The 139,657-nt window shown below is 50.7% G+C and overlaps 6 protein-coding genes across 6 annotated transcripts in view; 5 read left to right on the top strand and 1 right to left on the bottom strand.

Annotated features, from left to right (window-relative positions):
• The window catches only part of SUN5 (Sad1 and UNC84 domain containing 5), a 19,064-nt gene extending 14,673 nt beyond the window's left edge, over nt 1-4,391 (bottom strand). The window contains 5 exon segments of the mRNA XM_054574153.1: nt 1,426-1,487; nt 2,496-2,562; nt 3,534-3,605; nt 3,828-3,886; nt 4,306-4,391. Of these exon segments, the coding sequence (XP_054430128.1) occupies nt 1,426-1,487; nt 2,496-2,562; nt 3,534-3,605; nt 3,828-3,886; nt 4,306-4,391 (346 nt within the window).
• Nucleotides 4,392-7,541: 3,150 nt separating this feature from the next.
• Nucleotides 7,542-25,214, top strand: BPIFB2 (BPI fold containing family B member 2). The gene is made up of 16 exons (XM_054573886.1): nt 7,542-7,599; nt 8,326-8,468; nt 10,749-10,842; nt 12,299-12,403; nt 13,103-13,249; nt 14,626-14,686; nt 16,016-16,076; nt 19,783-19,874; nt 20,113-20,298; nt 20,500-20,553; nt 21,123-21,293; nt 21,803-21,870; nt 22,022-22,067; nt 22,816-22,879; nt 23,251-23,327; nt 24,843-25,214. The coding sequence occupies exons 2-16, from the start codon at nt 8,360-8,362 to the stop codon at nt 24,882-24,884; spliced, it is 1,377 nt and encodes a 458-aa protein (XP_054429861.1). The 5' UTR covers nt 7,542-7,599; nt 8,326-8,359; the 3' UTR covers nt 24,885-25,214.
• A 5,964-nt stretch (nt 25,215-31,178) lies between these two features.
• BPIFB6 (BPI fold containing family B member 6) lies at nt 31,179-42,679 on the top strand. The gene is made up of 15 exons (XM_054573888.1): nt 31,179-31,278; nt 32,538-32,637; nt 33,639-33,743; nt 34,215-34,364; nt 34,523-34,586; nt 35,037-35,097; nt 35,804-35,895; nt 36,674-36,850; nt 37,697-37,750; nt 38,121-38,294; nt 39,030-39,097; nt 40,570-40,615; nt 41,458-41,521; nt 41,937-42,013; nt 42,647-42,679. Exons 1-15 carry the CDS (start codon nt 31,179-31,181, stop codon nt 42,677-42,679), a joined length of 1,365 nt encoding a protein of 454 aa, XP_054429863.1.
• Nucleotides 42,680-49,776: 7,097 nt separating this feature from the next.
• On the top strand, nt 49,777-66,758 carry BPIFB3 (BPI fold containing family B member 3). Its single transcript, XM_054573887.1, has 15 exons — nt 49,777-49,879; nt 50,607-50,763; nt 52,921-53,025; nt 53,498-53,638; nt 55,055-55,118; nt 56,955-57,015; nt 57,773-57,864; nt 58,001-58,180; nt 60,114-60,167; nt 62,080-62,250; nt 63,194-63,261; nt 64,451-64,493; nt 65,263-65,326; nt 65,851-65,927; nt 66,729-66,758. Exons 1-15 carry the CDS (start codon nt 49,777-49,779, stop codon nt 66,756-66,758), a joined length of 1,410 nt encoding a protein of 469 aa, XP_054429862.1.
• A 5,995-nt stretch (nt 66,759-72,753) lies between these two features.
• On the top strand, nt 72,754-96,964 carry BPIFB4 (BPI fold containing family B member 4). The gene is made up of 16 exons (XM_054573885.1): nt 72,754-72,859; nt 73,775-73,837; nt 74,231-74,750; nt 75,691-75,795; nt 76,604-76,747; nt 79,253-79,316; nt 79,773-79,833; nt 80,945-81,036; nt 82,644-82,847; nt 83,519-83,572; nt 85,540-85,710; nt 88,013-88,080; nt 89,831-89,873; nt 91,626-91,689; nt 93,679-93,755; nt 96,941-96,964. Exons 1-16 carry the CDS (start codon nt 72,754-72,756, stop codon nt 96,962-96,964), a joined length of 1,860 nt encoding a protein of 619 aa, XP_054429860.1.
• A 23,837-nt stretch (nt 96,965-120,801) lies between these two features.
• On the top strand, nt 120,802-130,959 carry BPIFA2 (BPI fold containing family A member 2). Its single transcript, XM_054573890.1, has 9 exons — nt 120,802-120,906; nt 121,723-121,871; nt 123,522-123,666; nt 124,319-124,426; nt 125,709-125,855; nt 127,854-127,935; nt 129,008-129,071; nt 129,953-130,033; nt 130,763-130,959. Exons 2-8 carry the CDS (start codon nt 121,736-121,738, stop codon nt 129,991-129,993), a joined length of 723 nt encoding a protein of 240 aa, XP_054429865.1. The 5' UTR covers nt 120,802-120,906; nt 121,723-121,735; the 3' UTR covers nt 129,994-130,033; nt 130,763-130,959.
• Nucleotides 130,960-139,657: the final 8,698 nt, after the last annotated feature.

Here is a 139,657-nt window from a genome sequence, read left to right as displayed (position 1 = left end):
TTGAGTGTTGTCCTGAAAAGTGAAAAGTCACTGGTTCAGTTCCCGGTCAGTGAACATGCCTGGGTTGTGGGCTGGTCCCCATGTGGGGTATGTACAAGAGGCAATAAATTGATGTTTCCCTCACACATTGATGTTTCTCTCCATATCTTTCTCCCTCCCTTCCTCTCTCTTTAAGAATAAATAAATAAATAAAATCTTTAAAAAAAAAATAAAAATAGGCAAAGACATGAAAAGAAATTTCTCCAAAGAGGATATACCAATGACCAATAAGCACATGAAAAGATGCTCACCATGACTAATCATTAGAGAAATAAAATAAAAACCTCAATGATACCACTTTATATCCGCTAGGGTGGCTAAAATAAGAAAGACAATAACAAGCGTGGCTGAGGATGTGGAGAAATTGAAACCCACATATGTTGCTGCAAGAAACATAAATGGTGCAGCCATTTTAGAAAACAGCTTGGCAATTCCTCAGATAGTTAAACGTAGGATTATCATATGACCCAGTAATTCTATGCCTAGATATATACCCAAGAGAACTGAAAACACATGTTTGCACAAAAATTTTACAGGGACATTCATAACAGCATTATTAATAACAACCAAAAAAAGCCGAAACTGTACTATCTATCAACAGATGAATGGGCAAACAAAGTGTGCATTTTTTTATTCAGCTATAAAATGGAGTGAAATGCTAATATATGCTACAACATGGGTGAACTTTGAAAACTTGTAAGTGAAAGAAGCCACATATTGGATGATTCCATTTATAGGAAATGCCCAGAATAGGCAAATCCATAAAGATAGAAGATGGATTAGTGGTGCTAGGTCTGGAGGCAGGGAGGCTGGGGGGCGACTGGGAGTTGCTTTTTTGGGGTAGTGAAAGTACTAGAATTTGACGTGATAAATGCACAACTTTGTGAATATACCCAAAACAATTGAATTACACACTTTAAAATGGTGATCTTTATGGCATCATGTGAATTGTATCTCGAAGATACTATTTTTTTAAAAAATCTTATTTGCTGGGTTGTTTTCTGGGAGTTTCGAGGAGCCACCCTGTCCCCTTACCCTTGAGGGGAGGGAGGATACTTTGAGGAGGCAGAGCTGTGATGGGGGAGGCAGTGGTGGCGGCTGGAAGGAAGCCACAGAAACCCAGAGAGGGGGGTAATAATTACCGTCACATGGTTTGGGGAGAGCTTTACAGTTTTCCAAGCTTAAAAAAAATTTTACTGGTCATCAATTCATTTAACCCTCACAGCAACACTCATTAGACAGATGGGGAAACTGAGGCTCACAGGGGGGCAGTGTCTCACCCAGTGTCACCTAGGCAGTGCCAGAGCCCTCACTCTTTCCCTCCCCAGATAGGTGAGAGCCAGGGATACCTCCACCCGGTATGGGGCAGGGCCCTGGGAAACACACCAAAAGCACAGAGGACCAGGACGCCTGTCTTTTCCATGAGCTTCTGGAAGAGCAGCTTGCATCTGGGAGACAGGGAAGCAGCGATCAAGGTGAGGCAGGGCTTTGCACAGGCTCTTTCCCACCCTGAGGGGAGGGTCCTTCTCTGGACAGCAACACCCTTTCCAAGATGTTGGCCATGTTCCATGGCTCCATAACGTCACAGAAGAGAGAAAGCTCTTACCCTAGCATTTGGGGCCATCAGAGATCAACTCATGGTGGCCATCGTGTCCTCATCACTCCCCCTACGTAATATTTGTTCCCTCCTGCCTTCTCTCCTGGTGAACGCATCCTTCAGAATTCAGCTCAAATGTCCCCTCTTCTTATAACTTCCAGACTCACACTCCCCACATTCATGCTGTTTTTGGTGTCTGCTCCCCACCCACCCACCTGGGAGCTCGTGAGTGCTGGGGACCAAGGCTGCACCCGGAGTAAGCATTACGGAAATATTTAGCATGAAAACAAGTGAGTGAATGAGATGGAAAGCTCTGCAGGAATCCAGAGGAGTCTGCAGGGGCAGGAAGGGTAAAGGGAAAAGACAGGCTCGACATTCCAGGCCTGCAGCAGAGCTGGGATCGCCACTCATGGCTTTCGACCTCCAGGCTGGGGTGGGGGCTGGGGGAGATTCTGGACAAGCTCCCTGGTGCTTGTACCCACTGCAGTTCACAGATTTGGGGGGCAGTGACCAGGACCACCATAAACAACAGCAAAGGTGTGGAAGTAGGAATAAAAAGAGTGGGTCCAGGGAGTGAGAAGCTTAGCCTTGCTGACCCAATGGGCCCGCAGCTGGAAGCAGAATGAGGGAAGCTCTGGAAGAAAGGGTGGGGCAGGATTCAGAGGGCTGCAGGCCGAGGTGATGGAGCAATGGGGAGGCACAGTAGGTTCTGGGGCGAGGGAATCTGATAAAAACCAGGTGTAGGGTAGCTTATCTGGTCTGGAGATCAAGGGGAGGTTCAAAGCAGGGAGGGGGCTGCCATAGTCATCAGCTGCATGGTTCTAGCCCCCGTTACCTTTCCCGCACCTGCCCTGCTCACCTGCAGGTATTGAATAAAATGTGGTGGACCTGAGTCCTCAGGAAGGAGGCCAGGCAGGTGATCCAGGCTGCAGAGGAGACAGAAGACCAGGGAGTAGTTGCACCCTTGTTCTTATTCTGCAATGACTTGCTGACTCTCCTGGGGCTGAGGTCACCCTGGAGCTGGGAGACGCCCTCAACATGCAAGTTGAGCCCAGGGCAGCCCCGCTCTGCTTATGGGTAAGAGCCAGTGTGGAGTGAGTGTAGCTCTATAGGTGAGTACTGCTTAATAGTGACACAGGAGCACAAAAAGAGCCTGGGTTGTGTGAATGCCCATTCCTAGACACTGGGAGCTTCTCAAGGACATGGTCCTTGTCTGGTTCTTCCTGGGTACCCAGCACTGCCCAGCGTGGAGCCTGGCAAAAAGCAGGAAATCAGGATGGATGAGTCAGTGGGAGGATACACAGATGGATGGAACGAACGGAAGATGGATGAATAGAAAGATGGCTGAGAGGATGCGAGAATGAGAGGAAAGGTGGATGGATGGGTCAATGACTGGATGGATGGAATATTAACAAATAAAGGTATGGGTGAATTAATGAATGACTCAGTCAATGGTTGAATGGAGGGAAATAATGGGATGCATGGGTATTACAACACATGGATACGTGGACAGATGGTTGGATACACGACATTGTGGGTGAATAAGTAGAAGGGTGGGCGGGTGAACCCAGAAGTAGACGACTGACCTTTAGGTGGTCTGAAGTGAGGGTGAGTTGCATCAGACCATTCCCATGACCTCCCCAGTGTCCTCCTGACCCGGTGGCCAGGCTGGTGTCAGAGTAGGGGAGGGCTGGCAGTTAGTTCCTCTTCCAAACAGCACATCTCCCTCCACTCCCTCTCTCCAGCCACTAAAGAGATCCTGGCTGGAATGGCACCCCTGACACCTCTGACGGGAAGAACTCGAGAGCTCAACCTGCGGCTCCCTCCTTCGCCTGCAACCCAGTGCAGGCCTTACCTGCCCAGGCCAGCCTGGCCTGAGGCGGTTGTATATACGTACATATACATCCCAGTATGAACTGAGCCAGGACTGGGGTTGAGGTGTTGAGAATCGGCAACAGCAAGGAATTATCTGCAGAGAACACGGGTGGTTATGTCATTGTTGACCTTTGGGACCTGGTGCCTGCCACTAGCTGGGAAGATCCTAGAGCTTGGTGCCAGTGTCCTTGCTGCATGCCCTGCCTCTGACCAGGTGACCCTGGGCTGCCCTTCTGACATCTCTGAGCTTCAGTCCCTTGCTGTCCACAAAGACCCCAGGGCTTGCCTCTCCCCTCTCCCCGCCGCCACTGCTTACTCATGTTTGGCAAGGACTCCTCTGTCATCCTGTTGGGGTTCCGGCCTCTTTGGACGACCCTGGGGCTGCCAAGAGTCACAGAAACATTTTACAATTCACAAGGAACATGGTGCATTTCCATGTTCCAGACTGAAAAACTGAGTTGCAGAGAAGTTTACCCAAGACCACCAGCCTCTGAATCAGGGACAGACCAGGAGTACTGACCCCAAACCAGGTGCATCACTGCACTCTGCCAGCACTCTCCCCAGTGCCCGGCACGCAGTAGGAGCTCAAGAAACGCAGGCTGAAAGGATGACCGCTCCACCACTTCCTGGCCGGGGGACTTTAGAAAAACCACTGTCAAACCTTTCTGACCTCAGTTGCTGCATCTGTGAAGTGCAGGGGGTAATGCCTGCTCACCTCCAAGGAGGAGGAGGCAGAGGGGCAGCATTTTGTAAACTGTGAAGGGCTAGGCAGAGGGAAGGGCTGCTGTCCTCACCTCCTGGGCCTGGGAGTCCTGCAGGGGTGGGCCACATCTTCAGGTGGGTCACACGGGTCCCTGGGGCTCCTTGGGAACCGTGGCATTGATTTCCTTCTCTAGGACAGGGATTGGTGGTGGGGGTCTCCAGGAGTTGGCGAGGAGGTTGTAGCTTCTACCAGAGCCTCCTAGGCTTCCCTGAAAAGTGTCATGTGGAATCTTCCCAGGCCAAGTGGAGCCATTGGCACTGTGACCTCACAGAGCAGGTGTGGGGGGTGGGGTCTGACCTGTCACCAGCTTGGCCCTGGAACTTTCTCTTGGAAGAACCCATTCTGACCAACTTTGCACTTTTAAGATGGAGAAATGGAGGCCTCAAGACAGGAAGGGTCATGTCAGGGCCTTAGGGGTGGGAGAACGACGAGACCTAAAGCTGCAATATCCAGGCTATGCTTCTCTTGCTCCAGAGCCCTTCCTGCCCCAAGTGTCCCAGACTTGCCCTCTTCTTAGGTTGTATGTGAACATTTTATAATGCTGAGCTTCTCACTGGTGGGCTTTTTGCATAACACAAAATGATGTATATGTGCTGTTGTTTTAATGAAGTTCTTTTTACTGGAGAAAAACAACAACATAAAAGTGGGAATGTCTGGCTTTGTTTGTTTGTTTGTTTGTTTGTATTTCCGTCGTCCCTGCCAGTGGAGAGAGCCTATTTGGATTATGAAGTGGAAATGAATTCACTTTGCCTCCTGGTGGCTATTGCTCAAATTGCAGGCTAAGTACCTGTGGTGAATGAAATAATGGTCCCCCAAAGAGGCCTGTGTACTAAAACTTGAACACGTGAATATGTCTGGTTACCTACAAAGGGGAACTAAAGTTTGCAGATGGGATTAAGGTTGCTAATCATCTGACCTTGAGATGGGAGAATATCTTGGATCATCCGGTGGGCCCAGTGTAATAACAAGTTTTCCTTATAAGTGGAAGAGGAAAGCAAAAGAGAAGAGAGATGGCAGGCTGAGGAGCGCTCAGTCCAGGCTGCTGGCTTTGAAGATGGAGGAAGGGGCCATGAGCCAAGGAATGGAGGTAAGGAAACAGATCCTCTTCTAGAGCCTCTAGAAAGAAACAAAGCCCTGACAATACCCTGATTTTAGCCCAGGGAGACCCAGTTTGGATTTCTGACCTCCTATAAAATAATAATTTGTGTTTTAAGTCAGTAAGTTTGTGATAATTTGTTATAGCAGGAAAAGGAAACTAGTACATTCCTTTCAAGAATATTTGGTGGAAGGGAAGCCCTGAAATGTTGTCATTATAATTGTTACAAGGGTCTTACAATTGTACATTCATTATTAATTCAACATATACTTATGAAGCACCTGGTGTGTTCCAGGCAGTGGCTGCAGGGGTGAGCAGAACCAGCTCCCACCCTTGAGTGTGAGGGTAAAGGGACTGGCAGAATACGTTGCACAGAGCAGGTGCCACCGAACGGTGCTTGCCATGCGGTAGGGAGGAGGGGCTGGTGAGAATCTCCCTCTTTTGTGTCTACTGGCTGTCACTCAGTGTCTCCTGTGCTGAAAATGCTGAGGAAGAGGAAGTGTTCACGTGGAGAGTACACAGTGAGAGTGTCTTCTGTCAATATTTGTGCTCCTCTCCACTGACTCTGCTGTTTGTCTCCGCTATGGTGAGGGCTAGGAGGGCTGCACACACTGAAGCTAGGAGTAGAGTGCTAGGGAGCGTGTAGCCGGCTCTTCTCGCTCCTTTTTGCCTATTGAATAGGGCAGGGGGGCACTGGCTGGGGGGCAAGGCTGATCCAGGTGAGCTCTGGCCTCAGCGGAGAGCACAATGGATTCTGTCGGTCCTGTTGCTCTAGTGAGCACCTGGCACAGGGTGGGCATGGGCCCTGGGCCTGGTATTTGGGCTGGTGCGGAGTCAGTGGGAGCCATGGAGGGCCCTGGGGTGAGGGAAAGCCTGAGGTTTGGTAACCCAGGTGAGTCATACAGAGAAACAAAGGGGACTTCCCTGCACTTATGCTATCACTTCCTGTGCCCACATGTATGGACACACACAGACATACATACACCCCTCCCAACACCAGGAAACAGTCCACTATACACATGTGCACATACACACATGCACTTAACACCGTGTACACACAGACCCACTGGCATATTCAGTATACCAAGCCCACATATGCAGGGTCCAGCAGAAGTAAGGCCTGCTTCAGTGTGTTTGGTGGGGTAATAATATGGGTGTAATAATTTATAGTTCTAATTTGAACATTTCACCTAAAATGTCACATGGTGTGCTTGAGTGTGACATTGTTATGTTACAGGATTACATGCTTATGATTTTGTAATAAAAACAGAGGTGTTATTTGTGCCCGACCCTGTATATACTGTACACAGAGCTCCCCCGCCACCACTCATGTAAGGTTGCATGAACAGGCATGAAACACCATAAGCCAATGTGACAACATGAACATTTCATGTACACACTCACACTTTCCTCTGATGGCAGTAATTATGACCTAACACACACATACACAGGGCCAGGCACACATAACCACACACACACACAAACACACACAAAACCCTCACACACATGTACATATAAACTTTCCTCACATTTGCACAGTGCCTTGGCCCCCTACAGCCGAGGCGGAGCCTGGCGTTTATAGTGCAGAAAGAGATAACGGGCTAAGTCCATGGTGAGGGCGATTGGCATTTGGAGCGGGTCTGGAGTGTTAAGTAGCAGGGACTGGGCCATCCACACCCTCCCGTCCGTTGTCTTTTGAGTTAAGGCTCAGTGTCTGATGAGCATCAGGGCTTAGTGTGTGACCAGGGTCAGGGCTCAGCCAGGCACTGGGGTTGGGGCTCAGGCAGCCTTCTCTTCCTCCTAAAAGGGCCGGGTTTCTGGGCCAAGTGGGAGGCCCCAGGCCTGCGAGGTTCCTGTGGCTGCCCCCTGACTCTGGGCATTCCCTCTCCCCTGGGTCTGGCCAGGCCTGGCTGGGGTGATGAGGGGTCCCTACTGGGAACAGAGCTCGTCCCAGAGATCTCCAAAGCTGCCCAACCCCAGGGTCTTGCAGCGGTTGGCAGCTGGGCCAGCTACGTGGCAGCCCCACCGCCCCTGTGGGATGAGATGCTTTGGCACAGGCCATGTTTGCAGGGAAAACACTTGCGACCACAAGCAAACCTGTCCCTCCCCATGTTCCTTCCCTGCAGGCCTGTATACCAGGGAGCCTTATAAAGCAGCTTCTGTGCCTGCCTGGGGCAGGTGAGGGTTTGGTTGGGGCTGAGAGTCCATCTGTCCCAGGAACTGCCTGAGGTAGGACTCGAGATGAGCTGGCGCTCCTCCAAGGAGGAACCTCAACTTCTCTATCTACTCAATGGGGACACTGCTTTCAATCTTCTTCTGGTCCTGCTGTGGGACTCTGGGGAAGTGCTGCCTTGCCAGGACTCAGTTAGCCCATCTGAGCAATGGCCCCTCATTTCTGTCTAGCTCCTGCTCTCTGAGTTGGACACAGAGCTATTTGCCCACTTGCCTGGGCTGGGGTAGGAAGGGCCAGGGGTTGGTGAAGAGGCCTGCTTTCTGCACATTCCTTACCTGGCACAGGATGAGATGAGGGTAGGAGCTACCCCAGGTCCTTTCCTGACTAGGTTTGGGCAGCTGGACCCCAGAATGGGCTGTCACACAGGGCTGTACTCCTGGTATCAGGCGACCCAGCCCTGGGGCTCGGGGTGGTGGGCCTGGGCTTCAGTCTCCTCATTTGGGAGTCTCACCATCCTCTTCTGGCATGGCTCGGGTCCTGCAGCCCCCGTTTGCTGTGTGGTCCTAGGCAAGGCCATGACTCCTCTGGGCCTAGGGGCCCAGATCCCTTGTGGTTCCTGACAAAGCAGGCGGGGGAAGGCAATTCTTCCCAACGTAGAGATGCAAAACTGTGTGCGGCTTGTGGCAGGGCTGGGATTGCCACTCGGGGCTTCCGATCGCCAGGATGGGGTGGGGACTGGGGGAGAGTCTGGGCAAGCTCCCTGAATCTTGTCCCCACCCCAGCCCACAGGTTTGGGGGGCAGTGACCAGGACCACCATGGCTCAGGTGTGCAGGCTGGCCCTGCTGCTGATGCTGCTCCTGCCTGTGGTGGGCGCCTCCGTGCCAGGCACCGTGGTCAGACTCAACAAGGCTGTGCTGAGCTACGGTAAGGGACATGTCACTGGGCTGTCCCGTGTGTGTCTGTGCACGAACATGTGCGAGTGAGTCCATGTCTGCCTATGTGTGCAACCCTAAGTGTGCATGTGTATCTATGAACTCTAAAGCCCCCTGAGGACCCACTCAGATCTTATCTGTCACTGTGTCCCTTGCACCCAAGAAGTTCCAGACACAGTGCTTGTTGCTCAACAAATACTTATTAAGTGAATGCATCAATGGGGCTGTATGTCATGTCCAAAATGCAAGTGTGCCCACAGGACTGTGCTCACAGGCCTAAGTGGGGAGGGTGTGGGTCAGTTTGAGTGGAGATTTTGCTAGTGTGTGTCTGTGTGTAAGTTTGAAGATGCATGGTCATATGCCCACATGTGTACTTGAGTGTCAGGCATGTGCCTAACCATGGGCATGTGTGCAAATGTCGTGGTGAATAGATGTGTATATACAGGTGTGGCTGCACATCCTGGTTGTATATGTGTGTCCATGGGGGGTCTGTGTGCACATGTGTGCGGGGGAGGGCACGTCCAGCATGGTACTGAAAAAGCGTCCTGGAGTTAGATCCCTGTTAGGTTCACAGTGAGAAGAACCCACCCTTTAGCGGCCCAGCCAAGGCCTTTGTCCTATGACTCTGCTCCATCCCCTGGGGAAGGCACAGTGAGGAAACCTAGGTGCAGGGAAGGACAAGAGCTGTCCTCCCGGCTGCGCCTGGGTTGGATTTGGGGTCTCAAAGCTGGGTTGGGGGTGAGTAATCAGAAATTGTGTTTCCCCCTAGGCCAGACCAAACTCACACCACAGTGTGAGGGACTCAGGTCAAAAAGTAGAAGGGACTTTCAGTGACCCAGGCCACGAAGCTGTGAGACAGTGGCTCAGGGAAGCAGCAGGGTGTCCTGGTGCACACACAGCTTTCAGCGCCTTGTATCTGGACAGAGAGGCAGGTGGTGAAAGGGGTCAGTGATCCGTGTTAGAGCGTGACTGGCACATGGCACCAGGCACAGATGCCTGCAGGGAGGGACACAGGCCACTGCCCTCCGCTGGCCACCTTCTCTCCACCTGTCCCATGTGAGCCTCCTTTGTCCTGGACAGCCATCCATCCAGGTGCACCTGGCTGTGTTTGTTCTCGGCGGAAATCCGGCAGGAGGCCTGTGCCCCACACTCCTCTTTCCAAGGCCAGGCTGGGTGGCTTCTTAACAGTGTCCTCTAACCTCGGTCCGAAAGCCCCAGAGTTCAAGGTCTGTGGTGGGGAACACTGCAGATGAAGTCCAGAGGCCTGGGTGTGAGTCTTGGCTCAGCCACAGATGGTCAGGCTGCAGGGAGGGGCATCGGGAACATAAAGACCACTGCCTTTATGCTTGGGTCTGGGGAAACTGAGGCCCAGCGGGGTCCAGGGACTTCCCCAGGTCCCACAGTGAGTCTGAGCGGAGTTCGGGCCTCTCGACCCCCCTCACCTGATGCTCTCGCAGCATCATCACCTCTTTTAATCCCACTCACACTTAGTCAGCCTTTTCCGCGGCCCCGCAGGACAGGTGTGTGAGGAAGGCCAGGGCCTTGGGAGCCAGGTGCCTCGGCCCGGACCTGACTTCTTGCCAGGTGTCCTCGCCTCTTGGTAGGCTGGGCGTAATAGAGTACCTACGGCACTGAGCTGTGAGGAACAGGGCCTGGCACAAAGGGGGCACTATAGAATGATAGCCATTATTATCACGAAAACTAATAGCAACAGGGAGAGCGAATGTTAATTGTGCCCTGAGTTGTTACAAGGACCCTATGTAAGGGGTGCCATTATAATCACGAAAACTTCTAGGTGGGGAAACTGAGGCACCATGCAGCCACACAGATAGTAGCAGGGCTGGGGTGTGCACCCAGAATCTGAGGGACTCCAAACTCCTTAGCTCTTAGCCCCCAGGCTTCCCCACCCCTGTTTGATTGGGGGGTCCCCATCTGCTTGGGGACTTGGGGAGGCTCCAGAGGAGGTGGGATTACCTCCAGAGTGTTGGAAAGGGCGAAGGATGTTATTGTTTCTGAGGAACAGGGCGGACAAGTAGGATTTGGAGAGACACACAGAAGAAAGACGTGTCTTGTGGGCCTGGTGTGAGAAGTGTACCCAAGGAGGGCTCGTGGGGCACCAGCTGGCCCCCATGTGCCCACTGGTGACAAGCCTGCCCCTTCCGGTCTCTGAGGCCTCTCCGCTCAGGATGCTGGGGGGACAGATGCTGGGTGGTGCGGTCTCCCTTGGTGGCTCCTGAGAGCAGCCTAACCCAGCCCTGCTCTGGCTCCACAGTGTCTGAAGTTGGGAAAGCCCCTCTCCAGCGGGCTCTGCAGGTGACTGTCCCACATTTCCTGGACCGGAGTGGAGGCGGTCTTCAGCCCACCAGGTGAGTGCTCCTGTCCTCCAGGGAAGGTGCTCCCGTCACCAGGTGAGCGCTCCCGCCTGGCACATATGTGCTCTCACACGTGGGTACCCTCATCTGTAGATGAATGTTTCCCCCAACAGCTGGATGGGGGCTTCCCTCACCAGGTTGCATGCCCTCACCCATTAGGCAACTTAGGCGATGGGACCAAGGTGGAGACCTGGAGACTGGTCCCTCTGAATTGGTAGATTTCTGCCCCTAGGGGCCAAAACTGTGGCTCCTGTGTCCCCAGGGCTGGCAGGACTCTTGGCTACTTCCTCCAAAAGCCAGACGCTGAACTTACGGCATGTGTCTGAGCCTAACTTCCCTCCACACCCCTTGTAACGCACAGAAGCTCAGACACGGAGACAGGGAGGGACGTCTCAAACTCAGCCGTGTCCAGGGGCCGGGCCAGCTGACCCCATCCAAGTGGGGACACGGACTCGCTATTGCAGGTCTTTGGATTCCCAAGGGAAGTTACAAAATCTGCCAAGTTTTAAATGATGACAACTAAGTAGAAGCATTTAAGGCTTTTAACACCTGGGTGGGCACAAGCACAGGCGGCTTGGAGGCCCCAGTTGGAGGCCCCAGCGGCTGGGATACTGGCCGTGGCACAGTTGGTCCTGGTGGAGAGCCGGGAATGACATCAACCCCCAGCAGTCGAGGCTTCCGACAGGCTTTGTAGTCGGGCTGCATGGCGGCAGCACACTGCTGTTAAGGACAATGCTGAGGGTCCTTGTTTGCAGATGTGGGAACGCAACCAGGGTGGTTGTCAAATGAAAAGAAATAGGTTCCAGATCAGCCTGTGTCCTGAGGAGAGTCATGGAAGGATGTGACCCAAGTGCTAACAGTGACAGTTTTTGAGGGTGGAGTTTTGATGTGACTTAAAATTTATAACATTGGTAGTGTCTGAATCACAGACCCCCACCCCCACCCCACTACTGTGCAGGGGAAAAAATGACTTTCATTTAGGGGGGGAAAAAAAGTAAACATAGGTTAGTTGGAAAGTCTTAGCAATCCGAAAAGACAACTTTGAAGGGAGGGAGCTTCCCATTGCTGGAGGGCTACAAGCCAAAACAGTTCACTAGGGGGGATTTCTGCCTTCTTGGCATCTCAAAGCCTTTCTTCCCCTGCATTCCCGGCTTTCCAGACCTCAGACAGACACTAAAATCCCTCCAAGACCTGAAAAACCATCTCACCCAATTCCAGTCCAGTGCTAGGGTACTCTCTGCATCTTTTCCCTTCAAACTGGTTGTCCATACATGGCTTGCATGCCCCTTTGGTGGAGAATTCACTGCCTCTTCCTCGTCCCATGTTTCCAATCATCAGAAGGTTGTTCTTTATAACATTGCCAGTGTGGCTATAGCTCAGAGTACCCAGCCCAGAGTTGATTCCTTCGTTTATTGGGAGCTGCCTCGTCACCTCCACTCCCATCCTGCAGGGTCCAGATTCTGGATGTCCAGGTGCCCCGCCTTCACCTGAACTTCATTGATGGTTTTGGGATACGCTTGTTGGCAGCAGCCAATTTTACTGTCAAGGTTTTTCGGTGAGTGAATCTCCTGGTTGTGGGAGGTGGGGCAGGAGGAATTTCAGGGACAATAAGAGTCATTTCACTTCGGCAACGCTCAGTTTTCTCCTCTGTAAAATGGGACGAATTTTTGCAGCACGGCTATGAGGGTTGCAGTGAATGGATTCATTGCTGTAATTAAAATTATAGCCCTCTTTTCATAGTGCCAGGCACATAGTAGGTGCTCAATAAACATAGCTGTTAGAATTATTTCTGTGCACCAGCCACTTTGTATTCATTTAGTTTTCAAACTGAGCTGGGCCTTCAGAGGGATCTCTTATTTTAGCTCCTGATACTACATTTTACTAGAGCTTACTGGGGGCCAGGCTCTGAGCAGGGTGTTTTCATGTGACTACCTCCTGGAAAACTCACCACAGCCATATGAGGTCGGTACCCCCAATCGTATGCACATTTTACAGAAGAGGAACCTGAGGCTCGGCGCTGGGAATGACTGGCCCACGGCCTGGCAGCGAGAGGGTTTGGGGAGCCAGAGTTCACACCCATTGCTGTAACATCTGTGACCCTGAGCGGACTTTGGGGGTCACCTCATGCTGCGTGGGGGTCCTGTCTGTGTCAGCTGGGGGGCAGGCCCGGGCTGGGGGTTTGCAGGACCTCGCATTGGTCAACATGGGCTTTGCTGGGTGGTGCTGCCGGGGCTCAGGACCGGCATCTCCATAGAGCCCCGGAGCCCCTGGAGCTGATCCTGCCGATGGTACTGCTGGCTGATGCCCGTGTGGCCCAGGGCTCCATCGGGACTCCCGTGGTCAGCATCTCCTCCTGCTTCCAACTCTTCAGCAAAGCCATCGTGTTAGATGACAGTGACAGGTAGGTGCCTGGGCCTGTGATCATTTCTTGAACTTCCTACTCAAGCCTTCATTCAATCACCACTGGGGAGGGGGGAGCTTAGAGACCCCCAGTATCACACCTGTTTTATGGCTGAGTTCACTGAGGCTCAGAGACAGGGAGGGATTTGCCCGAGGTCACACAGTGCGAATGCAGCCTAGGCCATGTCCCCTCCACTGCCCAGCCCCACACCATATGGCAACGCACACAAACACACTATTTGTGGAAGAATTCAGGGCTGATGCCTCTGTTAGGGGTTTTGGAGGGCTGCCCCTCCTTGCAGAGATGGGGAGCCTGAGGCTCAGGGAGGCCGGCACATGCCAAGCTCTCACTGTGTCAGGTGGCCGTTTCATGTCCTCATCTAAAGCTAAGAGCCGCTCCGCCTCCAGGGCGCCAGCTGTGTGCTGGGTTGGACCCAGGTGCTTCCTGAGCTGCCTCTCACAGTAGTCTTACCAGGAGAGTATAAGTAGTTTCCTCACTTCACAGGGGAACAAACTGAAGCCCAGAGCAGCTAAGTGACTTGCCTAAGATCACACAGCTGGCAAATGGTGGCGTTCAAATCCCCACAGCCTGACTAACCTGCGGCTTATGAATCCTCTGCATTGTGTCTGCACCTTCCCGCACATGGCTGGGGGCCCGCTGGAAGGCGGCTGAGCCCTTCGGACTGGACTTTTCCCCAGAGAAGAGTTGGGTATAAATTCATTCACTTGTGTCCCATGGTCATGGCAGGGAACTCACATCCCCTCACAATGTTCACTGGTGGTGGCTGCTCGCAGACAAAAGCCTTAGGGTGATGGCATTCAACACCCAGCTGCTGTTCTCCCGCCCCCTCTGGAGGCAACCCAGTGAGTTGGAGCTACAGCTTGGACCAACATTTTAGCAAGATTCCTAGGCGTCCGCGGAGACACACCAACTTAGACCCATCTCTCATTCAAAGAAGAAACTGAGGCCCATTGCCAGGAAGGGACTTTACAAAGTGTGCCACAGGCAATTAGAGCCCAAGCAGGAAACAACCCCACTTCACTGGGCTCAGAATGGACATGGAGCCAGCTGGCCAAAGACATGGCCGAGCCCAGCCTTCACAGTGCCCTCTCTGTCTCCCGCAAGCCTGGCCTCATTTTCATGTCTCAGCCACTTCCAAACCCTGAGACCCATGGCCTCTTCTTTGAGGTTCAGTTTCCTCACCTGTGGGGACAATTGTCCAGCACTGTGTCTGGCCCATGCAGGGTGTGGAATGGGAATCACCGGCCCCTGCCTGAGGGGAGAGACTTCTCTCTCAGACTCTGGCTTTCCTGAAAGACACAGGCCTGGATGCGCTGGCCTGAAGCTTAGGAGCCCTTTCCTTGGCCCTTCCCTAGCACGCCGCCCGCGCTGCTGGTCCTGGTGCAGCAACACATCAAAGCTGTCCTGCACAACAAGGTAAGGGACATCCTGTCAGACCTCTTGGGAGGGAGGGCATCGCTTTCCTCACAAGTGTGGTGAAGGCAGGGGGGCTGCAGGCATGGGGAGACGGGGATGGTTATTGCTTTTTTATTTTTATTGTTTTTAGAAGAAGGCCCTTCCTGGGGGCTCCTCCACTTTTCCCACGAGACAGGGAAGGGGCTGTGGCAATGGTCCAGGGCAGTGATGGGGAGGCCCAAACAAGGGCGGGTTTGGGGCCGACAGGGAAGGGAGGCTCATTCTCTTAGGCCAGTGCCAAGTTCATGCTAGAGGATGGGATGGGGACAGTGCTTCCAGGGACTACGTGGCTGTGAAAAGAAGACAAAATAGGAATGGACAAGGGCATGAGCATTGGAGCCAGATGTGGCCTGGGTTCGAATCTTGATTCCCCTTCTTCCCAGCTCTGAACCTTGGACAAGTCGCCTAACCTCTCTCTGCCCTCCCCCCACCCCACTTCCTTATCTGCAATGCAGAGAGATGGGCTGATTGAGGGCTTCAGCGCGTTAACACCCAGGAAGAGGTTAGGACAGTTTGGGAATGCTATTGCTGTTGCAGCTCCTGTCATTAAGCTGCCTCTGGCTGACTTGGTGAGCGATGGTGCCCCAGGGGCCAAGGTTCCCCTGCTGATGGGGAGCCAGTTCACCAACCCTGTCCCTTCCTACCCTGCCTCCTTTAAGGGGCAGTAGTAGAGAACAGACCAGGCCACTGCATGCCATCCTCCCGTCTTGCAGATGAGAAAACGGAGGTTTGAGGGTTGGAGGCAGCACAGCCTGACCTTGCCCTTTCCTCTGCCTCTTGGCCTCACCTGGCCCAGCGTCACCAGCTCTAGCCTGGACCAGGCAGTGACCAACGCTGGCCTGCAGTCTTTCCTCTGCTTCGCCTTCTACCACAGTGACCCCACCTTAGTATGCTTCTCTGGCTGCCCACTGTGCCCCAGAGAACATTGGTCTCCCTGGCCCAGCTTGCTGACCGCTGCCTGCCCCCACCGTGGGTAGCCTCCTTCCGCCAGCTGGCCCTCTGATGCAGCAGGCTCCCTGCCTCTGCTGCCCACGCCCCGCGGTGGCCACCTCTGCTCTGTGCCACAGCCCTGTTCTTTCTTTGGTGCTCACGGGCCCCAGCTTCCCCGCTGACTCCCCAGTGCCCAGAGAAAGCGCCCGAAGATGCCCACTGGTGGTGGAGGAAGGAGGGCATTCCAAGCCTCAGTGTCCAGTTTGGGGAAGGCTTCCATACAGGGACCCTAGATCCTCCCAGACTCGCCCTCTCTAGCTCTGATGCTGTTCTAACCCAGACTCCTTTGTCTTGTTGCAGCTGTGTCTGAGCATCTCCAACCTCGTGCAGGGCCTCAATGTCCACCTGGGGACTTTAATTGGTAAGACCTGGGATTCTAGGGAGAAGGGGGAAGGGACATTTGAGACCTTCTGAGACTCCTAAGACCCTTCAAGATCCCCTCTTTGGATCAGGTTAGACCCCTGGGAGGTCCACTGTAAGATGACTGAACAATTATTGATGGAATCTGGGAATCTTCCAATTCCAGAATGTCTTCAAATGTTTAGTGCACATATGTATGCATGTATATGCATGCACAAGTGCATAGGGGAGTACATGCAATTTGCTGTTGCCTCCTCCTCGGCCTGGAGACTCAGAGACCCCCTCCTCCCCTGGTTTTGTTCCCACATTTCCCACGTTCTTTGCCGGACTCTCTATCCCTCTCCATTTTAGGGCTCAGGTACTTATATTCCGTTTCCTCTGGACACCTCCTCCTGGAGGCCGTACAGGTTCCTCCAACTCAGCATGTCCTCGACAGAACTCAAGCTCTTCTGCTCCCAAGTGCCCCTGGTTCCCTCGTCAGGGGCCACCACCATCCAGAGTCACAGCTCCCTCTCCTCTCCATCTTCCGTCAGGCTTGTCCCACCTCTGGTTTTCCCAGGGGTCCTCGTTGTCCGGGAGCACTAGGCGTACACTAGCAGAAGGCCCTGTCTTCGGCTAATCCCTCCAGACACAGACCCTGAGATGAGGATTTTAATGTAAGGGGCTCACATGGGGGCTGGCTCTAGGGGGCACTGGTGGAGGAGGGGGGCAGTGAGAGAGAGACGTGTGAGCGAGCAGGTGCTGCTGTGGGCAGCTGGGGCTCACCTGCCGTGGGGAGCTCTTGGACACCGAGTAGAGCACACCTAACACCCTCCCAGGGGGCAGGAGCCGGGTACACATCCACCCGCTCCCATCAGTCATTGGTCACCTCCCCACCGCCCCACACACCTTCCGCCACCGCAGACGACGTCCCAGGCATTGGCAGCGACTACGCAAAGTCCACTTAGACCTGTGGCCACAGTTCGCCCTGAACAAGGCTTGATCAGGACTTCATCTTACAGCATGAAACTAAAAGCTCTGAAAGTAGGTCAGCTTCATTTTCTTTTTAGCAGTTTAAATGTTTATCGACATTTGAGAACTATCTGGCAATTAATTACCTGCCCGCCCATCTCCACACAGATCAGAGTGCATCCTTGTTCAGCTGAGGGGTACTGTGTTCTCAGTGAGCCCTGTGTGTAATCCAGGGCTTCCTGTTTTGTTCTGTTTTTTTGTTTTTTTCCCTTAAGTCTCTTTGGAAGCTGCCCTTATGTGAAGCACACCTTCTCCCACCTGACGGCTTTGCCTGGGATTCAGTGTTTCTCCCACGCTGCTGTCATGACTGTGTGGGACGCAGAGCTGGTGGCTGTTGGCAGCTGCACTTTGCAATCGATTCACTTCGCCTTTGAGTCAGGGGTTTGCATCTAACTCTCCAACAGCCTGGGACAGGTGTGCAGGGTGTGGGGACAGGATTTGGGGTTGGCATGCTGGCATTAAGCCAGGAGGAATGTCTGACAACGTCCATGTTTATGGTGGGTTCCTCAGTGAATATTTTCACATCAAGGGAGTTTTGGCTTTCTTGTGCGAACTTCTTAACAACAGTCCTATGAGGTGGCATCATTATCCCCAACTTATAGACGGGGAACCAGAGGCTCTGAGTCTGAAATCACCAGCCTGGTGCTAGAACTGCCCATGAACCAGCTCACCCTGGTTTTTCCTCCTCACGTGTCCAGCCACTGCTCTGCCCACTCTTCATGGCCCAGTTCTAAGTCACCTTGTCTGGAGAAGGTTCCTTGATTTCTCTCACTCTCCTCACTGCTCAAACCTCCATATAATCTTAATAGGAGGCACCAAGAGGTCAAGAAAATTCGACTTGGAATCAAAGGACACGAAGTTAAATTCTGGCCCTGTTGCTCATTTACTGTGTGACCTTAAGGGAAGTGGCTCCATCTCTGAGCCTAACTATTTGGATCCAAAAAATGGGATCAAAATCCCTACTTCTCCCATTGGTTGCTGCAAGACAGCACAGGTTAAGTGCCTGGTGTGCAATAGGCAGGGTTTTCTCCATCAAGAAGCTATGTAATTAGGCCATACCCAAAACCAACCCTTGCTGTGTCTTGTGAGGAATTTAAAAAAAAATCTAATAAAGGAAATCTAAGCATTTGGCCCTGGGGGACTGTTCACACGAGTCATGTACACCTAAGAGCGTGGAGTGACAGGAGCCATTAAAAAGAATAGTTTAAAGGGACATTTAATCACTTAACAACATGCCTGGCAAAATCCAATATATTAAAAGGTAATATTTACTGTAGTATTATTAGCTTCATTTTACAGATGAAGTAACTGAGGCAGTCTGCTGTGAGAGCCTGTGTTCTTAACTAAGCTATATTCCCTCTCTGTAAAGACAAGAGAGGATACAAAGCTATATATAGCTGAGAAAGAGAGAGAGAGAGAGAGCGAGAGAGAGAGAGAGAGAGATTTTTCTCTATATAAGAAGATACTGAAAAAGAAATAAATTTGAGAGTCCGGGTTATAGTTCCTTCATCTTTTAAAAATTTTCTATATGTCCACAATGTATATGTATTATTTAAAGTTTTTCTTTATTTTTAAAATATAGAGTAATCCATCCTTTTTAGTGCCTTCGGTGAGTTTTGACAAATGCATACAGTGCTTGATATACAGAACGTCCACCAGTCCCTAAAATCCCTTTAGCTGGCCCCCTTGTCCCACCCTCACCTTGACAACCACTGATTGTATTTATTGCTTTTATAATCATAAGAAACTTCAGAAATATTTGAGAAAATACACTTAAATCCAGAAGAGACAATAAAAGTCAGACAGCCCTGGTCAGGCGGCACAGTTGGTTAGAGCATCGTCCAGATACACCAAGTTGTGGGTTTGCCCCCTGGTTGGGGCACATACAGGAATCAACCAACGAGTGCATAGATAAGTGGAATAACAAATCGATCTTTCTCTTTCTCTCTCTCCCTTTCTCTCTCAAAACAATAAATTTAAAAAGTTAAAAAAAAAAAAAAAAGAAAACATCAGACAGAAGTCTGAATGGATCTTTTGCCTTGGGGGAACGTGTCCTATAGGAAGTGGACTCTCTGCGGCACCTCCCCAGAAGGCACTGCTGTGCTGAACTGAATGGCCCAGGGGCCTGTGCCTTTTGAGTGTCTGCAGGCAGCAGTGTGATTAGGGGAGAGAGTGAGAGTAGCTTCAGAGTCAGATGGAGCAGGTATACAGTCCTCGGTACTACCGAACTCACCAAAGTTTGTGAGTGCGTGTGTGTGTGTGTGTGTGTGTGTGTGTGTATAAAACAGGCTCCTAACCTTAAAGGACTGTGGCAAGGATTGAATGAGACCTTGATAAATGTAAACTCCCTTCTTTTTCTGTGGTCCCTTGTTGCCTTTGGCAGGGGTTGTTTGTATCTAGGGTAACGCTTCTCCTTCCTTCTAATTTAGGGTCTTTAGTATTCCTCCGATTGGGAAAGCAGAAGCCAAAACTGTAAGAATGTGTCTAAACTAATAGTCAACAGGTTGGAAGGGGCTGAATCTTGCCACTTTGCAACCTAAGTTTGCTTACTCAGAGGTCTTCTCCTGCCTCTCTTGTTCCTTGGCCTGGGTCTGGCTAACCAAGGTCGTCAGAACATTGAGTTTTCTGGGTAGACGAGGCACTGGTAGATGATGCCGAGTATGCCATCTTTTCTTCTTCATTCTGGTTTTGCTTAGGCCTCAAACCTGTGGGTCCTGAGTCCCAGATTCGCTACTTTATGATCAATGCGCCCAACATCACTAAGAACTACATTTCCTTGGATATCAACGTAAGTGTGTCCTTGTCATCCCAGAGCTGGAGGCTCGTTGCCTCTGGGGTCCTTGGTGTTCTGGAAGATGCCTTAAAGAGCAGGGGAGTTGAGGGAAGAAAGCCTGGAATGACATTTCAGGTGTGAGGCTGGACATGTGGCATCTCGGGGTGGGTGGCATCTCAGCACCCAGGGTCTGTGATGGAGCGTCTCCCTATTGATGCCCCCTGCTTGTTTCCTCCTCTTGCCACCCCCATAGGCTGTTCTCTTCCTTCTGGGCAAGCCCGTTGTCCTGCCTGTGAATGCCACCCCCTTTGTGCTGCCAGAACATGTGGGCACCAATGGTGCCATGGCAACCGTGGGCCTCTCCCAGGACCTGTTTGACTCTACCCTCCTGCTGCTTCAGAAAGCTGGCGCCTTCAACCTGGACATCACAGGGCAGCTGGTGAGGGCCAGACCTGCTGCCTGGGGCATGTGCGGCAGGCGTGTCCTGCGGCCAAGCCTGGGGAGACCCCACGGAGGCCAAACCATGGGTCACAGCGGGGCTGTTGGAAGGGTTAAGAGGGGGGTGTGGGAAGGCAAGCCGTGGTCTAGCTTGGGGAGCTGCTGCCCTAAGAGCTGTCATGGTGTGGGGGGCTGATTTCAGAAGTCCGATGACAACCTGCTGAACACCTCCGTGCTGGGCCAGCTCATCCCCGAGGTTGGTGACATTTCTGGTCATTCCAGGGACTGAGACTCAGGATTGGGGTGGGGGACTTTCTGGGCTGCGGGATGTCTGCTGGCTCCTATCTATCCCAAGTGGGCTTTAGCACCTGCCCTTAGCTCTGCACCCCCTGCCTCTCAGGCATGGCCCTTCCCGCCCAGACTTCACACTGTTTTCTCTGTGGAGAAATACCCAAGCACTGCCCTCTGATGGTAGCATTCCTTCTGTTTCCTTTCCCCCATCGATCTTCAGGACCAAGCTCGGGGATTTCCTCCTAGGGGAGGACCAAACCCCTAGTCTGGTCCAGGAGGCTCCTTGACCTTCCATGGCCCCTGAGCTTCCCTCCCTCCTGGCACAGACTGCACGGGCTATGCCTCTCTTCACGCCCATTACCCCATCAGATCGGTATCCCCAAGGGCAAGGGCCTGGGGTGGTCCCACATCTGTGGACCAGCCACTTACAAATGATGGCTTGATCAGCATCAGAGGAATGACAAGTGGAGAGCAGAGCCCGCTCAGCCTTTACCCCGGGTGGCCTCCTTCCTCTCTCCCCGTCTCCTTCCCCAGGTCGCCCGCCAGTTCCCTGAGCACATGCCTGTGGTGCTGAAGGTGCGGCTAGGTGGCACGCCTGTGGTCACACTCCGTACCAACAACGCCACACTGCAGCTGCAGCCTTCCCTGGAGGTCCTGGCCGCGGCCTCCAACTCGGCTTTCCACTCCCTTTTCTCCCTCAATATGGTGAGTGAGGTGGGCTGGGTGGGGCTAGCCGGGAGGGTGTGGACTCTCAAGGAGACCTCACTTCCTGCCCCAGTCTCCTCATTTGCTCTGCTCTGTCCTCATTGGTCTCCTTGTTATTCCTTCAATGTTCCAGGATATTTCTGCCTCAGGACCTTTGCACATGTCATACCCTGTGCCTAGGACACTCTTCCCCTGGCTCTTGGCATGGCTGGCTTTTCAGGTCTTAGCTTAAATGCTGCAGCCTTCCTCAGGGCAGCCTTCTGGGACCACCTGAGAAAGATGGTCCCTATCAGCCCTCTCCATGTCACCCCTCTGCCTTCATGGCACCCACTGCTCTCTGAAAGGACCCTGTCTCGTTAGTTTACTTATTGTTCTCCTCCCTGACTGGCCTATGCCCCACAAACACATGAGTGAGTTGGGGGATGGGTGGGATCAGGGGTCAGTGGTGGCGAGCTGTAAGGTTTCACATGGCCCTGTGCCCTTTTGCCCTGCTGTTCCCAATCGCCCAGACAGTGAATCTTAGCCTCCAGCTCTCCGTGTCCAAGGCAAAGCTCCAGGGGACCACGTCTGTGATGGGGTAAGCAAGGCCTCCTGGATCCGGCAGCCTCAGTGTGTTCTTCTGTGCAATGGGCTCACAAACACCCATCACAGAGCCTTGGGTGCAGCAGTCGTGGCATGGAGGTGGTGGGCATAGGCCCCTGTCGCTAACCCTCCTGCTTCCCTTTTAGGGATGTCCAGCTCACTGTGGCCTCCTCCAATGTCGGTTCCATTGAGGTAAGCACGGGGCTGGCGTCTCCAGAGATTCCCTCACTGGGTGGGGCAGGTCATGAGCCTGGGGAAGGGGTACGTGTGCATGTGTGCTTGTGCATTCATGCACCTGTATGTGCCACCACACCAGGCTTCCTTCTGAGGTGCTTGGGGACAGAGGTCAGTCAGTGGTCCATCCACCAACAATCAGTCTTTCCCATGATGTCTATCTGCTGGTCAGCCATTCAGTCAGCCTTAGCTCTTCAGTGGGGTCAGTCAGTTGGTCTGCCTGTCACTCTGCCTGGTGGTTGACAACCTGTCAGGCCAAGAATCACCGACACCATTGGTAAATTGGACAAGTCAGCATCAGGTGGTGTTGTCTGCTCCTTTAGTCATGTGACACGCCTGGCCTGCACGTTAATATGCCCCATCAGTCTTTCTATTGGTCAGTCCATCTGTCTGTCAGGCAGCGCCAACAGGGCAGCCAGCCTCCTGTTAGTCACACAGTGAGTGAGTGTCAGTCAGTCAGGTGCTCGTCTCTCAGCCTTTCCACAGGCAAGCGGTTCCTGGGTGCCTTATGCTAAGAAGGCTGACCTGCCCCTGGGGGTAGCTGGTCTCTGCTTGAAGCCAGGACAAGAGTGACCTGCCTTCCTCCCTCTCCCCCTGTTCCTGTGCTGTCTGTGTGTCTGCCTGCATGTTCATGTGTGGCCTGCCTATCTATCTCTCCCCACCCCTTGCTTGGGTGGGCCCCATCTCCTGGGCTCCGCGGCTGCAGACGGATAAAGTGCAAGCACTCATAGACACGGTGTTCGAGAAGCCCCTGCTGGACCACCTCAATGGTAAGCCCTGCCCTCCCCCCAGTTGGGCCCTTTGGCCCCTCCTGCCTCACAGCTGCTCAGGCTCCGTCCGGGGCCCTGTCCGACCGCCCGGACTCAGAGGGTAAGAGGGCGGCCCCTGGAGTCCAGCTGCCTGTGTGCGCGTCTTGGCTTGGCTGGTCAGCAGCTGTGTGATCTTAGCTAAGTTCCTTCCCCTTTCTATGACTCCACATTCCCTTCTGTAAAGTGGGTATAATAATAATGGCTCCCACCTCTTGTGTGTCAGTGGAGCTCAGTGTCATGATGCACATGAGGACTTCAGCACAGACCTGGTTCCAGGTGGTGCTCCGTCACTGCCTTCCAGCTGAACTTGGTTTCTCTTTTCCGGTCTGCAGCTCTCTTGGGCATAGGGGTTGCCCTTCCCAACGTGGTCAACCTCCACTATGTCACCCCTGAGGTCTTTGTCCATGAGGTGAGAGCCGTGGGTATGACTCCTCAACCCCTGGTGGGAAGCTGAGCTCTGAGATGTGGGTGTCACCTCTTTTCCTCTTTCTCTGCTAGTGCAAACACGGGGGCCTCAAGGTCAGCCAGCCCTGGGAGTGCCCCCTGCTCCTCCCAAGACCATGCCATGAATCCTTAGCTGCACTAGGATGGAAAATCCTGGATGTCAAGAGACACTGGAGGGAGCGTTTCACCAGCCCTTTAGTTCTTATTAAATATCACACCAGGCCATAGTCAGGGGCCTTCAATTGTGCCTTGATTCTGTGCCCTGGGTGGCTACACCTCCTGTGGTATCTGGGGGAGAATAACGAAGACACAAACCCCTGCAGGCTGTCTGAGAGAAGGGGCTTCCTGACCCTTCTAAAATCACTTTCCTTGATGAGAAATTGTAGGCCCAGAGTGAAACTGAATCATAACAGCTGCCCAGGGTGAGATCCCACAGCTTCTTTCTGTTTCACTTGGGACATAAGATGAGAATATTCTTCCTAATTCACTCGACAAGACATGCATAGGACAGATATCTTAGCCAAGGCCCCTCAAGTCCAACATCTGGTTGTTGGCCACCTCCCCAAGTGAGAACCACTGATGTCTTTCCAGGGAGGATGTCCTTGTTGCTTAAGAACTATGGTCCCAAGGCACTTGGGTGATCCATCCCCGAAGAAGGAACAATAGGCACATGAAACATCCAGGGCTATTAGTGGGAATTTCTCCAAGACTTCCCTAAACAGGCACAGTCAGTGGCTTACCCACAAATCCAGCTAGCTGGGTCTGAAGTCAAAGGTCTCTAGACCAGCACTGTTCAATAGAACTTTCTGCCAGGATGGAACTCTGCATTGTCCAACACAGTAGTCACTATCAGCCACTAGGATCATGTGACTATTCAGGACTTGAAAAGGGGACAGTGCAACTAGGGAGCTGAATTTTACATTTTATTTAATTTTAATGTATTTTAATGTGATTAGCTACATGTGGCTAATGGCTACCATATTGGACCACATAAGAGCTACACATGGGTAGGGACTTGGTCTGGCTTCTTTGCTGGGTTCCCCATCACCTGTCACAGGGTTTGGCTCATACAGTAAAGATTTGCTACATGAATGAATGAATGATCAGCAGGCCCCCGGGGTGTTTCTGCAGTGCACTGTAGAGAGTAGAGGACATAAGGGGAATGCCTGGCTCTGCTGGGGAGGCTCGGAGTTGGAGAAGATACTCAATGGTGTGGACTTCCAATCATAAAACTGAGAGGGTTCTGACCATGTACGGATGCATCATATGCAGGCCCCATGCTGAGAGCTCTGCCGGTGTGGTCTCACTGTATCCTCATGGTAGCATTTTTTAGTTGGCCTAGAGAGGCAAGGGACTGTCCTCAGGACACACAGCAAGAGTGACAGAGCATGAACTCAGAGCCAGGCTGAGGGGAGCAGCTGAGGGTCCTATGGGTTTTTGTTAGCTTCTGACCTGGCCCATGGCTTTCTTTGCCTTTCAGGGTTATGTGGTGATATCCAGCAGACTCTTCTACCAACGCTGAGGCAGGACCACTGGGATGGCTAAGGGTGGGACATCACCCTGCTCTGGGGACCCTCTTATCTCAAGCCACTTGCAAAACTGAGGCGAAGCCACACTTAGTCATCTCCAACAAGGCGTATGGCCCCAGTGGTCTGTTTAGTCTTTGCTGCATGTCTGGATTCCCCTCCTTCAATTCCTCCCATCCTGTCCCATCCTCCCCCATTAATCCTCCCCTCTTCCCTTATCTCCCTCCTCCTTGCTCCAACACCCCCTCATTGTGGGGAGAAAATTGCTCCTCCAGGCTGTACAGACCTGTACCCTCTTGCATTAAATATCTTTTCATGAGCTGCAACTTCCAGCCAAGCCCAGCGAACTCTTTGCATAACTGAGGCCAGTTCCCTAGGTGCCATTCCTGGGTCCTGTCTGTCACTGGAGCCACCAAAGCTGCCTGGGAGAAGAAGAAGATGTGACCACATCTCTACTGACCTCCTTTACCTCCTTGGCCAGGGGAGCTCATATTTTCAAAGAGGACTGTGGAGAACAACACAGATGACCTGGAAGTAACGACTGCCATGGCGGCACTTTAGGCACTGAGCCCTGCCTGGTGGCATTCCGTATGACTTTTCCCCCTCTACAGTGTCACATCCCATCTTGTTGCTAGGATCCCATACGAGCCCTGTGAGTCAGACAGGCAGGCTGTGGAGTCCCATTTCATAGATTCAGGGACTGAGGCCCAGTGAGGAGAGAAACACAGCCAGAGTCTTAGTGAGGGATGTCAGCTGATCCCCAGGACTGTGACCTTCCCAGAATCCGGACATAGGATCCCCGGTTTCCTCATCCATTCACCAGCACCTCCACCTGGGCTTGGTCCTTGAGTCAGGAGCCTCTGGTGTCAGGGAGTTCCCTGCCTTCTCATGTGGCTTCTCCATCTCTGGTTTACTCGTGAGCAAGATTTTTGTTTGAAGGAGGCAAGAACCACCTCCTGAGCCTGTGGCCTCACTGAACATGCCTAAGTCCCTTTCCCTTAGAAAGCTCTTCAAACTCGGTGGGTCACACATGACAAGATGGCCTAGGGAAGGCTGAGGGACACAATCACTAGCCAACAAAGCCACGTGATTTTCTGCACTCCCCCATCCCCATTAACTGATCTTTTAGCCAGAGACAGTATTTCTTCCTGCCTAGAAACACAGGATTCATGTGTTGTTTATGTTTCCCTGGGGAGTAAAATGTGCCCAAATTTCTATCATCAGAAAGCAAAGTCTTTGGTACTGCATGACACTAACGTCTCCCTCTGTGTGGCTTATGGGCTCATCCCTACGGTCTCAGCGTGACAAGCTGAGGGCTTGGGACCAGCCCAGAGTCTTGGTGGTAAGAAGGAGATGGGGGTGGAGCTGCGAGAGTAGAAAGGGAAGCCTGTAAAATCCAACCTCATAATTTTGCACAGGACAACATGGCCTTTATTTCATTTGGTCGCTTGTTAATTAATTCACTAATCCTACTTTTACTGTGATCTAGTATAGGCTCAGCCCAAGGCTGAGGTGGTTTGGAATATGGGAGACAAAAATTTTAAGACACAGACCCAGTCTGTAAAGGTAGTAATGACAAAGATCACGAGTTTAATATGTAAGGTCCATCCATTAAGCAGGCAGTCCAGTAATCCAATCTTCCTTCCATCTATTCATCTATCCACCTGTCAGTCCATACACACAGCCAACCATTTGTCCATCTATCCATGCATCCATCCTGTCATTCATACACCTCCCCATTTATCCAATTGCTTTTTCCAACCAGTGAGGTCTCTACCTATGATGTACTATGTTCTACATGCTCTTTTAGGAGGAGTGGGATGAAATGCCTGAGTCAAGCTCTGTGTACAGAAGGATGCTCTGGTCTGTAGAGAGAGAATTAGCTCAGTCCCTACGGGGACACAAGAGTGTAGCAGCCTGAGTCCAATCAGAAGGTAGAAACCACATAGTAGCTTAAACAGGGGACATTTAATATGAGGAATTAGAATTACTAACTATGGGAAAACAATAAATAGAAAGAAACAGGATGGGGTTGTAAGGCAGAGGGAGAGTACCCAAGGAAGGAAAATCCTGGAAGGGCTCAGACCTCACTGGAGAGGGTGTTATTCAGCCCCCTGGATGGCAGAGAAGTCTGCTGCTTTGGCCAGGTTGGAGCTGGCCCAGAGTTGCTGGGTAAACCATAGGCAGCTATGACCTTCAGTGTGCACTTGCAAGCAGCATGGAGGGAGGGCAGGGAGCCTAGGCGGAGGTGGAGGAGGGGGTGGGGCATTGTGCTGGTCATTTTAGCATCTGTTCTGTGCGTGACCACGCAGAGGCACTTACAGAGGGGGTCAGGGCACTGGATGGGCAAGAAGCCTTCAGAGTGGGTGGCCCAGGGGTGGGGGTGTGATGAGCTCTCCGGTTGCTGTTTGGAAAGAGCGACATGCGGAAAGGCTGTCCCCAGGCCGAGGCTGCCAGGCCATAGAGGGATCTCATTCTAGGCCCCCAGGAAAGACTCTGTTTCCTTAAAATAATTTTATTTTTATTTATATCTGGCCATTGGAACTTGGCTGGGACCACTTTACTTTAAATTTAGGGTAACAAGGAATGACATGGCTGTCCTCTTCCTGCTCAGAATTACTATTGTTATTGTGTCCCCTCATCATAAAGAGGATGAAACGGCATCCCAGGGAGGTTGAGGGAGCCGCCCCAGGCCACACAGCCTGTGAGGGCAGTGGCTGGGGCTGGAGCCCCAGGCCGTGAACCCATGGAGCTTTCTCCGCTTCCCCCACCCGTGTCCTTCCCAATCCCTTTCACCCCGTCTACGCCCAGGATGGCTCTGGGAGGAGGCAGGGAGGGACCAGGTGACCAGAGGCGCACTGGGGTGGGTTTGCGGGTAGGAGGTGGTGAGACCTGCTGTCCCTGTGTCAGCTGGGAACAGGCCCACAGGGATAAAACGATGCTATCTGTAGACTTGATTCTCCAGCTCAGGGCCCAGATCAGGATGGAGACAGGGCTGGGCCAAGCTGGATTCTCTTACCCTGTCCCAACCCTGGCTTCAGCCCCGCTGACATCAGGCAAGATGTTGCCCAGCCCCCCACCTCAGTGGCCCCATGCGCACAATGGCGCAGTAGCTGCCTCAGTCTTTCAGACCTGTGGACTCCCCGTGGGGTGGAGGAGGAAGACCCCAGTCATCCAGCAGCACCCCCTCCAAGTATCCCCAGCCAAGCCTCCCAAGGGCCTCATGGAGAGCAGAGCCGCAGCTGGGTACCCCAGGGCCTGGGTTCCAGCCCCAGCTCTGTGGTCAGCTTGCTGTGTGGCCACCCAGCCTTCACTGCCCTTCAGCTCTGGGTGTAGAGAGAAGCCCCCGCCCCCGGCATTTATCATCTCCTGGCACCTCCTCCAGGAGCTACCCCACTGGACAATTAGCTCTTTGTGCCTCTTGAGAGTCTCACAGTGGGCACAAGGCCTGATGGTCCAGCCAATACGTCCTCCTGAAACCCCTTTGCCTGCCTTGTAGAGCTGGCTCTGCTCACCCTCAGGCATCAGCTCCAACATCCCCTGCTCCAGCAGCTTCGGCTCTGACCACAACTCTGCTCTTCCCTCCCTGCCCATCCCCCTGGTTCAGTGGCTTTTGCCACTTGTACCTCCCCAGGAATGACCTGACTTTGTGGTTGCTGACTTGCAGAGTGTTCATCTCCCCCTGTAGTGCCAGGAGCCCCTCAGGACAAGAAGTCAACTGCCCATTCACTGGGGCATCACCACAGTCCTGCACAGGCCTGATACTCAGTGGGTACTCAATAAATGTTTGTGGAAGGAACGAAAAAGTGCCAACTGTGTGCCTAGTCTTGTGGGAGGCACTGGGTCTAGGGGAGGGGGCAACGCGAGCCCTGATGCCTGCTCCGATGACCACTCCCACCCCTGCCCTCCTCCTGGGTTCCCAACCACCTTTGTCCTCTGCTATTTACGTTGGAACAGGCTAAAACATCACGTGAGCATCGGGGCTCCGCTTCTTGAGGACTCTAGATAACTATCTGGGCCTTATTAAAGCCTTAATTATCCAAGCAGCTAATCAGGCTCCCAAATATAAGGACTTCCTCATCCCCGGGTTCAGAGGTGGGGGTCAGTCATCTGCAGGACGTCCCCAGACTCAGCAAGGTAAGGGCGGGCCCCACCTGAGGAACTCTCCCCAGAGAGCGTCTCATCCAGCCCTGTCACCTTACAGATGAGAACGCTGAGGCCCAGAGAAGGGAAGGGACGTGCCAGAGATCACACAGCAAGTGTGCAGGGCCTGGGCTTAGTTCTCTGTCCTGACCCCGACCCAGTGCTCCCCAACGGACAGGAAGCCACTGGGCGTCGCAACCTTCAGGTACAGTAGGACTTCAGCAAGATCCAGCAGACAGCAGGTCTGAGGGGCCTCCTTGAGCTCCATCTGAGGCCCAGGCCCTGCTTTGCAGGAGCTCAGGGCTGAGCTGGGGCAACGGGGCAGCGGTGTGGGAATGAAGGGGAGGGTTTGTGCATCCAGGAACATTTGCCAGGCCAAGAAAGGGAGGGAGGAACTCCAGGTGGAGGAAACCCGTGAGCGAAGGATGTCGGTGGGAGCCGCAGGAAACACTCACTTGGGGGCAGGTTGGACTGAAATCTTTGAGGATGGAGTCAGTTGGGGGCTGAGGGGAGGCTTCCTGGTGGGGAGGCAAAGGCTGAAATTAGGTCTTGAGGGATAAGCAAATTAGGGACAGGTGCTGGAGTGCGGGGTGGGGACAATTTAAGAGGGAGGGACAGTTTAGGCAAAAACACAAGCACAGTAGCACAGTCAGAAACAAAACCCGACACTGGCTGTCCCAGAAACACCTACCTGACTACGTTAGCCCCAGACACTTAGACTTTAAGAGGTCAAAAAACCCTGCCCAGAAAGGCCGTAGCTTGGCATCAGGTCTGGGCTGGAACTGGGGGGATGGAGTGGTGCTCCGTCTCAGGGTTGAGTATCCCCAACTGGGAGATGTCTCTGGGGCCAGAGGAGGCCTTCACCAAGCCCCTCCCAGCTCTGTCACCCTGGCGCTGAACTTCACCGTCCCTCTGGGCATGATTTTCAAAGAGATTTGACACTGAGCGTGCGTACGCCTGGCGCCTTCCCATGGCACATGTTTGTGTTCATAGGGGTTGAGGAAACACCAAGGTCGCTTATTTTCAAACCCGGATATCAAAAAATTGAATGAAATGAGAGAGAAACTTACACTTTCCCTTAGCAAATATTGATTATAGGCTTGAATGGTCTGCCCTGGCTTTTTAAATGTTCACCTCCCACGGCCATCACCCACATGCACACATGTATAACATGCACACGATATGTCCCATCTATTGCTTCTCTTGAAGATTCAGGAGGAGCAGAACTGTCTGCCATATCTACCTTGTAGCGTGGTCTGCCTGTCACATAGTAGGCACTCAATAAATGTGAGTTGCATGAATGGATGAATGAGCTCAAAGTAGGTGCCCATCTCTGTTTGCGGATCAGTGGAGCCCTCAGCGGCCTGAGCATGCTGTCAGCAGGAGCCCAGCTGGAACTCCCCCTCTCTGGGTGACACAGGCCAGGCCCTGTGGACCTTCCTTGGTTCTTTTCAGCCACAGCTCAAACCTGAGATAAACACAAGGCCTCTGGTTGGGACAAAGTCAGGCCTTGGTAAGTAGGAGGAAGGGATTTCTGGAGGTCCAGGGGTGGAATGGGAACTTTGAAGGGTCTGGAATGGGAGGTCCTTACTCAGTTCTCTATTCACTGGCTCTGAGTGCTTGGGTATGTGCCTCAGTTTCCCTAAGGGGCCATGAGCTGAGATTTCTGGAAGTGAGGCTGAGCTGAAAGAAGTGGGGGACGCCCTTGGCTGTAGAGTCAAGGTGGGGGAGGGGGAGGACGCTCCCCCATTCCCACACTGCAGTAGGAGTTTCCGGAGTCAGGACCGGGTTGGAATCCTCTCTGTGGCCCCAGCATTGCCTGGAACTGAGCTGCACTTGGACTCATGAAAAACTGCAGCCGAAACTCCCACCAACCCCATAGTGCAGACTGGTCAGAACGTATCGTGCCCACAGATGAGGAAACTGAGGCCTAGAGAGGGAAGTGACTTGAAGGGGGTGACTTCAGAGGTCCTGTGTTTAACCTGGACACTCTGACCCATCCGGAAGGCAGTAATGAGGTTTGCTTAACTGGCTAGATTCCAAAGGCTCCTGGACGCTGGCTCCAGGGCGCCGGGTCTGCTCTGGAGCCTGGGAAACAGGGCCTGGTGGGCTGCACCCAATTCAGGCCCTGTGGCACAGGTGGAGCCATGCTGCGGATCCTGTGCCTGGCACTCTGCGGCCTGCTGAGCCACGCGCGAGCTGAGCCCGGGGTGCTGCTGCGGTTGGGCATGGACATCATGAACCACGGTGAGCTGGCAGGCCCAGGGCTGGGGGTCAGGGGGTGGGTGTGTGGGATAGGGAGCAGGTAGTACATAGTGACTGCTCACGTTTGCATGGCCTTGCGCATCCGAGGACCCTCATAATACACTTATAAGCAAAATGGGGTGACATGCCCAAGGTCTCTTCACAGGTTGGAGGCACAGCTGGAAATCCTGCTTCCTTGGAGTCTCTCCTTGGCTTTGAAGTCAGGAGCTGTGGCCACAAGTAGGCTTTGGGAGTGACAGACATAAGCCAAATCTCAGGTCACCCAATCATTTGCCATGTGACCTCAGGCAATGGACTTACCCTCTCTGTGTTGTTGTTTGCATATCTGTAAATGGAAAGAAGTGAAAGGTAGGGTGACCAGTCTTTGCCTGGCAGGATCAAATAAAATATGAAACTAAAATCACCTGGGAGGACTGGAGTAAAAATTTATTTTTCACTTTTGAGCTCTGTGACTTCAAGGGAAATGAAGTCACATCCAGGTGTAAAGGGCTAACGACAGTTCAGTCAGTTCAATCAGCTATCTGTCCCCTCTCTGGGAACTCGCCTGTGACCACTACAGAGGGGTTTCTGGCAGTGTTATTTGGTGTTGGGGCCTCCAGGTGTGGGGAATCAGCGTGTCTTGGCTTCAGGCACAGAATCTGCATTTCCACAAGATCCCAGATGAGGTCGCTAACCATCCAGGTGTGAGAGTGGCTTGGGGTTTCCACACTGTGCCCCCTGCAGACTGCTCCAGTTTCCCTGTCATCCCTCCCCGCCCCCTGCCATGCCCTGGTTCTCACTCTCTCTTCACTCTGCCGCCTTCATCCCCTCCTCCCCACCCTTGCGCCTGCTGTGCCCTCTGCCAGAGGCAGCACCGTTATCCCTTTGCTTCCCGGTGAACATCCCTATAACTCTCTCTGGGACCAACTGACGTGTCACCTCCTCCTGGAAGCCTGCCCTGGCTCTTTTTTTGTTGACCCTTCATGTGGTTCTTCCAGCTGCCTGTGTTTGTTATGGGTCTTGTCACTTGTTACTGATATTGCTGGTGACTCTGTCTGCCCCATGAGGCTGGAAGAAGGCTGGGCAAGACTCATCTCTGGGTCCCTGGATTACCCAGCTAAGGGAGGGGCACTGTGACTACGGGGCATATAGTGGGGCTGCATGTAAGTGGCCTGGGCCTGGGGTGCCTGGGAGATTGGCCCAGGGCAGGGAAGCGGTGAGGAGCCCAGCCGAGTGTCTCTCCGGACCTTGCCCCTTTCCAGAGGTCCAGAGTGCTATGGACGAGAGTCATATCCTGGAGAAGATGGCAGCTGAGGCGGGCAAGAAACGTCCGGGGGTGAAACCCATCAAGGGCATCACTGAGTGAGCAGGGGAGGGGCTTTGTGTGTGGTGGGGGCGGGGGCGGGGGGCGTGGCGTGATGGCTAGAGCAGAGGGTGGTGGGGAGTGCCCTGCGGGGACCTGAGAAGGCAGGTGGGACAGCTAGTGCAGGGTGTGGGGCCTCTTCCCTGCCTTGCTGCTGGTTTGCTCTGGGACCCTGGGCAGGTCACTGCTCCTGCCTGGGCCTCAGTCTGCACAGTCACCCACGGAGGACAATTCCTGGCCTGTTGTGAGCAGGGTCGTTGGGAGGAAATGAGGTTGAAAATCAAACTGCAACTCATTTTGAGTGCCATACGGGGTTGGTTGCTAGGGACTTCCTGGAATGATGTGTCGAGGAGGTGCTCTCTGGACTGAGCGGGAGATAGGACTGTGATCAATTAGCAATGCCTGCCAAGAGCTCAGGATGGGCAGGTAAAGGTGGATAAGTTATCCTGGATCTCAGAATTGTGGTTCGCAACCCAGGGTGATTTTGCCTCCAAGGGACATTTGACAATGTCTGTAGACATCTTTGGTTGTCCTGACTTGCTGGGGTGGGGGTGGGGTGGTGCCTCTAGTGCCTCTAGGGGGTAGAAGCCAGAGATGTATAAACAACCTACAGCTGCACAGAACAGCTCGCCACAACAAAGAGTTATCCTGCCCAAAATGTCAATGGTGCCAAGGGTGAGAGAGCCTGAGCCTAGGGAACCTCCCCATTTTGCCAGTGGGGAAAATGAGGCTGAGAAAAGGGAGAGGTGCAGGCCAAGGTCACACAATCAGCCAGGTATCTCGACTCACACACGATGAGTGCTTTCTCTGCACAAATTGGTTCATGTTCAACATTTTGCTTGTGTTCCACGATGGCCCCACAAGGCAGGCTAATCTCTAGGACATGGGACAGGGGATTGACCTAAAGCCTCTCAAACAATGCGGTAGAGGAGCAGGCCAAGGGCCTGGCAAGGTCTCCCCTGCCCCGTTCTCACTGCTGTGGATGTCTGTCCCCTCCCAGTATGAAGGTCAAGGATGTGCAGCTGCCTGTTATCACACTGAGCTTCACTCCAGGGGTGGGCATCTTCCAGTGTGTATCCACGGGCATGACCATCACTGGCAAAAGGTGAGTATGGCAGGAGAGGAGAGGAGGGAAGGAGAATAGTATCTGTGTCTCACCCTTACATATACATTTATTGAGTGCCTGTTGTGTACCATCGGGGTGTTGTGGTCTAAGATGATGCAATCTTGATTCCTACCTTTGATGGGAACCAGATATGAGCACAGAAGGCCATAGAATGAATGACTAACCTAGGACAGAGGACCCGTTGGCAGGGTGAGGGGATCAGGAAAAGCTTTCTGGAAATTATAAGAGCTGAGCAGGGCTTTGAAGGGTGTGTAAGAGTTCACCAAAGCAAGAGGGGAGTGGAAAGACTGGTTTTGTGACCTTGGGAAGGTCCCATCCCCTTTTTGTCTTGTGTTGATAGTCCCTCACCCTTCCCCTTCCAGTGCTGCTGAGAATGTAGGCAAAGAGGAGGTAAGGAGAGTGACCACAGTGGCAGATATGCCCATGATGCCTGCCTGCCCTTTCTTCCAGCTTCATGGGTAAGAACATGGAGATCATTGTGGTCTTGAATATCACAGCCACCAACCGGATTTTGCAGGACGAGGAGACGGGCCTCCCCACATTCAAGAGCGAGGGCTGTGAGGTCATCCTGGTCAACGTGAAGACCAACCTGCCTAGCAAGTGAGGGGCTCTGCGGCTGGGGAGGAAGGCTGGGTTCACATTGTCCCCCCAGCTCAGCCTCCCATTTCCTGAGCCACAGCACTGTCTTAGCCATGTCCCTGTATGTCCTGTCCTAACCTCCTACCATCTGTGCTCCTGTCCCTATTTTCTGTGTCCAGTATGATGCCTAATGTTATCAACAAGTTCCTGGACAGCACCCTACACAAAGTTCTCCCTGGCCTGGTGAGTCCCCAGAGCAAGGCTCTACCCATCACCCACAGGAGTGCATAGACCAGGGACGGTAGGTGCATTTTTTCTCAGGTGCTGACCTTGACTGACTGATAGTTGCTGAGGAGGAGTCTGGGGCGGTGGCTGGCTCAGCGGGAGACAGTGCCATGATCATCTAGTGATGTCTGCCATGAGCACAGGGGAAGAGAGTGGTAACCTGCACACCAGAGCTTGCTGACCTGCCCTGTCACTGGGAGTGCATCCTCCCTGATTTTGCAGGCTGGGGTCAGGGGATCTGAATTCTAGTTTAGGCTCTGCAGCTGACTTTCCATGTGACTGTGGCCTCGGTTGCCCCTCCAGTCCCTGTCCCACCAAGGCTCTTGGGACTCCCTGTGGAGTACCATTCAGCTGTGAAGAGCGAGGCCCTACATGCAGGGGCCCCAGCAGCACCTTCTCTGCTTCCAGCTGTGTCCGGCCATTGATGCGGTCCTGGTGTATGTGAACAGGAAGTGGGCCAGCCTGAATGGTGAGTAGCCCTAGCCAGGCCTTGCTTGCGCATGGGAACATCAGGATGGGTGGGCTTTGATGCCGCACTGCCCATTCAGGTGCCTGCTCACAGCCCAGCTTTGGGGCTAGCGGAGGTCTGAGATCATGGTGTCTGTCCATCCGTCCACAGTCCAGGAGGGAAGCCTGAGACCATGATGAACTCTGGAGTCCTTGCTTCTTAGCTGTCAATCCATTGTTCTATCCATTACCCACCCACCCAGACTCCAAGGACAGCAGCCATTGTGGGCTCATCCACATACCTTGCACCCTGAACAGCAATCCTAATAGTGGTGATACCTCTTCCCTCTGCCAAGAAGATCTGCTGCCTCTATCATCTTGGGGTTCACAGGACCCTCCAGTGTTGGGAGGGGAAGTAGAGGAAAGTACAATAGCTGGGAATGAAGAAGATGGGTTTATGTGACCTGACCCTGCCAGTCTGTGGGGGGAACTGAGCTGTGACAACCCTTAGTAAACTCTCCAGGGGCACGGTTTTCCAGGCCAAGCACCAGTGCCTCCATTCTACAGGTGAAATTACTGAGGCCCAGAGATGCTAAGTAATGTGCCTTGGGCCACACCGAGGGCGAGGATTCCTGGCACACACGTCAGGCTCAGGTGGAGGTTGGAGGTGCCGGCTTCTCTGAGCTGCCTCTGGGTCGGCGCCTAAGTAGAACCTCCTCTTTGCACAGCCCCCATGCCCTTAGGCCAGATGGGCACCGTGAAGTATACCCTGACATCCATACCGACCACCACGGCCAACTACATCCAAGTGGACTTCAGTGTAAGCACCAGGGGGTCACCAGGGGCCCGGGATCTCAGGCTCATTGGCCTGGGCAATGCGGACTGTCTGGGGCTGTGGTCCTTGCAGGCCTGACGCTGGGGTCCTTTCCATCTTTATGCTCTGGGTACCTGAGCTGGCTTCCTGGAGCTGTCAATTCGACACCTCCTTCCAAGACTGTCTGCTTCTACGAATGAATGGCTCACCCAGATGTACCACACCATCACACCATCGTACAGACAGGAACAATGAGACTCAGGAGGAGGCAGGCTTAGCTAGGGTCCCACCAGGAGTTGGTGGCAGAGTTGGGTCCTCACTGAGGTTTTCAGAGCTGCGTGTGACCAGGTGAGATGCATCTGCCAGGGATGGGGAGAAAAAACCCCAACAAGTTATCTCCCTGAAAAGTCTTCTTCCAGCATGGTTCTTACAGGCTCCACATTATTTTCCACTTACTACCTTTTTCTTCTGAGACTAAAACAGAAAACATGTTCTGTGTAAATGAGGGCTTGGCCAGTCAGTGTCCGATTAACTGAGGTTACTTAAGCAATCCTGGGAGAAACCAACAGCGGCTTAGTGACTGACTTCCTTATCTGATCAGGTCTCTGTCTACACATCTGCCCCCTGGGAGGGCTGAGCCACTGTACCCTGCTCTGGCTCTAACCTCTCATGACTTGCTGACTTAGGGCTGGTTTGAATGTCATTAGTTTGGAGGTCTGAGACTCACCCCTAGCCACAGTCCCTCATGGCCAAGGCTGAGTGTCTCTTTTCCGCTGTCCCACAGCCCGTGGTGCAGCACCAAGAGGGCAACACCATCCAGCTTGCTGATGCTGGGGAGGCCCCTGAGTTCCCCGAGGACTATGTTGAAGGTTCTTCACAGCTGCTGCTCTCGGCTGCCTCCCTCACAGCAGAGCTTGCCCTTCTGCAGAAGTCCTTTGATTTGAACATCCGGGATAGGAGGGTGAGCTGCCCAGTGCTGTAACCCTGCCACCATCTGCCTCTGCTCCTGTAGTGACAGTCCCTGCCGAATGTGTTCATTCTTACAATTATCCGGGGGTTGTGGGCAACACTAGGACTGGGAAATGCCAGGACCGATTGAAGTTTCTATCATGAGTTAACCTCGCCATCCACCATCTCTCTGTCCATGTAATCACCATCTACTCATCCACCCATCCGTCCGTCCATCCATCTATCTGTCTATCCCCACTGATTCACCCATCCATCCTCCCATCCATGCACCAATTGCCTACCCGTGTACTTTCCCATCCATCCTCACATCCATTAATCCATCCATCACCCATTCTCTCATCCCTTTATCACTTTTCCACCATCTTTCCATCCACCCACCCGTCCATTCATTATTCTTTTTATTCTTTCACCTATCCATCCACCTACCCATCTATTATTCATTCCCCTGCATAAACACTCTCCTATCCATGCATCCTCCCATCCACTTACCCCGCTTCTCTCTTTATTCATTTCCCCCATCCATCTATCCATTCATGAATCTATCTATTCATCCCCCCCCGAAACACACACCCATTACCTCCACTTACTCCCATCTATCTGCCCACTTTTTCGTCCAACATTTTCTCAGCATTTACTCTTGTGTTAAAACCTATGGACATTGGAATGTGTAAGCCATAGTCTGGGCGACCCAGGAGTTCATTATCTACTCAGGCACAGAGTGACAAGTGTTTTGATGAAGGGACCTTCAAAGGGCACACCTGATTGGGTCGGAGGAAATGTCCGTTAGGATGGGTCAGGGAGGGCTTCCGCAGTCCTGACCTTGATTTGCATTTTGTAGGTTGGAAAGCAGCCCCCTCCAACCACTGTCACACTGGCTGGCTTCGTCCCTGAGGTGAGTGCCCCAACCGCCCATGACCACCATGTCCTGCCCTGCTCGGTTCTCCTCTAGTTGAAGGGACAAGAAAACTGGGGAGGCAGCTTTTCAATGCTCATCTCCCTTGTCCAGTGTGGAATCATCTGGACTTCTCCATGTAGCACTCCTTGGGCTCACGTTTGTGCATTTTAATATCCAATGTCCAATATAGAAATAGCCAGATAGCCTGTTTTGTTCATCTTATTTCCTGACAGTCACATCCCAGACTTTGTATGTCGTACTTCCTCTGCCCAAGGTGGAATCACCTATTTCAGGACCAACTCCTGGTTTCAACAGGAGCCACCTGCCTGAGGGTTGAACTCTGAAGGGCATTTCCTGGTTTCTGTAGGTGGCTGAGGCCTATCCTAAGCCGAAGCCCTTGGTGACGCAGATTAGGATAAACAAGCCCCCCAAGGTCACCATAAAGACAGGGGAGAGCCTGCTGCACCTCCATGGAACCCTGGAGATGTTTGCCGCTCGGCGGCGGGGCAGGGCTCCTGTGTCTCTCTTTCTCCTGGAAACTGTGAGTGGAATCAGTTCCCCGTTTAAGCCCAATTTCTTGGAAGGTGGGAATTTAGTTGATAACCAAGTTATGGGTTGAAGAGCCCTTAGTCCATCTCAATTGTGTGGTCGTAACCTCCCAGACCTTGTCACTTGATGTCTGATTATTGACTCTGCCATTGAAACTTTGAATGGCTAGAAAGATCAACAAACTGATGGTCAACAATGTAGTCCTTCTTTTTCTCTCCTCCCTCCCTCTCCCACCCTACCTCCCTTCTACATCCATAAGCATTTGTAAGGGCAACAACGGGCTCAACCAGGGGACTGTGGGAGCCTAGAGAAATCCCCAACCCAGTTTGAGGAAATCACAAAGGTCTTCCCTGAGGAGGTGATACCTAAGCAGAAGGTTGAGGGTTGAGCAGGAACTGGCCAGGAAAGGGGTTAACGTTAGAGAAGCTGGTGATGGAGGGCACTCCAGGCAGAGGTTACAGGACGTGAAAAGGCCCAGAGAAATTGCATGCTGTGTGCAGGCATCTACAAACATGGCAGGTATTTTTGATAGTGCAGTCCTGAGCCAGGTGCATGGAGGGATGTGGAGTTGGGGTTGGCGCTTGGTTCATGCAGATGCGGATGAGGCAGAGAGGAAGACCCCTGCTGTCTCGGCAGCAGTGATGGTGTTGGGAAGGTTGTAAAACTTGTGTTTTACTAGCCCTGCCTGGGGGCTCACTGTCTTCTCTCTGCTTCTCCTCCATGCCAGCACTTCAGCCTGAAAATTCAGTATTCAGTGCATGAGAACCGGCTGCAGATGACCACCTCCCTGGACAGGTAGGAGTCTGCTGCCCATGCTGGCACCCCTGCACCGCTGCATGGGCATTACCAACACCATTTGTTTTCCCGCTGCAGGATTTTTCTTTGATCCGTCCAGCTCAGCCCACACTGCCAGGCTGAACTGGTCCTTCTTCCTGCTCTAGAACCCTCAGTGGCTCTCCATTGTCCACATGATCTTTTCTCAGATCTTAGCCTGGCACTCAAGACTCTTCTCAAATTCTCTCGCCACTGCTCCCACTACCCCACTAGGGTCTTGCACAATGGGTTTAATCGTGAGCCCATGTTCCTTTTTCCATTTAATAGGCCTTTGCCCATACTGTTCAAATGCCGCCTATCAGTGCCCAGCTCAAATGATACCTCCTCCAAGGCAGCCTTTCCTTATGCTAATAGCTAACATTTATAGAGCTCTGCCTACATGTGAGGCACTGGCTACCTACAGCATATTTGTTATCCCACTTAACACCCTAGTTTTACCTTTAGTTGTACATTAATTTTTGTATTTGCTTTAATATTTCATCTGACTTGTATTAGGCTAGGGTTCTTTCAGTTGCAAGAGACAATTCCCTCTTTAACTGACTTAAGCTCCAAAGAAAATCTTTTGGTTTATGTAATTGAAAATTCTGGAGGTAGACTTGCTTTCAGGCATGACTGGATCTAAGTGTGCAGATAAAGTCCACATATATATGTCTCACTCCTCCCTTGGCCCTTGCAGCCCATTTTGTTGGCTAAATTCTCAAGCAGCCTCTCTTCCTAGGTGGTGGCAAAGGGACCCCAACAACAAGAGAGGTCTCTTGTCCAATAGTTGTAACAAAATTACCAAGACTGTTTTTCATTGGTTTGCCATAGATCACGTGACTAACCCTAAGCTAATCACCATGACTGCTCTGATTGGAATGCTCTGATTGGCCAGGCCTGGGTCATATGCTCAGGCTGGGGGCTCTGGGTTCAGCCCCACCTGAATGTCTTGAAATGATAGTAGAAAATAGAGAGTCTCTTAGGGGGATAGAGAATAGATGGGAAGATAAAGCCACCAGATGACAATTGCATGGCCTGTTCTGGTGCCAGCATTTATTAGTGCCTACTGGAAGTTGTGCAGGAAATGAGGTTGGGTGAGGAGTCCTAACCCTGCGTCCTTCAAGGATCTGGGACTAATTAGTTGGGCTGCTAATCTCTGCCTAACTGGCCTTGGGCATGAGCAATAGACGTGAGTGGGAGTCCCAGAGGGAAGAGTCAAGACCAATGCGAGGAGGCAGTGGTTTAAACTGTGGGAAACAAGAATGGGCTGTCATGAAAGGTAGTGAGTGCCCCATCAAAGGTAGTATGCAAGCAGAGACTTATAAACACCTGATAGGAAGGCATAGAGAGAACTTCTGCATCAGAGAGAGGTTGGGGTGTTTAGTTCCCCTTTCTCCAGGGCCAGGGGCAGTGGCTCTCGCTGCCTTCCCTGCTCCTTGTTTCCTTCTCCACAGATTACTGAGCCTATCCCGGGAGTCCTCATCGATTGGTGCCTTCAATGTAAGTGTCCCAAGTGCTTCTGCCTAGTCTGGCAGGACTGGGTCTATTCTCTCTTGGGACTGCGGGGAAGGACCATGAAGTGGAGGCAAAGTAAATAGAGCAGATCATTGTGGGGTCGGCGGATCTGGACTTGCTCTGTGACCTTGGGAAAGTCACTTAGCCTCTCTGAGCCCCAGTTTTCTTTTCTGAGTCGCATCTAGACATCTCCTTGAACTGATTTTAAAAACATTATCTGGTATTGTATACATGATACAACCAAGCCTGAGCTGGCTTGGTTGACCCAGCTTTCCTTCTTATTAGTCTCGAATAAAGTAGTCTCAGAGCCCATCACAGAACCTGATCAAGTATGTGCTAAAAATAATAATAATAACAATAGTACTTACTGAACACTCACTCTACGCCATGTGCTTTACCCAAACTCATTGAAGCCATGTGAGTAGGTGCTATTATAGTAATTATACTTTCACAGATGGGGAATCTGAAGTACAGACAAGTAGTGAATGAATGGCTAATCAAAACTACTGAGTTTCCTATAGGAACAGAAATAGGGTTCATAGGCCACCCCGTATCTCCTGAATTCCTCCATGCCTGCCCCCAGCTGACATGCCATGACCCCATGTCCACATGTCACCTGAACAGGGACTAAGCAGAGGTGAAAGGCATCAGCCTACAGTTAAACGGGGTCAGGCCCAGCCTTGGTGCTAGCTGGACACATTATTTGAGGTCTCTAGTATTAATTTCTGTGGTCCCCAGGCCCAGTTGGAGTGAAGCCTAAATTAATTTTGTTAAAAAATTGAATTGAATAATGGCATATGGGTATTTTCTCATTTTCTCTCCCCCAGGAGAAGAAATTGACTGGCTTTATCACTGATTTTCTCCAAGAAGCCTACATCCCAGCTGTCAATGGTGAGGATTCCAATAGGCTTTGATTTCGCTGGTGCCCAGAAGCACTCGAAGCAGGAAGGGATGCCACCTTGGTGGTGTCAAAGCCCCTCCACTAGTCCCAGACGGGGGTGGCTAAAAGGGAGTGGATGGTCATGGCTGAATCTTTGAGGTAAATGTAGTCTTAATGTCACCTATCTAGGAACAAGGATCCCTCCCATAATTTGGGACCCTTGACCCTTGACCCCACACCATGAGTTAGATCTTAATCCAGACCTGGGATGTAAATAAATACATGGTGATCTGGCCTATGCTGTCTATGCCTGTGCAGCTCACAGACATCATGAATCAATCACAGCACTATTTCCCACTACTCTGCTCCAGGACTTCATCAACTGCAGAGCAGTCAGGCTGAAATGACTCTTACTGTATTTCTCAGATGTGCTCCAAGTTGGGCTTCCACTTCCAGACTTTCTGGACATGAATTACAACCTGGCAGAGCTGGACATAGTAGAGGTGAGAGAAGGAACTGGGGAAAGCCACATTAGTCCAAAAGCCTGCCTCTCTCACCCCGGAGGGCGGAGGGCTGGGGAGGGCAGTGCCCATCAGTACAACCCTGGCGATCCCTTGAGTAGTGCCCTGCCCCTCAAAACCCGGCCCCCGTGACCAGGGCCAGGGGCTGCCCAGAAGGAAACCCAAATTCAGCCACACTCTCTCTGCCACCTCATGCAAATTACTTCTCCTGTCTCTGTGCCTTTATTTTTCCGTGCTGAAAATAGGGATGATAATATGGGTACCTGCCTCAGAGCGCTGTTGTGACAAGTCATTAAGATAATTTACCTAAAGGCATACAGTAAGCACTCGTAAATATTAGCTTTTCACTGAATGCCAAGCATCGCACATAGAGCATTAAATGTGCATTTTGCTCATTCTATTTCTCCACTATTGGAGGTAGGGATGCTGGCTCACTTTGACCATTGAGTAAATTGAAGCTCAGAGAGGTGGAGGATCATAGGACGAGTCTCAGTCATCCTCTGCTCTTAAACACTGGCTTCCATTTCCTGGCCATGGCCTGGCCCATCCCACTCTGCACCTGGGCGACCCCTTAACCCTCCCTCCATCCCCACCTGGCCCGTTGCCTCCTGCCAGAATGCTCTGGTGATGGACTTGAAGCTGGACTGACCGGGACAGGATACACCTGCCAATGCCTTCACACCACCGATGGGCCGCACACTGTGGAGGAGCCCCTGCGTGGAGCTTGGTGGGCCTGGCCCCTTACCACCACTCGCTGCTTTCTTTAGCAAGGACTGAATGGGGGATGCCTGAGCGGGGGCCTTGGCAATAAACAGAAGAAAGGTCCTCACAAACATCGAATGTTTGGACCTTGTTATTTGCAGCAAGTCGACGTGTGGCCTTTCTTTCCCTTTGGTGGGTGTTAGTGTCTAAGACCAGCCTGGGTCTGAGGGAAGCTAGTCACAGCCTTGAGCAGGCCTGAGCATATATTGAGTACCTGCTGAATGCCATGCTCAGGGATTTACTCGCACCATCTCATTTAATACACACACTCACCTTATGAGAAGAGGGCAATATTGCCATCCCCACTTTACAGGTGAGAAAACTAAGGCACAGCGAGGTCAGCTCCCTTGTCCAAGGTCACACAGTTGTGCAAGTGGCACAGTGCTTCCCACCACTTCCCCCCATCTTAGCTGCTTGCCCCACATCTTGGTAACTTGAGGGGCCCTGTGCACAGGGAGCCTGTAGGAGCCCTGGTGCGTCCCCAGGAGTCCTGCCTCTGTCGCCTCCTTTAATCCTCACAACAGCTGAGAGACATGACGACTGTCTTCATTTCACAGGTGCAGAGACTAGGGCTCAGAGAAGTGGAGTGACTGGCCCAAGGCCACCTGGTGAGTCAGGGGACTGAGCTGGGACTGGAATTCTGGAGCCAGTTCGCCTCGGTCCAAATCCTGGCTCTGCCTCCTCACTGCTGTGTGCCCCAGGCAAGTCACTTCACTCGCTGAGCCTCAGTTTCCTCACCTGTAAAATGGGAATGACAGTCCCGACCGCAGCAGGGTTGTCATGAAGATTAAATGAATTAAATCATGAAAAGTGCTTAGCACAGAGTAAGTGCTCAATGAATGTCAGCACAGGAAAGTCTCTGAGGCCAAGAGAGGTGTAACAGGGGTGTCTGTGCTGGCGCGGGGGCAGGGCAGGGCAGGTAACTGTGTGAGACCAGGTGTCGGTATTCGCGACCTGTGGATCAGGGCAGCCCCGCGTCTGTGCAGGTGCAAGTGTCTGACTGGGGAGGGGTGTGTGTGAAAAGGCCTCTGGTGTCTGTCCATGTCTGCGTGAGTCTGTGTGTCCCATGTTTACTGAGCTGAGGGTGTTTCCACGTCTCTCAGACGATACTCATGTGAGGGTCGGCTCCCGCTCTTTGTCTCGTCCGCCCCATGTCCTCTGTGGGATCGACACTGGTACTGTCCTGTAGAGTGACTCCTTTTTACAAGTAAATATATGTTTATACATAATACGTTAAAAGTACATTTTAAAATAAATGTATTCTAAATGGATCCTGAAAGTCAGTGTCATTTGCTGGACTGTTAAAAAAAGAAATCCATAACTTTGAAAAATAAATGTACAAAGGGGCCTCCTATGATGACTTGGTGCTCCAGCACTGAAAATTACTCGGGCGGAGGGGGTGGCCACGTATTGGGGTGGGATGTCTATGTGTTGTGTATGCATTCGTCAGATGCCTTTGTGGGAGTGAGTCTTTGTATGTGGGGGGTCTGGGTAGGTCTTGGAGGGGAAGAAGTCCGTGTCTGGGGACACACAGGCGCCTGTGGGTGGTGTGGTGGCCAGAGGCTTGGTCAGGGGGGCCAGTGCTCCTGGAGCTCACGAGGCTCTGGCAGGTCGGCCCTATTGCAGCCTGGCCCGGGCCCGTGCTTGAGAGGAAGGAGGGCCTTCCCTCGCCTCTGGCCAGATGCCCAGGCTGTCCCCTTGTCCCTTACTGTCAGCCCTAATCCCATCACCTTTCATTTCCCTGGTTCTGGGACAATGGCACCTTTGAGACAGACCTGGCAGTTACAGATGCCTGAGTAATCCGGAGTGGCTGAGTCCGGACCTGGGACATGACGGAGACACCCCCTCCACCCCCACTCCGCCCTTGGATGCTCACGCAGGACACTCATGGTCACCTAAAGCCTCCCCACCAACCTCCCCAGGTCCAGTGCACAGATGGGGAAACCAAAGCATGAAGCCGTGAGAGTCAGGAGGCCTGGGCTCTCACCAGGAACATGCTGTGGCCTTGGACAGACAGCAATTCCTCTCTGAACTTCAGTTTTCCCATCTGTAAAATGGGAGAGGGGTTGGATGCCCTGGCCTCTAATCTGATTTCAACACTCTTGGAGCGTCAGTTACCCCAGATCTACCCTGGGCAGAACATGGCTAGGCCGGCAAGGGGAGCCCTGCGCTGTGACCCCACCCCCTGGGGAGGCCGCAATGGAAGTTCTGTGCCCGTGGGCACTGGTCACCTTCCAAGACTCTCCCAACCTTAGAGAGGAAGTGGCAGCTTTGAGAGATGAGGTGGCCAGGTCCCCTGTGCACGTGCACGTGTGGAGCTAGGACTTGAACCCTGTCTGTCTGAGCCCAAGCTGCCTCCTTGCTTGCCACACCACACTCAGTAGCAGAGTGCACCATCCTCCTTTAAAGAAACCAAGGTCCAGGCAGGGTGTGTGACTGGCTCAAGGTCAACCCCCGGGGGCCCATGGGCAGCCCACACCTTGGAAGACAGAGACAGCACAAGGTTTCCAGCAGCTGTATCCACACCCATCACTGCCCACGCTTCTCCCTTCCCAGCCCTCTCTCAGCTCAGGTACCTCCAGGAAGGCTTCCCAGGGATCTCGCCGTTGTCGGGTTTCTTTGGCACCCTTGGGCCCCTGCCTTCCAGGATGCCTGTTCTCACAGCCAGACCAGTCAGGTGAGGGTGGGCATCTTTAATATCAGCCCATTTTGCAGACGGGGAAACTATGGCTCTGCGTGGTAAGCCACTCAGTAGTGCTTAAGAGAGTTGGGATTTGAACGCAGGAATCTTGGCTCCAGAGCCTTTACTCTAGGAGCTAACACCCAGGGTTGTGTCTCCTCATCGAGTCCCTCTCCTGCTCTAATCCCTTCCTTGGGTCCCCAGCACCCTCAGCAGGGCTCCCAAAAGGTCTGCACATCAGATTGCTCTAGAGGCTTGTTAAATATGGCAGTTCCCAGGCCCTCGGTCTTAGGCCTGTTGAGTCAGGGTTGCAAAGATGTGTACTCTAGGAGTTCTTGTCCATGGCCAGGCCTGATCCCTGGCTTGGCTTTGGTGCCCGAGGAGACTTGCAGGTGCCTGCGGAGCTGGTGGGGTCAGAATATCCTCTCGGGTGGGATCTGCAAGGACATGGGGACAGCACGGCAGCCCAGAAACTAGGTAGCATCTTCTGCCTTTTCAAGAGGCCGGGCTGATGAGTGTTAGAATCAGATGGCCTGCCGGGACTCCTGTGTGACCTAGGGCCAGGGGCTCCCTCTTGTCGAGTTCTGGCTCCCCAAGTGTAAGACACGGAGCTGACTTCATGGACCACTGTGGTGACAACACGAATTCACATGCATCCGTACCTGATACACAGTAAGTGTTCAATACAAACAAATGCGCTCACAATGCCTGTGATGCCCAGTGCTGGCGAGGATGTGAGCAGCAGTGACGGCGCCCGGTTGCTGGGGGAGCCCCCGTGGCAGAGCCACTTTGGAGAGCCCCGCAGTACCCAGGAAAGCTGAACCCGTGCATGCACGACTGCGACCCAGCCACCCTGCTCCTGCTAGCTACCCAGAGAAATGAAAAATAAAAATGTGTGTCTTGACAAAAATGATCGTAGCAGCTTTATTCATCATAGGCAATAACTGGAAAGCCCAGGTGCCCCTAGGCAAGAGAATGGAGAACAAACTATGGTGTGCTCACGTAGCAGAGTGATATATACTCGTATAGCAAAGGAAACAAATCATTGTCTTACACACATGAATGGGTTTTATAGACATAGAGTGTGAGGGAAGCCACGCACGGAAGGGTATACGTGCGCCCATTCCATTTCTGTGATCCTCAGGACCATACTGTGCTCCTCCGAGGTGTGAGAGGTCAGGACAGTGCTTTCCCTAGTGGGCAGCCACTTGGAGGGACATCAGGGGGCTTCTGGAGTGATTGGTCTTGAAAATTCATCAAGCTGTACGCTTGTGATCTGGGCCCTTCTCTGTATGTGCTTTATAGTTTAATTAAAAGTTTATTTTAAAAAAAAGGTTGGTGCATGGTTTAGTAACCTGACTCAGTTTCTAAAGTCATGAGGATGACCATTGTGTGGTGAGGGGTTCCGAGCTCATGAGACGACCAGGCCAATACCATCGCTCCTCCCCATCTCACCAGGCAGGAGACAGGCCCACAGATACCCACGAACATGGTGACAGCCCGGCATGTCACAGATTCTGGGAGAGAAAAATCCCAGAGGGCTGTAGGATCACAGCCAGCTTGGGGATCAGGAGGGCTTCCTGGAGGAGGGGATACCTGAACTGGTACCTGCAGAAGAATTACAAATAAAAGCTAACGTCCGTAAGTCTGTACAGTAACCTGCGGGGTTTGTTACTTCCTTGGCACCCGTCCCCCACTACCCTCGGCCACACAGGCCTCCCTAGGGTTCCCGCACGCATCGCCTCAGGGCCTTTGTGCACGCCCTTCCCTCTGTCCGTCTGGCTTTTCCCCAGATATGCACCTGGCTGACTCCCTCTCCTCCTGCTCCAATCTGAGGCCTCCCCGACCGCCATATTGAAACCTGCACCCCTTCCCCTACTTTATTTCTGTCATCAGCCTCTGATGTGCTATATCACGTGCTTATCTGTTCCCTCCAGAGCCGCATTGTCCAGTACAATGGCCAACAGCCATGTGAGGTGACTGAGTGCTTGGAATGTGGCAAGTCCAAATCTGCAGTCCTGTCATAGATTTTGCAGACTTAGCATGAGAAAAAAAATATAGACTATTTCATTAATAATTTTATATTGATTAAATGTTTAATATTTTTGATAAATATACTACTAAAATTAACTTACTTTTTTATTTACCTTTTTTAAAAAAATGCAGCTATTGGAAAAAATTTTTAATTGCATTGTATTTTTACTGGTCATCTCCTTCAGTGCCAGGGATTTGTCTCTTTTAATTACAGCTGTATCGCTAGCACCTAGCAAACAGCAGATGCTCTGCAAATGCTTGCTGAACAGTGAATGAATTGCTCTCCACCAGCCTCAGGAACAAAACAGCCTGCTCTGGAGCTTGGTGGACACAGGGCCTCGGAGAGGGGGGTTTGGTACCTCTCTTCCAAGTTAGCCCAGAGGCCCTCTCTGCCAGCCCTGGGGTTAGGGGTACAGAAGGTCAGAAAACCCAGCAGCCTTAAACTCTTTCCTGCCCTCCCTGGGCCTTAGTTGGGATAGGTGAGGAGGCAGGGTAGATTCTGCGCCACTTGGGTGGCCCTTGGGGAACCCTGGAGCGAGATCCTATAGTGGCTGAAAGTTCAACAACCCCCTACCCCCCCCACCAGGTCTGGAAGGGGGAGCACCCACCCCAGCTCCCCCACTCCCCTTTCTCTCTCCTCCAGAAGGAAGGCTTAGCCAGGCCTGCAGCGAAAACCGCAGTTTGCTTCTGACATGACACGTTGACGGGTTTCTGGCGGCTGTGCCCCCTTTGTGTCCCCAGAGCCCTCGTGGGCATATAAGAGCCTTCCTCAGGCCTGAGGGGGCGGAGGAGCCAACAGGAGGCTGGGAACGCCCACCCACCCACCGTGCAGCTGCTGGAGCGGGTAAGGCAGCCTGTGGCAGCCCTGGCCTTGTCCAGTCCCAGCCGCTGACCCTGTGACCAGCCTGCTGTCCCGTCTGAATAACAGGCACAGAAAGAATTCACCATAGGAGGGCACTGGGGGGACCCGGAGGGTGACGAGAGAAAAAGGCCATTTTACAGGTGGGAAAACTGGGGCTTAGAGAAGGAGGGGCAAAGGCAGGGATGGGTGGTTCGAGGACAGAATTGTCCTATGGACAGGGCTAGAGGGGCGCCCATTTTCCTCTAAGCCCGCTGGTTTCCCACGGTGGGAATCTTTCCTTCTGTGAGAGGCACTGAAGGTCCAGGGAGACACCCTGGGACTAGTCTTGGGGGAAGGAGACAGACGCTGCTGAGGCTGCTGCTGGTCCCTGTGCGTCCACACGTACCTCTGTGCGATGAGGAGAAGGCGTCCTCTCTGGGCAGAAACAGCGGCACCAGGGCAAACTCGGGCAAGTGGGGTGGGGCTGGATTTCCTCTCCTCTCACCCCCTCAGCAGGCACCCTCTCCAGCACACAACCATGCGGGAGGCCCTAGACCTGGTCCCTGCCCTCTGGGAGCTTACGAGGCAAACAAGGACACTTACACAATGCCTAATTGCAAACTGCGATAAGCGTCTAAAAATAAAAATTATTCTGGGGGATGTTCAGAGAGAGACAGGCTTCTTTAGACAAGGTTAAGGAGAGACGACTTTCTAAGGAGGTCACATGTATTTGGAACCTGAAGGGTGAGGCGTCAGTCACGCAAAGAATGAGAGGAAGAGCCTTCCTAACAGAAGGAACAGCCAAGGAAATCAAAGACGCGGGCAGGGCCCTAGCAGGCATCAGTAAGGAGCCTGTGTCCTAACCCAAGAGCAGTGGGGAGTGGGGTCTACACAGGGTGACATGAGGCGATAGAATGGTATGTGATCGAGTGGGACTCCATAAAGAAAATCCTATTCCATGAAGCTGGGAAGGCAGCTGCGTTCTCACCTCCCATCCTATTCCTTTCTTTAGTATCATTCGGGTTGGAGGCAAGAGGGGAGGAGAGAAATGAGACATTTAAAGTCAAGTGGACTTGGGCTCAGGGTCTGACCCTGTCACTGATTAGCTCTGTGACCTCGGTCAGGTCCCCACCCTCTCTTAGCCTCAGTTTTCCCATCTCTGAAATGAGACCCAGTGAGGAAGAGGCGTGGAAAGTGCCCTGGAGACTGTAGCCTGCAACGAAGCCGCACTGTGCGGTGCACCTGTTAGCCGCTGTTTGCATGTGGACGGGGAGGGCTTTTCTGGGAGTGAAACTGAACTTGAACTGTGCCAGGCCAGCAGGAGGGCCCCAGTTTGGTGATGGGGCATAGGGAGGGGAAAGACTTGGGCATGAGGAGTGCCTCAGGGTTCCTGCTTCCGCCCCAACAGGCGTGCTGCCGACGTTGGGCATGTGGTCCCTGCTTCTCCTCTGGGGCCTGGCGACTCCATGCCAGGGGCTGCTTGAGACGGTGGGCACACTCGCTCGGATTGACAAGGATGAACTTGGCAAAGGTGAGCCTGCGGTGGACAGTTTGTGAGGGGTCCAGCCATAGTGTAAATGACCCCATCGATATGCTTAGAGCATCTGCTTTCAGGAACTGATGAAAACAGGCTAAGATTCCCAACTGCTTAGAGAGTTCAAAGAGTTAAAGGTTTGCTTGCAGACTCCAGTGGGTGACTAGTTCATTTTCTTCTAAGAGGTGGACTGGGTGATACAGGCTGAGGCCACGTGGGGCTGTGTGTCTGCCTCAGGGATGGGGACGAGTTGGGTTGAGGCCAAGAGAAGTGCGCTGGCTGTCCCACGTTTCTGGGGTGCGGGAACTCTGCAAGGCATCTTGTGCTCCAGGGTCGACCCACCTAGGCTGACAGTCTCATGGATAGTAGAACAGTCATGAATAGAAAATGCTTCAGCGGGGCCACCCGCATCCGCCCCAGACTCCGCAAGGTGGTCCCTTCTGTCTTGCTCTTCTTACAGTCTGCACAGAGTCAGGCTAGAGGTGCCCAGGGGGAGCAGAGACTGCCTCCTCCATTTTGGTCAAGCCCTGGTGGCTCTGTGTTCCCTTCTTTGCTTCTGTCCTCCTTTTTGGTGCTGCAGGATGACCCAGGGTCAAAACCCCTAGGTCATACTATTGGCCCCAAAGTCAATTTGCTTTGTGACTTTGGGCAAGTCTCTGCTCCTCTCTGGGCCCTTGTTTCCCCATCTGTAAAATGAACCTCTCTCTCCCCACCCTCTTTGCAGCCATCCAGAACTCGCTGGTCGGGGGACCCATTCTGCAGAATGTGCTGGGGACAGTCACATCAGTGAACCAGGGCCTTCTGGGTTCCAGGGGGCTGCTTGGAGGAGGAGGCCTGCTGGGCTCTGGAGGAGTGTTTGGCGTTGTTGAGGATCTCTCCGGGTGAGTCCCCGCAGTGTGACCTCCTCACTCTGCTCTCTTACTGTGTGCCCTCCAGAAAGGCTGGTCTTTTCTTTAATGCAGGGAATAGAGGAGAGAGTGTCTCTCTTTAATTTGTTGGCAGGTAGTGGGAGTGATGTGGGGAGCCCTGAATAGGGCGTTCCAGGACCCAAATCAGAAAATAATGACACTGCATGTCAGGCAAGACAGGAATGGCAGCGAGCCCCTCAGGCTGAGTGCTCCTGCCCTGGGCTCGATTCCAGTTGTTCACTGTGTGACCAGGGCAAGTTGCTCAGTCTCTCTGGGTCAGTCCGGGTATCCACATGCCTCCCTCCCGCCTCCTCTTCAGGTGTCTGTCCTGACCAGCCATTCATTGTCCCCTCCTTTTCTTCAAGTTCCCCAGGGGACATATCACTCCCCAGCACCCTGTGTATTTCACTGGTTTGTCTCCCCTGCTAGATTTATACCCAGAAAGAGTGGAACTTTTGTCTAACTTATTCACTGTTATGTCCCCAGGACCATAAATAGTGCTTGACACATAATAAGTGCTCAAAAATATTTTTGAATGAATGAATGAAATCACATAGTAACTAATATTTATAACTTAATGCCATCTAGCCAGGGTTTTCTGGGTGCCTGGCACTGTGCTAAGCCTTGTAAATGAATTGCCCCACGGAATTCAGAGGTAGGGTTGTTATCAATTGCATTTAACAGGTGAGGAGACTGAGGCCCTGGGCAGTGAAAGGACCTATACAGGCTCACCCAGCGAGGGAGCGGTGGCAGCAGGGGTCTGGGCGTGTACACACACGCCATAGCGCCTGCCCCAAGCAGGGGGGAGCCAGGCCCTGGTGGGTGGTGAATCAGGGGAAGGTCAAATGACAGGCCTCAGACTGAAGGCAGAAGGCCGGGAGTCGGGATGCGGGGAAGAGCCACTGTGCAGGACGAAATGAGTTGCTGGCGCAAGAAGAGGGAATGGATGCCCACCTCCCAAAACAGCAAGCAATCAAATATCTGGAAAGGGGGCTGGTAATGACTGACCTTGATGTTGCTTGAGAATCACTAGGTGTCACTGTGGTGGGTATGGTCAAAAATCCCTATTTTACAGACGGGGAAACCGAGGCATGCAGCACCAACGTGATTTGCCCAAGGTCACACAATCAGTAACAGAGCTAGGGTTGCACCACTGTCTTTTATGGGCTGCACTATGAGCAGCCTTGCATGGGGTTGGCGCCAAGACAGTGAATCAATCTGCATCAGACTAAAACAGAGGCTCACACACGTTAAATGCTCAATAAATATTAACTGTTATGATGTGATGATGACGACGACGATGATGATGATGATGATGATGATGATGAATAGATCCAGTTCCCCACCCACGGTAAAATCCCCTGTTGCATGAGACTGAGGCCTCAAACATGAACCAGATATCGCCCTTGCCTCAAAGAGCCCCCACAGGAGGCAGAGCCCAACAGCGATGATCCTTTACTCAGGGCAATGATGGAGATGGCCCAAGCAGCGTGTGGAAACTGGCTCAGAGGGCAATGGCCTGAGTTAGAGGTGGAGGGAGGAGGGCTTCCTGGAGGAGGGGATGCCCTAGCTGAAATCAGGATAGTTGAGAGGCGTCAGCTAGCTGAAGGTGGAGGCAGAATGTGAGATAAGAAAATGGTGTTCCAGAGGGAACAACCTGGACAAAGACCCATAGGACAGAGAAAATAATGAACCGTGGGACCTGTGTGTGAGGATCCACTTGGATTGCACGCTTGCGAGCCAAGGGTGTGGGAGTAGAGGGACAATGATCCAGGCCAAAGGCTGAAGCAGGACTGAGGCCACGGGCAGGGGGTGAAGGGAACACTTTAATTCCCTCCAGTGAGGATGGTGATACCACCTTTATTGAACACATGCTGTACCAGCTTTCGCACCTACATTATCTCAGCGTGTCTTTGTGATATTGCTATGAGGTGGGCACTAGTATTATTGCCCCACTCTACAGATGAAGAAACTGAAGCCCAGATAAGTGAAATAAATGCCCACATTTGAATTTATGGCTTAGAGATGGGTCGGGAGATAACCCAGGAGGGCCTGTAGGCAGGTCTGGTCTGGGATGTGCCAGGCACTATGGGCTGGTCATGGGGGCCCTCCCCTTGACTTCCATCCCAGGCTGAAGATCGAGGAGCTCACACTGCCAAAGGTGTCGCTGAAGCTGCTGCCAGGATTTGGGGTGCAGCTGAGCCTGCACACCAAGGTGGGCCTGCATGGCTCTGGGTGAGTGTGCCCCTGGGAACCTCTACCTTATTGCTCCTCATCCCACCCCATTGCCTATTGGGGATCCCTATCCTGTTGTCTCCCACACCCACCCCATTGCCTCCTACTGTCTCCTGCTCTAGTTCCTCTCCAAGGGACTCCCGCACTACTGCTCCCTCCCCTCCCATCCCACCCCATTATTCGTCACCAGGGACCCCCATCCCACTGACCCCCAATGGGGTCCCCAGGTTCCTCTACCCCATTGTTTGGAGCTCACTGAAGCAGTGGGGGGGGGCAAGGTTCAGGGATGTGCAAGATGGGGGACGTGCAAGGAAGCAGGGGGTGAGAGGACGACATGGGGACTAGGCCACTCGCTAGGCCACCCAGCTCGCTCCACATCGGGCCCAAGCGCTGGGGGTGGGCTTTGGTTAAGGCGGGACCTGGTGGGTGGAGCCTGGCGGCCTGACCAAGCCCTCACCGTCTGGTTTTGCAGGCCTCTGGGGGACCTCCTGCAGCTGGCAGCCGAGGTGAATGTGTCATCCCGGGTGGCGCTGGGCATGAGCGCGCGGGGTACTCCCATCCTCATCCTCAAGCGCTGCAGCACGCTCCTGGGCCACATCAGCCTGCTCTCGGGGTGAGTCCGCAGGCTCCAGACTGCGAGCGTGGGGATCTCAGGTCTCTCGGGAGCCTGAACTCACCCCGCCTCCAGCCGACCCGCCCCCTTTCTACCTCCAATGAGACCCACCGACAGGGACTCCGGCTCAGTTCACAGCTTGTACCATCCACTCTTGGGTGTCCCCCTTCTCTGGCCCCTGAGACCCTGCCGTCCCCTCTCGCAGATAGAGCAGGGGTCTTCTGTGGTCCCCTTAATCTGATCTGCCAGCATCTCAGTCCCTGCTCTCAGCACATCAGAGACCCAGCTCCGCCCCTGACTTGCTGTGTGACCCCCAGGGGAACCCATCCCCTGTCTGGGCCTCGGAGTCCCCATATCCATCATGAGGAAGTGGAAGGCTCTGGCACTTTCATAGTCACCTCTTCCCGCAACTGTTCAGGCGCAGTGGCCCCCCTACCCTTGTGTTGAATGATCACTCCCAGGGAACAATTGAGGCCCAAAGAGGGAAAAGGATGTGCCCAAGGCCACACACCCAGAATCAGGCAAGGATGAAGGCACGCTGGTCTCTGGGCTCAGGCCCAAGGCTTTTCCCAGGGCTCTCCACGCGCCCTCAGCGGCCCCGCCCTCCTCCCCTGCTCACGTTTTGAGTCTCCCCCATTGGTTTCCACATTCCAGACCTGATTGCACACCCACACCCCATCTTTGCTGGGTGGCCCTGAGCAGTGGCGGGTAATCAGGCAGCTCTGTTTCAGCTGCCAGGGGTGGGTGAACCAGGGTTGCTTCTCTCCCAGAAGGGCCTTAATAAGGAGATTCCAGCCAGGGTCTTCGGGGCCCTCATATCCCATTGTTTTCCTCCTAGTCCTCTGGGCTATAGGGAGCCTTGGAGACAATGGAGCGCAGGATGCTGTTGGTGCCCCGTGGTTGTGGCTCTGTGGTTGTCAGCCCTCCCTCTTGCCCCTATAATCTTTAAACAGACCTGAGCCCATCCACATGTACTTCTCATCTGCAGGCCATCCTCTCATTCATTCATTCAATGAATATTTATTTATTTAACGAATATTTATTTAACCCTCCCTCTAAGCCAGGGGCCGTTCTAGGTTCAAATGTCACTTGTCGACAAATATTAGCAGAGACAAAGGGAGCAGATGTTTATTGCGCAGCCTGCATACCTGGCACGTATGCGCTCCCATTCAATCCCGGTGGCAACTCTGTAAGGCAGGCACTGTACAAATAAGGAAATCCTCCCCTGGGCCTCATGGGGAGCCAAGATTTAAACCCAGTCTCCTAAGCCCCAGCCAACCCCACCAAGAATGGAGACAGGAGATACCCAGAGCCACCCTCCCTGCACGCCCCCAACCCCGTGCCCGCCGCACTGTGATCCAGGTAGGCACTGGCTCTGTGTGACAACCACACCCTCACGCCTCTCACTCTCCCCAGGCTGCTGCCTGCACAGCTTTTGGGGGTCGTGGAACAGACACTCTTCAAGGTGCTGCCTGAAATGGTGAGTGTGGAGGCCTCGGGCCAGGCAAGCCTCCTCCACCTACCGGGGTTGTGCTTCTCCTCCCCCAGCTCTGAGCAACCCTGGGTGCCTGGCAGGATTAGGCTGTTCTCCCTTCCCCGTCCGCCAGGTAATCCCATCCTGGCCCTCCCACAGCCTCCCAGGTGCCGCCTGCAAGTCTGCAGGGGGCTGGCACAGCCCAACCCCAGGCCTCCGAATCCTAAATGGTTAGCTTCCGATAACCTGACTCTCTTGCTCCCGTAGTCACGTCCCTTTCTTACCCCCTGCTCTGTCTTTGTCACCTGCATTATTATTGACTTTAAACTTTGTTTTAAACTAGCTTTGAATTAAACTTGGGTCACTTGGTGATTTTCAATGGGCCCTGTGCTTGGCAAACATGTTCAGAAAAATCACACACATGTAAATTAATACTCCATAAGGGAAACACTTTATGATCAAGCTGCTCCAGGATGCTTGTGCGTGGATCGGCCCCAGCCATCCTGGCTCCTGCCACGGGGCATGAACCACACTTGAGAAAAGCTGGTCTGGCCACAGGCCCATTTCATTGAGGCCACAGAAGGGAGGGGTTTTCTGAGGCCACACAGCCAGCACAGGGCCGTCAGACCACCTTACCCCAGCCCTGGCAGGACCTCTCCTGTGAGTCCTCGTGAAGACCTCTCGTGGAGGTAGCAAGGGCGTGGGGGCCTGAGGTTGGCACAACTGCCCTGCACTTGGAGCAGCCAATCAGAAAGAAGCTCAGGGCAGAAGAGAAGCTCCCAGCAGCAAGGGCCCCTTCCAGGCCTGTCTCAGGTGGATTTCAACAGGGTGGGGGGGGGGGGCGGGAGGGAGCGGGGGCAGTGCATTTAAATCCTGGCCCCTAACTAGGCTCTCTGGGATGACTGGTTGCAAGACAGGATTTGTGTGACTCAAAGAGGTTTTAAAAATAAGAGCTAATTACTATCATTTAGAGATTGGAGATTTCTCTTAACAATCCGATTTCTGGCTTCTCTTGTGTAATCAGCCACCCTGGCCGCAGGCTACGTCTTTCCAGCAGGTCACAGGGCTGGCGCCAAGCGGGCAGCTCCCCCACCCATCATATCCCCTTTGATGTCCTCTCATTTCTGAAACTTGCCAGACTCCAGAGGCTATGGAGTTTGAGGTCCCAGAATTTAAATGAAGAGGCAGCCCGCTCTTATCTCTTTGAGAACAGCAGTAACCTTGGGCAGGTTGCCTTTCTTCTCTGGCCCCAGATGTATAGGCTGAAGGGGCAGGGTGGGGACAGCTCTGAGGTTCCTGCTCCGTTGGTCTAAGACTTTGCGACTCACAGACTTGGCGTTCTGGAAGCCAAACCACTTGCTCCTTGTTCACACAGCGCAAGGGTTTTCCGTGAGCGCACGGTGGTGCCTGTGGTGAGCTCACCAGCCCAGGCCTAACTCTTAGGGGTAGTGGGGGAGTCACTCTTCTTTGGGGTCCAGACACTGACTCTCCCAGTGTCTACCTAGGCCTCAGAAGGAACAGCTGCCTTTGTCCCCTTGGGGAAGGACCTTGTCCATACACCCTAACTGGTCCCTGGAGTATGTCTCCCCCACGCCCCCATTCTTCAAGATTTTCTAAGGGGCCCATGTCACTGCCCCCCTGCATCACCCGCTCCGCCCTCGCAACACATCAAGCTTCTGCCCCTCCCCTTCCCCCGAATGTACCCCTATCCTTCTCTACATTCTGCCTGGCCTTGGTCTCTGGGACCACATAGCAAAACATTTATAGAAAATGCAGCTGTCCCCTGTGCCAGGCTGGGACCGACGCTTATTTTCCTGTAACACCTGTCTCCTCTGGACACAGCTGTGCCCCGTGGTGGGCAGCGTGCTGGGCGTGGCCAATGAGCTCCTGGGGGCTGTGCTGAGTAAGTTGGGGCCCTTCTCCTACCTCCTTCCCATTACCCCAGTGGGTGGCGGTACCAAGGGAAGAGGAAAGGACAAGATTCTGGGACCTTTCGCTCCCTCTTCAGACTGATGAGGCTGCCACTTTGAGGAGGCCTAACGGGGAGGTCAGGGGGGAGGCCAGTTCAGCAAGGTATGGGCCCATCCTGGGCTCCGTCTGCTGGGGGCTCCAGGCCGCTTACTGAGTGCCTGTGGTGTGTCTGACATGGTCAGAAACAGGAAGCAGGTTGTTATTGTTGTTGTTATTGTTATTATCTGGACAGAGAAGATGACTGAGGCCAGGAGAGTTTAGTAAGTGGCCCAAAGCCTCACAGCCACAGCGGCCACCAGTCTCTCTGAGACTTGTAAAGACATGGATGCCTTTGACTTTCATAGGTAGGTTTCGAAAAGTCTAAAACAGTGTAACCAGGATAAGGATAGAAAGTTAGGGCAGTTATGTCTTTCTAAGTGGCATTATGAGAAAGGCAGGGTAGCAATGTGGTTAGCGACACCAGCTCTGGAAAACGGGAATTCTGGCCTTGCCACCCTGTGGTTTAGGTGACCTTGGACTGGTGACTTCCTCTGCCCAAGCCTCTGGTTTTTTATCTGTAAAATGAGGATGATGGTAGTGCCCAAGGGAATACTTAGTAGAGTGCCAGGCACTCAAAAAATGGAAGTAAGGCCAGCTATTATTGGGGGCTGGGCTCATGGGGTCTTTTCCCTCCTCCTCTCCCGATGTAGGCCTGGTGCCCCTTGGGGCTCTTGGGTCCGTGGAATTCACTCTGGCTACACTTCCTCTCGTCTCTAACCAGTACATAGAGCTGGACATCAACGTGAGTGCCCTCTGAGAACATTCCCACTGTTGGGTGGGGTGGGGCACTGGTGGAGGCTGGGTAGGAGGTGCTGGGTCAATGCCACCTGGGTGAGCAGCCCTGAGACCCTCCCATGCCTTGTCTGCTGCCCCTGCAGCCCATTGTGAAGAGCGTAGCTGGTGACATCATCGACTTCCCCAAGCCTCCCAAACCCATCAAGGTGCCTCCCAAGGAGGATCACACATCCCAGGTGACCATACCTCTGTACTTCTTCAACACCATATTTGGGCTCCTGCAGACCAACGGTGCCCTCGACATAGACATCACCCCTGAGCTGGTGAGTGTGGCACCCTGCCCTGCTTTGTCTTGCAAATGCTAATGACGACCCAGTCACATCCTCACTGATCAGCTTTGATAAGCCTTTTTCTCTTATAATTGGACGGAGTTAGACAAGTTTATAGCATACACATGCCCACTCGTGTCATTGTGGCTAACATTGCTCATTGATAATGGCCCTCTGATGGGCTAAATGTAAATGGGACTTCTGAATCCTTCTCAACATGCCACTCCAGGAAGTTACTTTCAATTAGTTAGAACTGGCATGTAAAATGTAGCCAATTTTCCATCCTTACATCAGATGAGCCCTTTCAGAGTCAAAAGCCCAATTTTACACTAAAGTGTGAATGATTAACATTTCTACTGCTTTCTCCAGTAGAGGTGAGTTGGAGAGAGGAAAACTAGGGTTGGACTATTTCAAAGGCCACATGGACATTTGTTCTGAAGCCTCTGAGGCCTCTCTGCTTGCATTCTGGCCACTTACTCCTCACAGATGTCTGGAAGGCTCGGCCCCCAGAAGCCTGACCCAGAGGCTATCCTTGGTCTCAGCCCTGCCCCAAGGCAGAGAGCCCTAAGCCCCCTGCCTCCTGCCCCCATTCCATCTGCAGCTCCGGCCCCAGAGAACAGGGGCTGATCACTTACTTCCTGCCTGTAGGGTCCAGAGAGCACTGGACAGGCTCCTGAGCTGGGAAGCAGGTGTCCTTTAGCTGGAGGGGGGTGGCAGTCATAGCCAGGCAGAGACTCTGAGTATGAGAACGCACATGGCTGGGCAGCTTGTGTGTGTATGCGCACATGTATATGTGTGTGTATTAGGCAAGAGAGAGGGAACTCAGAGTCCAGGTGCCCTCCATCCTTACGGGGTGATGGCCTTGCGTTAAGTGAGAGTCGGGGAATCCTCTGACCAGGACAGAGTATGTCTGTATGTTTATCCTGTGTGAACAGGTCTGTTCTGAGAAGTGGACATGTGTAGTTCAGTAGTCTCAAATATCAGGGCCCCAGGAACCTGGGCCATTTTCTTCCCTCCCTCCCTCCCTCCCTCCCTCCCTCCCTCCCTCCCTCCCTCCCTCCCTCCCTTCCTTCCTTCCTTCCTTCCTTCCTTCTTCTTTTTTTATTTTTATTTTTAGAGAGGGGAAGGGAGAGAGAAAGAGAGGGAGAGAAACAGCAATGTGTGGCTGCCTCTCACATGCGCCCTACTGGGGACCTGGCCTGCAACCCAGGCACGTGCCCTAGACTGGGAATTGAACCGGCAGCCCCTCGGTTCACAGGCCGGCACTGAGCCACACCAGCCAGGGCTGGGCCATTTTCAATTAGCAGAATGAGGGAGGCAGTTCTTGTAGGACTGTAGTGATCTGGGCACCTTGTGCCTTATTTCTCAGGCAGCTGCCACTCAGCTTCTCCAAGGGGAGAGGGTACAGGTCCATTTATGATCAGGTTTTCCAAATGTTCAGCCATAAATAGGCAAATTTACATGAAATTTCCTGATTTATAAATACTGGAAACAAATTCACAGTTTTTGAAAATATCATTTGGATTTAAAAAATGTCTGTGGTCAGATCCCTGGGCCTTCAGATTGTGAGCTTTGGTAGAGTGGTTGAAGGTTCTGGAGTTGGCCTGCCCGGCTCAAACCCACCTTATAAGTCTGGAGAGAAGCCTCAAGTTCTCTGTCCGTAAAGTAAGGGTAATCAGAGCACCCACCTCTTCGAGCTGTTGTAAATGTGAAATGAGCAAAGGCATGCAAAGCCCTCAGCATGTGCTTGGCAGGTAGTGGACACTTGGTAATCATTGGCTAACGGAAAGAGCCGGAGTGTTTGTAGAGATGTGTATGTGACTGGTGGAGGTAGGGTGGGGTGTGGACAAAACTACTCTGTGTGTGCCGAGGTATCCTTGTCCTGTCTCTGTGTTCACTACCGCATCTCATTTGGTCTTGGGCCCAGGTTCCCAGCAATGTCCCATTGACAACTACAGACCTGGAAGCTTTGGTCCCTGAGGTAAGCGATCCTTTTCATGAGCTTTGATCACTGTAGCTCTTTCCTGATGAGTCTAAATGGACTCCAGAATCTTTCTTAATATAAGTGTCCAGATAGCTGCAACTGAATGTTGAATCTAAATTCACACTAAAGTGTGGATGGCTAATATTGTATCTTTTCCTGATAGCAAAGTAGAAAGGACAAGGTTTTAACTGCCCCAGAAGTCATTTGGGCAGTTGTCGTATGGCTGTTCCTTTTCTATCAAGGAGAGGAGAGAAGATTCTTCCAGGTTACTAGTTCCCTCCCTCCAGCTGCCTTACTTCATCTTAGTCTTGGTCTCCTCTGTCCCAAGAGGGAAGCTCAGGGCACTGGCCTTGGGGAGGGAAGAGAAAGGAGAAGACTCAGGGAGGCTTGACTAATGGATGTCAGTATAAGACTGCAGGGCCGGGCCTCAGCTTTCCTGTTCGTTCAACTGCGGCTGGACCAGATACCTTCCAGCTGTGAGAATCTGAATTTATACTGAAGTTGGAATGACTACTACAAGGTCCTAACATAATAGCAGATTTTGACAGAGGTTTGAAAAGGCCCACAAGATTTGGGTTTCTACCGGAGAGGATGCAGAGGGAAGTGGAATTTGGGGACATGGAAAAACTGTGAATCTTTGAAGGTGGCGATTCCATCAGCCTTAGTGGGCATGGTTGGGCCTCGCTTTTTGGAGTCCTTGGCTAAAGGGCCTAGGAGTCTCGGGGATGAGATTGGAGCTAGACATTCAGAAGCACGTCCTGGGGGCAGGAGTCGTAAATGGTGGAGAGGGACTTGGGGGAGGCACAGGTGTCAGCAGCAGGGACCTATGGACACAGCAAGCTGGGCTGGGTGCCGCCAGCCCGGGGAGCCTGGGCCTGTCTCTGGAGGCTGAAGCCTTCGTTCCAGTTGCTGGCCTTGCAGTGTCAGAGCCCTGTCGCCCCGGCTCCAAGTCTGGTTCCGTGGCTTCAGAATCTGAGGACACATGAGGGTGGAGTCGGTGGTTCCTTGTCTGTCTGATCCTGCAACTCTGGGAGCCTGGGTTTGAGAAACTGGTCCCCAGATTCCAGCATTCAAGGGACTCCAAGCTTCTGTGACTCTGGTTTCCAGCACTTCTATAATTCCATGGTGTCATGATTATGAGTCTCAAAATTTCCTGATTATGTGACTCATTCAGTCAGTCAACTACTATGCACTGAGCACCTACCCTGTACCAGGCCCTGTACCAGGGGCTGGGCATCCAGAAGGGGTCAAAGGTGAAAAGTAAACAAAGTCTCCATCAGGAGCTGTCATTCTGATGGAGGTAACAGACATTGAACAAATAAATAAGTAGAAGAGATGCAGTATTAGAAGGTGGAAGAGAATGGAATGGTGAAAGCAGATCAGGAGTGTAGGGATAGTGCTCTTAAACAGGGTGCTCTGCAAAGCCTTGCTGAGGAGGTGACATTTGATCAGAAGGCTGAGGGAGGTGAGGGAGGGAAAGCAGGTATCAGAGGAAGGCATTTCCAGGCAGCACAAACGGCAAGTGCAAAGGCCCCGAGGTGGGCACGTGCTTGGCAGGTTAGGCAACAGTGAAGTAGCTAATGAGTCTGGAGAGGAGGGAGTAAGGGACTGGCGGTGGAGGTGAGATGGAGAGAAGGACGATGGACGGGTCATGTAGGGCCTGTGGGCCTCCGGGGGATTTTGAGTCTAAGTGAGACAAAAGTCTGATTCAGTTGTTCCGTGGGTTGGTGGTGTCTCCCTGGATCTGACAACTGTCAGCCTCGTGGAGGCTGAGACCAGGCCTGTCTGGCTCAGGCTGTGACCTTGGTACTCAGCGTGGCGCCTAGGGTGTTTGTTGACTCTCTGATGGATTCTGTTGGTGGGTAACTAAGCTGCCCTCACGCCCCTGCTCTGCTCTGCCTCTCTCCAGGCCCTGTGGGCGCTGCCCCCAGGCCAGCAGCTCCTGCTCTCACTGAGGGTAAAGAAAGCACCTGCTGTCACGCTCCAGAACAAGAAGGCCACGGTCTCCATCCCTGCTAACATCCGCGTGCTGTCTTACCTCCCCGCGGGGACTCCTGAAGCCCTCTTAGAGCTGAATGGGGTGAGCGGCCAAGGGACGGGAGCCGGCCCTGGGGTTCTGAGCGGGGCTGATGCTTCCCACTTCCCAGGCCTCTGGGGGGTTGCCTTCCCCCTTCCCCCCGATTTCAGGGTGGCACAGCACAGGAAGTCCCTCTCCTTTATTGTCATCTTCGGAGCTGAAACCCAAGTGCCCACTCAGACTCCTGCCTTGTTGCAACCTGACCAGGCCCGAGGCCTGTCCACTCTGCCTCCTCAGGACTTCAGGAATGACTGCCTGTATCTCCAGCCTCTCTGTGCTCAGATATCTCCTGGGTGACCTTCCAACTTCCTCCTACTTCCCCCCCGCACCCCTGCAACCTCCAGGCTGTTCCTCTCCACCCCATCTCCAGTGGTTTTCCCAAACACACATCTGGGCAGAGGAGGTCCCTCCCCTGCTCACTCTCTGCCCCGGCTCCCCAAGGCCTAACACCATTCAATACTCCCCCACCCCCAGCCTCATCCTCTGCCTTTCCCCTCCAGTCCTTGTGCCCTAAACCTCAGTTACTCAGGGCTACTGTGCCCTGCCTCCCTGCCTTTGCTTGTGGAGGGTCCACCACTTGCAGCACCGCCTCTCCTCTTTCCTTGCTAACTCCTCATCTTTCAAAATTCAGCTCCTGCGTCACCTCACTGGGCACCCTCCCTCACCCCACTCTAGGCTGGATTGAGGGTCTCCCCAAGTTTGAGCAACCCCAAAGCTTCCACTTGTACAACATGGATTACCCTCAGTTTTAATACTCTGGTTCTTGAACACCAGAACCTTCAAGTTATCTCCTCATAGCGCAGCATGGACCCCAACACAAAGGAGGGCCTCAGTAAGGGTTAGTGGAAGGAACGGATATAGTGGAGATTCACCTGTCGGCAAGGGTAGACCTGTCTTCAAGCTCCTGCTGAATTCAGAGTAACCTCCGCCTGCTGTTCCCTTGCAGGTTATGACTTTAAATGCCCAGCTGGCTCCTTCGGCTACCAGGCTGCACCTCTCTCTGTCCCTGGAACGGTAACATGGGGTCCTGGGCCTTGTCTTTAGGCACAAGAATTTGGGACCAATGGGAACCTCCTTCCATTTATTGAGCGCCAACTAAGTTGCAGGTGTTTTACCAGCATCTTCCTAGCCTCCAGGACCTGCTGGGGAGGGGCGCGTGTTGGCCAATGTTACGGATGAGGCGGCTCAGAGAAGTAGAATCCAGGGCAGGCTTCCTCCACAGCACCTGCTCAGAACCTGACGTTGGAGATACACCTGCTGCCAGGATGCAGAGTCCAAACTTCTGAGTTATCAGCCTCTGAGATAACTGTGCTTGAATGTTGTAAAGTGCTTTGTTATTTGGATGGACTAGTTATTTCTCTAATCTCTCCACCCCTGTGGGAACTAGGCCTGGTGGTTATCATAATAACCAAGATGAGCATGTTGATGACAGTCCTTCCTTGCACAGGAATGACCATTTGCAAAGGCTGGGCTGGCCCTGTGCATTGTCCCTGGAGGCAGGTCTGCCGCCTGGGCCTCCACTCTCCAGGCTCAGTGCCTCACTGTCCCTCCCCGGATTCTGAGGCTTTCCCTCCAGGCTCTGAGATCTGCCCCTCTGAGCCACAGGCACTTGGTGCTCATCTGACCCTGTTTTAGCGCCCCCTGCAGGCCCCTAAGGCTACTTGCAGCTGCCCCCCTGCAAGGCTCCGCTGCTGCCGCATTTCTAACCTCGCCTGCCGCCTGAGTTTGTCACCCCTCTCTGGTGGCAGTTCGTGTCTCAGCCCTTCAGGAGATAGAGATCTGTGTCCAGTCTCTGGCTCTGGACCTGAATTTGGGCCAGCTGCGATCCACTAGCTGGCTGCCGTCTTGAGTGCACTCCTGCTGGATACAATGCACCCTGTGTCCTGTGCTCAGTCTGTGGAGGGCCACCCCTTAGAGAGGTTTACCCACTTCCTAGAGTCCGACAACTGGGAGTCAGACTGAGGCTCCAGGGCCAGAGAGTCGCAGGTGGTGGTCATGGTGTCTCAGGGGGTTAGGTCCCTCCGGTCCATTTTATAGGTAGGAAAATTGAGTCTCTGAGTCAAGGCTGGAGAAAGAGAGAGATGGGCCTGTAGCCCTGTTTCCTGACCCTGGAGAGCTAGGGGTGCAGCCGGCGGGGCTGGGGTGGGGCAGAGCACTGCTCAGCGGGTGGTGGGGCCCCCAACACCTTTCTTCTCTCCACCAGGCTCAGTGTCCAGCTGGCCTCTTCCTCTGCCCACCCCTTTGATGTAAGTTCCTGGGAGAGTGAGCAGCTTGGCAGTGGTGAGGGTCTTCAAGCGGGGTTGGAGGGAGGTGGGGTGAGTCAGGGACCATATGACAGATCAGGCCTCAGTCTGGGCTCCGCCCCAACAGACCAGAGGGGACAAACATCAGGGCAGGGGTGTGTGTGTGTGTGTGTGTGTGTGTGTGTGTGTGTATGTGTATAAAACAGCCATTGTCTTAGGACAGTGAAGCTGAATCTCATGATCTATCAACGTCTTGGAACCACACAAAATTGTAAACTTCCAGAATCTCACAAAGGTTCAAAATTCTGCAACTTCACACAAGTAATAAGGCTCCTGAACTCAGAAAGCTCTCATATTTCAGAGCCGCACAGAACCCTTGGATTCCTGCTTCTCACAGAGTTCTGTTGTTCTGGAATCTCATCATAACTCAGGTTCTAGAACATTCTAAGGGTTCCTAAATTGGTAGGAATCTAAGGTCAGACTGCTCAGAGTTCTACTGGAGAGGGGTGGATTTTCCTCTCTCTTTCTCAGGCACAGGCCCCCTCTGGGCTCTTCTAAGTTTGTGGGGCTCAGGGCAGCTGTCCTAAAATTAGAGTCCCCTTTGGGGTCACTGGTGGATGTCCCACCCCACTGGACCCCGTGTTCCCCAGTAGCTGTGTACTCCAGCATGGGGGAGGCTGGGGCAGCTGGACCTTGGATTCCCGTCCCTGGGGAGGGGCACACTGCTCCCTGCGAAGCCCCACCTCCCTGCTCTCCCTGTGCCCTGTTGCAGGTGTCGCATTTAGAAGAATGGCTCAGTGATGTAATCCGGGTAGCGTATGTGCCGAAGCTCAACGGTATGGGTGGCCTTCGCTGTGTTTTTGGACACGTGGAGCATCTGAACTTGGGACTGTCGAATCTGTGGCCTCTTTACTTGTTCTGATAGACACTGAGGCTGGAGAGGGGTTGATCTCCCTTTCTAAGATGCAGACATTGAGGCATCAATGTCTGCTTTTAAACAACCCTGGCTAAACAACTCCTCGCGCCCAACTCAGGCCCCAATAGCTATCTGACCTGGCACCTGTCCTCCAGCTCACAATCCAGAGGAAGTGGTCATATAAACCAATGGTTAGAATACATGGCCCGGAGTGTGCAAGGGACTGACAGAAGTTCGAGGAGGCTCTGCTGAGGGGGCCGCTGTAACGGCACAGGAAAGGGGCATTTTCGTTTGAGTGTAGCAGGATGAGTAGGAGTCTGCCAGTAAAGGAAACTGAGTCCCCAAGGAGAGAAATGGCTGGCTCCAGGAAAGGGGTGGATTAGGGTCAGCGAGTCCCACCCAGACCCCCCACATATCACTGCTTTCATCCATTCCCTTTCACAGTGCACCTGGATGTTGGCATTCCCCTGCCTAAGGTGCTCAATGTCAATTTTGCCAACGCAGTCCTGGACGTCATAGAGGTGAGTTTCCAGTGCAGGTGTGGTCTAGGTGGGCCTAAAGCCTCTCTCTGGAGAGCCCTGCTTGAAATGACAGACGTGCTCTGCCTTATCATCTGGTCTGCCCCTCTATCATGTTCTAAATTGCTCAGAGAATTACCAATGACTGACCCGGGAAATGGCAAATAGATGACATACGTACTATACCACTCCTTCCTTGCTAGCCCGCGGTGGACATTGTCAATCACAGTCCTTTCCTGATGAATTCAGGCCCATGCCTGGCCTATGGGGCGGAGTCTCAGATTCACTCACAGAATCGCAGTTCTCCTGGTCCAGGGGTGGCAAACACTTGTGCTGTCCCTCCTTATCCTGTGCCTGTGGCAGGCATGGCTCATAGATCATGACACGTGTTCTTGCTGATTATCAACATGGCCTCACAACCCTTTTCAATGCAGCACAACTTGTGAGTTTTGGAACAGCTCTGGGAGGTAGACAGGGCAGAGTGTTCTGGACCCATTTCTGAGAGGCTGAAGGAGGTCAGATTTCGGGCTCAACGTCAACACAGTAAATTAGCAGGATAAATGGCACTTGAACTTGGGTCTCTTATGTCCTAAGGTCAGTAAGTCTCTTCCATATTGGATGTCATTTATTTATTATTCCTCTATTTGTTCACTCATTCAGTCAGGGTGCTCGCTGTATTCCAGATGCAGTGCTAACCCCAGGGCGTGGGGGCGGGCCCAGAGATGGGTCCAGGAATGGGGGCATGGCAGGTGTGTTGGGCACAAGGGCTTAGAGGGCCTAACCAAGAACTGTCACTCCTTGCAGAATGCCGTTGTGCTGACCGTGGCATCCTGAGGCTGAGAGATGACCGCCGCCCCCCTCCCTGTTGACTGCCCGCATCCTGTCCGCCTGCCTACTCTGCCTCAATTTCCCTCCCAGCCTCTAGCCTGTGTCGGTGATAGTATAAGTGTCCCTTATCCACCAGGCCCACCCCAACGCTCTGGCCCTGCAGCCGTGCCCCCAGCCGGGGTGGGAACGGCAGGGCTAGCGACAGGACTCTGCTTCGGAGGGGGTTCTGGGCCCTCAGCGGCCAGTCCAGAGCTTTCAATAAACTTCTCTGTGTCAGCATCTCCTGGCTAGTCTGTTCCCCAGTTGCACAGGGGTCGCCTTGGCCTCTGCCTCGGGTACCCTCCCTAGCTCCAGGCAGGAGCTCCTGGAAGATGAGGGGACTTGGGGCCTAGTCATTGTAGCTATGTGTCCCCAGCTTACCTAGTTGGCTGGCCTCCCTCCACCTCTGCCTCGAGCTCCCTCTGTCCCCCTCCCCTTGTCTCCCTCTCTACCTGTCTCTGTCCAACTTTGGGACACTTCCCAGACGTGACATCTGAGCTGAATTTCGAAAGATGAATAGGAGTTTTCCAGGGAGAAAAGGCGTCAGCATCCCAGGCAGCAAGGATGAGTGAGACCTGGACCTGCCCTGGAGGAGTCCCTGCTGGCTGCACATCAGCCGTGGACACACCTCAGGAGAGTCTGCAGAGCCAAGCTCTGCCAAACGCTCGCAGTGCGGGTGGGGAAATTGATGTCAGAGAGGCGGCCCAGCTGGCTGGTAGCCACACAGTGGCAGAGCTGGGATGGGGGTCCATCAGTCCTTCCTGAGCACGGAGAGAGAGCAGAATTTTCCTTGAGCCTCAGGCTCCTCATCTGTAAAATGGGAACACTATAGGACTCACTCATTGGTCATCTGAGGATTAAATGCAAGAGTTGTAAGTACCTGGCCTGTGGTAAATGTCCACGGTGGGTAGTCAGGCGTTCAAACAGCCCTTCCCTCTTCCTGGAGCACCCCTGTCCCCAAGTGTGTCAGGGAAACCCCTATTATCCCTCAATACACAGAACGCAGGCAGCGTGCAGCTTCCAGCTACCCCACGCCCCAGGCAGGGCCTGCTCTCTGTGTGCCACACTGGGCTGTCACTGCCCCGGTCCCATTCTGTCCCCAGGCCAGGGGCTCCTCAAGGTCAGGGATGGTATCTGCTTCATCGTGGTGAGACGTGGGGGTGCACAGAGTAGCAATGTGAGCGGCTGACCTCCACTGAGTACCTATTGTATACTAGACACCCTTTTGAACAGCTCCGAAGTGGTAGAGCCAGGATTCGACCCAGATCTTCTGATGCCAATTCCAAAGCCTGGGCTTTCCACTATTATGCTACAAAAGTAATATTCACTGCATGTATCGTATGCTTATTAAGTGCCAGATACGGTTCTAAGTGCTTCAGATACAGCATGTCACTGACTCCTTGAATCAACCCTCCTTTCTGGGACCTATTTTTACCTTCATTCCATAGTTGAGGACATTGAGGCACAGAGAGGTGACTGCCCAAGGCCACACAGTTAGGAAGTGACAACGTGAGGATTTGAACCCAGGCCCTGAGTCCAAAGTCCAGACTCTGAACCGTCACACTGAGGGTGAGGGGATGAAACAAGAGGTGCAGGGAGCCCCTCTACTGAGCGTGCAGCCCTGGCGGCTAACACTCACGAGGGAGACAAGGGCTGAATGGACTGATTCTGTTTCCTGGTCCCTGCAGCCACTGTGTGAATCCCCCACCCCCCGTAATGTGGCCCCCTGTGTGGCTGAGTCACCTTTGTGTGAGTCACCTTCCAGGATCTGGTCCCTCCAGTTTCAGACAAAGGTGCCTTTGGGACACTAAGCCCAGGTGATCTCCTTGAGGTGCTAGAATCACGCTAATCCTCTTGGGGCCTCAGGGGGTAGGCCTGTTTTGTGGCCATCAGGGCCTGGCTGGCTTAGGACTGAGGACAGGCACAGAGCCTCAGGTGACTGACAGTAACCACCTTTGTGTGTGCACTGCCCTCTACAGTTTACAATGTGCATTGTTCCCTGCCAGAAGTGGGTGGAGGAGGCACATTGCCCTTCTTGCATTGTATTTCAGTTTAAAACCTTAATATACTTGTTTAGCAAGGACTATATCACACTAAGAGCAAGGCAATGGGAGCGGAAAGGGGGTTGCTGTTTACTGAGCCTCCACGAGGCTCCAGGAACATCCTGGAAGGTTCCTGTGTAATCCTCGAAAACCCTACTGGAAAAGTGCAATTACGCTCACTTCTCAGATGACCCAACTGAGATCCTGGAGGAAAAGTGACCGTCTAGGTCACATAGGGCAGATGGGAGGTGGAAACAGGTGTGCATGACTCTTGGGACCCCTGTCCCCAGAGCCCTTCCAGCCCCCACACATGGTGGGGTATAAGGCGGTCCAGGTCCCAGGCTGAGGTACCTCCTCACACCCCTCATCGTTTTTGCAGACTTGCTGCCACAAGGAGCCAGCAGGGACCAAAATGATAAAGACAAAAATGCCAACTACTGAGCACCCACTGTGTGCCAGGCCCTGTTCTCAGCACGTTGCTTGATTAAGTCACTCACCCCTCGCAACATTCTTTTGAGGCCAGGTTGTTCTAGCCACTATCTTGAAACCAAAGAAACAGAGGCTTAGAGAGAACTAGCAGCAGAACTCAAGCGTAGAACCCATCTCCAGGGCCTATTTGATTTATTGGTGTGTCCACGGCAGATGGGGAAACTGAGTTCAGAGACAGGCTGGCCCAGGAGCCAGTGTTGGCATCGGCGAACTTGCCGTCAGCTGTGCCTGCTGTCAGAGCTCCGGCTGCCTCCCAGGAAGGAGGAGGAAGGATCTCCTTCTGGGATTCAGGGAATCGCATTTACTCTTACTCTGACTTGAGCAGGCTTGGCAGGGAGAGAGAAAGACCCCATCACTCCAGAGGAGTTTTCAGGTGGACCTAAGTGGGGGCAGGGAGAAGGTGGCATCAATTAAACACAGAGGCAGGACCAAGGCTGGGGCTGGGGGATGAGAAACAGGAAGGACTGGGAGACCTCCTTGTCCAGCGGAAGTGAGAGCAAGCATGCATGCACTCATTCATTCCCGACGCGGGCATCTGCGCCTGTGCCGGGCGAGGAGTGGGGCCCAGGCTTGCTTTGCTTGGTTTGCCCAGTGCAACCCATCTTAGTACAGGCTGCAGAGGACCCTGAGTGGTGCAGAGAAAGGGTCGAGGTTGGCAGTTGTCACAGAAGGCTTTTCAGAGCGGCTGACATTTCTGCCTGAGTTTGACCAGTGGAATCAGGAGAAAGGCATTCTAGATTGCAGGGGCTGCACGTGCAAAAGCCCAGAGACAGGAGGCTCAGGCAGAAGCAGGACTGAGCGTGGAAGGCAGACTCCCCCTGAACACCAAGGAGAAGGTCTGGGCTGTGCCCCAGTGGTCTTGGAGGGGGCAGTGGTTGCCTCTGCGGGGTGGGAGCAGGTATTGACTGGGAAGGGACAGGACGGAATGTTCTGAAGAGATGGAGATATTCTATATTGAGATAGGGGTGTGGGCTACATGGCTATATAAAATTGTCAAAACTCAACAAATAACCATTTAAGATTTGTGAATTTCAGTGCATGTAAATTTTACATTTAAAGAAAAGAATCATAATGGCATACATGTTGAAGTGTTTAGAGAGACACGTACTATTGTTTGCAACTTTGAAATACAAATACACGTATAGATATGTGATAAAAGAAGTAGCTGGTGGGTGTAATGTGGCAACTATATGGGGGCTCACCATACAATTATTTCAGCTTTGCTGTATGTGTGAACACTTCATAACGAATTACTGGGAGAAACCCTGTAGGTCAAATGAAGCCAAGAGGCTTGTTTTCTGCACACCAGCCCCAAATTTGAAGAGTCTTGTCCGTATACAATACATCTTCCTGCATTCTTAAATCAGTCCTGTGAGACACGTATTATACCCATTTAACAGATGGAAATAACAAGGACAGAGAAGGGAAGTGGCTGGCTCAAAATCATGCAGTGAGCTGGGGGCTGAGCAGTCTTTGGACATGGGCCAGCTGATGCTGAGTTCAGTCTGGGCACATTCGGCCTGCCCAGGCCACCTGGGGTGGGCAGCGTCTGCCTTGGAGCTGGAAATTAGACAGATGCATTTGGGAGGGTTTCCAGTCCACCTGTCTGGGGGCCTACCTGGGGTCTCCAGGAATGTGCCTAGACCAGGGGCTGATAAGCCCCAGCTCATGTGACACCATCCGGGGCTGAGCACAGCTCTTGGAATTAGCTGCAAACCGCAAACCCTTGTGGTTTTGGGGCTCAATGCCTGATTTGCAGAGCAAATCTGGTTTCTGGTCTCTTATAATTATTCAGGGTTTCCCTCTCTGGGTTTGGACTTGGACTCTAGATAGTATATAAAGAGCCTGTGACCAGACCCAGCAGAGCACCCAGTGAATGAGACCTTTCAAGACTGAACTGCAGGGACCTCGCAGGGGTAAGGAAGAGCCCCTTCCCTTTCAGTGCCCAGGTTGGCTGGGGGAGGCTGAGGTCTGGTGCTTGCTGGTGCTCAGTATCCCTTCTTTAAAAAACCCATCTTTTTAACAGAAGGTGGTGATATCTTTTTGAACACAGAACTGTGGGGAGCGGTGGGGGGCGGTTAGGATGAGGTCAGGAAGACAGAAAAAAAGTTTTTTACATATACTAGTCCTTCATAGTCGAGTATAAATGAGTGCCTCTGATACTCTCCCAGGAGGAGATGGGCGTGGGGAAAAACACTTGGGGGCTTAGCGGACTTCAAGAGAAATGGGGGCAGGGAAAAGGGAAGGGGATGAAGGAGTGCAGGGGCTGAAGCCAGCAGGTTCAGTTGGGCCCAGATGGGAGGTGGTGAGTGTCTGAGGCGCATGACTGGGCAGACTGGGATGACGGAGGGAGAGAAGTGGGCACTGGCACGAAGGCAGCAACACGACGTTTCCCAGCGGCTTCCCAGCTCATCCCAACACGCAGCTTCACCCCTCCAGTCTCAGCCCCTGATCTCATAACGTAAGACCCGCTTCTTAGACGTCTGAAATAATAGTCCCAAAACAATAACAGTAGAAGCTGTTTATTGAGTGTCTATTGTATACCTGATATAATATGTTATGATTAGGAAGCGGAGGTCCAAAAATGTAAAGTCTCTTGACTAAGGATTAGGCTCAGATAGCTCCGCTCCAGAGCCCTTCATCTTAACCCAATGGTAGAACTGTCTCCTGCAAAGAGGTGGAAGAGGGTGCTGGCTGGCTGGCCAGCCAGCTGGCTAGAAGCATGGAGCGGGGGCTATGTGAGTGTGTTGATAAGTGAATGGACTGATGGAAGAATGAATGAAAGGGTGGAAAGGAGGATAGATCTACGGCTGGCTCATTGGCTGGCTGGATCATAGATGGATAGAAGGATAGATGGATAAAGAGGGGGAGATGGGTGGTTGAACGAGTAGATGGGTGAGTGGATGGATGAATGGTAGAATGGTTGGAAGGATGGATGGATGGACGAACAAGAGGGGGAGAACTGATGGTTGGAGGAGTAGACGGGAGTGTGGATGAATGGATGGGTGGAAGAAAGGATGGATGGGTGGGTAGGTGAACAAAGGGGTAGATGCTAGAGAGATTTCCCCAGAGCCTGTTTGCTACCAGTTTTGCTTTTTTGGTTGAAATACCCATGACCTCTCTCCTTGGGGCTTCATTTAGAAATTTCATCTTGGGAGATAATCAAACATTCATGTCCTGGGACAGTTAGTTAATGGGTCTGCTTTGTATCTCCAGATTAATTTCAGTTTGAAAAACTCAGAAGGTATTATCAGAAATTCTGGACTCTGCCCCATTGTGTGACCTTGGGGTCCTTTTTCCCAGGCTCTGGGCCTCAGGGCCCTGATATGCTTCTTGGAAGGAGGTGCCTAGCTCCACCTGCTGGCTAGGGTGAGGATGGCCGGCTACAGCCATCTGATGCATTGCCCCCTCAGCAGGAAAACGGTGTCACCATGTGGACTGCTTGGTGTGTGGCTGCTCTGTCTGTGGCAGCTGTGTGTGGCGTCCACCAAGAGACAAACACTGTCCTCAGAGTTACCAAAGACGTGCTGAGCAATGGTGAGTCCAGCCCTGGAGTGGGTAGAGGTGGCTTTGGGCAAGCAGGGTAGTCCTGCCAACGTTGAAGTTCCCAAGGGCCCTCTTCCTCACTGGCAGAGTCTATATCAGATGGATGGGTGGCCTTAGTTTCCCCCTTTACTTTTGGCTACTATTTCCTGAGCACCTACAATGTGCCAAACACCATGTTGGGAACTTTATGCATGAGGCACTAGAGAGCAGTGATTAAGTGCTTGGGTCCTGGAGTCAGTCTTCCTGGGGTCAAAAACTGACTGTGTGACCTTAAGTCTGTGACTTGTCTTCTCTGAGCCTCAGTTTCCTCATCCGCAAAATGGATATAATTAAAGTCCTCATCTCAAAGGACAAATATGAAAATTAAACAAATTGACCTTTGAAAACTTTGCACAACTCCCAGTAAATGGATAGCTCTCAAAAGTGAGAGCTATAACTATTCCTATCTCTAATCTCCCTTTCCCACTTCCCATCTGAGGCTATTATGAGAATAAAAAATGAGATCATTTCCTATCTGAGTGCTACAGGCCTCAACTTCTTTATCCATAAGATGGGGATAATAATTCTGACCCTGACTATTTCCCAGGAATCTGTTGGGATAATGCGTGAGGAAGTAGGGTTTTTTTTAAGCTGTAGAGTGTGGAACGCTTGGAAGGATGGGAGAGGGAGAGCATTTATACGGGTTTGGCTGAATGCTGTTGAAACCTAGTTAGAGTGTGAGCAGGTCAAAGTCAGCAGCTCATGAGCTCACCAGGAAGTCTGGAGGAGCCTTCCCATGCGGCCTCGGCACTTTCCCCGTGGGGACAGTGGGGCCCAGAGAGCCAGCCAGTGCTCCAAGGTGGTACCTGGGGGCTGGGGGTAGAAGGAAGGGAGGAACCTCTAACTGACACCTTTGCTTCTCTGCAGCCATTTCTGGCAACCTGAGACAAAGCGATGCTCTCCACTCAGCTCTGAGAGAGGTGCCCATGGGTAAAGCTGGTAGTGATGGTGGTGGGCCTCTCCTGGGGGGTCTGCTTGGTGGAAGTGGAGGTGGTGGGGGAGGTCTTCTGGGGGGCCTGCTTGGTGGTGGGGGTGGAGGGGGTGGCAGTGACCTGTTGGGTGGAGTTGGAGGAGGCTTATTGGGTGGCGGTGGTAGCAGTGGTGGGGGGCTGTTGGGTGGCAGCGGTGGCGGGTTGTTGGGCGGCGGTAGCAGTGGTGGGGGGCTGTTGGGTGGCAGCGGTGGCGGGTTGTTGGGCGGCGGTAGCAGTGGTGGGGGGCTGTTGGGTGGCAGCGGTGGTGGTCTCTTGGGTGGTGGTGGTGGTGGTCTTTTGGGTGGTGGCCGACACCGTTACGATGACTACAGAAACGTTGAATTCCCCCGAGGTGCTGGTGGTGTTCCATACAACGACTTCCATGTCCGAGATGCTCTCCCAAAATATACGAATGGCCACCAGCTTGGCGGTAATTACAAGTATGGTCGCATCGACACCAATGACAACGCTGCTCAGCTAGGGGGCAAATACCGATATGGTGAAATCCTTGAGCCTGATGGAAGCATCAGAGACCTCCGAAACAGCGACTACCGCAACGCTGTGAATGCACAGGGTGGCCAAAGGGGCTTTCCACGGTATAGGTCAGCCAAGGGTACAGCGACCGTGGGCAGGCTTCACCGGCGAGAGCTGCGGCCGGGAGAGCTCCCACCTGGTGTAGCCACTGGGGCTCTGGGTCCAGGTGGTTTGCTGGGCACTGGTGGCATGTTGGCAACCGAAGGCATCCTGTCAGGACAAGGTGGCCTGCTTGGCGGAGGTGGTCTCCTTGGTGACGGAGGACTTCTCGGAGGAGGGGGCCTCCTGGGCGTGCTCGGCGAGGGCGGCATCCTGAGCACAGTGCAAGGCATCACGGGGTAAGGAGGGGCTGGGATCTCCCTATCAAGCCACTAATGGTGAATCTCCAAACAGGGGTGATCACCCCCAGGCCTGAAGCTGGAAGAGAGATGATCTTCAGAGCCTTGGACACCTCAGGGCTTGGCCTCAGGACTGGAAGTCTTGAGAGTCTCACATTGTATGGTTTTAGGTCTTGTCATAAACAGTCCTGAATTTGAGTCCCAGCTCATTCTTTTCCTCTGCATCTCATTATCCCCACCTGTAGAATGGTCGTAATAATATAGTTTAGGTGGACAAAGCCCAAGGATTTAAAATCATATACACTATATATTTTAATTTTAATTCTGCTCATCCTCTTCCTCATATTCACTATTTAATTCAACAAATACTTAGAACTCCTTCCATGGCTTGAGTACTGTGTTGGCATTGAAGACATGGCTCCATGGTTAGCCAAGAAAAGACATATCTGTTGTCCTTGTGGAGCTTGTAGGCTGGCATGGTACATGGGCATTGAAAAAGGAACATGGAAATAATCTTACAATTACCACAGTGGTAAGAAGTTCATGGAGAAATGAGGATGCGTATAGTGGGGGAAATAAGGGAGGCTTCCTGGAGGAAGAGGACCTTGAGCTGAAATCTGAGAATGTGTAGGAAGAAACCAGGCAGAGAGAGGCAGGGACAAGCCAGAGGAATGGCATCTTTAAATTAAAAAAAAAAAAATCAAAGGAAATACATGGAAATGGAAAAGGTGGTCTCTGGACAGTGGGAGCGCAGGTCATGGCAATTGTTTTGTTTTTAGTCACTGTGTTTTTAAGTTCCAACCACAAACCTCAGGTCTCTTCAGAGTCCGGAAGGTTGAATGGGGCACAGAAAAGGGGACGTGAGGGAAGGCCCTCTCAGGTGAGTGGCATGGCCGGCAGCGGGGGTGACCGCCCTCTCCTCCCTCTCGGTCCCACGCAGGCTGCGGATTGTGGAGCTGACTCTCCCTCGGGTGTCTGTTCGGCTTCTGCCCGGCGTGGGTGTCTACTTGAGCTTGTACACCCGCGTGGCCATCAACGGGAAGAGGTGTGTGCCATTGGCCATGAAGGGGACTCCCGAACCTTATGTCCTGGCTAAGAGATCCTGGGCAGGTCATTTCCTTCCCTATACTTCAGCCTCTTTGTCCACAATTGAAAACACTAAGGTCTAATGTGTTACCAGCAAGTGCATGGTTTACGCCTCTGAGCTCAGGTCACCTTTAGGTCCCTGTCGGCAGGGAGGGCAGTCTGTGTGACGGTTGAGATCTGGGAGGCTGCAGTCAGGTGACAGCCTGTGTTCAAATCCTAACTCTTTTTCGAGCTATGTGACCTTGGGCCGGTCCCTGAATATCACTGGACCTCAGTATCTTCACCTGCAATGGGCATGATACTCCTCCTTTTCCAGGTGGCTGTGGCTGCAAGAGAGGGAAGGCAGGCAGATGCCTCCCTGAAGAGAGCCTGCTACCCGGCAGTGCTTATCAGAGGCCCTCAGAGCGGGGACTTTTGCACTGATTTCTCCCCGCAGATTGAGGTCATGTCTATAAAGTTAGGTCATTGGGAGGTCACCTTGGAAGCCAGAATTTATACATAGAGTTCATTTTTTTACCCCTGTTCCCAGCCTTTGAAGAGCCCACAGACTGAGGGCAGGGGCATAGATTTGTTCACTGATATCTTGAGGGACCAAGGAAGTCTTCTAGTCTGGATCCCCCCGAAGATGAGGAAGGGGCATAATAGATGCATAATAGCCAGGGGCAGGGTCAGCCAGGGTGAGAGATACCGGGCAGGCCAGGGTGCCACTGAGCTGCCTGGAGGTGGGGTCAACTCTCTGCCTCCTTGGCCTCATGGTTCTCCTCCAGTCTCATTGGCTTCCTGGACATCGCTGTGGAGGTGAACATTACGGCCAAGGTCCGGCTGACCATGGACCGCACAGGCTACCCTAGGCTGGTCATCGAGCGATGCGACACCCTCCTGGGCGGCATCAAAGTCAAGCTGCTGAGAGGGTGAGTCCCGGTGGCAGTGGGGTGCCTGGGGAATGGCGGAATGGTTTGTCTTTGGCAAACTGTGTGGTTAAGCAGAGGTTATGGAAGCATCCTGTGCTTCAAATCTCAGTTCCACTAGTCCTTGCTGTGTGACATTGAGCAATTCTGTTGCCCTCTCTGAGCTGTAGTTTCTTCATCTATGAAATAGGGGTAATTATTTTTCCTTTGGAACTGAAATAATGACTATAAAACACTAGTGTGGAATCTGGCATATTGTAAGTTTCTGAATATACATCTAGCAGGGGTGTCCAACCTTTTGGCATCTCTGGGCCACACTGGAAGAAACGCTGTCTTGGGCCACACATTAAATACATTGAGACATGTAATCACAAATATATCTCATAATGTGGTAAGTAAATTTATGACTTTGTGTTGGGCCACATCCGTAGCTGTCCTGGGCTGCATGCGGCCCATGGCTGCAGGTTGGAAGCCCTTGCAGGTTTTGTGTCCATTAGTGTCCCAGCTCATGGGAATATTTCCAAATTGCTGCTGTCCAATGCAAGTCAGGGGGTGAGTTTTTTCCCTATTACACCATCCCCACAGAGTGGCCCAGTCCCCACTTTCTGACCAGAGAGGTTTCAAGTGTCTGTGTACTGGCCAGTACTGCCCCCTGGTGGTGGTCTTGCACATCAGGGCAGCTCGGAACTGAGTCCCTTTCTCTTTGCTACCTGGCCCCAGCATGGGGGACCTCTCTTGGCTTTTCTCTTTGAGGCCGCTGGCCCTCTGCTCCTTCCCCTCCTGTCTCATCAATCTCTTGGCCCAGTCACTCCAGCCCTCCTCTTATCTACACTTTCAGAGCAGAAAAGCTCTTTTTGCAACTCGAACCAAGAATTTCTGATTCTCGTGAGCTTCTTTGAGTCTGCTCAGGGTGAGCAAAGCCCCAGAAAATTGGCCCTTGGTATTCCAATGAGGGAAGGCAGGGGCGAGAAATGCACAGAAACCGCACAGATTTTTAAATTCACATTTTTGCTAGGAAATACAGTTGACAATACAGGATTCAAAAATATAAAAAGACAAAAAGGTACAAAGTGGAAAGGGAAAGACTACCTCCATCTGCCTCCTTCTCACTGAGCTCACCTGCCAATTCCTTTGTACAAACGAAGCGAACACAAATGTAGATTCTTACGCCCCACCCGACTTTGAACACAAATGGGCACATGCTATAGACACCGTTTTGCACTTTCTGTTTTTCATTTCCTCAATTCTTGTTTAACTTTTTACAGCTGCATAATATTCTTCTAACTGGATGAACTACTGTTTATTGGCCCAGGCCCCTATTGCTGGACTTTGCAATTTGTCTAATCTTCTGCTCTGACAAATACGGTTATGAGTAACCTCTAGCATACATTTCACAGATGGACCAATGGGTCTATCTGATAATTTCCTAGAAGAAAACAGTCTGTGCCCTGGATGAATATAGATTAACTTCAAACCATCTCCCCAACACTCACAACCGCACACATGGATAAACACGGATGTGTATTTTCACGGGCCTTATCATCCAAGGAAAACTGGAACCAGGAAAGGACCCCTGGAGGTGTGAATCCATTTAAAAAGAAAAACAAAAGCTTAAGGGAAATGCGCTAATTAGGATTTTTTGGTCAAGAGTTTCTTTGCATTTTCAAACTGGCACAGCGTCGGACAGTCCGCTACAGCCTGGGTCGGGGGCACAGGCAGGGCAGTGTTCAGTGGGGTCGGGGGGAATCGATTCTTAGGGTGCCAAGCGGTCAGTGATATGTTGTATTACGATAGCCACATTACACTCTCCTTCTTACTACTGTGGGCCTGGGAAAGAAGTACCTGCAATACAAGTCTGTCTGTCTGTCTCTCCATCTATGTTTCTTGTCTATGTATCTATAATCTCTTTCCCCCTTAACTCACTGGTTAGAGCTGGGTAATGTGCTTAGAAGTTGGGCTGGGTCCCTTTTCTGGACCTCAGTTTTCTTGTCTGTAGAATGGATCATGTCTCCCAATCTTCTCAGCACCAAAAACTTCTTTTCTCTTGTGGACCACCTGAGTACAAATGATCAGCCAGTATTTCTCCTTCCCACAAACATTTATTGAGCACCTATTCTGCACTAGATACTATGCTAGGTGCTTGGATAAAATAATTCATTCATTTGCTCTTTGGGAAGATTACGCAAAGCTGCAACCAACAGTCCATTAGAAGAGGGGCAGAGGAGCAGGAGGGTGTGACATTTGCGGTTAAAAATCAGGACCATCCCAGCCCGGGCCTGGCCCATTGTAGAGCTCAAGAAGCATTTGTTTGTTGAATGAGCAAATGAATGAATGGATGGATGAGTGAATGAATGAATGAAAAGGCAATCAATTTGCCTGTGTAGCCGGTTCAGCTGCCGTTCCAGTTTTCAGAACAATTTTCCAGCACTAGCAGGTTCTCGCTGTTCAGACAGCCCGGGTGTGGACAAGCTCCGTGAACCTCTCATCATCCTGCTCCTCTCTCCTCAGCCTTCTCCCCAACCTCGTGGACAACTTAGTGAACCGAGTCCTGGCCAATGTCCTCCCTGACTTGGTAAGAACCTATCCCGGGACAGGGAGCAAGGAGCACAGTCTTTCTCCCCACTGAGAGGCCACAGTCCAGCCTCCAACCCTCCAGGCAAGCAGGTGACCCAGAGGGAGCTGGGGGCTGGGGCATGTTCTCGGGGTCTGGGAAGGACCCTGAGGAAAGTGGGGGGACAGATGAGTGAAGGGATAAGGAGGTGGAGCTTGAGGATCACACAGTTTTGAGTTTGAGTCCCAGCAGGGGCACTTCCAAGTTGTGTGACAAGTCATATCACCTCTCTGAGTCTCAGTTTCCCCATCTGTAAAATGGCGATGACGAGAGAGCCTTCCCTGTGGGGCTGTGGGGAGGGCAGCGCCAAGCACAGAGCGGGCCTGTCAACGTTAGCTGTCACCGTAGTTCTCCGCGTACACCTTCCACCACCCTTCCCATGGTCACCAGAACTTCGTGCTTTCCCTCCCCATGCAGCTCTGCCCCATCGTGGACGTAGTGCTGGGTCTTGTCAACGACCAGCTGGGTCTCGTGGACTGTAAGTTCCTCCTGCTTTGTTTTATTCGGCCAACATTTACCAGTGGCCAGTCACAGAGGCCTGGGCACAGCAATGTCTGGGAGAAGGACCCAGGGTGGTGGGGGCGGCAGACCCTCCTTCAGGCCCTTCGTGTTCTGTCACTAATGCATTGAGGGAGAGTCTACCTGCACTTCCCTTTTGTCCCCAACCACGCCTACACAAAGTCCCAGAGGGAGGAGGCTCCACCCCTGGCCCTGGGGGCTGCCCCTCGGACTGGGAGTCAGGGGGCTGGGTTTGAGCCCTGGCTCTGCCCTGGCAGCCGTGCGGACTTGAAGTGACTCTTCTGCGCTGCTCGGCTCTGAAATGAGGGGCTTGGCTTCATCCCACAGAGGGGTCGGAGAGGGAGAGGCAGGAGACACTGGAGACTGTGCGCGTGCTCAGAGCCAGGCTCCAGCGGGGTTTCTGAGCGGACGCGGCTGAAGGCCTGCCCGCCCCTCACTGCTGTGCGGCTCAGTGTAGCCGTGATTCCAAGGGCCCTTCTCACGTAGACCGCAGCTTAGTGGTGGCGTCTGAGTCATGCGGTGCGCAGCCTATGCAGCCGTACAGGGCAGCCCACTTGGCTGTGCACCACTTCTCTGCGATGCCAGGCAGTTTGAGGATGGCTTTCCCAGGCAGGTAAAACTCCCTCCTTTTGTGGCCAGAAACAAGGGAGGAAGAGCCCAGAGAGTGGGGCTGTTCATTGCCAGCAGCCAGAAAAATGCCAGATTCAATGAAACATCACAATGTAGGAATCCTAAAGCTTCTCGTTCAGTGTACAGGACTTCACAACTTCCAAAGCTTATTAATACCCAGGATCTCATTGCTTCCCCCCCCCCCGCCCACTACAATATAGTCCAAGGAGTTATGTTCAGCCTATTCCACAGATGAAGAGCCTGTAGCTCAGGGTGGTGCAGCATCTTGCCTGAGGTTACACAGCAAGGAAGGGGCAGAGCTGGGATTTGAACCGAGAACCCTTGCTCTTTCCATGGTTTCTGGAGCTGGACCCTTGCTGCTGAGACCCCTTGGGGCACAAGGAGGGAAGGGGTCTGGGAGGGTGTGGGGACCTCCCAGTGACTCCCACCTTTGCCCGCAGCTCTGATTCCTCTGGGGATATTGGGAAGTGTCCAGTACACCTTCTCCAGCCTCCCGCTTGTGACTGGGGAATTCCTGGAGCTGGACCTCAATGTGAGTGCCTGGACTCCGGGGCAAGGGGAGGTGGACCCTCCCTATTGGCAGGGGTGGGAAGGAGAGTCCTCGAAGGCTTCTGCTAAATGCCTGGGAAGCAACATTTGAACAGGACCCTTTATGATTAGATGAGACCCTTCTAGGAGCAGTGTCAAGAAATCACGATCACAGCCAGCACTTGTTAAGTGCTTACTGTGTACCGAGCCCATTTCTTGGCTAACCTCACAGCAACCATGTGAAGTAGGCATGCTTACGGAGGAAACTGAGGCATAGAGAGGTTAAGCCACTTGCTCAAGGTCACATACATAATAAATAAATGTGAACCTGGGATCTGAACCCAAGCAATCTGGATCCTAACTCCTAGAGCTGCTGCTATGAGCTAGGGCTTCCTGGAGGAATGAATCTGGCCGGCGGTGTGCTGGTAAGCACTACCAACCAGCTGTCATGCTTAACAAATCCTGACTTGTAGCATTTGCTGATTCTGTGGTATAAACACTCCCACCATGGCCAGTTTCGAGCTACCAACATGACTCACCGAACGTGGAGTTGGGAAGAGATACGTGGGCTTGGCTCTGGGAGCTGGTGTGAGCTGGGCCCAGCACATCGCTGAGGCCGGCCCCTCACTGCATGGGCACAGACATTCGTGCTCCCCTTGGGCTGTGTGAACACGGGTGCTGCCCCGCTTGCTCCATCAGATAACAGAGCACAAGTGCACACCCGCACTCTCCTGCACACAGCACACCTGTGCACATGTCTACACACACACCTACAATACTCATAAACACTGTGTGGCTGGGCTCTGGGCTGAGCCTGCAAGTCCCATGGTGCGCAGGGCAAGATTTCTGAGCTGATGGAGCTTGTAGTCTATTGGAGGGCACAGGCCGTCCAGGAATCACGCAAACAAATGTGCAAGTATAGGACATGAACGCTGTGAAATAAGGTCCCAGGCTATCGGCTCCTAAAGCAGGAATGTGATGTACCCAAGGAGGTCACGCAGGGCTTCCTGAAGGAGGCGACACTTGAGCTGAGACCTGCCAGATGAATGGGATGTACAAGAGAAGAGTGTGGGGGAGGGAACAGTGTGGGGGAGGGAACAGTGTGGGAGGTGCCACAGAGGTTCGCTGAAGTTGTGGCAGGGACTGTCAAGGCCCTGCTGGCCCTGACAAGGCTCTGTAGAGGGGGAGGGGGAGCGTGGCTCAAGAGAAGGTCGGGAGGATGCTGGGGTCGACCATACAATGCCTTGTAGGCCATGGGGAAGACTTTGGTCTTCAGAGAGTAGATTCACCAATATGTAGGTACATAAACATACTAACTCGTTATGGCAGGGCTGGGGGGAAGAATCTATGTCATATGAGTGTTTAAAATATATGGTGATATACCGTGGCTATAACTATAAATGGTGCTAAAGTGGGATCTGCAAGAGATCCCATTCCATCACAAAGTGAAGAAGATGTCAGGGCCATAAATGAGTCACTCAGACCCAGTGGGTTTAATCAAGGAAGGCTGCCTGGAGGCAGATTCAGAGTCTCACCCCAGCCTTTAGCCTTCTTTCTCAACTCTTGTGCCTGCACCCCTCCCTGTGACCCCTTTCCCCTCTGTTTCCCCAGACTCTCGTTGGGGAGGTTGGAGGAGGGCTCATCGACTACCCCCTGGGGCGTCCAGCCATGGCTCCCAGGCAAGAGATGCCAGAATTGCCCCCCATGGGTGACAATACCAACTCCCAACTGGCCATTTCTGCCAACTTCCTGGGCTCGGTGCTGACTCTCCTGCAGAAGCAAGGGGCACTGGATGTTGACATCACCGATGGCATGGTGAGTCCTGGCCCCTTCTGGGGGTGGGGCAGGCTGGGCAGCAAATAGCTTCCAATTGATCCTGCAGTCCCATGCATAACCTTGGGGAAATTGCTTTAAAGCGAGAACATAGACAGTCCACCCCTTGACTCATCTCCAGTTCATGAATATGTATCAATTATGTAAATACTTACAAAAGCATGGTGACTAGGAAGATTTTAAGTGATTTGCAGACCTGGCATTAAACAACATCAAGTCATATGGTGAGGAACTTTCTCACTCTTCAATTTTATTCAGTTTTATTCCAATCCTTTTTTAAAAGCACAATATGTATTCATTTATATGTATCTCCATATAAATGTTTGGAATCCTTTCATGTGAACTCACCGATGCCCACCTTGTTTTAAGGAAGAATTACATTTTTAGAGGACAAAGAGTTAGGTCTTGCCTCCTGCCCTCTAAGTCACACCTGTGGTAAGCTTGGGTGGCCGGCACGGTCCACTTGACCACAGAACAGCTGCTGTGATCCACATGGTTGCTGTTAGACAGGTAAGGTCTCCCAAGGGGTCTTTTAGGGGGGAGAAGAGGCTCCCACTGGTTGTCTGAGAACATGCAGGAGTTCATGACTATGTTAGCAGCTCCTGTCTGTCCCCATAGCCTTGGGGACTCACATAACTCTTCTTGTCCTGCAGTTTGAAGAGCTTCCTCCACTCACCACATCCACACTGGGAGCCTTGATTCCCAAGGTATGTAAGACGGCGCGTCTCCTCATCTTCAGCCTCGCCCTCCCAGGAGCTAACAGCCAGCACTAGGGTGAGGTGCTCTGAATGCACTGCCCCCCGCCCCAGAAGGGCAATAAAAATGGGTTGAAGGGCAGACCCTTATGAGAGAGGGTCATGGAGCATTGAGGTGGAAAGATCCTAAGCTCTACTTGTGGACTGGCCTGCACTGGTCTAATCCTGGCTTGGCTGCGTCCTCACTGCCTTACTGTGTGTCTTTACCCAAGCATCTTAAGATCTCTGAGCCTTAGCTTCCTTATCTGTCAAAAAGGGTGCTAACTCCTGTTCTACTGGTTCATCTAGGAGGATAAAGGAAATGGAGGAGATGTAAAGATGTTGATGCAGGGCACATGCAGGGGCATGATGACTTCCAGGGAAAAACAACCATACCTTTGGAGCAGAGAGACATGAATTTGAATTTCAGCTTAGCACGTCCCAACCGTAATACCTTAAACAAATGATTTCTCCCTGAGCCTCTGTTTTCTCATCTGGAAAACGGGCCAACAAAGTTCACCTCACAGGGTGGCCGTGGACCTGGGATTTGAATGTAGACACAGAGCAGGTATTTGATAAATGTTAATTATTATGCTTCTTTTTAACAATAACAAATTCTTAAAAAAGAAAGCAAATGCACTCTTGTCAGATTAGCGACCATATATAGTTGGAACAAAGGTCTTTCTTATCTCAGTTTTCATACCAACTCTGGTCCCAGGCCTGTTGTCCTGAGCCTGGAAGCAAATAACGTACTAAGCGTTATACAGGTGTGAAGGATTTCTGTAATCTACAGCCATTTTAGACACTTTCACCTCTTTTTTTACCCGTCTAGTCTAGTGCTGGGTGGAACGCCAAGCAGTCAGAAAGGAGGCCAAACTCAACAAATAGTCACTATCGCCCTCATGTGGTCAAAAGCTGAATGGCAGAACACCGTGATTATGCATGATGTCAAAAGCAGTGGCAGCTCCCAGGAGGTGGGGTGGACCCCTCCAGCTGGACTTTTATTTATTGGGCCACTTCTTATGAGCCCTGCACTTTACAGTTCATGAATTTTAAAAATAATTCTCTCTTTCATTTGGCGCTAATCATGCCCCCATCCACAGGGCCAGAAGGGGATAACCCATTTTACAGATAGGGAAACGGAGGCTTGGAGAAGTCACGCAGTGTGACAGCAGCAGATCTGGGATAGCTCAGGGACTCATGCCTTGAAATGGGGTCGTGTCTGCAGCGGGGGAACCAGGCTAGACACTGAGGAATGTCTCCTGGAGACCCAGTCTGGGCAAGTCGCCAGGAGAGGCATCCCGAGTCTCCCGTGGCTGTGGGGAGAGAGTTCGAGGTAACTCCTCAGCGTCCCTGGGAGGACAGGTGCTGCTAGTTCTTGAAAACTCTGTCTGTTGGGTTGGGGGTGGTTAGGATGCAAGACCCCTCAGGGGAGTATCTTGAAAAAATCCCTTTGTGAAAAGCCAATTCACCAAATCATTGATTTGTTGAAAGCCAATGGGCCAAAAGGTGAATTCACTGAGTGGCTAATTGTTAATTGGATGAATTTACTAGATTTGCCAATAGACCAAGAGATTGCTCAGAAGATCTTCACCTTGAATGTGTTCAAGAAAATGAAGTCTCCCTAGGGCCAGGACCCACACTACTGCATTATATATGGAGGAGTTTTCAATTTAATGGATTTTTTTAAAAAAAATAATTATGTTACTTTTTAAAGAATTAAACATAATTCTTAACTCTATGTAAGAGGCTCGGAGAAGGCAGCTCTTGGCTCAAATTTGGCAGCAGGTTGGAGCCTTTACGAGTGGTTTGTAAGAGTCAAGTGTTGCTGTTGGATCTGTGGTAACCAGTGTGAGACACCGCCCCCCGCCCGGCCCGCACCCCCCCACCCCCCCAGCTACCCAGGGCTCTGCTCAGTCTGGCCTGGTGTCTACCCGCAGGTGTTCCAGCAGTACCCTGAGTCCCGCCCACTCACCATCAGGATCCAGGTGCCGAACCCACCTTCAGTGACACTACAGAAGGACAAAGCGCTGGTGAAGGTGTTTGCCACCTCTGAGGTTATGGTGTCCCAACCCAATGATGTCGAGACCACAATCTGCCTCATCGATGTGGTGAGTGTCTGGGAGTGTGGGTGACTACATGGTCACCCACGTGGGAGTCCACAGAGTCCTTCAAATCTCTGCAGTCCCCACCATAGTGACTGCTAGCTTGACCAGATGATCTGATTCAAACCCAGTCTTTAGCACTTCTAGCTGTGTGACCTTGGGCAAGTCACTCCCTCTCTCTGGGCTTGATTTTCTCCTCTGCCACAGGGGTATGGCAGCAGGGCATTATTAAGATGATCAAAGCAGTACCTAATGTTTCGTAAGGGCTCCAAAAGTGTTGCTTATTATTATTCTCACAGGTTGTACACCACAGTGCGTGGCACAGTAGGCCTTGGTGATGCATTCAGCAATATTTATTGTGTACCTACTATGTGTTATGCTTTCTACAAGATACTGGAGGAAGGGCAAACTAGACAGATGGTACTGGCTCTCTTGTCCCTGGTACCCAGCAGGGTATAGATACAAATATAATTTCCACAACTCTTTCATAGAGAGGAATCCCCTCAAAATCATGTTCCCTTTCTTAAAAGGCTCTATCAGTCCTGAGCTATAAACCAATCACCTCACAATGGCCCACAGATTCCTTCCAGATCAACCCCTGGTCACCTTTCATCTCCTCAATCTCTCCTCCGCATGCCAGGCACAATACCACCCCAGGGCCTTTGCACATGCTGCTCTCTCTGCCTGGAATGTTCTTCCTCTGGATATCTATATGGCTCATATTCTCACTCTCTTTAGGTCTCTGCTCAAATCCCACTTTCTGACCGCCTGTCTAAAATATCCCCACCTTTCCCATCTCTCTGTCTCTCTCTCTCTCTCTCTCCCCCCCCTCTCTCTGTCTCTGTCTCTGTCTCTCTCTTTCTCTCTGCCTCCCTTGCTTTACTTTGTCTGTACTCGTAACCGACATTATAAAGTGTACTTTGTTTGTTAGTTTATTGCTGGGCAGGATGCGAATTGTCTGGATCTCCAGAGCCTCGCATAGGGTCCAGCACGTAAGAGGTTCTTAGTAAATATTGTCAAAGGAATGGGTTGTATGAAGTGCCACTCCCCCGTCCCTGGTCAAAGCTTTAGACTCCGACATTTGGGTTCTGTCCTTCCCAGTCTCCCCACCCCGGACTCAAGACCAAATGAGCCACTTCTAGTCCGGGAGGTTGGGAGCGTGCTGAGCCCCAGTGTGGGGGAGGGGCCTCTCATCGGCAGATGAAAGATTCAAAGGACTGATTCTCACCCAGTGAGTGGGGATGTCTTCCACTTGCCAACCCAGTCCCATGCTGATTAGTCCCTCTGTGTGGAGATTTTCCTGTCAACAGCCTCAGTGTTTATCTGATCCCGCTCAGACCCCTGCCATGACTACCCAGGACCCCCAGGGGGCAGGCCTGAGTCCTCTCGAGCGCACTACCCCTGCCTGGTCAGGCTCCGTCCCGCTCCAGCCTCCTAGAGTCCAGTCACCTCCTCGATCCGGCCTGTTCTCTGTCCTTGCAGCGGCAGCCTCTGTCCTGCCCCAGGGTTTTGCAACATACCTTCCGCACTGCCTGGACCACTCCCACACCCTCTTCATCTGGCCAAATCCTGCCTATCCTCCAGGCTCAGTTCAAAAGCTATTTCCTCATGAGTGGGTAGAATAATTTCCATGCCCAGTAGGGCTCTGCCGTATTACCCAGGCACCCTAATGATCGTTATTATTGTTATTATTAATAATGTCACCTGAATTTGTTAGAAGCTTCACTTTTTTCATAAGACTTAGTTTATTTTATTTATGGGGTGGGGGAAGAGACAAGGAAGCAGAGGGATTTTCCTACGAGGTTTTTGCTCGGAGAGGAGGATGAGTCTCAACATTTTATCCCTATCATTGGGGGAAAGCAATTATGATTGACAGTGATGATATCCAATCCCATCCAAGAGCTCATCTGAGGCAGGTTTCCTAGGCTGCAGCATACCCCGCCCTTTTGAGATGGCTCTGAGAAGCTTGTAAATACCTGGTGCCAATCTTTGGCTTCTTGTGACAGCTGTCTTTCTGAGAAGTGTTCATTAGCCCTTGCTGTGATTTACTGGTGAACAACAATTAAGGAGGGCAATTTATTATTCCTAACTCCCTCTCCTCCAGAGCGGAGAGGTCCATTATATGCTGAGTGCTACTGGTGGTCTTGGCTTATAAAAGGAAGTTTGACCAAGACCTCAGGGAACAGCCTGCTGCAACGCTCCGTGTTAATGGAGCTCCTAACCAGTGCCTGGCACACAGTGAGCCCTCAGCAAGCAGTGACCAAGATATGACGGCACTGACATCTTATTCTCCTTCTCTTTCCTCCAGGACACAGAACTGTTGGCCACGTTTTCCGTGGAGAGCAATAAGCTCATGATCGATGCCAAGCTGGACAAGTAAGGGGATTTGTGACCTCAGGTTCCTGCCCCTCAGAAAGGCTGCTTGGGTGCTCCATGTCTGGTACCAGCCCACGGGGCAGGGGGGCTCCAGGGAGGGCCTAGCAGTCTCCTGTCATGGCTTCAGTGCTGGGTAAACCCAGGAGGCTACCAAGGTGAACGAGGGCCAGGACTACAAGACCGCTGGCATGAGCCTGGCAGGAGGTGAAGCCATGAGCTTGATAGAAGGAACCTACTGCCAATTGTAACAATATCAGTAATAATGATGGTGCCGGTGATGATGCCGTGCAGGCTCCGCCCTGGGTGCTCATCTGCGTCACCTTGTTTAGCCTGCGGAGTCAAGGGTGTTATTCTCCTGTTTTGAAAGAGGAGAAAACTAGGGCTCAGGGAGGTGGATTTACTTACTTAGGGCCACAGCCTGAGTACAGAGAAGGGCTGTGAGCCAACCCAGGTCTGTCTGACCCAGAGCTGTGTTGAATGGTTATAAGCATGGGCTTTGGAGCCAAGCAGCATGGGTTGAAATCACAATGTGACTACTCACTGTGTGACACAGGCCAAGTGACCATGCCTCTCTGAATCTCAATTTTCTCATTTGAAAATGGGGATAATTGTTCTTGCCTCATAGGACTCATAATAATAATAATTATTATTCATTGGTTGCTTTCTATGCACCAATTACTGAGCTAAGCCGTGTGTCTTCATTTAATTTTTGACATCAACCCATGTAAGTGTTATGATTATACCCATTTCAAGACAAATGAGATTGAATGTAAAAATTTCAGCTTGTGCCTAGTTCATAAGTTTTTATTCTTACAACAAATATTTATCAAGCTCAACAATGGGACTTAATCATACGTTACGAATCGGAGCCACCCAGGAGTGTGCAAGGAGGCGACGTTTGACCTGAGGCCTGGATGCAAAGGGCCACACGAGGAACTGGGGTTTCCGGCAGTGCAAGCAGCACAGCCGGCCTTGGAGGGGCAGAGAGAGCTTGGGTGTCGTGGGTAGAATGGCCGAGCGCGGGGGACTGGGAGTGGAAGTTGGGAAGGAGTAAAACATTTGTCTCTTTGCTGTTGGACTCTCCAATGAGCCTGGCCCATGGGCGAGTCTGGTCTGGCCTCTTTTCGGTAGGACTGTCAGTTTGCAGGAGAGGTTCGGGCGCAGAGAGACTGAGGCCCTCAGAGTGCAGAGAGAACCCTTGAACCCAGGCTTCAGGCCTCCCTGCCCAGAATAGTGCAGCAACCAAGAGCACAGGCTCAGGGCACGAGTCCTGGGCCCCGCCTCCTGAGCTCTGTAGCACCTTCAGGCTAGCTGGAGCCTCAGGTTCCTCCCCTCAGCGTTGCTGAAAGGACTAAACAAGATAATGAGGACCCCACGTGTGTACGTGGCACTTGCCATGTGCCAGGCACAGTTCTAAGGGCTTTATTTTAATTACTTCACTTAGGCCTTGCATCCACCCACTCTGAAGAGGAGGAAACTGAGGCACAGAGAGTTTAAGTATTTTGGCCAAAGACACACAGCTCGCAGGTGGTGAAGCTACCCTGGGAACCCTGTGTATGTGGTATAGAAAGCCCGGACATCATGTCTGGTACATGGTTGGTGCTCAAGACTTGGAGGCCACCATCATTCCTAACTCCCTCCAGATCAAGAGAAGTCGTCAGGAGGTGCTTCTGATAGCTTAGTGACATACAAGCCCCCCGTGATTCTCAGGCAACCACTACTTCTGACTGGCTGTGTACTTTGTCTGCAGGACCAACCTCAACCTCCGAACCTCAAATGTGGGCAATTTTGATGTAAGTACCAAGCTCAGGCCCCAGAGTGAGATCTTCCGGGAATGGCATTCCCATGGGCCTGGCTGGGGCCTGGGGTAGAGGCTGTGAATTCCAAAGCACTGGCGTCAGCTCTGTCAGGCCTCGTTTCACAGGTGGGGAAACTGAGGTCCACAAGCCTGGGAGGGGCCGAGTACAGACTCAGAGCTCCCACTCTGCCTGTGGCGCTGTCCCGTTTTACCTGTCTGCCCCCGGGGGGCCACATGGCCCGAATCTCTTCAATCCAAGGTGGCGAGGCCAGGGTGGGGGCAGCCATGTCCCACGGGACCCCTTTCTCCCTGGATTAGGAGTCTCTGCTTTGCCACTGACTCCCTTATGACCTTGACAATACCGACCCTCTCTGCACCTCAGTTTTCTCATCTGTAAAACAAATAGGCTTGGATTTTTTTCTAACCTCCCTTCTACCCTGCTTTCTGGAATTCTGCTTTTCTGACCTGAGACACTCATTGTCTTGGGGTCGGTGCTGTTTCACCTCTGTTCATTCTTGGGTCCCCTACTCTAATTAAGACCTCAGAAATTCCCCCCCCCCCCTTTAATAAATTGACAATGAAACAGACACTTGCTTCTTAGGACAAGCTTGGGTGATTTCCACATGTGCAGAAATAGTCAAATACACATTGTGTTGCCTGTTTTTTGAGCTTTTTGAACCCAAACAACTATAACCCATGGAGTCGGGATCGCCAGCTTCATTTTACAGATGGAGAGACTGGTGCCAGAGGATGGCAGTGACATGCGTCGCAACTGGTTTCTGGCAGTGCCAGGGCTACGGCTGGGATCTCTGGACTCCAAGTAGAAAAAGAAGCTACCGCTTAGTGTGAAATCAGTGAATATTTATGAAGCAACTGCAACTGGCAGCAGGAATTAAATTGCACTTAAAAAAACCCCCAAACTATTCTCATTTAATCCTCATAAAAAAACCCTGATGACTTGAGTACAGTTATTAGCCCATTTTCCAAATAAGGGAGCTAAACACAGAGATGCTAGGTGACTTTCCCAAGATCACTGAGCCGGTAAGAGGCAGCGCTGGGATGCAAGTCCCATGTTCTCGTCTCGGTAGCACCGTGTGGCGCTGCACCACAGCAAGTTTTCTACATATATGAAGTGAGTTTGGCTTTGACATCACCCTATGAGGGAAGGATTAGTCACTTCCATTTTCAGATGTGGGAACCAAGGCTTAGAGAATCTAAGAGAGATCAGGTAGGAAAAGGCTCAGGACCAGGCATTTTTACATGGTCTGCTCCTAATCTTCACAGCATCCTTACAAGCTGGGCTTTACCGGATCACTTTGCAGATGAGGAAACTGAGGGTCAGCGAGGTGATGGTATCTTCTCAGAGGTCCATGGAGGCTGAACTGGGCTGGGAACCCGGAGCAAGGGCTACAGAGCCCAAGGACCTTCAGTAACAATATTGTGGTTTCAGAACAATCCACTGCAGACCTCGTGCTCTGTGTCCCCTGGGGAAGAGTTGGCCTTCCTTCTGTCCCTGCCTCCCCATGAATCTTGGACCAGAGGTTGCATGCCTGAGGCCTTGGCCTCCCCATCTGTGCAGAGAGCAAGCTTCCAGCTCAGTGGGCCTGGAGTCACGGAGCTCTGACTGCCAGCTCCCAGGTTGTCCCAGGGCAGCTTGGCACCTTCCTCTTGGGTCACAGGGCAGAGCTCAAAGGAGCCCGTGGCATCCCAGTGGCCTGGTGCCTGAGTTCTCGTTCTTTCCCTGCAGGTTGGCCTCATGGAGGTGCTGGTGGGGAAGATCTTTGACCTGGCGTTTATGCCCGCGATGAACGGTGAGAGCGCGTGCCTGTGCCTCGCAGGGGCGCGCAGCCCAGAGACCAGGTGGCTACTGGTTTGCTAGCCATGTAGGATAGGCATAGCCATTCTGCTGCAACAGTATTGCTAGAACTTCGTTCTAAGCTTATTTATTTAAGCCTCTGAAAGTAAATGTTGCCACAGGGGTCCACCAACTTCCTTATCAGCTGCTTCTGCTTTATTTATGTTTTTTCTTACTTGGCTGATTGTTTTTGTGTTTCTAATAATCTATGTCAAATTCTGATTGTATATAGACATTATATGTGTGCAAATTTTCAAAAGTCCAGAGCAGTTTAAAAAATAAAACCTCACCTCCAGGGTCAATTAATCTCAACATCTGGGTATATTTCCTCCTAAACTCTTCTTTCTTCATTTTTTTTTCCAAATCAGTCCAAAATCGTTTCTGATTTATTTTTGTATGTTTATTTTTAATTGTGGTAAAATACAAATAACATAAAATTTACCTTCTTAACCATTTTCAGGTACATGGTTCAGTACTGTTAAGTTTAGTCACATTGTTATGTGCCTGGCTTGTTTTTAATCATGTATTTATTCCTACTCATACATGAACTACATACATACATTATTATTATTATTGTAAAAAGTTCAACTATTACAGATAAAGCTGAAGTTGCTCTTACCAACATTCCCAGCCTCCTACCCTGTGGTCTGCCTCCTTGGCAGCCACATTATCAGTCAAAGGCTTTCTTGTCCACCTTCCTAAAAATAGACAGCACGTGGTTCTGCCTCTCTGCAGCTACTTATTGAACTGTGGGGCCCTCTGGAGGCTGGGACAGATGGTCCATCAATTGGGTGACCCCATTAGGACTGGAAACCTCAGCCCCCAAACCATCATGCCCCTCAGCTCCGATTTCTCTCTCCCCGCTTCTGCTGTACCAGCCGGGCTCCATTGGGGAGCTCTTGATGTCAAACAGACCCTTCTGGGAACTGTCACAAAAGGAGGTTGAGTCTCGATTGTAGGAAAGGGCTGGTCACAAAGCCCACGCATACTCCCAGCAGGAGAGGGTGATGTCAGGAGCTGGGCTGGGCTGGGCTGGGCTGATCTGGGGAAAGAGATGGAGACTCTCGTCCTGGCTGGGTCCCTGGGAGGCGGCGTGACTTGGCAGCACGTCTCTCGATCTCGCTAGGACGCAATTCACCGTTTTCAAAAGTGAGAGATTGGATTAGATCCATGATTCCCAAAGTAGGTTCCATGGAAAATTAGTCCCAAAAGGTATTCTGAGGAAAAGGTTCCATGGACAAGTAAGTTTGGGAAATACTGATTATACTCCTCTGGGGTACATTCACAACGTCCTTTGCTCTCTGGAAAGTCCTGCTGGAGTCAGAAAGACTATTTAACTTCAGTTAGTCCAGCTTCTCCCACCTATCCATTTCTGCTTCCCTTCCTCTCTTCTTTCTCTATTACCTTCTTTTTTTCTAGAACATTCATTGGCAGGTCTACTTAGGCTCTAACCATCTAAAAGCAAACAGTGCAACCCACGGTGGTCCTTTGCGGGCCTCCCTTGCCTCCTTCCATGCCTTCATTCAGCAAACGTCTGCTCTCTCCTCCGTGCCCAGCCCTGGGCTGGGTGACACCGGGGACACAGTCCTTGCCTGAGGAGATCCACAACCTGGTAGAGACGAGGCAGCAGATGTGGAAACAGAGAATCAGTGTTACGTGGTTTCTGAGATGGAGTTGTTCAGGAGGAACGGCAGGAGCCCAGAGCTGCTTGGCGGGGGGCAAGGAAGCCTTATAGCAGAGGTGACATCCAAACAGCGTCTCAGGAAGCCTGAGAGCTCCGCATGCAGGCAAGGGTGGGGAGCATGTCTGGGCAGGAGGAACTGCAAGGACAAAGGCCCAGAGACGTAAAAGAAATAACTAGCCTTCTTGCAAATACTAGTGGCTCTCCAAAGGCTGACACCTCTTGGCCCTGCTGACTGTTCCTGACCACTTTTTCCCCCCACAGCTGTGCTGGGCTCCGGTGTCCCTCTCCCCAAAATCCTTAACATCGACTTCAGCAATGCAGACATCGACGTCTTGGAGGTAAGGGGAGATAAAACTTAGGGCAGGATAGGGCAAGAGGGGCCTCTTTTTCAAAGGATGGGGCTGAGGCACTTAGAAACGAAGCTGTTAAGAAGCCTCAAATGACGCTTTTCAAGTGCACGATCTCATCCAGTCCTCACGACAGATGTCTTTGCCCCCATCTTACAGGTGAGAATACTGAGGCTCAAATCAGCAAGGAGTTTGCCCAAAGTGAAAGTGTGATGTTGGTCATTGGAAAAACTTACTGAGTACCTAGTGTGTACCAGACAACATGCAAGGGGCTGGGGATGCAGCAGTGAATACAATATGTATAATCCTGCTCCTTACAAAGCTCTCCCAGCCAGTGGGGAGATGGGCCTTTGGGTAAATATTCCTGAAGGAATTGCTAATTATAATCATGGCAGGTGCTTTAAAATTCAAATGTAGGATCTTTGTTTTCATCATAAAAACCACACATGCTCAGTGTCTGAAATTTGGAAAATACACAAAAGATTAAACAAACATGTGTTTACCCTCCTAGACATGTATACAACCTAGCAATTATCACTGAGAACATTTCCTAGTTTGTATTCCAATCTTTTTGGAGTTTTATTTTGAAACATGGTTTTGATCAGGGAGTCAGTAGAGCTCTAGGGTTAAAGGATGAGGGCACTGGAGCCCCATGGCCTGGGTTCAAATCCTGACTCTGGCAGTTTCCAGCCGGGTGACTGGGGCAAGCTACTAACCTCCTCTGAGCCTCCGTGCTCCCCTCTGTAAAAAGGGGCTTGGCATCGCACCTCCCTATCAGGCTAACCTAAGACTCTATTAGGGTAAAATAAGATTCTGCTTGTGAAGTGCCTTGTACAGCCCCTGGTACTTAGTAAGCATTCTAGAAGCGTCTGTCCATGTCTTCATGATAATAAAGAATGCTGCAGTGAACATCTTGATGCACCAAACTGTGTCTGGATTCAGGATTTGGTTCCTTGGAACATATTCCCAGAAGTGGAATGAATGGGCCTCTGCCCCAGACTGACAACTTCCCCCCCGACCGAAAGGCGGCACCATGTGCGCTGTCGCCAGCAGTATGCGGGGAGCCCAGCTCCTCACACTCAGGCCAGGCTTGGCCTTGGCTCAAGGGGGAGCTCCTACCACCGTAGGGGAGCCGTCAAGGGAGGTGGCAGTGGCCTTGGGCGGGCGGTGTGGGCAGGGTCAGATGCAGGCTGAGGGACCGTCCACAGAGGGGAGCCAGTCCTGGAGCTTCTCTTGGATTCCTCCCTCAGCACGGCTCTGAGCCTCAGTTTTCTCATCTGAAAAAGGGTAAAACAACACCTATCTCATGGAATTTCTGGTGGGAAACTAAACGAGTACAGTATTTTTGTGTTAACTGTTATTACTCACTTTTAAAAAGTGGGATTGGCACAAATTCTTCATCTTCTTCTTCATCATCATCGTCATCATCTCTACCATTTGCTGAGTATGTGCGGTGCCCCATGCGCTGTTCTGTATGCACGTGGGCCTTACCATAACCGTAGCTGATGTTTGCCCTTGTGCTCTAGGTAAAGGACCTGAATATCAGAGAGAGTAGGCCACTTGCCCAAGGCCACCCAGCTAGTGAGGGGTAGGTTTTGCACTGAAATAATTGAGGCAGCTTACGTCGGTGGTTCTCAGCTGGGGCCTTATTGCAACCCCCTCAGCAACCTGAGGGCCTTTTTGATATGAGTGGGGATGAATTTTTCTTTCCTGAATAATCATGCTTGATTATTTTATGTCAAAACACAGTATTATATCATAAATTACTTACCTTCTATTTCTTCTTTATATTCCAGTAAGGGATTTACACTGGTTTTTAAAATATATCTGTAAGTAGATTATATAACCTATGGATCTTCTTTCAGAATAATAAAAGAGATAAACCAAATACTAGTAATAAAATGTAAAATGAGGTGTTAGATCTGAAGTGTGGAGGATCACGGGTTTAAAGAAAGACTCGGCCTTGCAGGCCCTCTGTAAATGGTAGCTATTCTTATTGTGATTATATGGGTCTAGTCATTTATTTCAACTTTTTACTTTGCAATAATTTTAGACTTACAGAAAAGTTGCAAAAATAGTACAGAAAGTTCCAGAATACTCTTCACTCAGTTAGCATCTGACATAACCAGAGTACAATGGTCAAATCCAGGACATTAACATTGGTACAAAACTAACCCACAGACCTCATTCACCAGGTTTCCCACTAATGTCCTTTGTCTGGTGCAAGAGCCCACTTTGCATTTTGTCGTCACCCCTCTTTTGTGTCTTCTAATCTGTGATAGTTCCTCAATTTTCCTTGTGTTTTATGACCTTGACATTTCTGAAGGGTTTGGCCCATTTGGGGAGATGTTCCTCAGTTTGGATGTGACAGATGTTTTCTTATGATTAGATGGAGGTTATGTATTTCTGGCAAGAATGCCACCAAAATGTGCCCTTCTCAGTGTGCCATATCAGGGGCACATGACGGTAGCATCTTATTCCTGGAGATGTGACTCTGAACATGTGATTAAGGTGGTTCCTGTCAGGCTCCTCCACTAAGTTACTATTTTTCAATTTGTTACTAATAAATATCTCACAGGGAGATCCTCTGAGACTATGCAAAAACCCTGTTGTTCATCACACTTTCTCCCACTGATCTCTGCACTCAGTAATGGTTCTTGCCTGCAGCAGATTGCCTTGGTGTTTGCCTGATGGTGAATTTCTATTTCTAGAATTCCTTTTACATTCATTAGTTGGAATTCTGCTGTAAGGAAGAGCCATCCTTTCTCCACCATTTATTTATTCACTCAATTATTTATGTCAGTGTGAACTTATGGGTACTCATTTTTCTTCTATGGGTTAAATCTATTCCTTTTATTATTTATTTCATTGCAGATATTTTTAAATTATGAAAACTGGATATTAGAAGAGTCGGGAGAGAGGCTCAGGCCTGTTTCTCTTATTTTGGGCAAGAAGGATATGAGAGGCAGGGAGAGAAGTGTTTTGTCCAAGGTCCCCTGTTGCTAATGACATGGCCAGGGTGATCCTCAGGCCCCTTCGACCCCAGTGCCCCCGTGGTTCAGAGTTGCTCCTTCCCAGAATGTGACTTGCCTGATCCAAAGGCAGGTGACTATCTGCCGAGGCTGCAGCTGGAAGCCACCCCACCCGCTAACTGGGTTCTCTTTTCTGCCTTCCAGGACCTACTGGTGCTGAGTGCCTGAGAAACAGGAGACAGAGGCGCTGCTGAACCACACCCCCTGCCACCCCGAACAGGCTCGCCTGACATAGTTCTCGGCCCCGAGTCCCTTCAGCCCCCACAACAGGTCCCTGCCCAGCCCTCCACCCTCTACCCAACTATCCCTCACCCCAGGAAAGGATCCAGCCATTCTTTGCCCCTATTGGCAAACAGTTCCATCCACGGTCAGCCCCCTCGCAGGGGGAAGAAGGTCACCTTGAGGACCAAGGCCTTTCAGACTCCATGTTGGACTCTACGTTGAACACTTTAAGCTTTCAATAAAAGATTCCACTTTCCCTGCAGTCAGGGTGTGTCTCCATGAAGGACCCTTTCTCAGGGTCTGGGTGTTCCCTGCCCCACCATGGCTATGCTGGGGACACCTGGCAAATTGTAGCTACAGCTGGATAGAGGTTGGGTTTGGTTCATGGCTGAAAAATGTCACACAACTCTGAGGCCCTGCAATGGCAGGGCAGGAGGACCTTTAAATTCAGTTCTCACTGCCTTTGCTCTCACTTAGCTTGGCTGATCCCTCTTGCCTCCGTTTCCCCCCACCACTCCTCAGCCCATGGGGAGAGCCAGGATTCAAAAGCTACAAGTTCAAAATCATCAGGCTTCACCCAGACAGCGGTATTTCTTGCAGCCTCACTCCTGTGTGCCACACTGACCACGGTCCCCGCTCCTTTCTCAGCTTTCAGCTGCCCTCCCCCCATCCTCTCCTCTACTGTGTTGCCAGTGTGTGACTTGCCCAGATCCCAGGGGAGACATAAGAGAGGCTAAAAAGGTTAGCTGTCAGCACCGTCCTCCTGAGAACTCACGTTTGTTGGGCGCACACCACCTTCTGAGCCCCGCACTGAGGCTTTGGGACTTGATCTCCTTTAACCCCATGAGAGAACCATGAGGCAGATACCAGGATAGTCCCTATTCTGCACATGGGTAAACCAAGGCACCTAGGAACACACAACTTGCCCAGAGTCACACGGCAAAGTGACAGAGCTGGGCTTGGAACCTGAGGACTTTGCTCCAAGGGCCCATGTTCCAACCACCCACTACATTGTTTCTGTTCATAAGTTCCACAGGGGAAGCCCTTGGCTGAATTTGGCCCTCAAGCAACTTAGTTCCCAGAGCTAAGAAAGCATAGTCACACACAGGAACATCAGGGCCAAAGTGGGTCACGTGACCCTGCCTGACCTCAAAGGGGAAGTATGATCCTTTCCTATGCCAAGGAAGGGGAGGAAGACCAGGAATACTGATGAGCATAAGTAATGTCTCCCACTCTCCCCAGTGTCCTCCTGGGTAAGTGGAGGCTGGACATGTGGCTGAGGAGGACCAAGGCTCCTGTTGCCACAGAGGTTCTGTAGAAATACAAGGCACCCCATGCCTTCAGGTCCAGGCTAGGGAAGCCCAGATGCTGCAGCAGCTTAGAAAATGAGCAAGGAGCCTCCCAAATCAGTTCTCCCCGAGTCCTTGGCTTCTAGAAATAAAGCCCAGTGACTGTACATTCAGCGAAACCTAGCCCCTGGCCATGTATTGGATGCTCAGAGCAATGCTCCCCTAACCCTTACCTCAAGGCATCTGGAAACCCTGCCTGCTAAATAGTGAGGGAAACAACCAGTCCCTTCATATTAAAAACAATCAGCCCTGACTGTTACGGCTCAGTGAATTGAGTATCGGCCTGCGAACCAAAGGGTAACTGGTTTGATTCCCAGTCAGGGCACATGCCTGGGTTGCAGGCCAGATCCCCAGTAGGGGGTGTGTGAGAGGCAAACACATGTTGATGTTTCTCTCCTGCTCTTTCTCCCTCCATTCCCCTCTCTCTATATTTATAAAAATATAAATAAATAGCCCTGGCCTGGTGTGGCTCAGTGAATTGAGTATAGGCCTGCAAACCAAAGGATCACTGATTCAATTCCCAGTCAGGGCATATGCCTGGGTTGTAGGTCTGGTCCCCAGTAGGGGACACGTGAGATGCAAATACATATTGATGTTTCTTTCTCTCTCCTTTTTCCTCCCTTCACCTCTCCAAATATAAATAAATAAAATCTTTAATAAATAAATAAATAAAACATTAAAAAAAAAATCAGACGCCAATCCCCATCCACAGGACAGCTTTCGACATCACTCAACTCTTGCACCAGGAGGCCATTAAAGAGTAAGAATTTTAGAGTCAGGAGAATGGGACTGCCATTCCACCTCTGTCACTTGATTGACTCGATGAGGCCCTTAGCCTTCTGAACTTCAATTTTCCCATTTTTAAAATGGATAATAATAATAACTATCATATAATATACTATGTTAATATAACACCAATATATTATAAAATAAATATAACATTATTATTAAACTCTAAGATGAACATGAGGATATTTGAAAGATAATTGTTTTTCCAAGGTGCTTAGCACTGCAGCTGCTGAAGTCCCTTTTACACAACTAAGATATTTTTTTCAGGAGCATCTTTCTGGACACAGTCACCCTAAAACCCCCCTGGCATTGGGTGCTGGCACCTGGCAGGTGCTCAAGAACACCACCTCCCACCCCCTTGCAGATCATTAGAATAGCCTTCTCTATTTTAGAGATTGGGAAACTGAGGCCCAAGGAGGCAAAGGGACTACCCCAGGGCCACATGTCAGGACAGTATGGCAGAGTCAGGACCAAATCTTGTGAGGTCACATCAAAGCTCCTTCCAATTCATCATCGGTCTCAGACCCTGCCTGGTGAATACAGAATCCCCAGGGCAGCATGTAAACTGCAGGTTCCCAGGCCCCTCACTCCTCAGAGTTTCTGACTCAGCAGCTTCAGGATGGGGAACCGCAACCTGGGTTTAATAAGTTTCACAGCAGGAATGGGGGAAAGCCTGAGGAGCGCTGCTTTAGTCTACTTTCCCAGTTGTGTAGTCAGAGAAACTGAGGCCGGGAGAGAGCAAGCGGCCCCTAGTGAGCAGGTGACAGAGTTGGGTTTAAGAAGACCTGGGTATTTGGTCCTCATCCCTGAACTTATTTGGGCCTGACTGACGTAGAAGATGTTTCAAGGGATTCCCCTGAACCCCAGGAGTCTGTCCCTCTCCCCTCCATTGAGGCACAAGATAATTATAACAGTCAGCTCAGCCACCCCCAGCCCCAGTCACTTTCCAGGCAAAAGGTGACTCCAAAAAGGGCAAATGCAGAAGCTGGCATGGCCTGGGCTGGATACAAACAAGCCTGGCAGAGGCCCTGGGGAGCCTCGGAGCCCAGCTCTCAGGAGCCTGTGTCCGGAACCCTGAGCTGACCCTGCTGGGCCCTGCCCCCGACCCTGCTCCACCTGAGCACTGCCATCCCACCCGCTGGCCGGTGCATCCATCTGGGGCATTCTGCACCGCCCCCCCCCCCGAGTCTCTGCCTGTCCCCCCTCTACCTGCACTCATCCTTCATTCCAGACTTGTCACAGCCACTCCCTCCAAGTCGCTGGGACCACTGAAACTGTTCTGTTGTCGTTGTCCTGGTTCAGGACCTCATTCCCTGGTTTTCTGGACCAGAAAGTCTCCCAGCTCCTGTGCCTGCCCTGATCTCAGCCCTATCCGCACTGTCTGGATGGACAGGGGACCTGGTGTGCCCTCCCTTTCTCCGGCTGCCCAAGGCCACAGGGACTTGCATGTACCTCCCTGCAGCCTTAGGAGACACACTGTGACTTTTAGTCAGAGCACTGCCGGAGTGAACCCCAAGCCTTTTTGTCTGTACTGAGTAATAGAATTTTTATAAATTTGGTGCCTCTCCGATCTTCATTGAAGTTGGATGCACTTCATCAAGTGCACAAATCATAAGCATAGAGCAGGAGGAATATGTATAAAGTGAACCTTCCCCATGTGTTATGAGCTGAATTGCGTCCACCACCCCCATCCCCCCATTGATATGCTGAAGGCCTAATGCCTAACACCTCAGAATGCGACTGTTTTGAACATAGGGCCTTTAAAGGAGTTAAAATGAGTTCATGAGGATCAGCCCTAATCCAATATGAGTGGTGTCCTTGTAAGAAGAGAAGATTAGTGCTAAGAGCAAAAAAGGCAAGGCAGAGAGTGTGAAGGGTTCAGAGGTAGGAGGAGGAATTTTGGATACAGAGGTCAGAGAAGGCCTCACTGAGGTGACTTAGAGTAAAGACTACAAGGGGTGGGAGTGGCAGCCATCGTTATACCTATGGGATGAGCAATCCAAGCAGAAGGGAAAGCATGTGCAAAGACCCCGGGCTGAGAGAAGTGCCAGTATCTTAGAGGGATAGTTAGAAGATCAGCAAAGATTTTGCAAAGCTAACAAATGGGAAAAGAACGGGGGATGAGGTTGGGCAGGCAAGCATCAGCAACATTTATTTTGATTAATATAGTTTTCAAATTTCCTTTGACCATAAAGCACTATTTACAATAATCTTTTAGATGGCTATCATTACAACGAACAATTATGTATAGTCTATTACAATTATAGTGATACTTAAAAACAAAGTAATATTGATTTGGAAATAGATATTTTAGTAAAATGGATTTTTTTCCCCTCAATTAGTTCTTTTATCTGTGAATTAATTTACTCATTGCCAGAAGGAATTTGGGTTCAGAGATCTAGTTTTCATTTTTAGAGACCTAAGCACTATAAAAAAAAAATTCTGCTTATTTGTTCAGCAAATAAGGATATGTGAATGGGAGGAGTTTTATTAAAACAGTGTTGCTCAATTCTTTGAACTGCTTTCAATATAGATGCCCCAAGTCATCTGGCGATGTGTTATTAAAAGCTGTTTCTGGGAGAATCAAGATGATGAAGGAGTGAGTGGAAGTCACACTGACCTCCTCCCAGGACCAACCTGGAATTACAACTGAATTGTGGAGAAACCACCTGGAACAAACAACTGAACAATAGTGAGAGAGGAGCCTTGTAACCTCGGAGACAGAAGAATCGGCTTTAGCGCAATCTGACTGGTAAGGAGTGCGGTACAGACCCGGGAAGGCGGGCGAGGCGCCCATGGGCGGCAGCACCAGCAGGACACTGAAACGGCCAGTTGGATCCCCCTGAGAAGAGCGGGGTCTAAACCAAAAGCACCCAAATCTCTAGCCCACAGCACCAGAACCCAAAAGTACACAGAAAACAGCCAGCTGCGAAAGCAGCAGGGTTGCTCTCTGCCTGAGACAGGCGGCTGGAGACGCAAAGAAGAACCGTTTAAAGGGCCAACACATAAATTTTCATTTGCAGCAGCGGGGAGGGGGAGGCGGGAGGGGGAAGAGTGGGACACCTGAGGAGAGACTGGGGAAGGAGACCACTCCTCCCTTTCACTCCTGTGAAACTTCTTCACAGGAGTCAGAGACCACTCCTCCTGAGCGGCACCAGCGTCAAAGGACCCAAACTGAGAGGACCAAATAGCCCCGTCCCCAGGTGGGATTTCACCCTGCACTGTGCTGTCTAAGCTGCCTGCTGAGTGCAGAGTGGCTGCCACAGATAGTAGATCTCTGGCTAAAGGGGGCGCAGAGAGGTATGGAGACACTTGAGGAGAGACTGGGGATGGAGGCTTTGGGGAGAGAATGGAAAGAGTAGCCGGCGGGACCCCAGTGCGGACTCCTCCCCCATAGAGCAGCAGCTGGAGAGGACCCAATAATCCCGCCCCCAGGAGGGACTCCGCCCTTCCCTGAGCTGTCTAAGGTGGCCTGCTGAGTGCAGAGTGACTAGATTAACAACTGACGGAGACAGCCACAAACAGTAGATTCCTGGAAGTCTCCAACAGACTGCCTAAGGTCAGACAGGGACGACATCTGACATCATCAGAGGCAGATCCAGAAAGAAAAAACAGTGGCTTCCTAACATACAAGTTCACACTACAAAGTCAGGAAATCAAGACAGATCAACTTAAGAAGCAAGGCGTAAAAGAAGAGTCTCACAAATAATGGGAAGACAAAGAACTACCCCCCAGTCAAAGGGAGGAATCCCCAGAAAGAGAACTAAATAATACAGAGGCAAGTAAACTATCAGATATTGAGTTCCAAACAATGGTTCTAAGGAAGCTCAATGAGCTCAGTGAGCTCAGAGAGAATTACAAAAAACAACAGGGTAACTACGAGGACCTTACTGCAAACTATATCAGCATAGAAAAGAACATAGAAACTATCAATAAGAGACAAGAGGAAATGAAGAATACAATTTCTGAATTGAAGAACACAGTAGAAGGAATCAAAAGCAGGCTAGATGAAGCTGAGGACCAAATCAGCGAGCTGGAGGATAAAGTAGAAAAACGCAGAAAGAGCAAGAAAATGAAAAAGGCTCAAGAAGAATGAAGAGGCATTTAGGGAAATTCAGGACAACCTGAAACATAATAATATCCGTATAACAGGGATACCAGAAGGAGAAGAGGATGAGGAAGGGATAGAGAACCTATTTGAAAAAGTCATGAAGGAAAACTTCCCTAAATTGAAGAGAGGAAAAGTCACACAAGTCCAGGAAGCACAGAGGGTCCCATTCAAGAGGAACCCAATGAGGTCCGCTCCAAGAACACATCATCATTAGAATGGCAAATATCAAAGACAAACAGAGAATCCTAAAGGTAGCAAGGGAGAAAGAGGTAGTAATGTATAAGGGAGCCCCGATACAGCTAGCAGCTGATTTCTCAACAGAGACACTGCAACCCAGAAGGGACTGGCAAGAAATATTCCAAGTCATGAAAAGCAAAGACCTGCAACCAAGACTGCTCTACTTGGCAAGGGTCTCTATTAAAATGGAAGGCGAAATAAGGAGTTTCCCAGACAAAAGAAGACTAAAAGAATACACCTCCACCAAACTAGCACTGCTAGATATGCCAGATGGACTGCTTTAAGATGAAGAAAAAGAGTCTATGAATACCCAGTTCCTTTCACAGATGCCAACACTTGATATTACCAATATTTTTTAATACGTATTAATCTGATTGTGACTGATGTGTTATTTTAATTGTTTCTTTATTTTTTGTTGAAACTAAACCTGTTTTTGTATATTTCTTTCCTATTTCTATTATTTTTAAAAAAGCTTTAAATGACTTTTTGGTATTCTTTATCCATTTTTTTATTAAAGGTTTGTAGAATTTTTTCCCTAAGAAAAACAAAGCAAAAAACAAACCATTAACCCTTTTTTAGATCTGTGGCAAATACTTTTCTATTACTTGTCCTTTAACTTTTTTATATATATATTACTGTACAGTCTTAAGTGTTTAATAGAGTCATATTGTCAATATTTTACTTTATAGCTTCTGGGTTTGAATATTTTACTTCATGGTAAGAAAAATATTAGTTTGTATTTTCCCCTAAAACTCCTTAGATTCTACATATTGATTTTTAACTCACCTGAATATTTCTTGTATAATGCGTGAAATAGGGCTCTATACTTGTTTTATTTCAAGTAATAGTCGTTCATGCACCTTATTTGTTGAATAAGCCTTATTTTCCCCCATTGATTTGAAATATCAACCTAATGATATATTACATTAGACAGATATTCTCATTGCATTTCATTGATCTACTTGATTATTTCTGTGCTGGTGTCATGTTGGTTTAATTGCTGAGACTTTATAATGGTTTTAAATTTTTTAATATTTTATAATTAACTTTGACATTTAAAAAAATAAAATCAATCTGCATTTAAGAAGGAAAGAAAGAAAGAAAGAAACAAGAAAGAAAAAAAGAAAGAAAGAAATAGAGAGATGGATCTCCTACCTTTTGTGACAACATGGATGGAACTGGAGAATATTAAGCTAAGTGAAATAAGCTAGTTGATGAAAGACAATTGTCATATGATCTCACCTATAAGTGGAATCTATTCAACAAAATAAACTAATGAACAAAATAAACCGCAGGCATGGAAACATGGAGCAGACTGAAAGCCACCAGAGGGGATGGGGAAAGAGGACAATGGTGGAAAGAAGGGGGAGGGACTAGACAAAGAACAGGTATGAATGACCCATGGACATGGACAACAGAGTGGGCACTGACTGCGGGGAGTGGGGACGGGGTGGGTGGAGGAGGACAAAGGCGGGAAAATTGAGACAACTGTAGTAGAATAAACATGATTTCTAAATTAAGAAAAAAAAGCTGTGTCTCAATGACTCCAAGTAGATTAATACCAGTAGCAGTAGTAACCCTCTTCTTTTGCTGGAAGCAAAGTGAAACGCACCAGCCTTGCTCCCTGACGGTCCCAGGTTCACTCGCAGCCCCTTTCTTCAGAGCCCTGGCAGCTGGTGCTCTGGGGCAGTGCACGTGAGTCAGGACTGGGGACAAAGAGAGGAATGTCTTTCATAAAGAGGGAGAGGGCACATTTGTGGAAGGGAAGCTGCAAAAGGTGAAGCCACTTTTGAAAGGGTTCTTGGGAAAAAGAACATAGGAACACAGACAATCAGGGAATGGATTCCCATAAATAATCTCCTACGAACCCCTGGATAGTTTTCTTGTATCCCTGCTCCAACCCGCTGGACTCACAACATGCTGGGGGAGACGCATGTGTGGGCTCTGAGTTTAAATCCTGAATCATCCTTTATTATTGATGTGTTCTCAGACTGGCTCACTAACATGAGGAAGCCCCCGTTTCCTCTTCTGTAAAATGGGAACAAGAATACAGAAATAAAGGGCTTGGTCATAGGACACCCAGCACACACCAAGTGCTCAGAGAACACTGGCCGCTAGTGTGATAATAGTTTACATCCTTTAATAGTGTGTTATCACCATAGTTGTCATTATTATATTCATTAAGTCGGGGCTAGCTTGAGAGTGAGAGGGACCAGAGGGACAGGACTCCGGAACCCCACCTCTGCAACCCAGGCAGCCCCACTCTCACCTGGTTTTCTCGTGGGCTGCCCCGAAGCCCTTCCGGATGAGTGGGTTCAGCATGAACCCCACTGGTGTGACATGAACAGCATGCTGATCTCCAGCCTCCCTGCACCTCCTCTGGTCACTCTGCAAGACCCCACGTGTGGATGGGTTTAAATGTCACCCCATAATCCCAGTAGCTTAGGTGAGGAGCGTGTGCTCTAAGTCAGGACAACCTGCATTTGAAACTGCGCTCTGGGAGACCTCAAGTCTCCTCTCTGAGTCTCAGTCTCCTCGTCTGTAAACTGAAGTCAATGGCTGTACCTGCTGTGAAGGCCCGTTGTCATGGCCGAAGGAATCACATGCTAACAGCTCACCGCCCCCACCCTCTGAGGACGTTATTATATCCTGGACATTCAGGTACAAGCGGCTGGTTCTCTCCTGAGGAATCTTCTGAGATTAGCCACATCTTCACACCTGAGACTAGCTCAGTGGTGGCCCCATCCTACCACTCGCTGGAGTCGCTTTGGACAGGCAATGTGCCCACAGCTGTCCCAACGAGATAGGCGCAGGTGCCATGGTTCTGAAGGCAGGCAGGCTCGGCTGCTGCTTAACTGTGCAACCTTGGGCAAGTCCCCTTACCTCTCCATGCCTCAATTTCCTTGTATATCAGATGAGGATAATTATGGCGCTCCTCTCATAGAAAGTTGTTATAGATCATCACTTCCAAGACATACATTTTTCCCTACATTGTAACATTTCTGAAGTGAACATGTGCCTTATATTCAATGGCATGCCGTAGTTTAATTGGCAATTTAAAAAATTTCCTAGCAGCACATTAAATAATGTGCATCTTAATGGTATCTTGGCATGCATGAAATAGAGAGTATAATGATTAGATGAGAATTTGTCTGGTTATTTGTTCAGCCCAGAGTAACAACTCAAAAACTAGTGGTTTATTCCCCTTTGTCCTTAATTTTTAAATCAATCAGGCAAACAGTCAAGTAAATTTCTTGCTATCACAGCACACGTGGGTCCCAGAATGCTGCAGGAGTGGCCCGTGGTGGCTTCATCTGCATCCTTCCCCTCTGAGCTTCTGCTAAGCATTACCACGATTCTGCCAGCCCCCGTGACTTGAATTCACGGGAAGTCTTGAATTATGAAGGATGTGTCTTGTGCCACAAAATGACCTTCAGGGCCTTTGGGATCAACAGCCCCCTGTGCCTCCCAGCACTCGGCTGTCCAGGGTCAGCGTCAAGAGTCCAGATCTCAGGGACGGCTCTGCCACCGGTTCACTTCATGACCCTAGCAAAGCTGTTCACATCTCTGGGTCTCCTTTTCCTTGTCTATAATCCCTGTACTACAAGGTTGTTGTATGGATTCAATGAGAGACACAGAGCCTGGCATACAGTAGGTGCTCAGATAACGTGGGCTTTCTGGTTTTTCCCAGGACAAACACTTTCTGGACTCTTTCATTAATTGGCTGATTAAAAGCATTTTTTTCCCTTCTCATACCCACCCCATTATCTCCCAATCCCCTCCTTTCCCCTTCAGCGTTAAGTAGTCCTTTCTCAAGGGTCCTGGAAACAGGGGTCAAGTCCTGGGGCCACGGAGAGCCCACCTGACACAGAATCCGTGCTTTGATCGATATTGAGCCCTAGTGCTGCATTCCTGGATAGCCAGCTCCACAGTGACCGACGTTACAGCTGGGTTTCTGAGATGGCCCACCGGTCTGGATTACTGATGCTACGGTGGGATTCCAGGCTCTCTTATTCCACGGTGATTCTTGTTACAGAATGACTTCTGGAGTGGCCCATTCCACAGTGATCGGTTAGAGCGGGGTTCTTGGGACAGCCTATTCTGTAGTCATGTGTTAAGGTGAAGACTTTGTCATGACAGTCCTGTGATTACTCTATAAAGATTACTCTTTTACTGAAGTTGATGAAATTTTTTACCCCATAATGATCACTGTTGTGGAATTCCTGGGGTACCCCACACCTAGGGAAGACCACTGTAATGGAGTTCCTAAGTTATTTCACTATTATGGCCAATTTTAGAATATTTTATTCCAAATGAAGTATTACCACTGGGTTTTGGGGCTCTCATTCCATATTCTTGGTGTTAAAGTGAGGTTGTTCTTAATATTATAGTTAAGTTTCCAGGCTATCCCACTTTATGGTGAAAAGCATTGTGGTGAGATTTCTGGGATATTCCACTACTCTATTGTGAGAAGCTTTCCAGTAGGGCCCCTCATATCTGAGTCTTAAAGAAATTTTTTAAAGAAATCACTCTATTTCCATTTCATTCCCCAAATCCCCTATGTCCTCTGGGAGGGCGGGGAGGGCGGGCGGGTACAAAGAATAAAAGATGTTCTGGCCAAACTTCTGGGTTGTCTTCTTGGCCTGCCTTGGGCCACTGCCTCTCTCTGTGTTTCTCACCAAGACTGAGCCCCAAGCAGGAGGCAGAAGAAGAGATGGGACACCCCTCCCACCTCACACAGAAGAAACAGCCTGGAGTCTCCCTGGGAAGCCAGGGAGGGCCTGACTCATCCATGAGTCTGTTACTGTTTCTCTGGGAGTTATCCATGATTATGGTGGAAGCCAGAGAAAACCAAAAAGAACCCTGACTCAGACATCCTAAGGCCTGGGTTCAAATCCCAGTTCAGCTGCCAGCTCCCTGGGTGAACTTAAAGCAGCCCTGTCCTCTCTGGGCCTTCTTTTCCCAGCCGTAAAATATCACAGTCCCTAAAGGCCTTTCCCTCAATGATGAGTGTTAGGGAAACGAAAGGGGACAAGACCAGAGGCCAGAGGGGCTTCTGGAAAACCATGGCCACTACAGACCTCTCTCGTGGTGGCACCTTCTAGTGTCTCCTTTGCTGTCAGTTGCAGAAACCCCGTGGTCTTCTCATCTGTAGGATCAACGCGAGACCCCTGCCAGGACTACGGTAAGGAGATGTTTAAACCCTGGAGAGTCACTGTGGAAGTGTATGACCCTGTCTCAAGGGACTGTCACTTTAATTTACTCACCAAGATCTCCCACAGCCAAACCAAGAATAGTCTCTTCATTAAAGCTTGGGTTTGTATAGGCTCAAACCTGATCAGATGGACCATGTCTCCGCTTAGGGGTTCCCGCATGGGGCTGACTGAGGCAGAAAAGCCTCTGAGAACCAAATCAAAGGCGTGGTGTTCTGGTGTTCCAACGGGGGAAGGTCAGGCAGGGACCGCCCCTCCACCTTCAGGCAGTTGGCCTGATGGACAGCCCGGGGGGCGAGTATTCCTGAGGACCATTGAAGCAGAGGAGAGTTCCATCCAAAAGAGCGATGGCATTTCAGTAAGAGGCAAAACTGGCTGCGGGACGGGCCCTGTGCCGTCCAGGACTCAGAGACAATGGGTGCTGCTAGAGACATTGCTGCTGACCCCATACCCCCAATTCCTGCTCCTCGGTGCTCTGCCTTCCTCTCATGTGAGAAACGTGCTTCAAAGCCACTTTTTTGGTGTGTAAGATACACTTTAGGATCTGCCTGGAAAAGATGACATTGACGAATAAGATAATGCATGTAGAATTACAGAAGGTCCGAATCCTGGCCTCAGAGACCTGGGAACCCCAGGACCTTCCCGACGGTTGGGGGGAATGAGCATGAATTTGGGGCTGGCTGGTCCCACATAACTCATGGCCTGAACCGTTTCTTTGAATGAAAGTCTCCTGATGCAGTTGTGTGTTTCAGGGAGTGGGTCCCCTGTTGCATCTCTTTGGTGTGTCAAAAGTAAAGGGCACAGCCTGTGGAGTCAGGTAGGCGTGAGTTCAAATCCTGCCCTTCCACGGACTCTCTGAACCTCTGTTTCCTATTCTGCAAAATGAATGTGAGAATAGCACCTATTCACTATGGGGCAACCCTGAGAAAATGCATAAGGAGAGCCTGGGACGGCATAGCAAACCGCCTTCACCAGTGGACCATCTAAATCATGGGGCAGAGGGACCAACTTGTGCAAACATGTGGAGAAGAAAACTCAAAGGGCTATGAGAGCCCACAGTCAGACCATCCACTTCACCCCTGTTCCCCACAGACGAATCCCCACAATAATAGGGGCTGGAAACTGTGAGCTTCCGCTGCTTCCCCATACAACGCTCTACTGCCCCGCGAGCCCCGCGCCCCTCCCCCCCGCCCCCCCCCCCCCCCCCAAGCGACAAGAATGCAGTCGTTGAGTGACGGAGGTGCAGTTCCCAGATTTCACCACAAGGTGAAGCCATGACCCTGCTAGTCTGTTTCTTATACTCAGAAGGAAGGTATTCGCATAAAGCGGTATTTTGTTTTTTTTACGAGATTTTATTTATTTATTTTTAGACAGAGGAGACAGGAGGGAGAAAGAGGGAGAGAAACATCAGTGTGTGGTTGCCTCTCACGTGCCCCCTACTGGGGACCTGGCCTGCAACCCAGGCATGTGCCCTGACTGGGAATCAAATTGGCGACCCTTTGGTTGGCAGGCCAGCATTCAATCCACTGAGCCACACCAGCCAGGGAATAAAACAGTGTTTTTTATGCCAGACATTGTGCTGGGCACGTGGCTTTCATAATCTCGTTTAATTTTTAAAGCCATCTTTCATCAGCTTCATTTTAAATAGGAGAGTCGGGGAGGGGGCTGCGGGTCAGAGAAGTGTTAGGACTGTGGCTGGGGGGTCAGAATTCCTGGGATCGAATCCCAGTCCTTTGGCCTATGAGGATACTTAACCTCTCTGTGCCTCAGTCTCCCCTTACGAAAAATGGGACTAATTATAGCATTAACACTATGATAGTTAATAGTTTTTAGCTATTTCTTTTTCTTCTTTGTCCAGTCCTAGGCTGTGTCCCTTCCATGGATCATTTCATGTGGTCCTCACAACCACCCTAGAAGGTGGCTGTTTTCATCCCTGTTTTCCAGATGAGGAAACTGGGGCTCAGAGAGGTGACCTGCCTGGCTCATTTCCACACAGCTAGAAGGAGGCAGAGTGAAGTTCAAACCCAGGTCTTCTGGCAGAGAGCAAGAGGTGGGTGGTGTCCGGGGCCTCGGGGAAGAGAGATGCCATAGATCCCTGCCCTGGCCTACAACTGCCCTGGCCTTTCCTTGCTGAGTCGCCCATGCTGCTCTGGCTTCAGTGCCCCCATTGGTACCATACGGAATTGAGAGGCCTGAACCTGGGGCCCTTCACCACCCCCTGGTTCTATGAGCCTGCCTTGCGGGGAACTCACAATGTGGTAGACAGAGGACCCCATCCTGGAGGTGTCAGGACCGGGGCACGGGGACCTGCTGTGAGAGGAGGGCTCCAGGCCCACGGGGGTCTCCCTACACCCTGTACAAAGCAGCCCAGAGCTCAGGCCTCTCCACACGTCCCTCGTGCTCTGTGGGCCCCTGGCCTGAGGACGCACTGACAGAGGTGGTTCACAGGGCCACTGTGGCCTGGTGACACGTATGACAGCATTTCTTTTCTCAACCTCCTTTTGCCAGAACTGTCTTTGTGAAAAACCTGGAGGGGAGTCACATGGAGCCAGATCAGTGGAGGGCGGCGGGTGGCAAAGAAGGGAGAGAAGAAGGAAGTGGAGCAAATTCTGGCATCCTCCCCGAAGTCTCTGCGGGGCCCACAGCAGCTGGTGTCCTTGGTTCAGCAACATGATCCTGGGGATGCCTCTAGCTGCACAGGGTCCACAGTGGGAGGCACTCAGGAAACATCCCCACCACAAAGTTTATTCCTTCAGGCAACAAATACAGTCAGGTTACATTTGATGTGAATCTGATTTATGCAAATCTGAAATAGTGCCCTGCAAAATATTAATGAAGTTTTGCATTGTGAGCAGAAAGTGATTTTTTTTCATTGTTAAGAACACAAAACAGGCTCCAATCTCTCCCTCCTTAAGAAGAATCAAGGTCTCCGCCTTGATGCTACACTCCCTCCAGCTCCCTTCTTCCCTCTCTCTTCCCCTTCACAGCCACGTTCCCTGCAGCTGTGCTTCCCAGCCAGGAACACGCACAAGAACCACCTGGAACTCTTATTAAAATCAAGGTTCCCGGGCAGTTGGCCTGAGCGGGGACCTGAAGATTCTGCATTTCCAACAAGTCTGCAGAGGCTGATGCTGCTGGTCCAGAGTTGACCTTGAGTAGCATGCTTGTTCTGGACACATCCAGTCCTCCACCCATCTGGTTTCCAGTTGTCACCTCACAACTCAGCCCTCACCAGGTCCTCAGTGACTTCCAGGTGCAGGAAACCAGTAGATCCTTGTCAGCCTCATCTTACTTGACCTTGGCATAGATACCACTCCCGTTTGCTTGAAACCAGTTCTTCCCTCGGCCGAGCCCCCCGCCTGGCCTCCTGCCTCTCCGGCCATTGCACCTGGTCCTTCTTTGCAGGTGTGAGGTTTTTATATTGGTCATTCAGTGTATTTATTCCTTCACCCTGGCCACTCTGATTAGCTCAGAGCTCAGCATGGAACCCCAGCCAGGCCAAGGGGATCAGCTGTGGACTTTGAAGAGATATTAGGAAAGAAGTAACCAATTCCTTCTAGGCTTATCAAGAGCGTGTGGGCCTGGAACTGCTGGTGGCCGTCTCTGCCAGACCCTGTAGGAGTCTGGGAATGAAACCAATGAAGAAAGCGGAGCCAAGTCATGGAAAGAAGCTTAGTCCTGAAGATTTCCTTTGAGCCACGGCTGAAACCCATGAACCTTCCCGTTACAAGAAGCAAGGACTCCCTTTCACATTTAAGCCAATGTGGGTTGTGTTTTTCACAACCCAGAGCAACCCAAATAATCCTGACAGATGCAACTGACAAATACATTTCAGCTCAGTCTGTGTTGGGCAGAGAGGAAAACAAAAGGTAAATCCCAGCTAGAGCTTGGCCTCCTGGAGTTGACAATCACGTGTGTGTATGTGTGTGTGTAAGAAAGGAAGAGACCTGTTGGAAAGCCACAAGGCAGACAGTGAGAAGAACAAGCTTGTGAGTCAAGGAGGGGTTCATAGAAGAGGGGCCGTGATGGATTGGTGCACCCACCGTGGAAAACAGTGTGGAGGTTCCTCAAAGAGTGAAAAATGGAACTGCCATATGACCCAGCAATTCTACTTCTGGGTATGTATACGAAGAATCCCAAAACACTAATCCAAAAGAATAATTATACACCCCTATGTTCATTGCAGTGTTATGTACAATAGCCAAGCTATGGAAGCAACCTAAGTGCCCATGTACAGGTAAGTGGGCAAAAAAGTCTGTGGTACATTTACACAAAGCAACACTATTTGGCCGTGAAAAGAGAAGGAAATTTTACTGTTTGTGATGACATGGATGGACCTAGAGGGTATTCTGCTAAGTGAAATAAGTCAGACAAAGGCAGAAAAATACCAGATGATTTCACTTACATGTGGAATCTGGAGAACAATATAAATAAACAAACAAAACAGAAACAGACCATGGATACAAAGAACAGACTGATGGTTTCCAGAGGGAAGGGAGGGTGAAGGACTGAGTGAAAAAGGTGAATGGATTGAGAAGTGCAGATTGGTAGTTACAAAATAGTCATGGGGATGCAAAGTACAGCGTATGGAATCTAGTCAATAATATTGTACTAACTGCATATGGTGCCAAGTGGTGCTGGAGATGTCGGGGGCACATTTTTGTGGGGTATATGATTGTCTGCCCAATATGCTGTACACCTGAAATTAATACAAAATACTGTTAAATGTAAACTCTAATTGGAAATATTTTTAAAGATTTTTTTTTTAAATAAAGAGGTGCCCTGAAGGACGGGGGGAGCTGTGGGGTGTGACATCCTCAGACCTGGCTCTGGGAACTGGGAGGCATTGATACAAAGCAGGTCCAGGAGGTAAGAGAGGAGGCCTGGGGGTGGTCCTCATGAGACGGAGAATGGCGGCGAGTGGAGATCTCACAAGACACCAGTCCTGTGAAGAACGGCAGGGAGCTCTGCTATTTTCTTTGTACCTACCCCTCCTCACTTCACTGAGTGGCGGCCCCTAACTCTCCAGGTCTCCTTGCATTCTTTCTGCCTATTGCACACCCGCCCCTCTGCCTGGGTCAGCACGCGATGGGAGGGGGGTTCAGAGAGCTGACTTGCCTTGCCTAGAACCACACAGACGGTGAGAAGCAAGGTCAGGATAGAGACCCTCTGCTGTTTCTCTCCCTTAATCCTTCCCTGGCACGGCGCTGCTGAGTTAGTTATCTACGTTGAGCGCTTACTATGTGCCAGGCACTGGGCTACTGCTTTCCTGGTTTAAATCTCATCTAATCCTGACACCAGCTTTGGCAAATGGACTATTATGATCCTTATTTTGCAAATGAGGAATGGTAGTTCAGAGAGTTGATGTAATTGCCCAGTTAGAAAGCAGTGGTGCTAGGACTCGAATTGAGGTCTGAAATTACCAAAAGCCCCCGTGACTCCAACACAGGGCATGGCAACCAGGAAGTGCCCAATAAATGATTATCAAATGGACGAGTGGTTCCAGAACAGAGCAATTTACATTTGTTAAACAAATGAATAGATAGATAGATAGATGAGAGGTCTGGATGGCTTTAACAAGTAAGGATCTGGGAGATCCTTACACATGGAGAAGACAGACAGTAAGTCCAATTCTGGGAGGCCTCTAGACCAAGAGGGAGTCAGAGCTCACTCGAATCAAGGGGCCGCTGACCTCATTCTTTTTCCCGGCCCATCAGTCAGCCAACGCCAGTTTAGCCACTCCAGGTCTGGCACTGGGCACTGGGACCTCAGACATTTGTGGACTGGTGGGACACAGCTGACCTCCCTCTCCTGTACCCTTTCCTTTCTCATTCTTTCCTCCTTGCTTCCCTCCTTCCCATCTGCTCTCCCTCTGTCTTCCCACAAACATCATTTGATTCCTAGTCTAAACTAGGCCCTGTGCCAGGCCTGGGTGACCCAAGGCGGAAAGACAAAGGGGCCCGGACTTCAAGGGGCTCAGGGAAGGAGCCAGACCCTTCCAATTGTGTGTTAAATTTTTCTCTAGGAAACTTGGGCCAAGCGCTTAGGGAACATTTCATAGAACAGGAGGAAGAATCCCCAGGCCTGGGGGTTGGGGGCGGTGGTGGGGGACAAGACTCCCTGACCATCGGTCAGCCGATGAGCAGTAGCTCCTCATTTTCTAGGGGCCAGGACCTGGGAAGCGACTTAACCCAACAGGTGCTCCAGACAGAGCCCAGGGTTTAGGAAAATGTTTGAGAGCTGAAAAAAACACATTGTATTACCTCCAAAGTCAGAAAAGACAACGGCAGTGTCAGAATTGCTGGAAGTCTAATGAAATGTCTTCACATTGTAGTGTTATGACAACTTTGTTAATTGTTATATTCAGCAGTCATAAAAATGACAGTATATTTGAAACCATTTGTTACTTTGATCTGCCTTAGTTTCCAAGAATTCCTGAGTAGGCAGTTCAGTTGTGAGAAACCTATTATAAATTGAGACCTATTATAAATTGGATGAATTATTTGTACCTGTCTGATTTTAAAAAAAGAAAAGAAAAGAAAAGAGAGTTCTTTTGGCCTTTTTATAGTAAAATGAAGAAATTTCATTTAGTGGATGGGAGCGGGCGCCCAGGTGTAGGTTCTGTCATCGAATGGGCAAGGGGGTGGGGATGGGGGAGCCCTGGACAGAGCCTCAGCCCGGCCCTGCCTCCACCCCTGAGAGGAGGAACCTCAGCCCCACCTCTCTCCCCTCTGGCCTCCGGATGGTAGCGCCTTTCTCACCAGGGGCCTGAGCAATGTTTGGAAAAAGATGCCAGTTCAGAGCTCAAGGTCTGTGTCAGTGGGATCAGGAAGCTTCCACGGTTGGGGTGCTGCTGTCACACAGGAGTGTCACACCAAGATTAGTATGTCCAGGCCTGAAACAGCTAATCCTTAATGCCTCGCTGGAGATTTTCAATAGGAAATTCATCCCAGGACCCTCAGAGCTGGGGCCTTTGTCCCTGAAAAGCAAATAGCTTCTGTTCAAGGAGATTGTCTGTACCTTGGAGAGGAAAGAAGGCTGGGACAAGCAGGAGCTGTCACCCTCTGTCTCTGGGGTGACTCAGAAGAGTCGGCCTGGACCTTGAATGGCTGCTGAAAGTACCCACCCACCACCAAGGACCCTTTGCATCCCCCCTACATACCCTTGTCCTGGAGGGTTTGGGGTGCATTTGGGCAGGAGGGGCGATGACTCAGCCCAGCACTGTGCCGGCCCCCAGACTGGTATCCTCTCGTCACATGTCACAGCAGGCTGAGGAGCACTGGGCCTGGCATTAGGGCCCAGAGCAGAGAAGCAGCCGGCCCAGCGAGGCCAGGGACGCCCATGGCCACGCGGCAGAGGAGGGCAGCCTGCCTGGCCGGCCCAGCACACACTCTCAGCCATTGCACAGGCCTGACGTGTCCTCACGCGGTTCTCGCTGCAGCTCTAGAAGCAGTTCTAGTCTCATTTTATGGTAAAAACCAACAAACAAACAACAAAAAACCCCAGAGGTTCAGAGAGGCCAGGGCACTTGCCTGCGGCCACATAGCTGACAAAGGGAAAGATTGGGACACACATCCAAGGCTGACACCAAGACCAGACGTATAAAATGCACACATTGAAAAATGTGTCCACTTAAAATTAATTAGCAATAAGGAAAAATTCTTCTGCAGGCTGTAATAAATATTCATCGGGCGTGTGCTGTGTGCTGGGCCCGGGGATGATGCCCTGTGGCCCTGTGGCCTCAGAGAGAGGGATCACACCCCAGGAGCTCATGGGATTCCTGCCCAGAGCAAGAGTGGGGGGCCGCTCTGGCTGGCGGGAATGGAGCAAGTAGTCCCCGGATGCTCTTTACCACCTCTCAGAGCCCCAGGAGCTCAGCTGCCTAGGAGGGAACCTCGGTTCTGTGTGCTCACTTCATGTTGGGGTTAGAAAACTGAGTCCCTGTGTGAAAATGAGTGCTTTGCTCAAAGTCACACAGCCGGTGATTAGCAGAGCCAGGACTGGAATCCAGATCGCGGTCTCCTCCTCCATCCCCCTGCCCCGGAGTCCCACCTCCATGAACATGCAGTGTCGCTGTGCCCATCGCCAAGCTGGGACCTTGAGAGATCACCTAGTCCAGCACCGGCAAACTGCTGTGCTGCACTCTCCCGTCCTGCACTCCCGACAGACGACAGACGTCACTAATCAGTCATTCCCTCCAGGAGTGGCCTCAGAGGGCTCCTCAGCTGAACGTTCCATCCAGTCAGCCCCTGTAATCAGTCATGCGTGAGACCACAGTTCTCAGACTTCCCTTCCTTGGCCCAGGAGAGGAAACTGAGGCTTAGTAAGGACATGCAGCTGCTGAGGGTCATACGCCAGTAGCTCATGAAGCAGGAGTTGGTGGACACTGGTATCCTGAAGGCCTGAACCCATTTCGGCACATCAGGCCCTCACTGCACGCAAAAGAAGCACAGTTGCCATTAATGAAGCGTCAAGTGTATTGGAGGCACTGTCTTGCTTATCTTCACACAAAGGTGAGAAAACTGAGGTGGAGAGAAGGGAAGTAACCAGAAACCAACAATAGTTGTATCTTCATTTTCGCCGCCACCACTTACCGAGGGTCTACCACGTGCTAACCCTTTCACACGCATTATCCTACCTCATTCTTGCAGCACATCCTGTAGCTCATCCCATTTCACAGAAAAGGAACCTGAGGGTCAGCGAGATTATACGCCTCATACAGATGATGCAGCCAACAACAGGCAGAGAGAGATTGAATTCAAACTCGATCCTAGAGCTGGGCTCTGACCAATACCCTCAGGGCCCCCTTGGCACCCTTTTGATTTCTATTTGGGCAGTAGGATCCAGGCACAGTGGTGTTTACCTCATTTTACAGATGGAGCAACTGAGGCCTGGCGTTAACACAAAGTCTAAGGTCACCACATCACTCTCCGCTCCCTCGGCTGTGTTTCTAGGGTGGGAAAAATTCTTCACAAGATTTCAGCACAGCCCTTAGCTGTGTTCCTCATGCCTTGATGAAGAGGGACCTCAGACGTTTGCAGAACTGGATGCCAGGCAGCCAGGGAAAGGGGACCAATGACTGGTCCAAGGCCACACAGCAAGACTCCACCGGCCTGGGTTGTCCAGGTCTCAGTCCTGGCTTGGGGACCTAGGTGGTCATCTCCTCCCTGCTCTGTGCTCCGATGGCAGAACCACAGCCAGTGCGAGGGAAGCTGGCCCCCCAGCCCGTCTTGCCCTGGCCACATTTGCGTGAATAACAAGCCCACCTGGTTCTTGCTTAGTTTCAGGTGGGTGAGCAGAGGAGACAGACGCAGCCCCCTGAGGAGAGAGCCCCGAGCTCTCTGCCAGTGCATCTGTTGCCCCGTGAGCATCACCTGAGTTTCCTATGCCAGTTCCAGGTTTGCATGGCCCAATGCACCAGGTGTCACAACCAACTCAAACAGCAGAGGCTGAAGGATAAACAGGATATTCAAGAGCCCAAGGACTCTTCTTCCCTGACAGATGGCTTCACTGTGACCTTGACCAAAAGACCTTCCCAGGGGACCCAAATGCTCAGTTCCTGTCCTTGTGAGGCCTGGGAAAGCCACGTGCCCTCTGAATCTCAGCTTCCTCAGCTGGAAAGTGGGGCTCAAAACCTCCTCACAGTGTCGTCATGAGGACTAATGGTGAAAGTTGCTAACGCAGCAAGCCCGGTGCTGGGGTCAGAGTGAGCTGCAGGGTGCGGCCGGGGCTGAGCCGAGGCCCCCGAGGTTGGGGCGGGGGTCACAGCTCATAGAAATCAGGGTAGAAGGCACCTGTGAGTCATTACGTCCAGTCATTCCCATTTTTGGCCAACACTCTTGAGCAGCTGGACACAGGCCACTCTTGGGCTCCCGGAGCACTTGACACAAATTATTAGGGATGGGGCTCAAGCATTTGCATTTTAAACAAGCTTCCTAGGCAATTCTATGTAATCTTTTCTTTTTCTTTTTTTTTTTTAAGGCTATTGTTCAGAGTAGAAAATTCCAACAGAACTAAAAGTTATGCAATAAAAGTGGAAAATAAGTGAGGTTCAAGGTCACTATGTGGCCTTGGGTGATGCCTTCTCCTTCTCTGGCTCACAGGCTCCCCAGACTTCCCAGCAAGGAGGTTAAATGATGAACTCTAAGCGCTCCTCTGGCTTTGGTGTCTGTGGTTGTTCAAGTGCAGCGTGTGGCCTCAAGCAGCCGTCAGAGGGAGGAGGCGGAGGTGAAGGAAGAAAGGGGTATGGTTTCTCCCCACTCTGGAAGACTTAGCCTAGTGTAGATGGGACTTGGGGGGCTGCCCAAATGCTTTAGCAGACAGGGCCCTTGAATGTGTGGCAAAGTCCTGTCCTCATGTGAGCTGGGGCCAAGTGACACTGCAGAGGTGTGGGCGATCCTGAGAATATGGCTCCTTAGGACCTTGGAGCTGCATCTGAGAGGCTAGGGCCCTCTGCTTGCCTTACTGTCTTTGTGCCGTCCCTCTAGACCAGCACCCAGCAGACCAGTTTGTATCACCTTAGAGCTCGATTGCATGAGGCAGCAATGTCCATGGGAAGAGCTGGCTCTGTTGGGTATGGGTCATGCTGAGAAATAGCACCTAGCGTGAGCTTCTGGAGTTCCAGGTACCCACGGCTGGGTGAAGCTGGGGTCTTGGGAGGTGGGGAGGGTGAGCAAAGGAAAGAGACGGGAAGCCTGAGGGAAAGATAGGCACATGAGGCAGCTAGACTCAGGCAGAAAGAAAACCTGAGGGAAAGAAACCCAAAAATGTGCAACAATTGTCTTTAAAGGAAACTTAGAATCATGGCTCATAGTCAGGCCAAGTCCCACAGGAGATTAGTAGTCACCTAGTTGAGTTTCTGAGCATCTCTGGTGATGGGGACCTTGTCACCTTCCCAGGTAGTGGCTGCTTTTATAGGATGCCCCAGAGAGAGGTTTGGAGCATTCTATAGACAGGTCAGAGTCTTCGAAAGCCACATATGGGGAAAATCTCAGAGCACAGGGTATTAGCAATTCGCCTAGGGCAGAGAACAAGTTAAAAAGTCAAACTGTGGTGATTCACTGTAAAAGAAGCCATGGAGGAGCTCAGGTCAGGGATAATGGGGAGGGGCCACCTCACGTGGGCAGTCAGGGAGGTTCTGAAGAGGTGACATCAAGAGCTGGGGACAACTGGAGAAGAGTCCTGGGCAGAGAGAAGGGCGTATTGCAAAGGCCCAAAGCAGGAAAGAGGCCAGAATCTTCTGGAATAGAAGGAAGACAGGGTAGGGGCCAGGAAGAAGAGGTGGGAGATGAGTTTGGAGAGACAGTGATGCGATGACACAGGTCTCTGCAGGGCACGGTAAGAATTTGGGTTTAAGCTGAGTGTCGCACGTCTGGCTGCAGCACCGAGAGTAGAGTGGAGGGGGCAAGTGTGCCGGGCATGACTGACTGTGGTGTTTGTCTTCTGACACTGGCTGTGCAACCTCAGGCCAGGCGCTTAACCTTTCTGGGCTTCCCTGTTGCCCACACATGGGGGGACCGTGAGACAGATTTTGTTCACTCTCAGCAGGAACTCTAACTTGATAGAACAGGCTGTCTTAAGAGGTAATGAACGCCCCACAATTGCCAACATTCAAAAGGAGGCTGGCTCCACCATGAAAAATGTCGTAGAGAGCCCTTGGATGCCAGGGGATTGAGTAGGATGGACTTTCTTGTTACTGAACCGCAATTCTGGTCCCAACTCTGTCCCTGTCTTGCTGAGCAACCTCAAGCTGGTTACTCACCCTTTCTGAGCCTCAGTATCCAAATGATGACAGAAATAGGCTGGATGATCATTACAGGTTCTCCCGCCAGCACGTTCTCTAGTTTGTCTATTCTCAGTCTTCACCCCAATCTCCACTCACAATGGCCACCACTGTCTTGGCAGCTCAAGGCACCATGAGAAGCTGGTCTTTGTTTTGGCAAGAAGCCCTCCCTGTATCCAGCCATTCCAATTCAAACATGCGGGTAACCTTTGGATTGGAAGCCTCTTTGCCCATCCTGGACAGGGGTTGTTTTCTTAGGAGTCTCCTTGGATGTCAGCGGAACCAGGGCTTGCTTCTGTGGGCAATCTTCCATCCTGTCACCACCACTATAAGAGCCAGCGCCATCCAGAATAATCCTAGGAGACCATCAGGGGAGTAAGGATTCGTGAGCATCCTCCTCCAAACCTGTGAGTGGTGGGCTTCCCCTGATGACACCCCACAAGGTGGTCTTCAGTAGACTTTGGGAGCAAGGGGCAAGGGGCAGAGGAATGGGGCTTCCTGGATCAGCTAATATTTTGAATATAGCAAATTAAGAGATAGATATAGATTATATTCAGGGAAGTGTCAAACTGATGAGCAATGCAGGGTCCTAATGTGGTGTCCATGTGTTCATTCATACTTTTATTCAGCCAACCATTGTTTGTTGAACTGTACTGGGTGCAGGCTTTTTACCAGGGGCTGAGGATTCAACAGTGAAATGTCACAATTCCTCCTCTAAAGAGTTCACAGCCTGGTGACAGAGGAGGACAGGTCATCATGTAATTGGTACTCAGGACTCTGATCAGAACGAAGGCAGAAAAAATGGTGGGGTGAAACCCCCTAACCTAGACTCTACAAGGGGCCTAGAGTAGGCTTCAGAGAGGACATGATGTCTTACTGACTGAAACCAGGGAGTCAATAAGACATGACTTAGATAAAAAATGCATAGAGGGAGACCAATGTTCCAGGCAAAGAAGCCAGCATGTGGAAAAAAAAAAAACCTTTTTGTAAAAAGCATAGACTTGTAGTGAAGAGTGACTTTTCAAACTGTAGCTTGTCCACTCACTGGCCGTGTGTCTCTGGGCAAGGTGCTCTAGTTTTCTGACCCGGGCTGCCCATTTGTGAAACAGAAGATAACCACATCTATCTTAAAGGAATATTAAATGTAAGAGTGGTAGGTGCTCACTAAAAATTCCTTTTCCTACTGGCTAATTCTCCCTCCTATTTCCCCTGTGAATGTCCAGGTATCAGGAAAAGATGTTTCAGCTTTGGAAACTTGTTCTCTTGTGTAGTCTGCTCACTGGGACATCAGCATCGCTTCTTGAGGAGCTTAGCGAAGACCTGAAAAATGTTATCGATAAAGGACGTGATACCTTTGGCGACTCAGCTGATGGTGAGTCAATAAGATTGAAAATAGGCGGCATCCAGGACCCTACCTCCTAAACACTGGGCTGCATTACCAGGGTCTGCCACTGGGGGCTGTCCTTTCTGAGTGGTTTCCTGGGTAAGGCAGTTGGTTATTCACTTCCTGGCTCATTCACTTACTATTTTTCTATAAACAAGCAAGCTTAAATGAATATCCTTTTACATATTATGTCATGGTAAGCTTTTTCCAACATATGAATAGAGTAAGTTCCTAAAAGTGAGATTTCAAAAGTTCAAAGATATGCACATTTTAAATTCTAGTAGATGTTGACAGATAACCCCCTACATTAACATTTTCTCCAACAGTTTGTGGGAGCACCTTTCTCTGTGCTGCCTCGACAGCACTGGTCCGGATGACTGAAATGTTTTGCCAGTCTTATAGATGAAAGATTGTAACTCATTTCACTTTACATTTCCCGAATTGTAGAAGAATTCAGTCATTTTTTCATATTTTTAGCTTTTTACATACTTTAATTTAAATATTTTGTTCATATTCTTAGCTTATTATTCTGTTTGGTTGTTTACTTCTCTTATTGATTTGTATTAATTCATTGGAAATTAACTTTATCTAGCCTAGGTAGTTTTATCCCTACTTTTATAGTTAATTGAATATCTTTTTTATTCTGATTTCTTAAAAGAACTTGGTTTTCCCTTCCTTTTCTAAAAAATTAACAGCACATTGACAAACATTTTTATAGGAGTTTAGTAACTTCTGTAAATGGCCGCCTATCAAATATTGTCAGGCAACCTTCAGTGATACGGAAGGGGCTCAATCTTCAACTTCACTCCTGAGAAAACTAAGCTCAGAAACAGAAGATCACCTAGTGAGTTATAAGACCAGACACAGTTCTATTTAAATTGGCATCCTCTGTTTGCATCATTATAACTAGGTAGATACTGTTCATTGCCGAGCCCGGTTGTGTTCCTATGATTACCTATCTCTTCCAGTACAGTCTTTTGTTTTCCCTTGAGTCAGTCATTACCTTGCTGTTTCTCACATAAGTTATTTTACACACACATCCTTAACTCTTTTCATGTGCACCATTCCACACTTGCCATGTTGCTTATTCTATCCAATCCCTCCTTTCCCGGGAGACCTCCCACTGGGACTCGGATCTGCTCCCTGGGCCTGCTGCAGAGCTCTCATCCTAGGACTACATTTTGTCCCTTTTATGGGTTGGAGTCGTATTTTTTCTTGATTGTGGATTTTCCATATTTTGGTTCATTCTTTCATTTTGTTTGACCTAGTTTTTCAAACTCGTGCGGACATCTCCCTTAGAGCAAGAGACCCTCCAAGTCACTACTAGAAACTGGTGTACAATCATCAATTGCCAGGTCAATTGATTGCTTGCTTTGTTGATGAATAATGGGTCTATATTAGTATGAAGACAGCATGGAAAAAAGAGGGGCTCTGCAGCTGTGTGTCTTCAGGCACATTTCTTAAACTCTTCATCCTTTATTCCCTCATCTGTAAAATGCAGACAAGACCAATATCTACCTCACTGAGTTGTCAGGAAGATTGAAGGAAATAACATAGGCACAGTCTCATCTAGTACCTGGTGCATAGTGGGTTCTTCATAAGTGGTACATAACACTAAATAATGATTATTTTTGTCAGCTATTGTCAAAAGACTGAAGGATGACATTGACAAGTTTCAGGACTCCAAGATTGGACAATTGTCTGAGCAGGCGTTACAGAAAGCTGATGAGCTGTTCGCTAAAGCCGTTTCTAAAGTCCTTTCATTTAAGGATAAACTTTTGGGGTGAGTTGGTGCTTCATGATGGAGATCTTTGCTCCCTGTATCTTTCAGGGAGAGGGTAAGTTTAAGATTAAAAACAGAAAGATATCAAAACTTGCCTTCCCACAGAACCAAGGTGGTCTGAGGCCAGATCCACTGGAGCCAGAATAAATTAGAGGCGGGGCCACAGGGCCAATCTTGGTATCCTATGGGTTTGAGCTTCCACATTCTGTAATTTCAGGGTCAGGAGGAAGGTTCTCTTCACTCTCACCTCCATGTGTTTGCTGATGCCTGGATTCCCTTTTCCAGGGAATAAGACTTTCTTCTCCACATGCAGCTGAGAATAAAATTTTGAATCCCCTCAGGAGAAAGAAAACTGAAAAATTCACACCTGCTTGCTCAATGCATAAGAGTATCAGAGTAAACAGTTGTGGGTTCAAATTCTGGCTCTTGCAATTATTCTTCCCTGGAATCTTGGGGGAAATCACAACTGTCTGATCCTCCACATGCCATGCTGTTAAATGGAGACAATCAAACCTCTGTAGGGGGCTATGGTATAGACCAAAGTAAGCGAGGCTGACATGCCCCAAATGCCCAGCATGATCCTGGTATAGAGAAGTGCTTGGCAAATGGCTGTCATGAGGAATGACAAGAGTGAATTCTGGTTTTTGTACAGGTTGAAAATCCATAATACCCACTTCTTGGGTATCAAACCTACAGTCAATCCTGATGGCAAAAGCCTTAACCTGACCCTCCCCATTGGCGCTGATGTCGAATTGAGCCTGTGAGTATGAATTACAGCCTGGGATTTGGGGGAGGCAGCGCAGGACAGCTAGCGGGTCTCCACACTGGAAGCAGCCACTGTTCCACACTGCTATGTGGCCCAATCTATAAATAAGGGGGCTTTTTCAGTTCTAAAACCCTAATTTTAAAAGTTCTAATAAAATTTGGCCATAACGAAGTCTCTTTTAAAAGAATCCTCCATTAAATATATTTCTGGAATCATAACATTTATCTAATATCAAAATTTGCAAAATTGGAGAAGACATTTATAGCTCTCTGGCAAAATTTTCTCTAGCATCATTTTGTCTCTCAAGATTCTCTTTAAATAGCATTGACCATGAAAGATAAATGTGGGCAGTATATAATAAAGGGTGTGTGTGAAAAATACAATTTTATATTTTAATTTGTTTTTCTTGAATTTATTGGGTTTACATTGGTCAATAAAATTACGTTTTAAGGGGACAATTCTAAAATACATCATCTTCACATTGCATTGTGTGTTCACCGTCCAAAGTCTAGTCTCTTTCCATCACCATTTCTCTCTCCCCAACCCTCCTTCCCTGGTAATCACCAGACTGTTGTCTGTGTCCGTGAGTTTTTTGTGGGTTTTTTGCTTAATTCCTTCACCTATTTCACCCATCTCTCCAGCCTCCCTCCCCTCTGACAGCTTTCAGTCTAGTCTCTGTATCATGAGTCTGTTTCTATTTTGTTTGTTTATTTTGTTTATTAGATTCCACATATCAGTGAAAGCATATAGTTAAAAAATATAATTTTAAAGTATATTAATTACTTAAAAATGGAGAGATAAGAAAGTGAGCACCTGTGGAAAAATCTTTATAAATTAAGTACACTATCATTACATCATTCTTAGCGATGACATCTTGGGATAGTTACTTAACCTCTCTATACTAATGCTTCCTCATTTTGAAATAGATATAATAATAGCACTTTTCCCTCATGGTATTGCTGTAATAATTAGGTGGTTTAATCCAGGTAAAATACCTTTTCAAAGTGCCTAACATAATTTGTGCTCAATAAATGTTAACTATTATTATTATTTTAGTTATTAGTGTGATGCTCTATAAAAATTTCATATGAACCAAACCTATGTGGCCAGGATAAGAAGCACCTAAATATAAATATGTTAATGCCATAAAGAATAGGGACAAGGTTGCCATTGTCCATAGATTCCCTGGATAATGTCCATGCAGGTGGAGGAATCTGAGTGGGCAATGTAGAAGGTCTTCTAGACCTCTCTTCACCGTGAATCTTATTTCTTGCAGTCCTTTTATTGACAAGAGAGTTGACCTGAATGTTTCTGTGGACCTCCTGAGTGGTGTCAGAATTGAAACCCAGGATGGCAAATCTAAAGTTGTCCTCACAGAATGTACCAGCAATCCAGACAGCGTCTCGTTGACTTTGGTTGACAAGTAAGTCCCCTCCAGCTCACTAAAGCAGGGCTTTCAAAGGAGTCAAGGACCCCTAATTTCAGCCTTATTCATATACCTGGGAGGTGGCACAATGTGGTATAAAATGGGTTTAGGCTCTGTAGTCAGGCAGGCCTTGGTTCAAATACCAGCTCTGTCACTAACTTGTAACCTTGGGCCTCAGTTTTCACATCTGTAAACTAAAGATGACAATACTACTTACTCGTAGGCTGCCGAGCTAACCAAATGATAAAATACAAGTGTTTAGCCTAGAGCCTGGCACATACTAAGCTCTCAAAAACCATAATATCCACGCTAACTTTGTGTCTCCTTGTTCTCTCCATTATGACTGAGACGGGAGTGTTGACATCTCCAACTATAATTGTGAATTTGCTTATTTCTCCTTGCAGCTCTATCAGAATTTTGCTTCTCATTTTTTGAAGCTCTGTTATTAGTGGCATGCCTATTTAGGCTTGCTGTATCTTCTTGAAGGTTTTCCCCTTAAGTGGTATGTGATGTTTCCAATCACCATCGTCAATTATACTTACTTTCTTGCCTCCGGCTGGGAGGAGAGAAGAGGAGTAAAGGCCCACCGTGGCCTCTAGTTTCACCCACTGGAAAGTTTCTGAAATGGTCCCTTGAAAACATAATCCTCTCCATTTAAATCATTGATCCCTGTTAATCCACAAAATCTGCATCTGAAACTGTATGACTGAAAGAGCAGGTGTGGCCCCCAGGAGAAGGTTGAGGGAGAAAGGGCCACCCTGGCTATGGCTGGGAGAAGAGAGATGCTCTGGAAGCTGAGGGCTGGGCCAGGTGGGCCTTGGCAGGGAACAAGACTGGACCATGGGCAGAAGTCAGTCCACCCCGCCCCACCAGGGTTGCCTGAAACCTAAGAAAGGCTCGAAGGCCTGATGTTGGTTGGAAAGCCTGGGATATACACTCAGCGGCCTGAGCCCTGCTGACACTGCTTCGCCCCAGCGAATTCCTCCTGCCGTTCTGGGTCTTGGTGTCCATATCTGGACAGTGACATTCCATTCTGCTGCTCAAAGTCCTCCTGGGGCTTTTTTCCCCACTTTGGATGAACTCCCAAACCCTCCCCATGATCATTTAGCGTCTGTGTGATCTGTCCCATCCTTATCTCCCTTCTCTCCCCACCTTGTTTGCCCTGGGCAGACACACTGGCCTTTGCTCTGTGCCCCTGGCTAGCTTCTCCCACCTGCAGACCTGCGCAGAGCTGCCCTGGCTACTAGAATACCTTTGCCCCTACTCTACCTCAATGCACTTCTCATCCTTCAGGCTCTAGAATATGATTCCTCCAGTTCTCCCTCAAAAGGGCCTACTCCCACCCTTCAGAGTACTTGTCACGAGTTGTCATTATACATTTAATTGTGTGTTTACTTCATTCATTCTTTCAGCTACAAATGTATTGAGTACCTGCTATGTCCAGGCAGGCAGTGTTCTGAGCTCTGGAGGCTTTGTTGGTGAGAACAGATAGGACCTGTTCTTGTGGTGCTTATTGTCCTGAGGGAAAGGCAGGCAGGCCAGCATTCAGTCCATCAATACAGGGCCCTCAAGCAGCGTTTCAGATGGCATAAGCCCTGGGCAGAGCGGGACACTTATCAGGAAACTGCGATTACAAAGCTCTCCCTCTGGGGAGCAGTGAGAGAGGGCTGTCCTGAGGAGGTGACAGCTGGGTTGAGAGCTGAAGGTGAGAAGGAGCCAGCCTTAGCAAGAGTTGTTTAGTGTTCAGGTGCCAGGTGAGGAGCTGTTTGTACTTTGTTCCTCTCCATGCCCCCAGCCTAGCCTGGTCCCTGGCACGTAGTTGCTGCTCTATAATATTTGTTCAATGAATTGGGTTATGATGAGGCTTTCATGAGGTATTGGGATGAGCTGCAGCTCAGACATAGGGTTGTAAGTGGTGATTCCCCTGGTAGAGGGAGACTCTGTGCGTAGAAAGGCACCTCGGCCCATGTTTCATGAGCTTCCCCTCTTTTATAGTCAGAGTAAACTGGCCAACACACTCGTAAGATCTGCGACCAGCTTGGTGAGTGACACCTTGTCCATCCTGGTGGAGAAACAGGTGAGTCCTCCACCCCTGGGTGCCGAGAGCCAGGCCTGGTGAGGGTGATATGGCATTGAAAGTCCTGGCTGTATTCCCTGGGCCCCTTTCCTTTTGAGGTGCAAACTTCTCATTGGGCTGTTAGCTGGAATCTGCCCCCTTTACTCAGCCTGGAGGGTTGGGGGAAGGGGAGCAGAGTCCTGGCATTGGCTGAAATCACTGAGTCCCAAACTTGAGCTCTCTGTCATATTCATGTACTATCAATGTGTTTTTTAGCTAATGTTTCCCTTTAATCAACACAATTGCACTTAAATTTATTTAAATACACTTATTTTTAAAAAGGAACTTTATATCCCTGCTATAAATAGAAATTAACACCACTTACAATAAAATTAATTCTAAAAATAAACACAGACCTATAAAATAGTTTTTTTATTTACATATTGTCCAAAACCATATGTAACATGTGCAGGATTCCCGTGCATCATACAAAACCATATGTGCTGTGTGCCAAAGTTCCAAAGATTCTGAACTAGTCACTCTGGAAGGGGGCTGGGAACCCAGATTTATGAAAGGAAAACCCTCCAAATGGCTTTGTGATTCACTGAACTGGAGACTCACTACTCAATGTGTGGTCCCAGGCCAGCAGCACAGGCCTCGGCTGGTAGCTTGCTAGAAATACGGACTCTCAGGCCCCACCCCAGGCCCGTGGAATTGAAATTTGCATTTTAACCAGATCCCCAGGGAACCTCACACAAAATCATGAGAAACACTGCTCTACAGTTCCCACGTCTCCATTTGACTCTGAAATTCCAGGGTTCCAAAGCTCAAGGTTTCTAAGAGTGTAGGGTTCTGCGATGTTAACATTCTAGATTCCTAAGGTTCTAGGATTTAAGGTTGTAGGTTTTAGGATTCTAGCATTCTATGGTTCTCAGATTTTACACTTCCAGGATTCTACTGTTCCAGAATCTTGAGTGTCAAAGGTTCTAAGATCCCGTGTGAAGGGCATCTCCATGAGTGGCCGGCAGTTGGTGCCCAGTGGATAATGGATCTGTCCTTTTTCCTCCTCCTCCTCCTCTCTCTCTCCTCTCAGGTATGCCCACTGGTTCGCTTGTTTGTTGCCAGCATGAGTGTGGAGTTTCTTCAGAATGCCATCGGTAAGTCACAGCCTGGGGAAGTGAAGGTGCTCCCTGAGCAGCCTTCCCGGGGCGGGCATGCAGCTCTTGCCCGCCCCACAGGCCAGTGTGGGCAGGGGACCCTGGAGAAGGGGAAGGATCCACCCTCCTGAGCAAGTTGGGAGAGTGTAGCTGGAGGGGTCCTTGCAGAGTGGAAGGGGCTCTTTGAGCCTCTGAGAACTTCCTTCTGTCATCCCTCGGAAAACCCACAGAAGCTGCTTGGCAGGATGATGTGAGAAAGAAGAGGGGCCAGATCTAAGTTCAAATCCTGGCTCTGCTCCTTAGCAACTGTAGGACCTTGGTCAAGTGGTTCTGCCTCTTTGAGCCTCGGTTGCTCCTGGATAAAACAAGATTATAAAAATTGTGGGGTCGGTGACTGGATTTAAAAAAAACCATAAAGAGCCTAACAGACAGTGGGCATTGCTAATAAACACCTTCCCTCCTCTCTTCCTTCTTATGAGGAGCTGGCCTTTCTCCTCCATCCCCTGGAGGCTTTCTTTAGCCTTCAGGTCTCCAGGCATGTCTGGGATTGCTGGGGAGGCTGGAGCAATAGAAGTGGGTTCAGTGAATGTGCCAAGGTTCTGGAGGGGGCCCTTCTATAAAAAGAATACCACCAGTCCAGTTCCTTGGTCAATCACTCTGTGCTCTGTATGCACCATCTCATTGAACCCTTACAACAGCCCTGTGGGATAGGTACTGTTATTATACCCATTTTACAGTTGAACAAACTGAGGCTCAGGGAGGTGGAGGGACATGCCTGAGGTCCCATGGCTGTCAGGCTGATCCCCTGGAGAGTGGCAGTCATTTGGCTCTGGATTCTGTTTGTTGGAGACTGAGGCCTGCTATTGATTTTGTTCTTCCAGATAAACTTCAGAAAGAACAGAAGTCGGGACCGTCTGAATGAAGAGGGCAGATGAGGAGGACCGCTCTGACATTCCCGGCTGGTGAGGAGCCAGGCTCTGCGCCCCATGCGGAGAAGGATGAGGCCCCTTCTCAGCGGACTATGGTGAAACCAAAGCAAAGCTTGGATTCTGTTGTTTTGTTTGCAGCAAACTGAGTTCTGGCTTTGCTGATCTTGGTCTAGGACTGAGCCCTGATCCTACTCACAGACTGAGCTTTGGCTCCAGTTATTGATTAAGCCCTGAAATTAGTCACAGATTGAGCCCTGTCACTGACCTGACTGATCCATGATCCTGATTATATACAGAACCCTGGACCTGGCCTCCAGTCCTGGGCTCTGATCCATTTTTTATTTTTTAACTGATTTTTAGAGGAAGGCGGGGGGGAAAGCAATTGATTTTTTGTTTCATTTATTTATGCATTCATTGGCTGTTTCTTGTATGTTCCCTGACCTGGAGTTGAACTGGCAACCTTGGTGTAGTGGGATGATGCTCTAAACAGCTGAGCTACCCAACCAGGGCTCTGACCAGTGCTTTAACATTTGCTATTATGCCTAAGGTGAGGAGAGGGGAGAGTGAGGGGATAAGAATGGTTCAATGCCAGGTGCCAGAGAAAGACCCCAAACCATAGGTACCTGTCTTGTCATTGCCAAGGCCTTAGACCTTACAGGGAATTGTGGGAAAGAGCTTGGGCAGCAGCTGTATGATGAACAGCAGGTGCACATAAGGGCCCCTTTGCTGTCAGTGACCTAACTCCCTGTGGGTTCCTTCCAGATTCATTCCCCGTTGTTCAGCTGTGTTTCCTCATAGCATCTCCCTCTGGGGAGATGCCGCCACCATCCAGCTGGAGTGGAAGCCTGAGTCCAGTCAGAAAGATCCTTCTCAGTTCCTCCTTGGCTTTACAATCAAGACAGAGCTCTCTATGCTTGTCACCATCCACCCTTAGCAATAAAGGCTACTTCTGCATCCTCCTGTGTGACCCATTACATTCCTTCCATCTGGGATTTGGTGAGAGAAGTACAACTAGGGCAGCAGAGACCTGGATCCAGAACTGGAAGGGTCACCTGTGACTATCCAGCCCACCTTCTTGTTTTACAAATAGGGAAACTGAGACACAAAGGGCCAGTCTGTGGCAGTGGCAGAACCCTTGATTCATCTATTCATATATTCAGTGGGCATGGAGTGAGCACCTACTCTGGACCAGGCAGGCAGTGGGAACAAGATAGCCGCATTCTTGGGGCAGCCCCATCTGGTGTTTTCCTCCATTCCTCTCCAGGGACTCTGAGAAGACTGGTGGAGGATCAGGGGAGTATGTGGTCTGTCTGGTTGTAGGAGTACGGGGCACAGTGACGACACAAGGTCAGAGGTCTGGGCCACATCCCAGCCTGCCCCTTCATGTCTTTTGAACGGCTAGCGTTCCACTGGAGCTGAGGTCTCTTCAAGCTCTACCTGAGAGCACCCAGCCGAGAGCACCCATGGTCTCCAGCCCCCGGGGCTCACCCATTTCTCCCATTGCTAGCCCTGAAAGCCTGTGCACCCACCTGGTGGGCTGCCCAAAAAGCCCAACCTGCCTGGTGAGGCCGAGGGCCCCGGTGGTGGTCAACTGTCCCATGGGGACCAGCTCCTCTCTCTGCCCAAGACCCCTCCATCCACACCCCAAAACTCAGCTCTCCCCCAGGCTGCACTAGGTCATGGTCAAGATAGTTTATCACTGCTTATGCTAAAGCAACCACCATCATGGAGGGCTGCCTTTGCTGGAGCACGTGTCCCCACTCATTCTTCACATCTTTATACCAAACACCATTGTTGGCCATTTGACAGGTGAGGAAACTGAGGCTCATGGAGGCAAAGTGACTCATCAGGATCACAGAGTGAGCAAGCGGCAGAGCCAGGATTTGAATGCATACCATGAGAGCCTTTGTTCAGAGAGGTGACATCGCAGATCCCTAGCGCTTTGGCCACCTCTCCCCAGACCTCAGCAGTCCCTGCTTTCTTCTGCCTGGGACAGATGAGGTCTTCTTGAGGCTGTTCTTCCTTCACCACATGCAGGCCCTCAGTTTCACACCGCCCTTTCCCATTGTCACAGTCGCTTGTGCAGAGATGCAACACAGGCCTCACGCTAGCGTACGCCCCATGAAAAGATCCCAGCGGCCTTTCTTTCCAGGAAGGCATCTGACTTTCCCATCAAAAGGCCCAAAGAGTTTTTGCCCACTTTGCCAAGCGACCATCTCATTACTCTGTGAGGAGGGACTGCTTTCGTCACCAGAGGAAACTCAGGTTCAGAGAAGCCAAGGCTGCACAGAGACCTGCGCCCAGCAACCAGTTCGCCCAAGGGCCTCCGGAGAAGGCTGGCTCATGGGGTCAAGTCGCTTCAGGGGGCCCTTGAGCCCTTGGGGTGGCCTGAAGGGGTCTTCAGCATTTCTGTGAGGACCTCAGCTCAGGTTATGCCAGAGGGCTACTGGGTACCCGTTGAGCTCAGGTCAACCCCTGCCACTTTCCAGTCTTGAAATCTTGAGCAAGCTACTTAATCTCTCAGAATCTCAGTTTTCTCACCTGTCAAATAGAATTAACAATAAAACCTCCTTCTTTAGGCTGTTGTGAGGATTAAAGGAGCCAATGAGTGTAAAGTGTTTACCCAGGGCCTGACACGTGGGAAAGCAGAGGAATCTCAGCTACCCTGGCCTTTGTTGACGGATGAAAGCCCTGATGTGACAGAGAGAACTGTGGTTCTGCGAAACCTTGGATTTTCATCTTGTCTTTATGGAAAGGCTGCTCCCCAGTGATCATTCTTCTCTCCCTGCCTCAGGCTTTAGCAGTGTGCCTTGCCCCCAGCCAGAGACTACATTTCCCAGTCTCCCTTGCCGTAAAAGTTGCCACGTGACTAAGTCTAGACAATGGCATGTAAGCAAAAGTGATGCTATGAATTCCACTTTGTGCTTTAAAAGTAAAGGGGGAATCCCTCTACTTCCTCCTGACCTTCTTTCCCCCTTCTTTCTAATTAGAAATGGGAACAAGTGGAACAACCAGCTGAGAGCAGAGGTGGAGGCTGCGCACTGAGAATGGCACAGCTGCCCAGCAGCCCCTGCCTATACACCTCTGGGCTCTCTGGCAGAAAGGAACGAACTAGCTCTTTTAAATCATTGTGTTTTGGAGGCTTCTTGTTAAGGCTGTTTTGTGCTTGTTCTTCTTAACTCATTTTGCCGATGACATGCTGTGTGACATTATGCGGCTGACTTCCCCTCTCTGAGCCCTTTCCCCTTAATTGCACAGTGATCCCTGAAAACTCTTTCTGCTCCAACAGGACAGAAGTTAATCCTCCTTCTAGAACTAAAGCAGAAAGAGAGAATATACGTTTACTGAATGCCTCCTACATGACTTTGCCCTCCAGGGGACATTTAGAAATGTCTGGGGATATTTTAGTTGTCACGAACTGGGCAAGGGTTGCTACTGTCATCTTGTGGGCAAAGGCTGGGGATGCTGTTCAACATCCCACAATACACAGGACAGTCACCTCTCACAATAAAGAATCAGTTGAACCAAAATATCAATAATGTTGAGAAAGCCTGTATTAAACTTTTATACACATTATCTTTTTGAATCGCTGAGTGATGCAGTGAAAGGTTCTTGGGGGAAAGGGTGGCAACTGAAGCTCAGAGAGGTGAAGTAACTTGCTCAAGGCCACACAGCAGGTCGGAGGCAAGGCTGGATTTAATCTTAAATAATCCTCCTCCCTGTTAGCCAAGGAAGGGGGGTGAGAGTTTTCCTTTCTGACTATATTTTGTGATAATCCCACCTCCCACAAAAAGATACACAAGGAGGTCTCAAAATTCAGAACTCCTTTGGCCAGTAACCGATGTGAGTGTGTGGCAAGCCTTTGTCCATGCTGCCCCATCCACCTTGGGCACCCTTCTTTTTCCCCCTCTAGTCCCCTAAGTCCTCCTCAGCTGTAAGACTGTTCATCAGTTACCTCCCAGCTACGTGGGGGCCTCTCCTCAATGCTTCCCCCCGAAAGACACTGTGCTTCCGACTTACAGGTCTAACCCAGCTCCCTTGTCATTACTGTCCAACACAGAGAGAGTGCTTGGAAAGGGTCAGCTTTTGTCATTGAGGTTTTCACCCTTCTTACTCATCTCTCTGTGAGGAGCTTGAGGGCCGGTGCCTTCCTCTGCTCAGCAGCCCCAGCGCCCAGAGAAGAACCAGACACAGTATAGGCACTGACCGATGTTGAGAGAATGAGTAAGTGGATGAATGAATGAAGCTTTTCTCAACTGTACACAGACACCATCTCCAGGACTGCTGAGTGGGTGGATGAATTGGAAAATTCTAGTAAACCAGGATTGGGGATGTATAGAAGACTTATCATTATTTTTCTATTAACTAGGGCCAGATACCTTGCACTTGAGACAGAAATGATGGGCCATGGGGCAAATGCATGGCTCCTCAGTGAGTAAAGCCAGGACATAGGGTGGGTACGGCCAAGGCCACTCAATCCCACTGGTGACTAGTAGGGCCAAGGAAGGGAAAAGCGAATAAGGTGGAGAAGTGAGGAAGCATTTCCTCTCTGTGAGCCTGGCACTGCCCAGGCCAGCTCCTCACCCACTCAACCCAGACCTCCGAGAGGGGTGAGGGCTTCCTGAAGGTGGTGGCACCCCGGGAAGTGGGCTTCAGGGAAGAGGGCACTTTGAGCGGGTGTGGGGACATCTGCCATAAGGGGAGAAAAAACGCAAAACCTGAGGGACCCCAAGTCATTTAGAAGCTAGAGCATCAAACTCTAATGCAAGCTCTTTTGAAAGCTTCATTCAGTTAAGTAAATGCTGGATCTTTCCATTGTTTGCACAATCCTTCAGGATAATCCCAGGACCAGAATTATAAACTCTATGCCTTGGAACTTTTTATGACCCCAAGAACACATTACGAAATTATTTACCAAACCAGATCTTTCTATTTACACTACAATGGGAGTGCGTATCCATTTCACCAAATATTTGCCAGCAAATGGACACATATTTTAAATATTTTCCCTTTGAATGAGGATAGAATAAACATTATCACGCTGGAAAAGCAAAAGATTCCAAGTTAAGAGGAGTCAGCTGTTACGTCAATTCAATAGTCTATTTCTGAACACTTTTTTAAAATTGAAAAATACTTTGTTTGACAGCTGGGTGAAAACACAGATCTTAGAACTGTACTTAGTTGGAATCACAATAATGCAAACCACTGAAGCTGGGGGGAAACACTGAAAAGGGCACTGAAGTTTGACAGAAGTTTATTTGTGTGGGTGATGCATTTCTGTGTTAATGTTTATGCAAGAAAAAACATGCCTTTAAAAAAAAATGTTTAAATGGAAAGGTGGTTAAGTATCTAGCTAGCCAGGCTCTGCACTGGGCAGTTCAGGGGTGACCGAAACCAACCCAGCACAGCCCGACTCTGTCCCTGAGATGAGCCCGCAGGCACTGGGAGAGGGAGCAGGACCTGCACCTGTCACAGAGACTCACAGCCCCTAGAGGAGGAGACCAAAAAAAGTGCTGAGAAAATGACTCAGAGGAGGGGCTCTGACCCAGCCTCAAGTAAGGGGCGGTCAGGGAAGGCAAGTGCCAGCTGAGATGAAATTGAAAGATTGACAAGGAGAGAAGGGAGGAAATGGCATTGCAAGCAAAAGTGACCAAATGAGGGAAGGCCAGGAGGTAACCTGGGGACTTGCAAGCCCTGAATGCTGCTGTAGCATCAATGTGGGAAGGCCAAATGGATGACAGAGCCTTGGATGCCACACTGGGATGGTTTAGACATGATCCTCTTATCCAGGACCTAATTCTTTTTTTCCTTCTTAGCTCAATCTCAAAAATTGAAAACCTCAAAGAGCCTTTCTCTATATGGATTCCACCCATCGATATTTGCCATAAAAGAAACTAACCCTGTTGTAACTGGGTGCAGAGTGGGGTCCAGAAAATAAGCCTCCATGCCCTTGGCTTGGAGGGCAGAGAAGCAAAAGCCTGCCGGCGTTGAAAGTTTCTATGGCAACCTGGCTAGCTTCAAAGTTATGTTAAAAAGCTGTGCTGCCAGGGTGATGGGCATGATTTTAACCCTCCCTGTAGCTCCTGGCCAGAAGTTAAACTAGGCGTGGCAGCTATTCCCTCTCTTGGCCTTGCAGGTTGAAGGGGTGCAGAAGGACCCCCACTGGTCTGCCACAAGTAGGTGCCCTGTGGTTTTGGATTAAGAGCTTGAGAACATGGTGACAGGGCTGATGGTGCTGGGGACTGCGGGGCCTGTCTATCCAAGCACAGACTAATGCGAGATGCCTGAGACGCTGAACTGTGACTGGGAATGCTGGGCTGCGGCCTTCTGGGTTCTGTTTTTTTCCCCTGAAAGACAGTACCTCTGACTGGCCTATTCTGAAAACTGGCCTGATTTGGCAAAAGGGAGGCAGGAGTGTGCGTGTGCGTGTGTTTGTGGGTACTTTAAAGGGAGTGGGATTTAATTGCAAAATTCTGCCATTATTCTAAATCTGCATATCTTTTAAATAAACAATTCCTCTCTTTTTTACCAAACTCTGGCATTGGGAGTCTTGGCAGCAGGCAACCAGGCCCACACATGTGTTTCAGAATTGCATAGGCTGGGGTTCTGTAACACTGAGACATTTTAAAAAGATGTATTTGTTGATCCCTTTTAAATTGACACTAATATTCTCATTGCGTCTTAACAAAATGATCTAATATATGAAAAATGAAACATTGTTAGTGAGAAAAGTCACTCTTACATTTTTAAAATTCTCCATTTTAGCTGGCTTAATAGAAAAATAGCTGGATTCTCACATCTTCTGTCTTCAATCTCTCACAATGTTGCATATCATGGAGTGTCTAGAAATTTCTGCTCTTGTGGGAGAATGAGAGTAAGGCTGACAAATAACAGATTTATATTAATTTAGAATTTGGACAGTGAAGATCCCCTGGAAAAGGACTTGGGGGGCCCTCCCAGACAACACCTAGACCGCTGGGCTCGGTACTAGGAAGCCATGGAAGTATTCTGAGCTTGTGAGAGACAATGTCAGCTAATCTCAGTTTCAGGAAGTTTCCTCTGGCAGGTGACCTGTAGAGTGGGTTGAAAGGAGACAAAGGCTGCGGCTAGTCTAGGTCTGACCCAGGGCAGGAGCTGCTGGGGTGGATAGCCAGGCTGCAGACAGGGAGAGAGGGTGGCTTCCTGGGAACACATGCTCAGGAGAGAGGGAGGGCCAGAGAAACCTCTCCTGTGGCCTGTGGCCTGTGGCCTTTGCTGTCCTCCTGTCCCCCAGGCTAGGATCCGGGTCCAGGACTGGTGGCTCAAAGGCTTGCACCCCACCCTCCTCAGATTGGAGGGGAGAGAATGTTGCAGGAAAGAGCAAGGCCTCAGCTTTGGTTCCAGAAGAGGGAACAAAACAATTCTCTTTGGCTGCTATCCAAGGCTGGCAGGCAAAGTCAGTATTTGTTCCTTGTGTCCTGTAATCATTTGCCTATCCAGCTGAGCCTCTGCCTACAGGCATGGCTACTCATGGAGCCAATGATGACAGTACCTATGGATCTGGATGTCCAATATTGATGGAAGTTTCCAGAGAATGTGACCAAACATGATCCAGCAATTGTGCTCCTTGCTATTTGCCCAAAGAAGTTGAAAATGAATGTCTCACAAAAACCTGCACACAGATGTTTGTGGCAGTTTTATTCATAATTGCCAAAACTCAGAGCAACCAAGATGCCCTTCAGTAAGTGGATGGATAAATAAACTGTGGTACCTCCACATGATGGCGTATTATTCACCACTAAAAAGAAATGAGTTATCAAGTCATGAGCAGACAGAGCCCAGCGGTACTAGGAACTTTAAATGCATATTACTAAGTGAATGTGAAAAGGCATCATACTGTATGATTCCAAGTATGAGACTTTCTGGAACAGGTGACACTATGAGACACTGAAAAGGTCGGTGGTTGCAGGAGTGAGAGGTGATGAATAAGCAGAGTACAGCAGATTTTTAGAGAAGTGAAACTACTCCCTATGATACTCTAATGGCTGATACAGGTTATTATACATTTCCCCAAACCCATAGAATGTACACCACCAAGAGTGAACCACAGTGTAAACTGCGGACTTGGAGGGTTTATGATGAGTCACTCTAGGTTCATCAGTGGTAACAAATGTCCCACTCCAGTGCGGGATGCCGATAACAGGGGAGGCTGTTAATGTGTAGGGGCAGGAGGCACACAACACATTTGTGCACCTTCTGCTCAGTTTTGCTGTCAATCTAAAACTACTCTAAAGAAATTTAAGCTCATTTTAAAAACAACGGCAGTCTACTAGGATAGAGGCTCCCAGCCTGGCATGGTGTTTCCCCTAGAGCCTGATGCCTGCCTGCCCACTCAGCCCTTCCTCACTCATGTTCTACAAAGAAGAGGGGCGCAGTGATGTTTCAGTGAGCAGTGGGGCTGAAACATCTGCTGGGAACCCCTACTCTCAAATGACCCAAACTAGAACATTGTTCAGCTCTAATACGTATCAGTGGTTAGAAGACATACTGAATGGGATCAAGTCATGGGTAAGAGCTCAGCTCTGGGGTCTGCCTCCTGATTGTGGATCTTGGTTCTAAGCTTCTCAGGGCACAGACTCCTTGCTTGTAATGGGAGTTTTACAGCACCAGCCCCTCATAGAGTTTGGAGAGGATAAAATGTGCAAAGCGTGTAAGAGAGGGCCTGGGGAGACAGAAAAATTTAGACACAGATCCTAAGAGCTGACAAATTAGAAGCAGAAGCTGTTATCCTCAGACATAGAGCTGAACAGGGCACAAACGTGCAGTGTTGCCTGCCAGCCTTGGGTAGCAGCCAAAGAGAATTGCTTTGTTCCCTCTTCTGGAACCAAAGGTGAGGCCTTGCTCTTTCCTGCAACACTCTCTCCCTTCCAAGCAGAGAAAGACTGGTATCTACCAGGGATATCTGGAAAAGCTTCTTGGTAATGATGAGATGAGAGCAAGACTTCAAGGAATGGGTCATTTGTTCATTTATTCATCTCTTTTTAACACAGACCTATGGAGAATTTCCTGTCTTCCAGGCAGGCCATAGGAACAACTGGAGAAAAGGCCCTGGGGGAGGAGTGGGCAGGACATTCCAAAGAAACAAAGAGTAGGCAGCAGTAGACTTGGGCTACGTTTGAGGATGGCTAGTGGAAGATCAGCATAACAAGGGCCCCATGGTTGGGGCTCTGTGGGAGTCCTATTTTTGCCCACAATGATGAAATGAATTATGTGTAACACTAACACAGACAGGGAAGTGTAACACTCAATTGTCCCTTCAAGTAGATCTACCAGGAAAAGGGTAGTTGGCTGACCGTGTCTCAACATCTAAATCTATATCTGCTGTATCTAGTCACACAGAACAAAGACTAGAGGGAAATGAACCAAAGTGTTAGCAGAAGTTATCTCTAAATAGAGACATTTTTAATGCATTTCTGTATTTTAAAAATATTATTTTATCATCATGGGTTATTACAATAATCTGAAATACATATTTTAATATATTTTTGAAATTAAGTCTGAGAGGGGGTGGGTACCCCAGCTTTTGAAGCAAAAGATGGAGAGCGTCTGTCTTCGGGGCCTAGAGGGACAAGACTTTTCAGCGCAACACAGAACTGCTCCTCTTGCCCTCCAAGGAGG

The sequence above is a fragment of the Pteronotus mesoamericanus genome, unplaced genomic scaffold, assembly GCF_021234165.1.
Source record: "Pteronotus mesoamericanus isolate MK-2021 breed Mesoamerican mustached bat unplaced genomic scaffold, CSHL_Meso_final contig_25, whole genome shotgun sequence".
In the NCBI taxonomy this organism is placed as follows: Eukaryota; Metazoa; Chordata; class Mammalia; order Chiroptera; family Mormoopidae; genus Pteronotus; species Pteronotus mesoamericanus.
This window is presented reverse-complemented; position numbering and strand designations above follow the sequence as displayed.

Excerpts from the sequence above, each read along its gene's own strand:
- BPIFB4 (XM_054573885.1), top strand. The coding sequence starts at position 72,754 with ATGTGGACTGCTTGGTGTGTGGCTGCTCTGTCTGTGGCAGCTGTGTGT. Across the intron at positions 79,317-79,772 it reads CCAATGTCCTCCCTGACTTG|CTCTGCCCCATCGTGGACGT; the intron begins GTAAGAACCTAT and ends CTCCCCATGCAG. Across the intron at positions 81,037-82,643 it reads TCCTGGAGCTGGACCTCAAT|ACTCTCGTTGGGGAGGTTGG; the intron begins GTGAGTGCCTGG and ends CTGTTTCCCCAG.
- BPIFB3 (XM_054573887.1), top strand. The coding sequence starts at position 49,777 with ATGTGGTCCCTGCTTCTCCTCTGGGGCCTGGCGACTCCATGCCAGGGG. Across the intron at positions 49,880-50,606 it reads CAAGGATGAACTTGGCAAAG|CCATCCAGAACTCGCTGGTC; the intron begins GTGAGCCTGCGG and ends CCCTCTTTGCAG. Across the intron at positions 65,928-66,728 it reads CAGTCCTGGACGTCATAGAG|AATGCCGTTGTGCTGACCGT; the intron begins GTGAGTTTCCAG and ends CACTCCTTGCAG.
- BPIFA2 (XM_054573890.1), top strand. The coding sequence starts at position 121,736 with ATGTTTCAGCTTTGGAAACTTGTTCTCTTGTGTAGTCTGCTCACTGGG. Across the intron at positions 124,427-125,708 it reads GCTGATGTCGAATTGAGCCT|TCCTTTTATTGACAAGAGAG; the intron begins GTGAGTATGAAT and ends TATTTCTTGCAG. Across the intron at positions 127,936-129,007 it reads CCATCCTGGTGGAGAAACAG|GTATGCCCACTGGTTCGCTT; the intron begins GTGAGTCCTCCA and ends CTCTCCTCTCAG.
- BPIFB6 (XM_054573888.1), top strand. The coding sequence starts at position 31,179 with ATGCTGCGGATCCTGTGCCTGGCACTCTGCGGCCTGCTGAGCCACGCG. Across the intron at positions 37,751-38,120 it reads TGGCTGGCTTCGTCCCTGAG|GTGGCTGAGGCCTATCCTAA; the intron begins GTGAGTGCCCCA and ends TGGTTTCTGTAG. Across the intron at positions 40,616-41,457 it reads CATCGATTGGTGCCTTCAAT|GAGAAGAAATTGACTGGCTT; the intron begins GTAAGTGTCCCA and ends TCTCTCCCCCAG.
- BPIFB2 (XM_054573886.1), top strand. The coding sequence starts at position 8,360 with ATGGCTCAGGTGTGCAGGCTGGCCCTGCTGCTGATGCTGCTCCTGCCT. Across the intron at positions 8,469-10,748 it reads CAAGGCTGTGCTGAGCTACG|TGTCTGAAGTTGGGAAAGCC; the intron begins GTAAGGGACATG and ends CTGGCTCCACAG. Across the intron at positions 23,328-24,842 it reads CTGAGGTCTTTGTCCATGAG|GGTTATGTGGTGATATCCAG; the intron begins GTGAGAGCCGTG and ends TTTGCCTTTCAG.